Source organism: Temnothorax americanus, unplaced genomic scaffold (genome assembly GCF_048541705.1).
Source record: "Temnothorax americanus isolate GAGA-0224 unplaced genomic scaffold, ASM4854170v1 Scaffold57, whole genome shotgun sequence".
Lineage (NCBI taxonomy): Eukaryota > Metazoa > Arthropoda > Insecta > Hymenoptera > Formicidae > Temnothorax > Temnothorax americanus.
Genome location: NW_027509721.1, coordinates 365306 through 509484, shown reverse-complemented (window position 1 = coordinate 509484; position 144179 = coordinate 365306). Strand labels below are relative to the sequence as shown.

At 35.4% G+C, this 144179-nt stretch overlaps 1 protein-coding gene and 1 non-coding gene across 2 annotated transcripts; both read left to right on the top strand.

Annotated features, from left to right (window-relative positions):
- Positions 1-35008: 35008 nt before the first annotated feature.
- On the top strand, positions 35009-125203 carry Nlg-4 (neuroligin 4). The gene is made up of 10 exons (XM_077419602.1): positions 35009-35358; positions 40842-41151; positions 42219-42426; positions 43726-43980; positions 61454-61608; positions 79223-79350; positions 118457-118790; positions 120637-120900; positions 121105-121264; positions 121933-125203. The coding sequence occupies exons 1-10, from the start codon at positions 35133-35135 to the stop codon at positions 122080-122082; spliced, it is 2190 nt and encodes a 729-aa protein (XP_077275728.1). The 5' UTR covers positions 35009-35132; the 3' UTR covers positions 122083-125203.
- Positions 55956-56119, top strand: LOC143904765 (U1 spliceosomal RNA). Its single transcript, XR_013259038.1, has one exon. It is a non-coding gene; the product is annotated as a U1 spliceosomal RNA (small nuclear RNA).
- Positions 125204-144179: the final 18976 nt, after the last annotated feature.

Below are 144179 nucleotides of genomic sequence, written 5' to 3'. Positions count from 1 at the left end.
GGGTCGAAGCTAGTCCCGCCAGGCCCCCTGAACTAACATAAAGCTTGCGGTGGATTTACTTTCGAGGCGACTGCTTGGCAAACTATACATCGCACGGCTGGTTACTGCTTTACATACTTTACTAAGCAGCAGCAGCATCAGTAAATCCTATCGCGCCGCGCATATAGCTTTAAATATGAATGGTCCTTAAGTGGAAATAAAAAGCGCCAACGCGACGAGTCGACGAGTAGAATAGCGAAGGTGCGCTAGCGCGAACAGAGATATAAACAAACTGACTAAATGAGTGACGTGCGTTGCTACGCTGATTTGTTTTTGTAATGAGTCTCAATTTTAAAGAATATTTTTTTTATCTTAAAATAATAATTATTAAATTATTTATTATTATTAAAAAATAAAAATAAATTATTACAGAATTATTATTTAAATAACTGGTGGACAGTCACCTTTTATTACATTATGTATCATGCATAATATAGCAGTAAGTCTCAGTAGTATTGAACGGTGAAATAAAAATACAGTCGTCGACGCTGCGGCGTGCGGGCGGCTGCATTATTCAGTCGTACTTTTGTTAAGTTTTGAAATTTGCATATGAAAGAGGCGCGCATCTCCCAGCGTCACTCCGTTCATGACCTTTTTTTACGCCACCCTCACTTTTTCCATGCCATTTCAACATTCTTGCGGACATGTCATTCAAGACTTTAACCCCCGTCATCGCCAGCATCCGTTACGAGAGATGAGATTCTAGAAATAGAGATAAAGTCGGTCATCGTAATATACTTGTAGCTTCGCTGCACAAGTTATATTTGGTTTCGTCTACTTTCTCTTTTTTTGGTTTTTAATAAAAACAAGAGACTATAATACTTTTGTGTATTCTCGAATTTTTCTCTCATTTTTTTGATTAAAAAAGTGCGTGCGAGCACCGATATTTGATATAATTTAAAAAAACGGAGGAGATGGAACGAGAACGAGAATATGGTTTTTTTTTATTCAAAGAAAATATGCACAATCGGACACTACAAGATTAATAATGCGAGGAAGCTGAAAGCAGCTGCCAATCGCCGGCGCGATTACACGAAGTTCGCGCGCGGCAGTTCATCAATATCAGCGGCCGAAATCATTAATCATCGGGCGCGTAGGAGCTCGAAAATTACTTTTGCTGGTCGCGTAGCTCTCACGCTTATTATTTATCGAAGAAAGCGCGGTCAGGGCACGTGATGGAAATTCTTTGATTAATATTTCGCGCGGCGGCGACGCGCATGGCGGCGGCGTAGAAATCGGGGGGAGCAAACATTGATTCCCTCGAGAAAACCTAAAACAACTTTCATTTGTTTCTACCTAATTAAAGGCTTTATTACAAGAGCTTATTAAAATAGAGCTTGTTATATAAGAATTTATTATATTATAATAGATACTTTATTATAGAGGAAAGTCCTCTATTATGAGATACCACATCTATTTTGTGTGATTATCGGAAGTCTATGACAGAATTGAAAAATGTAATAGGTTATTTTGAAGGGAATTTAATAAGCTTTAAGATACTGAAATGTAAAATCTAATTTAAATCTTAATTTTTCTGAAAATTAGAAAAATGTAAAAAGTGAGTTTCATGCAAAATCGAAAAAGTGTGCTCCTAGTTATGAGATACTTCGAGAAATCGCTAATAAAGTGGAAAATACATCGGTATTGCAATTAGAAAACTTTATTTAATGTTTCTGAAATACAAATGTAATGGAGAAGCTCATTTGCAATAATCGCAAACTCACTTATACTCAATATTTCCAGCGCAGCCAGTGCTATATTCTAGCAACGATCGTCATCCTGAATATCTCATATTACGGGTACCCCACGCCTTGCGGTTTTACGATCACCAAATCTATCCTCTACAATTAAGCAACTCAATATATCCTGTATTTTCCTATTAATACGACCTTACTTTATCGCTGCATACAGAACTCATTGTCAAATATTTATTTATTATATAATAAACAAGGTTTAAAGTCTCACTTCCATGGAACTTGACAACATCCAAATTTACAATTTCGATATTCGTAACGAGTGCATGCACGATCGAACAATGAATTTTTTACTAAATAGGTTTTACACTAAGGGCAATAAGTTTATGGTGGTACCAACAAATAGAACCTATTAGTTTAGCAGAAATCCCGCTGTCGCATATTAGGAGCTTATCTCATAATATAGGGGACTTTTCTAATAATATATTATACAGAGTATAAATTACTGTAAGTTTAAATTATTAAACATAATGTGAATAAATCAGAAGATTTGCAGTTGCTTAATATATTTTGTAGAAAAAAATGTAAACTTTATAGTTTTATAAAGTATAAACTAAAATGACAATTAAACCATAGAAAAAGTTATTCAGAACTATATTCATGTTTTTAAAAACAATCAGATATTTGAATTGTCTACGAATTTTTTTTGCGAGTAAAACACTGTCATTAGATTAGCTTAACAACTGGTGTATGAAGATAAGAAACTTTTTTGTTAGAATTTAAATATAATTTTGTTTTAAGTTAGGTAATAAAATAAATATTTAAGAAATTAGACTAAATTCGTAAGATTATATATATTTGTTTCCAATTGCGTTTAAAAAGTAATTTCACGTGTTTTTCAAGTTTTATTATTGAAATGCATGCCGGAACGAATGCGTTATTTGAATAATACGAAGTTAAATATTTAGATAATATAAGTAATAAAATGTTATAATTCGTATAATAGAGAATTCTCATAAAGTGCGTATTACACGCAAAAGATTGTTAAAAATTATTAATTATATGGACTTATAACATCAGCAATATATTTATGTCAGAATATTATATACAAACGTCTCGAGACAACACGTTATATTAAAATTCCGTGTTTTATATTAAAATCTCATACATGGAAGATAAAAGGCAGGCAGGAACGTTGACGTTAATATTTCGCGGCAACTTTACCGATGGGGGATTTTCTTGTTGATAAAAATCAGGATTAATATCGGGGGCTCGACATAAATATTTTTATATCGAAAGTTCAATATAAATTTTGTCGACCATAACATCAGTTTTTTATATAGATTTTTGATACTTACATAGCATTCAATTTTAATCATTTTGCGTAAGGGCTTTGAAGCCGTTATCCTTTGATTTATATTTTATTATTTATATCAATATATTAATGTGAGTAATGTTACTCGTATTAGTAATGATTTTTTGATATTTTTATATCCAACGTTTAATCACAACATGTTTTCACGATGTGAGATGTTTCTGTATGTTAAAAAATATACTTTGAAATTTGTTATATAATCGATATTATTCAGCAGAATATTAATAAAAATCCTTACAGAAGACTTCTTCGAGGACCTGTTGCCACGCAGTAAATTCCGTAAATGCATTTATTTTAAAACATCAATAAATTCAACGGCGAAGATGCCGTAAAAAGGCTTTCTTGCAGCGAAAGCTATCGAGAATTCGGAACTCGGTTATGGAGCTGTAATCCTTGCAAATGATGCCCGTAAGTACTAGCAGAACGATATTGCGAGCAGCAATGCATTATCTTCCGTCAGCGGCGCCTTTTCCACAACGGATAACTTTGCACTTAATACGAATTTTTAAGACCCTGTAAATGGCGCATTTAAATTTTCACATCGGTTCCGACCTCCATCTTTTATGCTAATGAGACGAAGAAGAATATCTCGAATATCTCAATAAAAATATAACCAATTTTAATATAAGTTATTAACTGACTACTTTACAAGTAAGTTTTTATAGAAACTAATTTTTAATAAAATTGTTAAAAATTAAACTTATTAAATACATTAAAAAACTTTACATTTTATATACATTTTTTTTAATAGAACGTTTTGAAATAATTTTAGTGTCAGAATATTAAAACAATTAATGCAATTGTAAGCTCTCCGAGAGATTACAATAAAAGTTTCGAAATATTCTATAATGTCTGGAGTACACACACACACACACACACACACACACACACACACACACACACACACACACACACACACACACACACACACACACACACACACACACACACACACACACACACACACACACACACACACACACACAATTTAGTAAACATTTTAAATAATTAAAAAATAATTATATAAATATATTATCTCTGCGTAAGGAATTTATGGGACCTATTTGAATATTGATTAAATACCCGATCTAATTCGATGCAATTTTAAAGAAAAGCTCTATTCATGAAATACGGTCTTAAAAATTTTATGGCCTGGTGAAGAGACGACGTAAAAAGGGAAGAATGAAAGAGAATAAAGAGGAGGATAAAATAGAGATGCATCTATTTGCTCGCATAGTGGCCCATCAGAAATTTATAGCCGGTCGCATCTATTGCGTTTATTGCAAAGCTAATACAGGAGGCCACTGATCTAGACTAATTGCTCCTATAGTCCTCCTTGCATCGTCGGTATGCACCAGGGTGTTTAGGGAACAAGATGATTACTGATGTTATCAAATGTATCGGACTCAGGCATCGACTTGAATGTACCGATTTCTGAAAAACAGCTTTCAGAAATGTTTGTTTTACGCTTAGATCTATACTTTTTTGCTTCCTCATAGAGGAAGCTTTGTTTTCGTAAAAAAAAAATTTTTTGTTTTTCTGAATGTGTTTAGAATGTTCTAAAGCGTCAAAATTTGCAGTTTTAAAAAATGTCTGTATGTATGTATGTGTGTGTGTGTATATATGTATGTATGTATGTGCCAAATTTACCGAAATTTCTATAACTCCAGAACTAATCAACCAAATTTTAACAAACTATATATGAAATAGGGGTAGAAAAAACTGAAAAATATAATAGAATTAATAAAAATTGCTAATAATCAAGAGGTTCTTTTTTAATAAAATTTTGAATTTGCAGAAATGTTTGTTTATGCTTTAATTTCCGCAAATTTGGAGATATTGATCTATTTCTAATTTTATTATATTTTTCAGTCTTTTCTACCTTTATTTCATATATAATTCGTTAAGATTTGGTTGATTAGTTCTGGAGTTATAGAAATTTCGGTAAATTTGAATTTGGAGATATCGATCTATTTTTAATTTTATTATATTTTTCAGTTTTTTCTACCCCTATATTACATATATAATTCGTTAAGATTTGGTTGATTAGTTCTGGAGTTATAGAAATTTCGGTAAATTTGCTCTAACTTCCGCAAATATTGAGAAATTGCACATTGCTTCTTTATAGTTTTTAAATGTGCAAGTAGAACCCTTTGCTCACAAAGCTTCCTCTATGAGGAAGCCAAAAAAATAAATACTAATAATTATACATTAAATAAAATAAAAGCTTCCTCAAGAAGTTTTATAAGCGAAATGAAATAGAAGCAATGGTAGCGAACTGTAATAATGAGGAAGCAATGTGCAAGTTTGTAATTTGCACCTTTTTTTGTTATTAATTAAAAGGAAATATGTGTTGCAAAATGCAGAACTTTTATTGTATATAAATTAAACGAATTAAAAATTGATAAAATACAGTAATTTTGAACGTATTAATAATTCCATATATTGTATTATTATTATTAGGTATTAATAATTTGCTACACTCTACAATTTAATATTCCCCAAACATTTTAATTTTTAATTTCTTTTGATATATATCTATACAATGTTCTATTACTTCATATTAAAATTAATATGATTTTTATTCAAATTAAACAGGCATTTTGATGAAAACAATTTTAAATTTTATTGCACATTAGCAACCATTCTTGCGCAATTACAGTCTTTTTTATTTAGTTACTAATTTTCCTCATTCACACAGGCGAATCAGTAGTTTCGCATTGACGTTGGTTCTACAACAAATGTTATTTTAGTTTTATTGGGTTCTCTACTTTGACGAGTCAAAGGCGATTTGCGCTTAATTCATTTTCTACGATATCGATTTCCTAATTAACATTGGATTAAATTATTCCTGTTATATTAATTTCTGCTACATGTAATATTGATATATACATATCTATTAACTTAATATAACTTAATGTATAAAATTAATTATTAATTGCAAAAACCTCCATCAATTAATTCGAAATTAGAACACAAAGAAAATATAATTACGTCTCAATTTATTAAATATAGAGTTACTTCTTTAATTAATGTAACATAATAAATAAATAAACGTATTTACAATAATATAAAAACATAATTATAATAACGTGATACGTGTGATAATTATATCAACTGTTCAAAACAGATTCATGCCGAAAGGGACGCAAAAGGGTTAAATTAGCGTTAATAATTAATTTACACGCATCAATATCTGTCGCGCCGTTGCTTTTACTCTTAAAACTCTTATACAAAAAAACTAGCGCGCATTTTCCAGAGCTTTGTTCGCCAACTCTCCTCCCTCTGTGGCCCTTATTCTTTACGGTTTTACATGTGCATCTGCATATGCACGCGTATATAGGGATTTTTATCTCGATATAAAATATCTCACAAAGTATTTATTTATCGGAAAATTTTTATTCGTAGCAAAGATCTTCTCCGAGCTATTGGAAGCTAAGATAACAAAATTACGACGAGTGTTGCAGTAAACATTTTATGAATGTATGAAACCGAACGGGTTGGAAACGCATTATTCATCCGGACGGTTCGGTCGCGGCGGGCGACACGAGCCTTTTATGGATATCACCACTTCAATTAACAAAAACAATTGTTTATTGTGCGTCGCGAGTAATTGTTTTCAATGCCCCGATAATATATATCCATGCATTATTCTTATCGCCAATTTTCGAAGTAACGTTTTCTCTCCATTTTCATTCCCAAAATTGGCTCTCCCGACCCTGCTCAACGTACTTAATGCTATTTGCTTCCTCGCAACGCTTCTCTATCCCACGATTATCGAAATTCATTTTCATTCTATATCGATGCTACTGCGCGGCGGCGCTGATGCATTTATACTCGGAAAATACAACAGGCTTCCGTGCTCGTTTATAATATTCCTTCTTTCAGCCATTTGTTATAGTGCGCGCTCTCGTTTCCGAGAATCGTATACACAGGATCTCGGTGATACGTCAATAGGAAGATTCAAGAATCCTCGTGCTTTCCCTGGTTGCACGACTCTAGTTACTCAAGATTTCAAAAGATTCAGAAGATCTTAAAATTTAATAGCTTCACTTTTACAGATTTTGCAGTCAATTATCCGAAGACTTTTCCTACTAATGATCCCAATATTAAATATTTCCTTATCTTCGAATTCAAACTGTAATTGTAAAAGTTAGGCATAGATTCTCATAGAAAGTTTGATGAATCTAATTTAAAAAATAAAAGAATAAGAAGCCTCGTTAATCGCGATTTCTGTTCGAGGAAGAAACGTTACGTAGAAAATGCCATAAGTGGATATTGTGTAAGAAGTTTGTAAGAAATTCAAGATCTGATATAAAGAATAGTAAAGAGTCGGGTAAGCAGCGCGGAATGTAGCTTCGAGAATGGCTAATTTAAAAGCACTAAACACAGATTTAAGACTGAGATATTTCAGCATAGATTATCATAAAAAGTTTGATAGATTTAATCTCAAAGATGAAAAAATCAGAAACCTCGTCAATCGCGATTTCTGGTGGAAGAAGAAACGTTAAAAAATGTCATGAAACTAATGTATAAGTAGATATCGTAATATTTAATGTAAATGTTTTACAAATGGTTCATAAACTAGATTTAAAAAAAATTAGAACAAATGAAATAATATTAGACAATCGTGGCACAGTATAAGTAAGAACAGTAGGTTCACTCCTCTAAGAAGTTGGTAAATGAATAGGCGATTCGCGCAATCAATAACATGGCGGCTGTCATCGGCGCGTCAGTTGTATTGTATTTGTATTTATTTAAAAAAATTTTTAAATAAAAATTATGAGTAATAAAAGAGGTTATCTATGTGTATTCAAAGATTGTGGGATCAAAGGAAACTTTATTCCGATTTCCGAAAGATTCAGAAATAAGGTACGTATTCATTATGACAAATACATGAATACATAAATAAATATGCTATTTGTATATTATGTAATAAGAGATACATAGGTACTCAATAAATACAATAAAAAAAATTAATACATAAATATATTAATACATTAATATGTATAATTAAGACTTGAATGCATTAAATATATTAATGTATTAATATATTTATGTATTAATTTTTTTAAATATATTTATTTATTATGTATCTTATTACACATAATATACGAATAGCATATTTATTTATGTATTAATATGTTAATGTATTTATGTATTTATGTGTATTTTTAACGTATTTATGTATTCATGTATTTGTTATAATGAATACGTACTTTTCTGAATCTTTCGTAAATCAGAATAGTTTTTTTTTATCCCACAATCTTTAAATACATATCGATAACCACTTTTATTACTCATGGTATTATAATTTTATATATTTAGAAAAAAATTTTTAATAAATACAAATACAATACGCGCCGATACATTGCATATAAATACAGTAATAGAAATATGCTATTTGAATATTATGTAATAAAATAATAAATAAATAAATACATAAAAAAATTAATACATAAATAAAATGAATAAAATATACATGAATAAAATGTGTTGTGACATTATTTTTGTTTCAAATATTTAATTAATAGATAGATATAATTATTGACTTCCCTCAGGGTTGCAAGGCGTTTTGTAGGGACGTTCCCAACCCTTTACAACATTCTCTTAACCTACCTTAGCCTATCTTACACTTAACCTTACATACTAATTGCCCTGCCTATCTTTACACACACACACACACACACGTTCGGATGTTCCCTAGCTCTGTGGACTTCCGTTTCCGTTTACAAACTCCTCACTCATCTTCTCTTTCTCATTCACTCCTTCCCTCCCCTACTTCCCACTCCTCTCCGTCATCTTCTTCTTCTCTTACTCTCTCTAATTTCCTCAGCCATCTTTCCCCTTTCCCCTCTTCCCCCAATACCTCCCCTACCGCTTCCTGCCACGATCTCCCTCCCTCCCAATCTGCACAATCTTCCCACACATGTTCCCACGTCTCCTCCCCCTTTCTACACACCCTACACACTCTTCTCTCCTCCGCCATCCAGTATTTCACCCTTCTCATACCACCCCCCAGCCTGTATCTAGCCACCCTCTGCCACCTGTTTTCTCCCCAGTTTTTTTTTAAGTACTCCGGTATCTCCTCCCCTTTTATCATGCCATACCACTTGTTAAATTTTGCCTTTCCTATCTCCTTCCACCTCTCCTTTCTTTGCTTCCTTCTTTCTTTCCCAAGCACGTCCTCCCTCCTCCACATCCCCTCCTCCCTCAGCTCCTCCACTTCCTCTATCCTCCAGCCCCTGCTCTCCGCTTCTTTTTTCTCCTCCTTCCATCCCTCTCTGCTCTCTTTTCTTTTCGCCCTTTTTTTTACCTTCTCCCAGCACTCCCTTGCCAGCTTCCCTCTTTTTTCCTCCTCCAATTTTTTCTCATACCCCCATGCTCTCATAACCGCCCTTCCTCTTAGTTTCTCCCTTTGTAACTCTTCCCTAATCATATATCCCGGTATACATCTTTCCACTTCCAACACCCACTTTAAATATATTTCCTGCAATCTCTCTATTTCCCCTCTTTCCCTCCACCCCCATATTTCCACTCCGTAACTTATCACCGTCTATATCAACTTATCAAACAACCATATTCTCCTACCCCAATCCCCCCTAAACCTCCTCTTTCCGATCCCCTATACTTGTCCCAGCAATGCAGCCTTTCTCCTCGTCCTTTCTCTTGCATGTTCGACCTGCCTCTCATTACATTTTACTACATATCCCAAGTAGCAGCATTTTCTCACCTCCTCAATTATCCTACCCTTCCACCTCCAACTCACCTTTTTCCATCTTCCTCCCCCTTTTCTGCATCTCATTACTTTCGTTTTTTCACTGTTCAGAATATTTAATTAATATGTATGATATATTTTTTTTTTACATTTTTTTTATTTCTTATATAATTATCACAAGCGGTTTCTATTATTCAAATAAAGCGCGCATGTATTTTTTACTTATGTGCGTGTGTTGTGACATTTTTGCTTCGAATATTTAATTAATATATTTCTTATATTTTTTTTAATTTTTTATATAATTATATCAAGCGATTTCTATAGTAAGCGGTTCAAATAAAACACGATCAGGCAATTAACATTATGGCGGACGTTTGCCACGAAGAACAATAGATCCGACACGGAGTGAACCTACTGTTCTTACTTATACTGTGATCGTGGTAGTTTTCGCAATTAATAATATTTAATAGACACCTAAATTTATAAAGTACAATATATATGTAGTACCTATTATAAATTACATCTACGGATTATATCTATGGAATATAATACACAATAGTGCACGTTAAAATTAAAGATATTTTCAAATTAAGAATATTCTTTTGCTTCCTCACACACACACACACACACACACACACACACACACACACACACACACACACACACACACACACACACACACACACACACACACACACACACACACACACACATAGAGGAAGCTTTGTTTTCGTAAAAAAAATTTTTTTAAAGTTGCTTTTGCCAATGTGTTCAGAATGTTCTAAAACGTCGAAAAATTGCTATTTTAAAAAAATATCGGTATGTGTGTATGTGTGTATGTGTGTATGTTTGTGCCAAATTTACCGAAATTTCTATAACTCCAGAACTAATCAACCAAATCTCAACGAATTATATATGAAATAGGAGTAAAAAGAACTAAAGAATATATAAAATTAATAAAAATTGCTAATAATCAAAGGGTTCTTTTTGCTTCGTCAAATTTTTTTACTCAAGAATTAGAAAAATAAAAAAAAACGGTTTCCAGAAAATTAGTAACAAAAAACTATACATTCTATAGTACTCCCCGGAAAATTCTACCCCTATTTCATATACAATTCGTTAAGATTTGGTTAATTAGTTATGGAGTTATAGAAATTTCGGTCAATTTGGCACATACACACATCAGAGTTGAGAGACCTGTATGTAAGACCGTGATTTTAAGACATCATTTCCTCTATGAGGAAGCCAAGTGCAAATTTTTAATTTGCACTATTTTTATCTTGTTTTTCTATTTGATAGATTTAATCTAAAAAATGAAAAACTCAGAAACCTCGTTAATCGCGATCTCTGTTCGAGGAAGAAACGTAGGAAATGTTATAGTAACAGTATATAGATATTATGTAAGAAGTCCGAAATGGTTGGAGAGATTTGAGATCTGATATAAAGAACAGTAAAGTCGGGTAAGCAGCGGGGAATGTAGCTTTGAGGGTGGCTGATTTAAAAGCACTAAACACTGATTTCGACTTAAGACTGAGATACAACCTCAGCTTTTCGCGGTCGAAAGCACATCCGGTGATTTAGAGAGGTCCGAGAGCGGAAATCCGACGTTTTTCACGGCGGGGGAAACTTTTCTAATGGCGGCGATGGCGCGCGGGATTCTTCGTTTGTCAGGGCTGGCGTCGCGTCCGCCCACGCGTATATCTCTTCGTTACGGCGCGACTATTATTGTAAGGTACAGTCTCTCGTCTTTTCCGTGGTTGCGCGAATGAATCTTGTTCACAGAACGTGTCCCCGCGTGTCTACCCCCGCCTGCGAAGAAATTGGATTTGTTTCGCCCCGAAATTGCAACCGTGCTAAGAGAGATTAGTTATTTCGCCGCCTGTGAACTTGCAATGAGTTGGATTATTAGACAGTGCGAAGAGTCCAGATTTGAAAAATCATAGAGGTTTTGAAGTTGAAATGTTTCTCTGACATCATAAGAAAATCGTACAAAAATGTCAAGATGTTCGAATATATAATTAAATGCAATTTTATGTTTCAATCACTTAAGGTTCTGGATAGCCAATGAGATCCTTTAATACGAATTTAAATATCCCATGAATAAGTCTTCAAATATTCTTCTATATTTAGGAAAAAAGAAAAGGCAGGAGAGAGAGAAAGAGAGAGAGAAACTTACAGATAAAATTATTAATATGATTAAAAATGTAAATGTCTTGATAAATCCAATCACTCCAAGAATCTTTCTCATCGCGGATATAAATATTCAATAAAGTGAATATTCATGAACTTTTAATAGTTCAGGTATCACAGAATCGGGATTTAATGCTTCAACAATTTCCAATCGTCCCGAAAGGTGTTCTTGTACACTTCACTTCTAACATAGCAAATCATCAGATCTATTTCTTCAATTGTATAACTTCAGTTAATTAACTGACAAGGTGTTATGTGTTTAGAAGAATTAAATCGATAAAACTGGCAAGTGTTTGCGCGGAAGTTCCGCGGATCGCGCAGATTTTACATTTGGACTTTTGTCAAAAATTAATCAAAAAATTTATATTAACCACCAAAAACATTACGCTACTTCTAGGACAGCCAGTAGTTGGGTAGGAAAACTGAGTTGTGCCCGCAAGTGCGGGCCAGGAGATTTGTCACGTCGTAAATCGGATCACCGTGTGGAACTAACGATTTTGCCGATACCCAAAGAGCGTTTCCACGTTCGCGGTCGGGCGTAACTGACTCGGTATCGAGATTTAGGTTTATACTATGTTAGGCCGACGTCTATCGACTCAATGATCCACTCCACTTCCCGTAAGATCCCGTAACACCCCCTCAACTCGACGAAAATCGACTCTGTTGCCTATCATTGGCAAAATTCTCATGAATATGAGGTATAAAGACTCGGAGAGTCTGAAGAAGATTACGGTATATAGTGGAAAACGGTGAGATATTTATGCGCTGGAAAAATAGAATCATTGATTTTTCGATTCCGCATTTCGGTTTACCTTCTCCGTGCACTTTTAAAAAATCTTTTTATTTTAAACGTTCAGATTCCCCAGGAGATTAGTTCTTTTTATAATTTTAGATATTTTAATCCTGTTAATGCGCTTCTTTTATATATTAAATTCTTGCTTAATTTAATAGTGATGCGATAGCTGCAAAACGGTCGACACTAAAAAGAATGAGGAAACTTTGTGGAGGAGAGAAGAGAATGAGAAAGAATGAGGGGAGTGTCATTAAGCCAACTCTTTAAGAGACTCCCCGTTTACCTTTTTATCCGCGAATTAAGTTAATTTTTTAATATGCCCAGTGAAACTTACTTCGGTATTCTTCGCCGGCGTTTTTCGTGTTAGTCTTCCACCTTTTGTTTTCTGCCTCATTTTCTTGTCGCCACCGGTGGAATCCTTTGAAGGGTCATCAGCGGGCTCGGTAACCGTCACAAGGATTTCCAAGGACATCTTTTACGACGTCGCCGGATCAGCTTTTAATTAATATTGGACGCCCACGATCCTCGAAAGATTCTGCAGCCCTCTCTCTGAGTTATTAAACCTTTTCCTACCTTAAAACCCTTAGCTGCGCCGTCTAGATTGTATTTAATGGTGCATTCTTGAAAGAGCTACTGCAGAAATTTTTATTTCAATTTTAAAAGGATTGAGAATTCTCACGAAATAAAAAATACTTATACTTTTTTTCGCCCCATAATCATCACATAGATTTACAAAATATAATAATATAATTTTAAAATGTGATAATATATATTATTTTAATATTATATTCTATAGACAAAGATTAGACATTAATCCGTAGATGTAATTTATAATACTATATATTATATTTCACGAATTTAAGTGTCTATTAAATATTATTAAATATTATTAATTGCAATAATATTGCCAATACCATTATTGTTTAATTTTAATTGTTCTATTTGTTTTAATTCTTTTTTAATCTAATTTATAAATCATTTATAAAACATTTACATTAAATATTTTTATATCTTTTTCTTGCTAATTTTGAAGATTATACCGTTGGTAAATAGATATTAAGATAAAATGCAACGTAGCGACAGGGCGGTGTGGACAAGAAATAGTTTTATGGAAATTAAAAGTTGTTCTGCAACTCTTCTTATTGTTCTTTTTCTCTCTTTTTTCATATCACACTCTTCTTTAAGTTATATACTACGAGAAAGCACGATATAACATTTTTGAGGCATATCTTTATAAATATGCGAACTGCGTATAAGGTGCTTATAAGATGCAGCACAACATGCCCTTTTCAAAGAAAATTGTTAAGTAATTTTAATTATACGTAAACATATATTTAAGGTCATTAAACTATCATTCGTGCCATGAAAATATGTTGTAGATATTGTATTTGCATAGTTTCTGAGTTGATATTAATAACCCTGTATCGAAATAAAAAAGAACTGATAATTGTGGAAAAGATATTAAATTAAAAAATTCTAAAGTTTTTGTTAGAAATCTATATTATAAACTCGCAAACACAAAGTTTCATGACAACATTATATCGTATTATATTTGCAAGAGGAAGAGTAATTTCTTTACATAAGCGCGACAACTGTTTCAATGTAAACATTCGTATATAGGAACAGCTAGTAGACGTAAGTATGGAAGTATAGGCAGAAATTGCGGTTGTGACAACCGCCATTCGCGAAGGTGGGACGCAGCCTGATAAATAATTCAGCAATCAATTTACACAACTTCCCCGCCGCGCCGCAACGACCGAACGGTTTGCATTAGCATTCGACAAGTCACTCGACAAGACTTTGATTTTGTTTCTGGCGCGCACGTGGCCTGCCTCGATTACCTTCTAGGATGCGCCACTCAATTTTTACCTTATCTAGAAAGTTAGTATCACTGTATAATGTGGAATGACGATCAAACTTTACACTAGTTTAATAAAAATAGAAAGAGCACGGACGCGCGCAAACTGAAAAATATATTTTCATAATATATCTAACAATATATTATATATATTGTATATAATCTCTTTTCAAAATACATATAATTGCTATTACACAAAAGGATATTTATTGAGTGGCTCGATGAATTGAAACACTTTCTTCTGAAGTAGAGACTGATTTTCAGTTAAGGTCGAAACAGGTCCGTTATTGACATTACTTAGTTAATTAAGAATCTTATTCGGATTATTTGAAACACTGTAGAATGAAAGTTTTGTAAAAATTAAGCGAGGTTTCCGAGAAAAGGCCAACTAAAAAGTATTACCTCTTCCTTTCAGACGGGGAATTTTCTGTGGACTCATTATCTCCGGTAATGAGTCCGTTGGTGTTTCAGGGATTATTTTCGGAGTCGTTGAACTTAATATCCTCTTAATGTAACGCGCATCGTTTATTACGAAACTTTCCGGCTATAAATCTTCACGTTTAATAACTATCGTATGTGAAATCGCCGAATTAGTCGACACCGGCTAATGTTCTAATATTTACGGCTATATACGTTAATGTAAAATGTAATATGTAATAGCTTAATAACGTATTGCCAAATACTTCAAGCGAATTGATATAATTAATCGCGCCTAATAGAAACTTTATTGCTTTGTGCAAGCATTGCTTTGAATGAGCATTAATCGAGTAACTGCAATTACATTTATTAATTGCCACGAGTATACTAGTTACGCTCGGAAGAACTAGTGCACAAGTTCAAATAGATGGGAATTCGCTCAAATTACCGACGCAGCGTGAACTTGTCAACTTATTAAAGTATTCTTCATTACACTTTTATCGCATTTGAATTAGTATTTTCTGTTGCCGAACGATTATCCGAATTAAAACAATCTCCGCACATGACATGTTGACGAATCGAGTAACTGCAATTACATTTATTAATTGCCACGAGTACTATAGTTACGCGCGGAAGAACTATAGTGCGCAAGTTTAAATAGATGGGGATGATTCGCTCAAATTACCGACGCAGCGTGAATTTGTCAATTTATTGAAGTATTCTTCATTACACTTTTGTCGCATTTGAATTAGTATCTTCTGTTTGCTGAACAATTATCCGAACTAAAACAATCTCCGCACATGCCATGTTGACCAATCGATATAAGTATATCGTACTCGAACATGTATCAACATGCATGATCAAACTTTTAATCACCCATCGCGGATGTAGGTCCAAACGTTACCCTGTAGTACACTATATGGCACTCGTGATGGAAACTGATTTAGCATTACAATGTTATAAAGTCGGAGTATCGATTATGTTTTTTAAAACTGGACGTATCTTTTTCTAACGAAAGTTTGCATAAATATTTCTTCAAGTCCGCATAACGCAAGAAGTTTCGATACAGTTTCTCTCAGAGCGACTATTTGTTTATTTATACATTTTTGCTTACGAAACCTACTAATTGACTTTCGAAAAATCAACAGTATTGAAAAGATGCCCAATGAAATTACGGGCGCGGAGTATTCGCGGTATCGCTGGAAACGTATGGAAGGAAATCCTAAGAGAGAAAATAGGAAGGAGCTAATGGATTTAACAGAATTCGAAGGACTTTAGAACGACATCCGCTTCGTGAACGGCTGAACTTTACGCTTGGACGCCGCAAATTGCGTTAGTTTCGTTGCCTTTGTTGTAAGTAACGCTAGCGCGCTGGAATTAACCGAGTTAAGGTTTATTATCCGCTAGTGACGACACAATATTCGGTGTTTATCGACTTTTCCCCCTCGGCACGGGCGCGGCGACCAGGTGAGTCTCGCGGTGTAACGCAGGTCTGGGGGGGGGGGGCGAAAATATCGACGTTGGATCCTCCCGGAAACCGTAATAGAATTTTCCGGGAATGGCATCGTAAAAGACCCGGCTGGTCGGATCTCCTTCGGGATCGCCGGGCGGAGGATACAGGACTCGCCGAAAAAGTATAGTATCCATTGGAATAATTTAATATTCGAGATTCGGGCGAGAAGGTTTAATGATTTTCTCCGGGAATCTGTATGGATTCATTATTTACGTCCCGAAGCAAGACAGCTTTGCGTGTCTTTTAACAAGACTTAAACTTTGTATCTTAATAAACTATTAATCACTTTCAGTGATTTATTAGCATTATCGACGATTAGGCAGTAATCAATAAACGGATGAGCTTCATCAATTTTGTTTCGTCAGTTTCTGATTAGCTTCTGATGAATTTTAAAGATGAAAAAGCAGTATTAAGCATCCAGTACGTAATTTGTAGATCTATGACTGTAAATTTTAAGTTTTAGCAACGTTAAATGTATACAATATGAACAATATTTAACAGTATTGTACATTTATGTTAAAACTATTTATATATAGAAAACATTTCTTCAATTTTTTTTAAAAATATTTTTAAGTATGATTGTTCAAACGCTTGGCGTTATAGTATTTAAACTCCTTAATCTCATAATTTTGCCGCTAATATTAGAGTGATTGCGATAATCATATACAAAAGAGAGGGTTTTCACTCTAATTTGAGCAAATACGCACTGAAAAAACCCTTAGTGTAATAATCCAAGCTTTGTTGATGTTACTAAGCATCTTATTGGTGAAATAGTTTCAACTAAACGTAGGTGATTGTGGCGAAACAATTTGATTAATGTTAACAAATAATTTTAACCAAACCTGATATGATTTGGTTAATATTAGCAAAATTTGATAATTATTACCAAGTAATAAATGTAGTAATAAATTTAACCAGATTGCTTACTAAATAATTGAGTAACTATCGGCAAACCAATCAGATTAGGCTTTTTAAGACAATTTAGTACCAATTATTAAACTGTTTGTTAATTATCACTAAACTAGAGTAATTATCATGGAACTGTTTAATAATAAGTAGTACATAATTTATAGTTGGCTCAACTAAACGCAAAATATGCTCTTTTAAAATGTTTATATTATAATTATTACAAAATATTTTGTTGTTATTTTTTATTACAATTGGTAATAATAATCAAATATTTCAAAAACAAAACTATTACTAAATGCATCTTACAAACCAAGAATTTTTTTAATCCGGACATTCATAAGGAATTTTTCACTCAAATTTTTAGAGCGACTGCTCTGCCAGAGTGATATGATCTCACTCTAAAGCTATATAGTGAATCACGATACATTAAAGATTGACTGATAAGTAACTCTAAAAGAGTAAAATTTTCCACATAAAATTGTAGAATGATATAATTCACTCCTGGACACTGATCTACTGCACTCGAAAAAAGTGCTCTTTTATTCAAATGGAGTGCAATTTCACTCCAACTTATAGAGCAAAATTTTGCTTTTCCTTAGAGTGGCGAATCACTTGAAGTACACAGGCTCAATTTTCACTTTTCGTTACACTTGTATTTTACTCGTGTCACGTACTGTCAAGATTAAGTTAGTTCGTCCGTTTTTGGGTCAAAACATTTAAGTTATTTACCCGGGATTTTTGGACCATGTTGTGCGATTAGTCCAGTCCGAAGAAATAACGAATTTTATATATCTTATAACAAGGGTCAGATTTGTTTATAAAATTAAAATTTGGAAAATCTATTTTAAAATCCAAAAAAATTAATTTGTATGGAGTAAAAGTGCAAACTTTATTATTTTGAATTTCAATTTCTAATTTCTTTAATTTGAGAAATAATGGAAAAAGATCTTAATTAAATTGAATAGCTTGTTTAATTTGAAATTTAATCCTTTTTACTTGGGACCTTTTGCCCCCTTTCCTGGGCATGAATATAGGTTAAAGGAAATCCTATTGCCACTCTTTGGGACCAACAGTTAAGGAGAACTCCCGTTGCCACACTGTTTGGCAGCGACAAGAATCAGGAAATTTCTGTTGCCACGCTTTTTGGCAGCGACAGTTAAGAGTTGTGGAATTAAAGGATTTTATTGAAAAATTGATTTCAAGAATTAAAATTAAAATTACCTTTATTTGGAAGAATTTTCTTATAACAGTTATTTAAGATCTGATATTTCTGATATTATTATTATCAAGATCTGTCTTAAGATTTGCTGAAGTCAGAATTTAATTAGCTCAAGTAAGGATTATCGGTTAATGATTAACTGATTGTCAACAAACTACTGACTCTCAACAACAACTGACTCCCAACAACTACTGACTGTACGATGATTTTTCGCTCTTATTTATACTCAAGTGGCAAGAACCCCCCGCGCGAGCTTCTCACTACTTCTTTTGTCTTTATGTTTGAAGGAGGAGGAAGGTCTTATCGCTAGGTGTAATTTTATCCCCTGTGAACCGCGGCCTGACAACCGTCTCCCCATTAGAAATCGGATAATTAATCAATATCGATAACATTCTTGGCTATTTAAAGATTGATTGAATTCAATTTTGTTCGCACGTAACACTCGTTTTGAGTGATATTTTACCCTTCGACTTTTATGGATAAATAATATAGAAGCGGTACCCTCCATACAAATTATTCCTTCCTTATCCTAAAGCAATAATGTTGCTATGCAAGAAATGAACGGCGGGAGTATTGCTTGCACGTCGCGCTGCCTCCTTGAAATCTCTCCCCCTCCCTGTTTCCCCAGGAGATTACGCGGGGGTCATAAAAATTTTGATGTCTATCCGCGAGACAAGGAAAAGCCAATCCTCTCGGTACGGAGAAATAAAGCTGCGCGCCATTTTCTCGACCTCTCGGTATATCTGCGTGCGCACGAGAACGATTTTGCTTTACCGCAGAAGCTGGACAAAGATCGACGCGCGGACTCGTCTCTCGGACATTACGAGGATTTCTAGTAACTTAGAGAGAAAGAGATCGAGAAACTGTAAAGGATCGTGGATGGTCAGCTTATGTGAGTTTATCACCGGAGACACACGCGAAGTTGGAAACATCATGCCGTTCGCGTCGCGAACGAGACGCCGCGCCGGCCGTAAAGTTCTCGGGGATATATATAACGCTGCCAAGTCGGAAGACACGCAAAGAAGATATGAAGATACGTATACGATTCTATTGGCCGTATCACGTGATTTCACTCTGTATTTTACGATACATTAGAGATTGTTGGACATTTTATTTTTTTTGCACAATATAATGGGGTGTCGTGTGTGCCGTTAGATTTGTGCGATCAAACAACGAATCCCTTCACGCACAGACTATAACGTTGCGCCAATTCGATTCTTTGCGGCGCGGCCTCGAGACAAATGGCGGGGCGGGACTCTCGGTTTCTTTTCCTCGCGACAGGAAAAAGAGTTCCTTTCTTCCTGAATCACTCGAGCCGTAAAGTAAATCTTTCCATCTGCAGGATTGCGCGCAGAAGTCCGACAATACTGCTGTCTTATATTTCCGTTCTATCGCCCGCGTAAGACATAGAGGCGATCCTTCAGTCCTCATGTCCCCACCAGAATGGACAAGTAAATCTTCCGCGCTCAAGGTCGCACAAAAGCAAGAAATACTTCACATATCTCGCGCCGTGCGCCGCTTTTCCTCAAGATTGGCTGCGAAGCGAAGTGGCGTCCGTATATATTCTTCCCGATTAAGCGATCCATCTCTTGCGCGAACAACTCTGTGAACAATTTTCCTATATACAAATTTATGAAAAACATCCTCAGTTGCGCGCATTATACTGCAAATAATCGGTCATACGAATTTACGAACATGAGAACACTTTAGTACTTGATCTCTTCCCTTCCGCTGAACGTTATTCCCGTTTCTGATACGTATATAGTAGTTATGGTTATCCCTCACTTGAAAAAAGAATTGCTCAATCCCGCTGGCAGACACAAGGATGCACTCCGTAAGACCGAATAATATCACAGGATTTTCGTAAGTCCTCCGGTATGGAAGGACGCACTCGGAGCTCGGACTATACACTGCCAGGAGATATATTACCGTCTACTGTCTTCCGTGGTATCAACGAAACCGACATAAGACCCGGAAACGTCGGATTCCCACGTATCATCGCGGACGGATAAATTTACTCAACGTTCTGTCAGCATGGAAAGAAGGACGAGACTGTTCCGAGTTCCAACGAAGGATCAGAAATGCGATAACACCGAGGATCGACAAATCGCATCACGCGTATCGCTCTTATACTTCCGGCATACAAAGAGATTTGTTTTAATTACTAATATCATTAATTTTCACCGATTGCTATGCATTTTATTTTGAACCTCTTTATAGTAATTTTTAAAGAATAAAAAGTATCAAAAAGTTCAATTTAAAGTGTGTTGAATTTACTGTTCCAACGAAAAATAGTGTTTTAAAACCAATAAATAATTGGCGCGCAGGTTGAATGAAAAAATATGTTTACACAAAAATATTAAACTACAAAAATCCAGTTTTGCTTCTTAAATTTTTATAGACATTTTGCTAAAATTTTTCAAGTCTTAAATTGTTACTCTAACACGTTTTTCAAAGGCAAGATAAAAAAATTTAAATTATTTATAAATTTTATAATTTCTCTTAATAATGCTGGATTCTAAGATTTTGGAGCCGCACATTAAAATCAGTGACTTTTGCTCGAAGGGTGCTCGAAACGTTTGATCTTTAGATAGAGCCTTTCGTTAGCTTTTCGTTTAGGAGGAAAAATATAAAAGATTCACTAAAGTACGTCGCCGTCGTCCCTTTTTCACTAAAGGGTATTCTCAGATTGGCTCAAGGGGAACCTTAACCTTCTCAAGGTCTTAACCAAGGGTCATGTGCCGGCAGGCATGGGAAGAGAAAACGATGTTTTCCTTGCTGCCATTTTTCTTAAATGGACTCATAATGTGGCTAGATTTAATATTTGATATTTAATACGCGCTTGTATTACGTGAAACTTTAAAAACAAGATGAATATTTAAAAAAGGCTAAAAAACTTTTATGTATCTATAAACAATTGTTTAAAACTGTGATTTAGTCCCTTGGTCGACTATCTGTAACTCGGTTTAATTTTTGTATATCTCTTTTACCGGCTTAGGACTAACTCAGCTTGAACGTTATCGCTACCTAAGTTACTTTTACTTTTATTAATTACAACATAATCCCTTTTATATTATTTTTGCATCAGCTGCAGAAGGATTTAGTGAAGTTTGAAACATCAAAAATTTGTTTAATTGATAATAAATCATATTTTACGTTATTAATATCTCGAATCGCTTGTTTATATTGTCCCATAAATTTTCCACCTTGCTAAAATTATGATATTTTAAAGACAAAAACTTTGCATTCAGAAATTGCAAATTAGTGATTATTTAAGTGAGAATTCAAGAGTGCAAAGTTTTTATTATTGTAGAATTTGGAGTGCCTCTTTCGAAACTAAAATACCCGATTGGGACTCGACAGAGAAATTACTGGCGAGAGACGTTCAGTTTTTCCAAGACCATAACAAAAGACGCTATATCTATTTTCCATTGTTCTAAGTTGCTGTTTAAGTTAAAACATAAACGGAATAGTAGCCGATGATCCCGGAAGCATTATACCCGACGTTGATCCGACTACGATAAGAGTTTTGTTAAGTCTACGTTTCCGGCTGGCAAGTTTTATTCGCGAAGAAAGATGGCCGCAATACTGCACGAGGTAGACTGATTCGTTCCGTTGTTACATCCTGGTGTTTCGTGATTATAAGTTATGAGCCAAAGCCGACCGACAACACCGGAGCTTCCGGATAATTCGGAAAACTGTACCTCTCTCTCTCGCGGTAATTTATTTTGCAATTCCGCGCCATTCTGATAAATTAGCTCGACTGGTACACGTTCTCACAGTTGATCCGGAGAGAAGCGGTATATAGCTATCAGTAGTAAAGATAATTTGTTCTAAACAATATCAGTAGTTGTATGTAATCCGGAAATGCTAGGCGCCAGTTGAGCTAAATATTATTATACGTTTTTGGCGTTAGAAATAGAAACCATGGCACCATCGTTGTATCATCGCTATATACACATATTAATAAACTAACCGCGGAGTGCAAGACGGAGAAAGTTGCGTGCGTCGGATATAGTCCAATTATGTACTTGTTTCTTTATTGAAAGATCAATAAGAGCGCACGGAGTTGAAGTACTAAATAGACGGTTTGAATATACCCGATGCCTTTGTATCGCGTAAGGCTGATTGGCGCACTTGGCGATCAATATGGTACTCGATGCAGCTCCGCCAGGAATCGCGCGCGGACTTTCCATAAATGCAATGGTCGGGGACTCTTCTGTATTAGGGCGATAATCCGAGATACCGCGTGATGGAAGTTTATAACTGGCGCGTTATATACGCCCCCTTCCACGGGCGAATTCAAAATGCGCGCCGCGACTAATCCCGGATTACACGGAGTGCGAAAAGATGTTCGCGCGCAGTATCCGCATTCACATTTGCATCGTTGTTTAAACACAATTTATCGCTTCACTTGAAATACTTCCAACTTTGTTCCGACGCGTTGCGGTTAATCTTTCCCACAATTATAATTTTTAATATAATACATGTTTCTTTCTTTTTATAAATACATATATATCTAAACTTTCTGTCCAAGCTCTGTTACATTAAGTGATTAATATCACGAACAATAGAATTTTCTTCTTCTAAAGATAGCGATTCACAAAAAAAAAAAAATATATATATATATTTCTATTTCTTGCATTTACATTATTAGATAATTGTATAATGTCATTATAAGTAAAAACTATTTTACAGTTTCTGTATTAGATATAGCGATTATATTTTACTAACTTTCTCTTTCCCTCCTCTCTCTCTCTCTCTTTCTCTCTCTCTTTCACGTATACCTATACACACACAATCATTTAGTGAATATTATAGAAGTTTGTGAATTGGCAGAGTCTGCTAATCTCTATTTAACTAGTCCCTGAATACAACCGGGTCTTTTACATCCTTCTATGCAGCACTTGCAGTGTGTGTGGCAAACATATAAAATAATTAATAATATGTACATTTGTAATACCGGCACAATTTGTACGGCACATCGAAGAATTAAACGTAACTTATTTAACTTATTGTTAGTATTGCGTATACATATATTATGCTCAGCATTGATGAATGCATTAATAATGATTACTATGCATTAATAATAATTTCAATAATTTTCAATTAAGATAAATTTAAGTGTGCAATATTTTACAGCTGTCAGTATGATTGTCTGATATCGTGACCAATCATGAGCAATTATCAATCAATTGGAATTTTCATTCTAGCTTCATTTGCGCGCGGACATATCGTACATCCATATATTGTTTCACGTCGCCGAAAATATGGCAGCAACTAATTGTCGCAGCAATTCAAGTGCCAACGTTTGTACGATAATTACATTTGGCATGACATGTGTTTTACTGTTATTGACTAATAAAAATTGCTGTTAATTGATTAAATTTCTGGATTTTTATTTATTTAACTACTTGGGACATCGGAATATAAGTATTTTGAGTAATGTTTTTCCGACAACGCGCAGATTTAAAGATTTTTCTAATCTTAAATGTGTGGATTCGTTGAAACAGCCTTGAAACCTTCAGACCTCAAATCCTTTCGTCTGTCATAGTGGCTGAATTCGTAAGCTTAATTATGTCGCCCTGATAGAGCTATAGCGGAACCGCCATCGTGGTGAAATTGCTAGCAGATATCAGGCAGAGGACCTTTCCGAGCGCGAAATTAAGCTGTCGGTTTTTACGGGACGGTTTTAATCGCTGAGTTTCGTTAATGCCGTCACGTCGCCAGCATTAAAGCCACTTTCCCTGTGCTAAATGAGTAATATTTAATTAAAAGGCGTTTGTTGAGAGAAAATGTATTCTCTGGCAAATCTGGGCTCTTTTGGGTTCAGCCAAAATGATTGCCGAGATTATTTTAATTTTTTATAATATTTATTTATATTGATACATTAAATATTCAGTTCAAATAAGTGTGATATTAAAAAACTAAATATTTTATTAAATTAATAGCTCCAAAGCAAATTATAAAATGTTCCAGCACTTTTTTTATTATTTGTTTTAATATAACTTGCATTTTTTTATTATAATAATTGCGCATTGTTGTCGTTTGGCTTTTATTAGCCTCTTCTTTTTTTGTTTAATTGTACATCTGGAAAACCTATCCATTGGTCAATATTTAATTTTCGTTATGATAAAATGCCTTTTTTTAATTTCGCAAAAATTACACGAGCAATTTTCTATAAACAAAAATGATAATAAATCTCGATCGAACACTGATCCCATACGCAGACGAAAATTCAGTTGGAAGTTTTAACTGAATCGGCAAATATTGGAACGGGGCCGTGCCTGCGCGCGCACTTCTGTGTAACATCGGATTAACGAAAGCACACGTGGAATTGAAATTCAGGGTGGGACACGACGTCGGCGAAACTCCCAACTTACACTGGTGAATTATCAGTATATATCGCGAAACAGTCTCATAACGCGGGAATGTTTGCAAAAAAAAAAACTGCAAACCCGCGACCAAATTTTGTAAAAATTCGTACAAAAAACTTAGACAATGGAAATGGGGACTGATTGGAAATCTCTCCGAGCTTGAAATTTATTCAAGAATAAAACGTCGACGGAATCTCGTCAAATTGTCTTGGGACCATTGGGATGTGCATTCTTGTCAATAACCGGAATATAACCTATGTTTCACGCGTATGTTTCTTGGATATAATTCAACTGCGACGCTAGCGTGAACTCTCTAGACAAACTACAGGTGCAGATTCATGTAGGGCACCTATAAAGCTCAAGTCGTTATATATGCTGTGCCCGGAGTGACAACAGAATTCCGTTCGACCCTAGCTACCCCAGCCCCAGCTCCCGCTTGCCCGCGACCGCCAGCTCGATTGTTAAGAGTTGAATAGAGAAAAATTGGATGCTATTCGTCGTCGTGTTGAGGGGGATGGGGGGCAATGGTAGAAATTGAAAAAAATCTATTGTCAGGTGGCACGTGTAATTCATAGTGCGGCTTCCTGGATTCGAGTCGGTCTCCCTGTTCGCCACGTCGTTCATCTTTTATTGTGCGTGGCTTCGCGCGTACGTGCAGTTAGTTTATTCGCAAAGTTTCTCATAGTTATATTGTTACCTCTCTCTCTCTCTCTCTCTCTCTCTCTCTCTCTCTCTCTCTCTTTGTTGCTCCTGCCTAGCTGAGTTTCAGAAAGCATCACGAGTTGACAAACTTACGTTTGCATACCTGCAATACCTGATGGATGGATGAAAATTCAGAAACAAATGAAAATTTATCTATCCAGCATAAAATCTTCCAATTCTATTTTTGATAGAAGAAATCATTACTTATACTATACATTAATACAGTATAGTATAATAGTATTTTAGCATTATCATACTACATACTATATCTGTAGTCTAGTGGTATTAGTATTGAGTAACTACTAATAGTAATAGTATTAATATCTATAGTAGATACTAATGCTAATATAGTAGTAATATACTAATATATTATATTGGTATATTATCTATATACTATTAGTGTATCAGTAGATATATAATATATAGTACAGTAATATAATACTATATACATAATAATATTACATAATAGTATTAAGAGTAGTAGCAAAGTTATTAAATAATCGAATTAAAGTTGGGCCTGTGCAAATTCACACAAGCGGATTACTCATGCAACACTTATACAACACTTTCTACCTATTAGGATTCTGCTAATCCTCGAGTAATGGATGCAATCTAGCAGGTGTAAGACACAAAGTTTCAAGTTTCGGTTATCGAACCTCGAACCGAAATCTTCGTCCCGATCGTATGTGATCGACGGCAGTTTTAGGAAGACGAAGAGCTGCGCGTCGCTCCGCGCTTAAGTGCGTTGAGTGAGTAAACGTCTAAGCTCTGCTCGTGTCGCCTTGAAACGGCTGTATATAGTAATATAGTGCCACGGGGCCCGTGCATAACGTAAATCCATGTTTACTATGCTAATACCTGGAAACTTGCCGGTTTTGAAAGGATGCCGAGAAACGTCCCATCAAATATGCAGGGCCACTTGCACGGCCTCTGTGCATGCGGCGGCGGCGGCAGGGCGGTGGGAGGGAGAGAGGCGGGGGTGGACCGAGCATTGCAGTAAGAAGAAGCTCGTTTTCATGGAGTCTGCTAAACTCTAGCTGGCGCGCCATATTGAAATAGCGGTCGAGACTTCCCTTGTCTACTCTTGTCAGCTCTTCGTCTACGCCACGAGATTGTACCAAACGTGCGAGCACCGGGAGAGACGAAGCTGTTGCATTTATGGCTACGTTGACGGATCCTTAAAGCCTTTAGCTTCTTGAATTATTGTTAGAGTGAATCTCTATATATAATTCGTAACTGCTGAAGCTTATACCTCAGAGATACTTATATCACGGATCCGGCAATACAATTTTTGCATCCGCTGTTAAATTAATTCAAGGTCTAAAAAACTTTTAATGGCTCATGTTTAGTTCAATCCGAAGAAATCTTTTTTTTTTATTACTAGATCATTAAATTGAAATATTATAATTTTTAATTTTAAATAAATCTATAAACAATAATTGTTAAATCTCTCCTTTTATCCTTTGAAGTTTATTTGCTTTTTTTAAAAGCGACAATGAAAAAGTTTAATGACAATAGGATTCCTATATAAATACCGCTATAGGATATTTCTGTAACCGTACGGCCTTGAAATTCTCGTCGTGTATTATATTCTCGGAGGAACTCAGGTTTTCCGGACCTTTAATCTCATAATATAAAACGAGATTAATCTGCGATTCAAAAAACTTGAGCTGGCTTTGAACGCAGGAATCGGATGCGTTGTTCGGAGAAAGCGAATTTTTTAACTGCATCAGCGATGCCACCCAGCCACTCCTATAATCCGCGTTTGACGATACACTGGGAACGGTAAGCTCTTAATCGCGTTATCCGCATCTCCATATAATGCCCAGGTACTTGTTATCTACCTGTTGTGTTACCCACACTATCGTGGCTTTTAATCGCCGCGGCGTTTACACCGACACGATCTAATAATCATGTTTAAAACTCATGCGAAAACTTTTTCCTTTTGGCGTGTTCCCCGCAGATTATAAATATATTTCAAATAGCGTGTTAGAACAAAACACCTTTGTTGCACGTGCCAATTTCAAGAATGAGGAAAAAATATAACAAACTTTACGGATGTAAGTTACAGTTCCAATAACTGTTTTGGCAACTTCGATCAATTTTCATTCAACTTCTCAAATCTGAAATCAAGTTTTTACGAAAGGTTCGATTCTCCGTATCTATTTCAGGTAAACACGCTACGTAAGCTGAACTAAACGGATGCAAAAATTTAATTTTGAGAGCCCCACACACAGTTTGTTCAGAAAAGCAACGTTAGGAACATGCGAAACTATTCGACAGTCTCTCCCGAAAGCGGTTTTCGATTACGTACACACACGTGTACACGAAGTATTGCCGCGTGTGCATTCGCATGTATGTGCATGTAACGGATGCGCGCAATTACGATTCAAATTTTACGACTTGCTTAACTTAAATTACACGACCCCAATTAAGTGAGATCGTGCCCGGAGCCCGCCCGACTGCCAAGTTCTGCATAGCGTTTTCCAACCCTCTCCCCTCCCCCTCCCTGCCTTCTCCGCTTTCTCTCTCCGTCTCTCTTTATACCTCTTCTACTCTGCGCGCACCAGCCCCTCTGTGTTTGCGTCTCTGCTCAAAAACTGCTCGCTTGCCCTCTAATCTCGTTTACCGACAAAAATCCGCCAAGAGGATGCTGCGATATTTGCATGCCGGAAACGCTTATTTAATTAATTTCTTTCAGATGTCTCTCAAAACTATTGCGTCACACTCCGCATTCTGCATACTTTTTGCTAATTTAGCGTTTATCGTCTCTCAGCAATTCTTTTAAACAAAAACTTTCCAGAATTCCTCCATTATAATCTTTTTAATAAGAGAGTTTTTTTAGCTGCAATTGAAAATAACACACAATTGAAATTAAATTAAAGATATAATTATAAAATCACCATAATTTTCGATGAAGGATTCTTTACAAAATTAAATTATGAATTAGAAACATCTTCTTTATTTACTATATAAAAATTTAACAGGTAAAACACTAAAAGAATATGGCTTATTTCCTATGAAATCTATGAAACCGTAAAGATTAACTTACCACTGGGACTTATTGAGACGTTACTCCCGCTTAATTTCTTTCCCAGCGTCGTAAAAGCTTGGCACGCAGCGGCGATTGCTGTAAAGCTGCTGTTGTAGTGTTTATCAATTTAATTTAACACATCCCCCTCGGCGCCGTATGATAACGCAGTGATCGTGGTTTATTTTATCGCGGCACTAAAGGAAGATACCGCGAGTTTATGACATAGGGATATAACGCAGGGAGTTGCTGGAAACGCTTAGGTGAATTCGGATTCGGCCATAGCTGTGCTGTCCCACGCATGTGAGCTTGCACACATGTGCATTCGTGCCTCCGCACGCGGGCCTCTTCTTATGAGTGTAGTTTGCTTGGGGGCCATCCTACAACTTCGACTCACTACACATAGTTTGATAAGAACTCGTATGTATACGTTCGCGGAGGATTTTATTGATGGCATATTGAAGTATGCTTGAAATGACGAGAGTGATTTGAAACGATGAAACGTAATGAAAATTCATTGATAAAGCGACAACTGCGTGTATCGTTAGTCTCCCGAGATGCATTCGCAATAATTTATATTGAAAGCGTTTTGTTGACCTACCGTTTGCTTAATTTACACGCGCAGACTGGGATATAATAATAATAATTAATTATTATTACTTTAACAGAGATTAAATTATTTATTGCTTTAATATTTACATAATAAATGCAGTAAAATTCACGTATATTCATTAAAGTATTCTTACATTTTGAGATTTATTGTCTAATAAGTTGTTTATATTACTTTATTAATAAATTATTATTTTTCAAAAATTAAAAATTATTTTTACATTATAAATCAAAATAATTGAGTGATATTTGTGTTTTTGAAGCTCATTTCTTAGTAAAAATATGGTTACAATAGTCAAAATTTATTTTTACTATTATTAATAAATACGATGTGTCTATCTAATATAAATCTTTACTACTTGTAGAGCTTGAAGTACAATTTATTATTTTTTAAATCTTTTTTGTCATTCGCGCAGTGTCTCATTTTTGTCAATTCAATAAACGTAAATATTAAATAAAACTCGACGTACAGATTAATTATGAAGATAAATCTGAAATGTTGCCAACTCTCGAAATGTCGTGCAGTTTTTGAGTTAAAATATAAAACTTTATATGCATATGCGGCAAAGATTAACGGTAATTTATTTAAACTGCTTGATTAATTTTTCAGCTTTAAAATGGGTCAATAATTTTGTAAAATAACGAAGACATCATAGAAAGTGATACAAAATTAATTATTGTTAAAACATAACAAAATCTCTCTGAACGCAGCCAAGCTTTGTCCATGCGTTTACAAACTTGCTGGCGATATTGCGACGAACGAAGTAATTAATTTGCTTTCACGTACTGCGCACATTATGTGCGGATTATGCCCGTCGCAGTTTGCACTGCAAAGTTCGCGATGTAATTACGTACTTCTGATTCTATTTGTGCATAATGAGTCGCGAGCGATAAAGTTACTGAAGCCACCTGCAAGTTTCGCCCGCGTTACAGCTACGCAATCTCTCGTAATATTGCCAGCAATAATTGATCCGCGTTATACTCGAATTTACACTATTTACCCTAAATAATAACCCCATTTATCCTCATTTGTTACGTGTATTGCAATTGCAGGTCCTCAAACTTGAGAAAGTATTGAAAATCTGGAAAAAAATATATTTGCTTAAAATATTAATATAGTACAAAAATAAAAATTACTGGATATTAATAGTACACATATATATATATATATATATATAGAGAGAGAGAGAGAGAGTAAATAAATATATAATAAATAAGACAGAAATGTACAATTTTATATATTTAAGTTGCGAGAGAGCGAGAGAATATTTCTGTATTTTTGCAATTCTTCTCGTCGAACGACTAATTTATGGATGATGCAGATAATGATCAAAAGTGAACCAGTATAAACCGGGCTTCACATGCCAGAGATTGTCGCAATAACGAGCTAAAAAATGATACTCCAAAAGCGCAGGGCTAAAGCGAGGACCGAATAATCGGATTTCCGATGATGGACGAATAACATCATTGCAGAAATGGTCGGCCCCGCGGCAACGTATTGTTACGCTAACAAAAAAAAATTCGCCCTTTGACTTTTAAACTCGGTTTACTACTATTTTGCAGAGAAAAGGGCGTATGCCGCGTATGTGTGCGTCTCTCTGTAAATTGTTGCGCACATATTGCATATCCATCATTACATTTCAGAGATTCAGACGGATCATATTAATTATTTAATTATTTCAGCATTTAAAGTGGTCCTTTCGTGAGAACAAGTATTAGATAAGTACCTAAATTTGATATATGTTAAATATACAGTAATAAGGGACATGTGTACGAAAAATCAAGTGAAGTTACCGACACTTTACAAGAAATAAGTCATTCTAAATGTGCGTTCGCGCGGAGCGTGCCATTGTCATTCTATCCTTGTTTACATCTAATGAACGAGAAAGATAGAACGATGCAAATCGCCACGGCCGAGGTTTTCAACGAATAATATATAGTTAGCGATCAGATGAATACATTATTCATGTCTTAAAATATTCCCTGAAGTTTCCGGATTTCGTACATACCTTAAAAATAAGGGCTTGCCAAATGTTTTGCTCTGATATATGAGGTTAAATAAGTAGTGGATCCAATCGCATATATTGCTTTACTCGTACTGTCATGCCTGACCTAACCTAAATCAAGTCCAACCGCACTACTATTGTGATATTTTTTTAATTAGTAAATAATTAAATACGATTAAATCGTGCGTGTAAAATCATGTTATTATATTATTATAATTATTGGGATGTTGTGTAATGTTTGTCACTGTTTGTTTTCAATTACCTCATGACGGACTGTTACTTGACTAACTGGGTCCGCGAAAGGGCCACCTTTTAATTATATTTATCTTGCGTGAAACAATTTCTGATAATAACGTGAATCACGCTCATCGAAATAATGAAAGACTATTGAAAGTCAACGTCAGAGCGTTACGATTATTGACGCTCGTTAATATTAACTCATCTGGCAACGTTAATTAACGAGGCACCATGTCGATGCATATTATGCAAAACCTGCGGAGACAAAGTTGAAACTATTTCAGGCATGTTTGACATCCGTTGTTTTGATCACGAGGCGCGCGGGAGGGGGGGGGATAAATAAATTGATACCAATGCGCGCATGTCGTGTGAGAAGTCCTCGCTGATGACCTATCGCGCTAATCTATTTTCCCGAACGGGATTTATCGAGTATTCCAGCGAATGCAGAAAGCCCCGCTGTAATATCGAGTTTTGGCGTTAACGTTAAACATTTTCGCGTCGCGGCCATTTCGAAACATTCGAGTGCAACAGTGCTCGCGTTCGTCCAATCGTCGAATTTATCTCCGGTTCGCTTCGATTAATGTCCGCCCCGCCTACCATTAATTCACTGCCATCCGCAAGGACTCGATTTTTCAGAAATATTCTCTAATCGTGTTAACGTTAATACAATTAATATAATTGTGTTACCAAATGCTTCAGGAAAAAATTTTGTATTTGGAGTTTATATAACCAAACTTTTATATTTACAAAAAACGTACATATGTACTACAATTATAATATACATATATGTATAAATTTCCACGATCCGAAACAACTGTGATATATGAACCATGTGAAATAAAATACTCATGATGTTTTATATCGAGAAAGAGTAAATCTATATATTCTTTCTGTATTTTTTCAATTTAATTTTATGCTTACAAACATATTGCTCGTTTGCTATATCAACGACATAACTAAAAAAATTTAATTCTTGAATTGTTTGAAAAAAAAAATTGTAAAAATTTAATACACTAAATAAAGGGCTATTATATAATTACATATTTTTATTCCTCTAACAATCGGTTATATTACATCAAAATTGTGTTTAAAAATAATATTACAAAATTTTTAATGATTTTAAACATTTAAACTGATTTTCTAAAAAATTTTGTTCTTTTTAGTCATGTAATTGTTGCAGCAAACGAGCGATGTTACATTTATTATTACAATTTAATAATTTTGCAATCTGTGCATTTGTCTCATATTTGACACACTTGAGAATACGGGTTATTTTAGAGAAATGTACATATCTTTATATATCTGGGAAAAGTTGGCACAAATTTCCTAGTATATTCGTACAGATTTTTAGACCATCTTTTATATACAGTTTGTCCTCGTTATAGTATCGCGGGAGACTTTCTCTGTGTGCGCAGTGAAGGAAAGCGGATTTAAAATGGATCTGCATTAATCCGAATAAAGAGTCTCGGCAAATACGCCGCTAACTTGCGAAGTACTTTGAGACGGAAGACTTACCTGATTAAGATTCTGAGATAATTTCGGGGGAGGTTGGGGAGAATCCCCCCTCCCCCAGAGGTGGGTTTAGGAAAAAAAATTTATCTCGACAGATCATCGGAGAATCTCGACCTGTTCCAATACCAAGGTACCAAGGTACGGAATACTCGGTAAGCATCAAAATCTAATTGAAAAAAAAATATGGAAAGATACGTCTGCTGTCGTGTGAAAGGAGAGGGATCGCTGAATGAATTAAAAAGAGGGAAAATAATCCCGCGTTTATAACAAATTTTCAACGACCGAACAGATAACGTTGTTTTAATTAGACTAATTAATCTTTATTTAATCTTACAAAAAAATACACTAATGTCTCGATGCCAAGCACATTAAAGTTGACAACGGATAAATCGGGATATATGTAGTCTTTCGAAAAGTGTGCTCCGAAATCTATCGTTTCAAAAAGTATAAAATCCTCAACTAAAATAAACTTATTTCTTACATTTCCTAAATCTCGTGTGTGTGCGGACCACCGCGGGAAGTGCATACAGTAAGAACACCGGAATTGTAGATTTCTTTCATCGAAGGACTCTCCGGGGACGTTCCTTATCGCGAAATATGGACCTACCACTTGCCGCATCACTCCACCGCGCGCCACTCTTGTCGTTATGGTCGCGAAAGTAAAACGGAAGTGGCTCTTATCGAAACAAAGAGCGATGTTGACCGTGTGTCTAGTCATATAGAAAGTTGCATCTAGAAGAAAGTAGAAGAAAGAAAGAAGGAAAAGAGAGAAGAAATTGTTGCAAAACTTTCTATAGAATGTCAATTCATAAAAAAAAGTTTAGAAGTAAAACTAAAAGCTGTAAGAGCTTTAAAAGCTGTAAATCTGATAAATCAAGGATATTTTTCAGAAAAACTTTAATATCTTTAGTTCTTGTCTTTGTCTTAAAAAAAAAGTTGATTCCAAATTTATCAAGAAATCAGTGACCACGAAGAGACAATTATAAATGTGGGATACAGAAAGAACACTAGTTCTTCATCCTGTACACTCTTTTTCGAAAATTAAGATTCTTACTTACTTGGCAAATAATCCTTTTGACACAGACAAAGATATTATTCCTCTTTTTTCCTTTAAAAAAGACGCATTAGTGAAGGCCGCAGTTGTAAAGCTTCGCAAGATGGTACCGAGTGCGGTTCTTTGTAATTTTACGGCTCTATAATTTCATGTCTCGTTCCTACCAATTTTCAGGATTCCATGTCCTGGAACTAAGTAAAATGTCAAATATTCCATGCGCTATAAATATATATATATATATATATATAATATATATACTATAAATATATCTGAAATAGTTACATGTATTAAATATCTTAGTGACTATAATTTTATTAAATTCCACGTTCCAATTTAATTAAACTAAAAAGAATTTTAATTAAAAAGGTATCCGTATATTTTTATCATTTAAATTCAGTATCAATAAGGATGTTCCATTAAAAAAAAATCTCTTTGCAACTAAAACGAAATTCCGTTTTATTTATTACTCGTTGTTTATAGTTGAAAGAACTTTGATAATCCCGCGGCACTCAGCGCCGAGCGGCCCGCATTTTGTTCCGGAACACGGGACAATACCGGGTCATGTCCGGATACGAGCCGCTTCGGCAGGTAGAGACGCCTCCATGTTCCCGACATGTTCCGTGACAAAGAAGACGACGGCGCCGCGACACAACACCCGGTACCGTCGTCGTCTTTGTCACTTCAGCTTGCCTGCCGGCAAAAGAGGAACTAAAACGACGCGTCGCGTCGCGATCCCCTTTGTGTTCCGCAGGCATGGCGGAGGGCAGCAGGAAGCATCCGGTGTTGCTGTACATTCACGGCGAGAGCTACGACTGGGGCAGCGGAAATCCCTACGACGGTAGCGTCCTAGCCAGCTACACCGACCAAGTGATCGTCACCATGAACTACCGGCTGGGCGTGCTCGGCTTCCTGAACGCCAACGTGGCGCCGCAGACCAAGGCGAGGGTCGCGAATTATGGCCTCATGGACCAAATTGCTGCCCTGCACTGGGTTAAGGAGCACATCGCGCGCTTCGGGGGCGATCCCGAAAATGTCACCCTCATGGGCCAGGGCACCGGTGCGGCATGCGTGCATTTTCTCGCCATTAGCCCCACCGTCATTCGGGGTAAGTGATTAAAGCTGTTGAGTTAACATGAGTTCCAACATAGTTGGAATATGATGTATCAACTGAGCGAGAAAAACATTTATTTACGGGAGCTTGTAAACTGAACGCGCGCGCGCGGTGGTAAAAGTTGAAGAAAAAGCGCGGCATTTCGTTGAAAGCGCGATCGCGTACTTAGTTGTAGATTGTAAAATTTAGAGATAGCAGTAATTAATAAATTTTTCCGAGAATAAAGCTCAGTCGAAATTTCTGAACCGCTCGCTGCCATATTGCGCCCGTAATTATTCAGAGAACTGTACGCGTCGCGGCCCACGCGCGCGTCTCATACATGATTAAAAGTGCATTCGCATTACATATAATTAAAGAGTAGCAAGTTTTGCATTTCGTTACGGCGCGTTATTTCGCGTTAGTTAATAATTATACGGATTAGGACAATTGCGTATTTGCAAACAAGAAGAAGGGAGCTTTCCTTCCGTTTTCGTCTCTAAAACGAATTGTCCTCGATCGACTTGACGCGGCTTTTGCAAGGAGTTTATATCGATCTATCGAATCGCGACCGAATCCGCTAACAAGATCTTCAACGAGAAGGCCAAACGAACTTGTGCGCGTCGCGAGCTCGTATATACGTCTTTTTGTAAAAATTTCGTTACTTCTGCATGATAAAAGGAGACGAATCGAAACAAGCACAGGTTCTCAACTTTGTTCATAAATGATCGCATAATGCAAGATACTTTATTTAAACTTAAAAATGATATATTTAATGCTCAACGTAAATTTAACACAAACGCATCTTCTCACATGATAAAAACATTCTGCATATTATTTGAAAATAAAATTGCACAATATTATCACAAGAGAATGCAAAAATTATTCTTCCTGGAATCTGGATTCTTTCTCAAGAGCAGATTGCTGAAAGCCTCAAAAGGTTTAGCGATCGGAATACTTTGCGGGAAAAGGTGGTTCGTCACTCGTGTATGCCATCTGTCGCGAGAAAATCGCTATCTTCATAACGCATACCTCTCGTTTCTCGGAAAAAAGAGAGAGAGAGAGAGAAAAGTGTATGTTCAAAAAATAAAGAAGTAGCTTAAGCCAGCAAGAATATCAGCTCGAAATCCTCCGATATCCCCTTCCCTCGTCCTCTTCGCCCGTCTCTCCTTTTGCAGGGTTCGCGATATTTTCGAGGACGAACACGCGCGCGGATCGGCGCGGTAACACATTGCCGGGGATATTGGCTGTCTCCCTTTATATCTTCATCCAGTAACAGCAGCAGCAGTAGACCATCTTCGTGGTCGTGCTCACGGTTAACGTCCGACGGTTAACAACCCCTACGCGAGCTCCCGTCGGGGACGGACACGGCTGAGAGGATAAGGAGAAGCTCTCCGCCACCCCATCTTTCTTTACCTCTTTCCGTCTCCCTCTTTTCAACCCTCGTCTCGTCTCGCTCCCTCGCTCGTGATATTATGTGCGTGAAATATCGTCCCTTCCTATCCTGCGCCACCTTCGTCGTGGGCGCTATTGGAAAATACTTTCCTCCCTTATGAGAAGGCCACAGCCATCCACGCGTGTCCGAGATGGAAGTTTCCCCCTTTCCCGCTTCTTATACGTCGCGGTTGTTTTACGTTTCTTGATTTTATTAATTAAAGAAGCGCGATATATGTATCTCGAACGATGGAAATTACTTAGACGATCGACGTAATCGAGCGGCTGAATAGAGTTCGGGTTTGTTAACCTACCACTCCTGCGCGGAAGAATGAATTATTAAATTGACGAATTGGCTTTTGTGGAATGTTAAGGAGGTTGAAGCGATCCAGTTGAGTCAATTGACGGTTTAGAAAAAAGTTTTTTATTAGGTCACTAAAAAATATGTATTAGGTATCATTTTATTCTCCATACGCTGCTATTGCATAAAACGTATAGTAAAAGTATCATATTATGCATCTTTATATTTTAATTAGCTAAAAACACGAAACACTTTTTTGCCAATGCCAACTTGAAAACTTGTGGTATTGCTAATTATTTCAATATAAAAATGGCATGAATATATGTTTTGCCGTTGATAGAATGAAATAATGATTCTTACTGGTAGCTCCCTTGACAATTATATAAGCTATCGATTTTTTAATAACTTTTCGTCGATTATATTAAATACGATTGAAACTTGGCAACGTTTCACTTTTATGGGGTTGGTAGCAGTACTCGCCTCCGTGTTGAGCCACGTAACGGCAGTTGCTAAACGTAAACATGCCGGTGAATTTTCTGTCATTCTGGATAAGGTTAGGTGCCCGCGATTTGGCTATACCCAAATCCTGTCGGTATATGTGCACGTTTTTTATTCTCTTCCGTGCTGTGTCTACTATTTTGTGGTAATGTCAACGATTTTTGGGATCTCTTTTATGTTATGTTCACATTTTTTTTTGTTTTCTTCCGTTAGATTCATGATTTTTTGGTTTTATTTCCAAAGAAAATAAAAAAATCGTGGACATAGCACGGAAGAAAACCACAAAAATGTGCACATACCGACAGGATTCGGGTACAGCCAAAACGCGGGCGACGCTGCGTTGCCACATCTACCTACTCGCGAACTATCAACTGCTATTTCAGTCTAATTTAGATCGCTTTAACTTGTAATATATTTGTTATTAGATGGTGAATACGTGTTTTCTTGCGTTTTAAATGTTCGCATTAATTTACTGTACGCGTAGGCACGTTTTTTGAGCGTTTATATAGACTAGATATTAAAGAAAATTGGGATCAATCATCGCCGTCAACGCTTTCTCCATATAATCCCATGTAAAACGACGCATTTTTGGAAATTAATATCTCAGCTTCTGGATGGTCAATAAATCTGAAATAGTTCTCACACATGCGCGGTAGATCCTATACTATCATATATATTTTTTACAAACTAAAATCTAGAGTTGACCAAACTGCTTCAACCTCCTTCGCCGTAAGCGAGGGATTTATGGAAAATGGAAAGAGCTCGATTTTTTGTATTCCTTTCTTTTCCTCTTTCGGCTCGATTAAGCATCAGATTTATGTCGCCATCCCTTTCGGTATTCTGACGGTCAATGTCGTAAAATTCTCTCGCCTAATAAAACTCGCATTGTTTGCAAATTCTATTATTTAAAATGCGGCTCGTTTGTTTCACAAGAGGAAAAGCATCATTTCCTCTTATTTGTTTGCGCGCGCGGAAGGATCTCCGCGATCGGAAAGGATCCTGGCATGCCGACTTTCTTCTCATCATCTTACCTCCACGGATGCTTCATTCTTTCCCGTATCACTGAGGATAGAAATGAGAATTCCATTTTTCCAAGGCGGCTGTCTTGAGACGCGACGATGTCCTGTTATTTCCTGCTTTTGCCGTCTAAATACATCTTTCTCTCCTTCTCTTCCCTTTTCATTATCCCCTCTTTTCTCGCTTTCTCAAACTCTCTCACGGTAATTTCTTTGATAAGTTGCTTTTACTTGATAAGTTAACGAGCCAATCGAGGCATAGCAACTTTTCGAAGTAGAGAATACCTTACCTCGGTGTTTCTTTTGAAATGTATTTCCACCTCTTACAGTGCCGGAAATAGAGAAATATTGTTAAAATATTCAATAACGAAACTCAATTTTTACAAATCTTAGAAAAATGCAATTATTTAAAATAATAAATTTGAATATTAGGTAAGTTGAGGAAATATGCCATAATCAAGAGAAATATGAACAAATCAATAGTCCCAACTATTTCAGAATTTTTGCAAGATGATTAAACTTTCACATAGCACAGCTGAAAATAGTCACCCTAAAAATTATCGTTAAAATGTTTAATAATTTGATTACATGTTTATCCTTGTAAAACTGAGTAAGATGTCACCTGTAATAGGAATAAAGATGCAAAAGCAGTACTGTGAGAAATATATGCAACACTTAATAAATAAAGTGTGATTTATTTTTAACAATAAACTATTGAACTATTAGATAATAATTGGTAATTAAACACAATTTCAGAAAAATTAATATTTTTGTTTTATAATAGATATACAAATACGATTTTTTTTAAAATAAACTAAAATCTAATAAGAATACAAAACATGTACGTTAGTATTCGTGTAAATAAGATAATCCATTACGCTAATAGTGTTTTTTCCTGAAGTAATATTTTATTCCAATTTTTACTTCAATAATGGAGAAAAGATGCCACCTCCGACTCTTTATATACTGACGTCATAGAAGAAGAGGCTATTCGGGTCATGAGACAGCCATTTCACGTGGTTTCAAAATATGCTAAATAATTAAATCTACTTTTAATAAAAAAATAAATTATGCAAAATCTTAACAAAAAAAAAGAGTAGAATATTATATTATAAGAAGCCTACTCATCACTTGGACTCTTTGGATTTAATACAATAAAACTGAAAATGTTTGCACGTGTCACTCGTTGTATAAACACTCACATTATGAATAGAAAACATTATTGCCATCTATTCGACGATAATGAATGAAATATTTAAAAAGTGGCATCTTCGACCCACTGGCATCTTCCCCCGACTTACCTTCCTTCATAACTTTTTTAATTACAATTGAAAGCCTCAAACCTACGCGGTAACGTACTTTGATAACGTAGTAAGTAGATGAGAGTTGCAAAAAAAAAATGTTTTGCGTAACGGGAGGAAGAAAAAAAGAAGAAGGTAATTTGATATGCAGGAAGAAAATAATTTTTATCTTAGCGCGGTGCTTATAATGCAACCACTGACGAGTTAATGGCGTCAACAACGAGAGCAGCGGAGATTGAAAATTCCTCCTTAAAGTACAAAACGGAGCGGCATTCCGGTTTTCCCTTAGGCAAATAACGTCTATGTGAGTACGCGCGGGAATGATTTTCTTCCGGGATAATTATGGGTCGTCGGCTACGTCTTTCTTCAGATTCGAGAGCGACTTTGGTTTGTCTTTCTTTTCTCGCTGAGAGTAACGACGCGACGTGGCTTCCATCCATTCGCAGCGGCGCCATTTTCGTCGGCATAATTTTCTCCTCAAATAATCCACTCGTATAATATTCAGCGTCGCAGTCGCCGCGCTTCTTCTAGTATCAAACGTAACGATTCGAAATGCCATTGCTCCAAAAGGATTTGATTATATCAAATAATACACAAAAATAAGATGAAACAAAATAAATAATATTTTAAAATGTAAAAGAATAATTCAGAACTTGCACGAATGAAGTATTATATCTTATGCATGTATATACAAATGTCTTTTAGAATATTTACAACATCAGAGAAAAATTATAGTATATTAAAAAATTAAAATATTACAAATATCAAAAAAGATTTTTAAATCAAAAGGATTTAAAAACCTGGAAATTTAAATATTAAAAATAACAACAAATTAAAAGATTTCCAGATTCAAAATTGTACAAATATAATTAATGTTTAATCCTATGTACACACATAATTTATGTTTGAAAAAGGCGAAATAATCACGAGATATATCTTTTCTATTTGCAGGATTATTCAAGCGAGCTATACTGCTGTCGGGCAGCGCTCTTTCATCCTGGGCCGTGGTGGAGGATCCTGTATCGTACGCTCTGAAATTAGCCAAGGCTGTCAACTGCTCCGTTCCCGATGATCTTCTTAAAGATAACGAGCTTATAGTCGATTGTTTGAGGGAGAGCAGTTTGGAAGAACTGATGCAAGTCGACATTCAGCCGCCGACGTTTCTCAGCGCGTTTGGCCCAAGTGTCGACGGTGTCGTCATCAAGCCAGACTTCCAAAAGGATCTTCTGTCCTACCTCGGTCCTGAATTTCAAGGATTCGGGTAAGTATCTAAAGATTCAAAATTTTGCTCTATGATTTTGCAATTCTTAAAGGAATGCTTTTTAAAAATATTAAGAAATTATGCTTTTGTTTTCAATTCTGAAAATTGTTTAAATTTATACTCCAAAATGCTCGATTTCGAGATTTTTCAATTTCTATTAATTTTATCAATGCGGAACGAAAAATATGAAAAAATGCGTTCGACGTCGCGAACTTTTAGTGCCATTTTGGATACGGCCATAGTGCAAATGGGAAAAAGGATAAAAATCTGAAGACACAGCGAGGAAAAAAAAGAGGGAAAAGGGGAAAATCCTCGGATTCCGGTAGAACGGGCTTAATAGAGTTTTATGGTAATGCGGCGTATATTTCTACATTTTCTTTCGCGGCGGCAAAGGAAATCCGTGAAGCGGCGGAAAAGTTATTTTGATGTGTGCACTTCCGGGCTCGGCTTTGCTTTCTTGCCCAGCACACCGAGAGAGAGGGGTCTCGTACTTAACGTCGGCTTCCACAATAATTCCGTCTTCCGTCTTCCGTCTGACGGATCCCGGAGTTTTCTCGTTAAATGGAAAAAGGGAGCTAAACGAGCGCTGGGGTTCCACCGCGAACATTAGCGTGGTTCATTAACGCGATTGTAAACGACCTGCCCCCCCTCCCAACTCTACAACGTCATTAGCATACTTACAATCAAAGATCGCACCACGCTCGTGCCGGCAACCATGGAGCGAATTCATGTTATCGTTTTCTTCACTTCCAAGTTACGTTTTCCACCATGCAATCGCAAAACCGAAAAATTTTCAGATTTTGCAGATGCTAATGATTTCCGCGTGTTCTATTATTCATTATCTTATATTTCTGCAATAAAATTGTAATCTTAATTGCTGCTTTCTTTTAATTTATTTTCTTGCAATTATAATTTAGTTTATTTCTCAATTTTTTTTCAATTTTTTAACAATAGAAAAATACTTACAATATATTAAAAATAAATATAAAGTATAAATTTCGTTTTATTTTTTAATAACGCGATAAAAGTTATAAATGTTGAACTAAAATTGTGATGGTTGACTTTAGCCCTCTGCCGAAGAAAGCTGAGCACGGCGCACCAATCACGAGCAACAACAAATATGATTTATTGTTCGGCGTGACAACGAGCGAAGCTTTATGGAAGTTTGCGGAAAAAGATGTCCAGCAAGGATTCGAGGGAGAAAGGAGAGATAGAATCATCCGCACGTATGTGAGAAACGCTTACGTCTATCACCTCACTGAAATATTTTATACGGTAAGTCGCGGTGTTTCCTTTATTTGACGACTCAAGTAATACAAATTGTATATGTGATACAATAGTTTTGCACAATCATAATAATTCTTTACACTAAATAAAAAATACTCGTGATTTTTACACGTTTTATCACTCAATAATATGATGTCATTCACGTTTTTGGAAACGTGGATTGCATCTCAGGATCTGTTTGTTTTTATCTTTAAATTTTTTAGTCATTAAATCTTTACGTAATTAGAAAATTATAAGAATTTAGATGCTTGTGTGTTTTGATTTTTTTTTAAGATCTCTAAATCCAAAATATTTATTAGATAAAAACACAGAAAAAGAGAATATTCTTGATTTAAAAATATCTTTAGTTTTAACGTGGAAATCTTGAAATAAGATTATTTTGCGTTAAACAAAAAAAAATTGCTTGAATGAAGTTGTTTTATAAATACCTAGTTTAATCAAGAAAAAAGTTGAAATAAGAAGTTAAAATTCTGATAAGAAGATTATAGATTGTTGCGTATATACGAAACAATAAACGCGTTTATAAGTTTTGATTTGACACTTTTTCTTTCTGTGTATCTAATATTTTTCCAAGATCTAAGATCTAAACTTAGAGAATCATCTTTCAATAGAGAAATCTTCAAAAATTAGAGAATCGCGGTTTCCAAAAAAGATGAATTATAGTTATTGCCAGCATATTATGTAACGTGCCGCGCATATTTGCGGCGCATATATCGTTGCATTCGCGCGGAATTTATCGCAGGACGTAATTGTTACGTTCCGCACAACGATTGAATCGCGGGCACATTGCGTTTTGTCGAAATATACAGCGATGATGCAATTCCAGTTAGCCGGTCCGCGTTATCAGTCCGCGCAGGAGCGATGCAGGTCGGACATTACTTATGATGATTATAGCCAATTCAATAATTATGATCGCGACAATATATTTTTACGAGTGCCAATAGGGCGTGCACAGTCAAATGCATTTACTGATTATTATACACAACGATAAGAGAAAACAAGCCCATGTTGTGCACAAAACTCCCAAGAGATTTTATTTTAAAATTTACTAGTTCTCTTAATTAAAAATGATTTTAAAGAAACAATTATGTTTCAATTAAGTCAGTTTTTTATCTCTTTATTCTATTTTTACTTAAAATATATAGGTATTTGTCAAGTAAAAGCTTCGGAAATACGCTTTCAATTACCTCAACGAGAAAACAAACTAATTACTTTTGATTTTCCAATAATTTCAGTAACCACGTATACGTAAATGAAGGATTTGGAATTTTTTTTTTGTGTACACAGGTGGTGAATGAGTATACCGACTGGGAACGAACAGTTCAGCATCCCGTCAACACGAAGGATGCGTGTGTACAGGCATTGAGCGACGCACAGTTCGTGGCGCCGCTCGCACAAACTGGAGATCTCTTCACCTTGAGACACACCAAGAAACCGAACAGCCCTCACATCGCTCCGATCCTCGACAGCGAGGAGGAACCCATGCCCAAGACTTACTTCTACGTTTTCGACTATCAGATGAAAGACGGCGATTATCCTCAGGTAAGCAAAACTAACAAAAGTAAAATGCAGAAACCGTGAAAATTTCTATTTATAATTGCATTTTATAGAAAAACTCAGTTGAAACCGATCTTCAAATGTGATAGATCTAATAAATAAATCTTAAGACTCAGTTTTTTAATTTATTACCTCATATTTGCGTAAATTAAAAATTTTGTGCTAATTTGCGTTTTCTAAATTAATTCCACTTTTCGTGTTGCTCGAAACAATTATTGTGTTTTAGTTAATCACGAAAAATTTAAAAATAATCTCATATACACGCAGTTATTTCAATATGCACATTATGGCTATTTCAATGGCGTGAAATTTTACGTTCACAGTGTTTCTCCAAACTACTACTGTATCCGTACTTGATGAGTTAACTAATTTTCGGATAACACCGTCCAATTATGGATTTATTTCACTTTTGTCTTGTAACCTTCAATCGCAGCTCGTTAAAATGATAATGCTTCTCGCTCCTGCAATGTGAGTGCTTAGCTTCAATAATTGCAGCCCGCTGCAAGGACGCGGCAAAGGCAATTATTCGTTTGTTGGTGGCACGCGGAGGTATTCTTGTGTAACCGCATAATGACTGTTTTCCTTCTGTCTCTCTACCATCGTCCAATTCGCTATTGCCGGTTCAAATTATCAGCGTGTTTACGTTCAATTATGCACAGATTACACCGCACGCATGGTGTTACATATTATTGTTTGCCACCGCGATATGCCGTGACGCCTCCCATTATCAGTGCGGACGCAGGCTCTTTCCAGTAAAATTTGAGAATGGATATCTATCAAATTATATCCATAAAATGTTTTATAAATTACGTAGTTTTTTTTTACAAATTATTTCTCAAAATATAAAATCAATTTAAATTTAAAAAATTTAATTAGTTAATTTAGTATGACATTTTTATATTGTTAAATGATGAAGTTTTTTGTACAAAAAAAACAAACTAAAAAATTTTAAATTACAACACTAGTATTTTAAAAAATATTACATTATTTATTTAAAAATTTGTTATATTTTATTTTTGTTATTTTTATTATAAAAATCTTTATTGTAACACTTTATTGTAACACTTAAAATTAATTGACGAATATGTGGCGCTGCCAATCTTGAATTTATTTCCAAAGATTCTTTCCCACCTAATTTCGTCGCGTGAAATAAATTCCATCAATAATCGATCAACGAGCGGTTGATTAGCAGCGGATAACTGTGTGTGAGAGATTCCGCAGTTGCCGGAGAAATTCCGTTGTGTAAATATGTACGGAGATCGCGTCGGTAGAATAATCAGTCGAATCGCGAGACTATCGCGCGCGCAGCCTTCCGTTGTTTGTGATGCTGTCCCAACCTGGTGGCATCTAACATTCTGTCTTTATCTCGCGGGATGTGTCTCTTCCTGTTGTTTGCCATCGTAAAACAAATAGAATCCTCCTTCTCCGCCCGGCTGCGCATCCATAATTACTCTGAATAAACAGTTACAAGTTACCGACATTTCAACCGTTTTCATTCGTGATTATGCTGGTACATTAATTATTGATTCAGTTAGTGTCTTTTCCTACCGTGGATGTGTTTTCATCCAAAATGCGAAATTCATGAGAAATTCGCCGCTTGTTACATATTATCGACGGCAACAGTTTAATTATTTTGGAATATATACATTTCACTTTGGATAAGCAACACATTCATCTTGCGCAGTAAAATGGAATTAACACTTTTTTTCGGTTTGTATCTTTCTTCTACCGCAATGTTTCTCTTTCTTTATCAAGATAAATTCAACTTACTGATTTATATATTAGCCATGGTTTGTGTATTAGGATAAAACTCGTTTACTTAAAATAATTATTATATGCTTTATTTGTTTAATTCAAAATGAGATAAATAAGTTAATTGAACTAAAAAGAGAACTTGAATAAGAAAAGATCTCGTTTGTTTGTGATTAATATTCGTATAATCGAAATAAGGCAAATGCGGAATAAAAACGCAGATAGCCTTGTGTTAGCCTTATTTTTACGAGCTTTCTTTACGAGCTATATTTTAATAGCTTATTTAACACGGTAGGATTAAAAGCGTCTATTAGATTTTTTTGCTTATATTGTTTGAAATGAAAGAAAAATGGGGTAAATGGGTAATGAAGGTGAAAAATGCACATACACGTTTTATTACACGACAATTACTTCCCTTATTTACGAACAAATGCTTTTACCAAGACGAGACACATACGCCTCACCATATAGGAAGATAATAGAAAGATTCGATTTACGACGGAACTGGTGCACGCACGTCGAATATAATAAGGATGCCATCGCGTCATTTCAAGTCATTTGCAGTCGACGCGCTTCTCATGACAGCTATTACGGACCCAATCCTATTTCAATTTACACTACAATTACTTGCAGAGCTAATCAGTTCGTATTAAACGGTTTATGTGTCTGCTTCCTCTTTCCACTTTTATTCTATTTATTGAATATATTGCATTTTTCTCTCTCCATTTAATAAATATAAATTGTGAGAAAAGAGATTATTGCGGTAGATTAAGCGTGCTGGGTTTACATAATCCTTTTTGTGAAAGAACATCTTGTATTTAAAAATATTTTATTATTTTAATTTAAATAATTTTAAAAATTAATAAACTAACTTATTCTTTCTGATGTCAACTAGCTAATTAAGCTAAAATATTTTAACTTTACAAGCTGCTAGTATCTATTAGTTTTTTCTGTAAAGAAGAATTACGTTTGTTGAATTATATTGCAATTACATTTATTACATAAAATCAGTAGAAATATAAGATAAAATTTCAAAGAAACGTTTTACGTGCTCACAATTTAGTGAAAAGAATACCGCGTATATGTCATGTTTTGTTATCTTTATTTTAATATACAACGACAAATCCGTCAATTTATCAACCTTACATTTTAATAATCTATTTTAATAACCGGAGCTGATAATACATTAATTGAATAATAATCCGACCATCTGGCAACGAGAATTCGAAAAAAGAATATCAATTAAGTGGTCGTGTAACGTTCTCGGGATCGGTTTTCGTATTCATAGTCCGTTCATAATTGTATGGCGGTCGCGTACATAGGCCAAAGGACGAGAAGGTTTCGTCGATGTGCGAAAGCAGCACGAAATATATTCCAGTCATGTCACGCGCACCATATGCACGACAAGGCGCCACCACGTTTGTTCACAATACAATTTTCCTACTTTTTCACATTCGCCAGCAATACTCTGTCCTGCGGGCAGGCATCTTTCCCGTTCTCTTTACACTTATTCTTTGCACTATCCTGCAAACCGATTTTTCAATAGTTCAAGATCAAATCGTGTTAGGTCGTTGAATTCTTCGAAAAGTCTATGAGAGTTTATAAAGAGAAATTCGATTTCAGATACTTTTATCTAATAAACAAAAGTTATTTAAAATCGATTTAAAGAGAATTTCTGCCATCTCTTTGTCAATCTTTCAAAACTGATAACAAATTCGCGAAATTTATTTTTTAGAAACATAATTATTTGAGGAAAGAAGGTAATGTTTCAGGTGATTAGGATATGTGGATTGCCTTATGTGATTCTTAAAACGTGAATTAAGGGATTGCGTGACTTTCGATTCGCGTGCATAATGAAAATTAAGTGAAAGGCAGGAAAATAGCTCGCGTGACAAAACGCGTTTTTGCACTTTCTTGTTGCATAAGGGTAAAGAAGAAATGAAGAGATTGAAATCGAGAGAGAGAGAGAGAGAGAGAGAGAGAGCGCCAGTTTCTCACGAATTCGTAAATACTCTCTGGAGAGAGCAACTTGTAATCTACCGGCAAAGTGAAAACAGACATTGCGGGTGGGTCGCAATCGATCCCGCCGGGACGAACGAAATTTATCCCGAGGATCGTTGGAGGATTTGCAAGGACCCATCGATACGCAGGAGGATTTGCGAAGCCGACGTTCAAAATCTATCAGCTCTCGCGCGCGCCACCTCGTCCATTCTAGGATGCGCCAGGTTCCTCGCGGATCCCTTTAAAAGGTTCTCTCTCGTCCTGTAATTCGATCGAAGACGATTTCCTTCGAGCAGAGGATTCGTTCACCACGAGAGAAGGAAAATTTTCGTAAACCTTTGGCAATGATCGCCGTTAAGACGATTTGTAATCACTCGGATAGTTTTAATATTCATATAAGTATATAGTAGGTCTATTCTATATATATAGTAGAAAAATCACATTCTGCACTAATGTTGAGCAGAAATAATATTATAGTAATTTCTCCAACAATTGCTCTCTCTTCGCAAAGTATTCAACAAAAGTTTCATTTAACACGTCTGTACTTTTGCACAGAAGTCACTTGGCTTCTTCGTAACAATATTTAATCACATAACTAAACGTTTTAACTCGCTTAAAGGTAAGTGATCGATACATTGACGAACAGGGGAAAGAGAGACTAAATGAAAACGAAACTAGGAAGATTTTTCTATGTTGAATCAGGGTTTCTATTGCGCCACTCGTCGTGATTGCTATTTCTCCATCTCGCGCGAGGAAAATGAGAATACGCGACCCCGCGCTTTGCAGTTCTCTCTCTCTCTCTCTCTCTCTCTCTCTCTCTCTCTCTCTCTTTCTCTCCCTCCTCCATTGCTTGTCGAAAGAGAGATTGATAAGAATGAAGGAAGGAAACGAGACTGGGTGAAGGAGAGGGAGGAGGGGGAGGGGGGAGGAGGATGGAAAGCAACTGCAAGTTGGAAAAAGGCATTACGAGAAAATTTGCCCTCAAAGCCCTGCGTGCCGCAAAACACATCCTTTCCCTTTAGAAAAACCTTAAATAAAATCTCCTATTGGAATTATAAAATGACTAATGACTAATTTGAGCAGCCGCTCGGTTAAATAAAAGATATAATTTATATTATTGACTTTATATCTCAATTTTTTAATAAAATGCAAAAAAATGTTTTTCTCATTTTGTACGATTGTTCTTTAGAGAATTGAAATAATTCTATGGTCAAAATATAATTTCCTTCTTAAATGTAAAAAGGAAAAATAAAATAGGTACTGATTAAATATTGCTTAACTCTGGAAATATGCATTTCGCATTACTGGGGTTTTATGAAACGGAAAAGCTACTTTAAGTTCTCATATCTTTGTTTCAAACGAAGACAAGATTATTATTTGTATCTAAAATTGTCTCCTCGATAATTTTATAGAGATAAAAAATGCAATTTACAGTGCGTTAGAGATACCAGTTCTAGGGTTAAATTATATCGCGATAGACGCAATTAAAGAAACTGAAAGATGATGAAAGGAAGAATCGAGAAGACGATGAAACGTATTATTTAATTAAAGCTATATCCGGTACAGAGCTTCGAAACCGGGGGTTTTCTCCACTATCGCGACAATCCTTTACCGGTTAATTGGGGGAGTACTCCCGGTCTAATGAGCGAAGAAAGAAGGGCAAAACGATGTGAAACAAAACGCCGAGGAGCCGACAAAAAAATCTGGGACGAAGGCTGCCTCGCGAGTTCTGCGTGGAGATTATCCGTTTTGTCCAATTTCTTTCTCTTTGTAGCGCTTTGTTCTGAGAATTTTTCGCTAACGGTAAATGTAACCTAGCCGAAAATCCACGGCATTTTTCTCGGGCGCGTTTGTATAATTACGACGCTCCGTAAATGAGAAAATAAATGGAAGAATAAAATAAAATTCAAATAGTAAGCGTGCAATTGGTTGCATATGTCGTAATTAATTTTAATTGCTTGGTCAATCGACTTTAATAATCGGCACACACAGAAATTATTTATTTATAGTGCATATTGTTGTCGCAAAAAGTGTAATAAAATATTAAATAAGTTTTAATTGTTGTGTTTATTGCGTAAATTGCATTTGTCTGTGTGTGACTATTAAAAGAGAATTAACAATAATGATGAGAAATACGATGCGATAAAAGTTTTATGAAGCACGTTAATAAATTAAAATTAAAGAGAATACGTGAAACTTTACAATATTACGTTTATAAAGTGATTTAAATATGGAATTAAATATAATAAAGGTTTTTATAAAAATTTTTAATTAATTTTACAAACAAATTAAAAATAAAATTTAATTTTATTACAATATGGAGATATGTATTTTTATAAATCGTTACTTTTCGTTACTTTACTATATCCGTAATTAATTTGAAGTAAAATTAATTAATTTTAAACAAAGGACATTATAAAGCAGTCTTTGAATCAATTATTTGATCAACTTGTGCGCAATTACATGTGTGAAATTAATAAAAAAGTAAAGTAGTGACTTTACATATGCGTATAATATGTATATAAGTATCTACACTAAAAAAAATTATTATTTGCAAGAAAATAGATTTCTTCAAATTTTGTTTTTTTAATTCAAAGAAGTATTGGGTAAATTTAAGAAAACATTTTTCTAAATTTAAAATATTTTTTCGAATTTACCTAATACTTCTATGAATTAAGGAACTAAATTCGAAAAAATCTATTTTCTTGCAAATAATAATATTTTTAGTGTACATTTTGTTAGTGTATCTACATTTATATAATATAATCTAATAAGTAAGAGTAAAAATTCTTGTCTTCATTTCTCCGGCGTTTTTCTCGGGTCAGACGCGCTAGATTGGCTGGATATCTCTCGGAAATTTTTTAACTTTGCTATGTACATAGACGCGCTGTGCTCGTAGCGCAGCATAGAACGCACTGTCGCCGCAATAAAATATTCATCGCAAAGTTTACGGCTGTCAGCTGTCGTAGTCGTATAGAGTGCAGGGTTAACACGAGGCGGCTTAATATTCGCGCCCGCTAAAGCGCAATTAAATTATTTGTTCCTCTAAAATATGTACCGCCGCGCTGGTTATGCATGCGCTTTTTGCGTGAATGCTCACACGCAACAGGTATTTATGAATGCGATTTAGAAAAATTGTCCACCGATAGGCATCCCAGAGAATGCCCGGTGGAATGATTTACGCTCTGCCATTTGTCGGCTGCTATATACCGACACTATATACAAATACGAAATTGCATGTGCTGTGTAAAGCAGATCAAGTGACATCTTCACACCCTCAGAAAAGATTTCTAATAACGAGACAAAAAGTATTTTTTTACATGTTTAATCTCATCACAATCTGAAGTAGTATAAAAATAAAACAATATTGAGATTAAAAATCAATAATTCCTATTCTTTTCTCTCGAATAAAATAAGATTGACTTAATAATCTTGAGACAAGAATAACATATATAAATTTAAGCTTATATATTCTTGCGTTTAGACTTAGACTAATTTTCACGCTGATTTAATCTCAATATTGTTTTATAACGCGCAATGTTAGCGCTATAATATTAGGCGCGATCCGCGCGACGGCCGCGCACCGCGAAACACCTAAGATGCATCTAAATATCCATTATCCAGATATCATTCCTGAAATAGATCCTCTTGAGCCATTATCATGTATTAGAATGGAAGCATAGAGAAGAAAAACAAATAGCCTATTCGTCTGCCAACAGAATCAATTTACCTTATTCTATAGCTAAAAGGCATCAACTTAAATTTTATTATCTAAAAATTTTATATTGTAGGAATTGTCTAAAGATTATTACTCGAATAATTATGTGCTTAAATCTTCTCAATCGATTGAAGATACTAATTTTATGTTAAATAATTCTTTCATCAATAAGGTTGGCGGAATGCTTACGTATATATAAGTAAACATCAACGAAAAATTTAAATTTCAACAAAAAAAATTGCGCCTACTTAATTATTCTAATAATGAAATATATATAAGAATAATTAAATATATTTTATTTATTAGGAATATATTATCATATAATGAACTAAATTGAAACAAACACAACATCGTATTCACATCAATCTGCAGTTGCAACTACTTTAAAAAGCACGTCTATTGATGTAGCAGTTATAATGATAGATACCACAAGCGTACGATTAGCTCAGCGTTAGCGTGTTAAGGCCGGTTTACACACGCAATGAGTAGTGGCGCCAACTGACTGGCATTCATTGGCGCCAGAACCAACTGGCAAACTCACAAGTGTTTACACAGTGATTGGCGTATAATATAGAAAATATTTAACATTTATTAAACACACAGTAAATGACAACAACCATATAACCTCAAATTTTGAGGTTATATGCTTTGGCCAATAACCGCCAGTAAACGCCACATTACTAGCGCCAGATTGCATCAAGTGTTTACACTTGCATTTTTACTGGCATTAGTCGACTGGCGCGGCCTGGCGCCACCAATCATTGCGTGTGAAAACCGGCCTTTAGGTTGCGACCTCGGACATCTTAGGTTTAAATCCTGTCGATGCGTTCTCAAAAATTGGTAAAACTGCGTAATTTTAATTAATATAAAATAGAATATATGCGGAACCGCACGAATACAAATTAAACTGTAAAAATATTAGAAAAAAAATAAGAACTATTTAAAAATTAAAAAAAAAACATTGTTTTTTTTATTCTTTCTATACAAGAATAGAATAAGATTTTAGAAATCTTTTCTGAGGGTGCAGTACAAATACAAAATTGCATGAGTTTCGGGGTAAAATAAATTATGTTATATATCTTCTTTATTATTAAGTTAAAATAATAACATAAGAAAAGTAATTACTAAACGAAGAATACATTTTGTTTTTTTTTCATTTTAAAGCAAAATATTATTCATTATTCCACTTTTAAAATATTGACGGATTTATATATTATTTGGAAAATTTGCTACATTTTATATTTTATTTTTAGAACTTTTATCCTTTCAGCAAATTTTAAAGCTATTGATTTATTTTAACTAATTTCTATACCAGAATTTATATTGGTGTTTCCTATTACTGGCGATACATCGCATTTTAAATCGAGAGATTTGTCATTGCTTCAAATAAGCCGCTTGATGTTTTATTAAAGCGCTCAAAGATTAAACCGCGGATGCTTGCGTATACCTCCGCGCAATGATAAAGTAAAAGAAGGATGTATACGTCGGTCGTCGGGGAAATAGCCGCCAAATAGACGCGCTTTCAAACGGATGGCGCCATTTGGTGGAAAAAGCTTCACCGTTTTATGGCGGGTGTCCGACAATTTGCATGCTCGTTCTTCGTAGTTTTGACGGGCAAACGAGCGCCGAAACGCGCTCGTAAGCTTTAGTCACAAAACGCGCGGGCAAGTTTGCGATCGTGAAATGTCGCAATCACTGCGATCTCAAATGGCCGAGAAAAGAGTGCGAAACGGCTATCAGGATTAGTAACACAACCGCCCGCGCCGTGGTGAATAATGATCGATTCTGTCGATGGGAGAGATGTACATAAAAATTTATATGCTTTAAACTTTCTCGTTTCTTCTACGTAGCGAATATTGGGAAAACGCACTAGCCACTTAAAACCTTCAAATCGTATTTGAACAGTTATATATCTGTTCCGCTAAACTTTTAATTATCTAATATTGAATAACTTTTTCTCAAACACACACAAGACATTATCTGTATTCGTGTAAACGGTAATGCTTCTGATATTCTGATTAAAGATGGCCTACTTCTTTCTTACGGAAGCACCAGATATAAGTAGATAACAACTTTTTTGCAAGTTTGTAGAGATGCATTTATCTCGTTCGTCTATTTCATCTGATTTTTCGATGGCGCATGCACGATTTCGTATACGACGCGGAAATAATAGGCAATAGAAACAATACCCTCCATTCCGACCGGGCTGTGCTTGATCCACGTCTGAGTCGCCATTGTACCTCGGGGAACACAAGGATGGAAGTCGATCGCATTTCCGCCTGTTCGCTGGAAATTGCTGCGATCGTTCCGCGACGAAAAATTCGCACTGTCCAACTTTTTCCATTTAAATTTAAATCCACACGCGTACATTTGAGAAGAAATAATCATGGTATATGTATATATGTGGAAAATCGATGCCAATCTCGCGATCATTTCTTAGAAATTTCGTCGATGATCGTTTTGTTCCTGTTCCGTTTCTGTAAATAATATAAAGATATTAGTTATTAAGGAAAATGGAACAATGTTTACTTAGGAAATTAATAACTCTTTGACGGCACAATCAATATTTCCATTTTTGCTTCCTCATAGAGAAAGCTTTGTTTTCGTAAAAAAAATGTTTTTCGAGTTGCTTTTGCCAATGTGTTCAGAATGTTCTAAAACGTCGAAAAATCACTATTTTAAAAAATGTCGGTATATGTGTGTATGTGTGTATGTGTGTATGTGTGTATGTGTGTATGTGTGTATGTGTGTATGTGTGTATGTGTGTATGTGTGTATGTGTGTATGTGTGTATGTGTGTATGTGTGTATGTGTTTTTGTGTGTATGTATGTGCCGAATTTACCGAAATTTCTATAACTCCAGATCTAATCAACCAAATCTTAACGAATTATATATGAAATAGGGGTAGAAAAAACTGAAGAATATAATAGAATTAATAAAAAATGCTAATAATCAAGGGGTTCTTTTTTAATAAAATTTTGAATTTGCAGAAATGTTTGTTTATGCTTTAATTTCCACAAATTTGGAGATATCAATCTATTTCTAATTTTATTATATTTTTCAGTTTTTCTCTACCCCTATTTCATATATAATTCTTTAAGATTTGGTTGATTAGACTCAGCTTTATACGCGATCAAAGATCCCTAATTTTTAGAGAAAAATGTTTGTAATATAACTTTAACTTCTAGAAATTTTAAAAGATATTGGTCTATTTTTTATTTTGTTATATTTTTCAGTCTTCTCTATTTCTATTTTATGTAATTCTTTAAGGCCGGTATATTCATAGTCGGGTCTTATATTCAAGATCATCTTAAGTATAGTCTTAAGGCGTCATCAGCCAATCAGAGGGCTGTATTAGCATCTTAAGACGTCACTTCCTCTATGAGGAAGCCAAGTGCAAATTTCTAATTTGCACTATTTTTTACTTGTTTTAAATACATTTGATAATTTTTGTAAAGATACGTTGTTTTGTTATATTTGATCGCATATAATGAATAGTGTTCTGAATATACCAAAATACTGAAAGAGTTTAAGGTGCTTATTAGCATATTATCGAATTGTTTATGAGATTGTACTATTTAACTTGAGACTCTAATAGAACTAACTTTTAGAGTAGGCTTAAAATTAATGATAAAGACTGCGTCTAATAATAATAACGAGTCACATATGAAAACATTTCATCTTTCTAAGAGTCAAGTCATGGATTCTTTCGAAAAATAATAGTCAAGTAGGACAGATGAGAAGTTCGAGATTTTTTAGGAAAATAGGTTGCGCAGTTAATAATTGACGCTATATACAAATGGAGCACGTAGTTATGCGCACGGTTGTCCGCATACCAAAGGGGACGTGATATATTACGTCAGAACGCTATTGTCACGTTATTACTCGTTCAGCTACTGTCATAACGTTACAGCGTTATCTCGTCAGCCAGCGAGATTACGATATGATAAATTAATCAAAATTAGAGCGAATGCTAATTAGCGGTCGGAATGCTTGTACACAATGCTTGTGTGTTCTTCAATATCCAGTTGTAATCCACGTTCCTTCTCTCCAATCTCTCAATGTAAATTGCAGGATTAGCTGCATTCGCTCTTTAAACGACGTCTTTGTGTGAATCTACATTGCAAAAGGCTATACGTGTTTTTATTCGTATTTTATTTTAGATTTAAAATTTAGCCTGTACATTAAATTATATTATAAATAATTTTTACACGTATCTCTAAAAACACACTTTAGATTTAGAACATTACTCGAGCTATATAATAATTAGGTATATAATTAATAGGTAATAAATAACTGCTTGAAAATGTAGAAATATAAGTATACATTTTTTCAAGCAGTTATTTATTACAGCCGAAATCAATAGATTTTCTGATTAAAGTTTTTGCAAATGTTTCTATAAGTCCATAAGAAATCGCAATAAATTCGAAATAACACTTACAATATATATATATATATATATATATATATATCCATCCAAGATCCCGAGATACTTACCTGGCGCAGAGGTTACCGTGATCACGAAGGCGGTTCCTCCAGGGCGAGGCTCTTCCATTGCACCACGGTTGAGCTGACCCTTGCGAATATCCCTAATGTGGATATCTCGGGCGTACAATTTTTGATAGCTAACATTTTTGATAGCTACAATTTTTGATATATATATATATATATATATATATATATATATAATTACTAATTTATTACTTATTTTTAAAACATCTTGATTTCCGAAATTTTCTCTGATTTTTATTGAAAATTCATAGATGATTAATTTTATGTTTTCTCTTTTTCTCTTTTCTTTTCTAAGATTTCTTTGGTAGAAATAAATATAGATTAATCTCCGGTAGTTCTAGTGTGTTAATAGGAATTTTTGTCATCTTTAAAATTAGAAATAATTGAGAGATATAAGTATTAGATTTGTCATACTGTAGACCTAATTATTCTACAAATTACATAAATTATGATAAAACTTTCTGACGATCGACAATTATCATTGCTATCAGTACAAAATAAATATTAACGTTATTTAGATAGTGTCTCGTATTGTTGATTCTTACGACGACACGATTTAACCGAAGCACGAATTGAAATTTGCCAGCATCTGCGGAACGTCAGGAATGCCGTCGTGATCCTGTCGGTATCCAAGAAATGGGGAGGTTGAGGTAAGGGTAAAGCGAAAAGGAGGTCCAATCGCGTCAACGAGATTACATCGTAGAATTTCATGCTCTCTCGTATTACCGAAATCAAAATCTCTTCCCACATTTACGCTTATAGCCGGTCTATAACAATCCAAGATGTTGCATCAAGTGGAACAAAACAGTATCTATAAATATACCGTTTGCATAATTACAAAGATTTTGGAGTAAGTGATATAGAAAATGAATTTTGATTATAAATAAACATATAATTCAGAAAACGTAAAGTATTTTGTTTCTTTCACGATTCCTTATATTCTCTTTTGCTCTTGTTCATTACTTAAAAAACATTTTATTTTATAATACAAACACCTTGTATTTCTGCCATTTCTTGAAATCCTAAATTTGCACAGGAAGTTGAGCCGTTTTACATACTATGTGACGAAGAAATCATCAACATACAGAGTTGAGTCAGAGCAGAGGAACGAGTACATATATTCGAATGAAATTCAAGCCGTCTTTAACCTGAGCCATTTGTAGAATTGGAAACTTCTGAAAAGTATCGTTAGAAAAGTTATGAATACATTGGTTGTTATAATCGAATCGTTAAACGCGACACGTTGGCTAAGTGGTCGCGCAAGAAGGTTCGCGAAGTCACTCGACATGACGCGGGCGTCGCGTAATCCTCGCCGACGTCGCTTCGTAGCTGTTAAGACCGACGACGTTACAAAGGCGGCGTAATGCGGCCTCGGGACTCGGGAGTCGCTCTTCAGCCAAGATGCGGCATTATAACAGTGCGTTTCTTGCGCGTCTGCAAACTCGTCGGATTACAGCGAGCAACTTTTACGCTTACGACAATTCTGCATATAAGGCGAGAGAATGCGCGGCAAAATGTTTCGCGCCAGGTAACGCCAGGCAAATATTCAGGTAACAAACGCCCGCGCCGGGAAGAAGAGGAAATTTTAAATGTTTTAATCTTCCTAGTGAAGCATGAGCGATAACGTGAACCACAAAATGTGAGTAAGTAAAGAGAAGAAAATGAGAAATAAGAAAAATTAAACAAATCAGGAAGAAAATGTCGGTGATAAAAAAAAAAGAAAAACGTATATGTTAACGTGTATTAAAAAATAATTTTAATTACATTCAATCTTATGTTATGGATTCGTACAACCAAAAATTTTCATCTGCTCAATTAATCGGGAAAGCAGAGAAAGGAATAAGGCCGCGCTGTCGAAGAGTCGTTAGTCGTTAACGTAACGCGCGCGAGCGAAAAGGCTGGAGTCCTAATAATGGAGAGCATTGCCAGCGTTTTCTCTCGTTCAACATTTAACCGATCTGCCTTTCCGCCTTTGTCGCGTCGGCCCTTCTCGCGGAATTGTTTTTTCTCGTTTTCACGATTACATCTCTGCTAAAGTTGTAGCGCAGCGCGGATCAGCAAAACTCAAAGCATTCCCCTGCATTCGCTCTTCTTTCTTCCTCTTTTCTTTGTCCGTGAAAGGCCCGGAAAGAGAGAATAATATCTTAAAAGTCGGAACAGCATTGGACGTCGACGATAGTTTTTTGCATTCGTGAGTGTCAAACGCCAAAAAGTGCAATAATGTGTGTTCCACAAAAACTTGAAAAATCGTGGTCTCTAAAATAAGACTATAAATTTTTCATAATAATTATCTCTTATATTTTCTTGTGTTTTGATCTAAGGTAAACAATTTTTTAATTTCTATTAGATTTGTTTTATATTTTTGGTTAGCATGTAATAATTAATGTTTATTATTTTATTTTGTCATTAAAAGGTGTTCTAAAATCATAATTTTTTAGAAAATAAAAACAACATGTAATAACTTCAAATATAGATAATTCATTAATTCGTATTTTTCTTAATTTTGTTTTCTTAACTTATTTTTCTGATTTATAAAAATATTAAGTTGCATTAAGAAGAAGATTGTTTTATATATTAAATTTAATTAAATATGATTTATTCTGCTAATTGGTAGCTCTAAAATTTTTGAAGAATTCAACTTTTAGAGATTAAATTTCTGCTAAATACATTTTTAGTGAAGACAAAATAATTTTGGTCATTCTTTCCGGTTCATTATACCATGGCAGTTATTTCACGCGCGTTTCTTGACGTTTGTCAAGACCACCTGGATTATCCAGGTCGGTGGAAATTTTTCCGCGGAAAACAAATGTGTGTGTGTGTGGTCAAGTCAAAAATAATATTACACAGTGAGTCCGCTTTTCCCCGCGAGCGAAGGTACTAAAATTAGATGAAACTGCGTACGGCAGTAGAAATGATAACGCTCATTATGCTTGAGATACGCATGAAAAAGTATGTTAATATTATTAATTATTGCTTTACCGATGCTGTTACTAAATTCACATTATTCAACAAAGATGTCTTTATTACGGTATCTGAAATTGTGTGAAAAAAAAAAAAAATGCAAAGAAGTTCAAGTACCTACTCTTAGCCATTTCAGTGCTAATGCAATTTAACTCGTCAAATATAATTTAAGTTAAAGAAATTAGAAACTATCTTAATAATAGATTAGCTTATTTTTATTGTTTTTCATTCTTGAACCAGTCAATGACTTGGCCTATTTTTTAATCTTTCTCTTTGATATATATTTATATAAGATAAATTTTTGAATTTGACGGAGCAATTCACAAATAACAGAAACAAATTTCGCTAACAACATCTGTTTTTTCACTGCTTGCGCATAAAATTTGTTCTCCATTTGTGGGCGTTAAAATTGAAATTGCTCGGCCATTGCACTCGCAACTGCGATTGTCGATGCCAGACATCCCGGAAGTCGACTTTATGGCAGCTGAGCGTAGCGCGCATACGGTGGACGAACCTCAGGTCGAAAAGAGAAGCGAAATTGGAGCGAAAAAAGAACTGCAGAATAAAAACTAAAAGTTACGGGGACGGCCGCGAGACCTGTGCCAAAAAGGGTTGAAAGCGCGACGTGAACGCGCGCGCGCGCGCTCTATTCTCTTTCTATCCCGTTTCTTCTTTTTTTTTTTGTTTTAATTTCACGCCCGGCGCCAATTTTCGGGCTTTTCGCAAGCCGGGAGGTCATCGGCGTCGATTTATTATGTCACGCGAAAAGGCCGGGACAAATCGCTGAAAATCCATTCTCAAAGAAAATCGGAACGCGGAGCGGCGGCGGCGGCGGCCGGGCCATTTATATACACCTGAGGGGCCAACAAATGCGCGAGTAATCGGAACGAGATGTGGCCATTAATACCCTTGATCGCCGTCGGATATATGGAATATCGAATATTCCGTAATCCAATCTCAGATGCTTTTATAGCCAATATCTCATCATAACCTCGAGCGCTCCTCCTTTCCGTTGCGCAATTAAGAAGGAATTCCGACTCTTAGTTGAAAAATCAAACTCTGGATGACCGCAGCATAGGAGAAGATCGAGGCTCCGTGTTCCCAATCGCGGCGCATCGATCACTCGCCAGCGGATCGCCCCAATTCGCCGGGACATACTGAGTGTACCTTAATGAAATTAATGGTATCAGTATAGCAGTCGTACATTGCCGGTTAGCCGACGCTCTCGACAATGACGGAACCTAGTTGGCGAAACAACTTCGATAAAGCTCGGGGATATTCGTTCCGACAGTGACGAATACCCGACACGGACATTTTGGATTTGGGTTTCTGCATTCCATATTTTACCTCCTTTATCCGTTTCTCCTCTTTCGCTTTCCCCCTTCTTTGCTCTTTATTTTATATTCACATTGCTATTTCATACCGTCTCATTACTTTCTATTTTCTTATTGCATTAATCTTTATATCACTTTATATATTATATTTGTTGTTATTTTGTGCAGTCTTCTTAATTTATTCCTCATTGTATACATTGTTATCGCTTTAAGAAGGGAGCAAACATTGCTTTCTCGTTCTCGCTCTCTCGCTCTCATGGCACTCTCTTTCTCTCTATTGTTGGGGCAGCGTCTTAACCCGCGCTGCAGTACCGATTCGGAACTAAGCTCGTCTACTTGGTAAATGCCCTTTCGTGCGCCATTCGGCACGGACGTGTACGTACGTAATCGCCTTAGAGAGAATCGCCGATTCCATTTCAGTATGCTCGCTGGAACAGATAGCTTCCTCGGCACAGCGGACTGTGCGCCAGCGGAGATCGATTCCGGAAGTCTGGGTATCTCCGAATTCGTAGATTCTGTGAAATCCATAAGTCTATTATATCTGAAGGATTTTCCGCAATCACAGATTTTAAGGATAATAATTTCTAACGTGTGGCATTTGATTTCTCTGATTTCAGAGGAAATTACAAGTTCTATATTATATGAAAATATTTTAATGATTGAGAGATTACAGTCTGCGTCTTCGAATGTTTTATCGAATTTGGACTGACGGTCGTTCTTAACGTCAGCTATAAACGTTTTAGCCAGAACATAATTCTCCGGCGCTGAAGACGTCGGTGAAATTGAATCGCATCTGACGTGTCCGCGATGATCGAGCTTGCGGATAAGCTCGCGCCCACGACGACAATTTCTAAATCTCGGCCATTAAGCGATATTAATTATTTCTGACTTATAGCCAACGCTATATTACGCAATTAAAGCAGACCAGAGAACGTCTCCACTTTTATCTATCAGTTATATCATTTACTACAATTAATAACTTCAACATACATTTTATGTCTTCTCTCTCGTTCAAATTAATATCAACACTTTCTCTATTTGTTTTACTAAAACTGTTTATTACTTATGTATTAAATTAAAAAGTATTTTTATATTTAAATTAAGAAGTATTTTTATTTTTTGATTACACACATAAAAAACGTAGAAAAGTCGCGTAACTTTATTCTTGTTTTGTTTACAGAAGATGGGCTCGGTGCACGGCGAAGAGCTTCCATTCGTCTTCGGGGCACCATTGTGGGTGGAGGGATTTGGCCATTTTCCGAAAAACTACACGAGACTGGAAATGGCACTCTCGGAGAGTATCATGCAGTATTTTGCGAACTTTGTGAAAACCGGGTAAGTGGATTATATATAAAATTCTATCACACAATCTAATTGGTGGAACTTTTAGTTTAAAACTTGAAGAAGGAAAAAGTTAAAGAATAAAGATACGAATGTTTGGGGATTTTAATGATTTGAGGCGATGCGGTAATTCTACAAATGTGTTCCAAATGGCAATTTTGTTCTCGCCGTCGCGTCGCGACCTACTTTTTTTCCAGCAACTCGCGAACGTTTATACTTACTCTAAAAGCGAATTTTAATTTCCGCATGCGAGTATTATTGAAATCCATCTTTTTCTCTTCGAATTAATCGCTATACTATATGCACGCACCACTTGTGGAATCAATTTGCGATGGGGAAAAAAAACCGCCGAAAAGTCTAATTTTCCATATTCATGAATGAACCGGAAAGTTTGCATGGGAGTGTGAAAGAAGAGGGAATATATCATGAACGTCACAAATATAGAGGAAAAGTGGTCACGTCTGGCAAACAAATTAAATTGAAAATACTTTTATAATTAAAAATTATAGTATATAATATTACTTTTATAATTATATTATATTATATTGATTATAAAGAAATGATGTAGCCTTTAATTGAATGTAAAATAAGAGAAAGGGATAAAAAATAATCAGAGAATTTGGAGAGAAATTGAAGAAGGAATTTTCGTGTACAAAATATTATTCTCACTGCTCATAACGATTTCAGTATTATGTACATTTTTGTACGCAATATCGGAATCTGCAAATATTTTATCTCAACAAATACGCGTGTCATGCGTATTAGTAAATGCCCTGAAAAACTTACGTCAGTAAATATTAAAAAAATATATATGAAATATTTATAAACGTAAACATAAATTCGTCCAAGTTTTGCGATCAATAACGCGTTAGTTTGCCAAAACTTCATTTTTATTGACGATCTGTTACTGCAATATAAATGTGCATCGCATTCCTGAGCTGTTTATTATAAAAAAAATATTAATTACAATAACAGAACACTTAAATAACAGAATATATCGGCATCCCATTAGCATGAATAATACTAATTATACAAGCTTACCATGCGAATTAATAATATTTATTTATGATTAAGATCTAAAGTTTTGACTGAAATTTTAGCGATAAAAAAGTTTTTCGAGTTTTTGTATTTTGGAGCATCTTCTTGAAATTCAATAATCTATAAATTAATAGTCTTAAAAACTTAAAATTTTTAAAATCAAAATAAATGCTATAATTCGATAATTACAAAATATAAATATTAATATTTAATAATAATAATAATAATAATAATAATAAAATTTAACAATCTAAAGTTTGCTATTTTAAAGATTTATTTAGGATTATAGAAAAATTGAACAAGGTCCTGCAGAATCGCCTCCAGATATACCTAGCCGCTATACCACACTGAGTTAGCTCTCGTGTGTTTACGTAAATACGTATGTGACTTCCGAGGCCGCAAATGGAATATCGATGAAGGTGCGAGAAATATTTTGCGCAGCGAAAATTCTCAAGGCCTTGTCCTTATTTGAGAGTCATTGCATCTCTTCGGAGACCAAGGAAATGGAACCTGTCTACCACGCGAACATTCTTTCGCGCGAAGAGAAGAGGCATTTTTCCCCGAGCAGAATTAATACTTAGAGGATACTTAATATCTTTGACACTTCCGGCAGCGGTATCCGCGGCCTGCGAGTTTCAGACTGGAAAGTTTATCTCTTATTATTTTATACAAAATCGCGCACATACTTTGCACAAACCAGAAGGACCTGCTTAACAGCTTTTTAAAACAAGTCTTTAACATTTTTAAAAAGATATTTTATTATTACCTATTTAGAAATCTACGTCAGTTTGAATTACTTTAAAAGTGATTCAAACCTAACCTGACCTAATCCAACCTAACCTAACCTAACCTAAAGATATAAAAACTTAATGTAATTATTAAATTGGTTTTAAAATTATATAGTTTAAGTAAATGTTACAACACACAATAACGGTAATTAAACATCGATGAATAAATCGAATGATATAAATATTTGTGGAATGTCTTTCGTCGGGAATATGCATTAACTGCACGATAAAGCATTTCAAGATAGTTCGTTTTCCCGTGTATCACATTCCTAACTAGCAATTTGATGCACACTCAAAAGACCTGAAACATCGATCTATCTTAATTGCTCGAATCGGTGCGATGCATCGTCGAAGCGAATTTCACGTTGCTCCGAGCGACGACGAGCATTGGAACATCGTCGGCTCGTTTCGGCGCCGCTTTTGCATATTCATCGAACGGACGAAGGGGTTAAACGAACTTTCGCATATGTCGCCAATAACTTCGTAGTTTCGCGGTAGAGACCCCCTCTCCCTTCTCCCACACGTGGCTTAACTCCGGCAAGAGAGCGTGTCTGGGACAATGTGTATCGACACGCACGTGGCGTGTATTCGGAAACAGGCAGACGCGTGCTGTAGGTATGCTGTGTCGAACGCTACCATAAAAGTTTTTACCTCAAATTTCATCGTGCATTTCACAAGTGTACAAAGAATATGTACGCGTTATTCAATTAAAATTAAAAGTATAAAAGATAAAAGGATAAATAACAGGAACTCTCGATAAAAAGATTAACAAATAAAAAGAGCTTTGAGAGTACAGCACAATTGACAGTGCGTAATAGTTAACTGCGTAAAAGTTATATTAATCTTTATTAATTAATTAACAGATACATAATTAAAAGATAAAAATTGTATATGCTATCGGTTTAATTACAAGGTGATGTTTTACAAAGCTGATTCACACAAATGTATTTTCTGTATTTACTAAGTTATAACTGTTGTAAACAAAGCTATAATTAATTGAGGTTGAACGTCGGTAATTGTACAGTTCTTAAAATGCATAACGGTATCGTTTTTTTTTCTTTTGCTTCCTCATAGAGGAAGCTTTGCTTTCGTAAAAAAAAAAAAAATTTTTGTTTTTTTGAATGTGTTCAGAATGTTCTAAAACGTCGAAAAATTGCAATTTAAAAAAATGTCTGTATTATATGTATATATGTGTGTATGTGTGTATGTGTGTGTGTGTATGTGCCAAATTTACCGAAATTTCTAATAACTCTAGAACTAATCAACCAAATCTTAACGAATTATATATGAAATAGGGGTAGAAAAAACTGAAAAATATAATAGAATTAATAAAAATTGATAATAATCAAGGGGTTCTTTTTTAATAAAATTTTAAATTTTTGCAGAAATGTTTGTTTATGCTTTAACTTTCGCAAATTTGGAGATATCGATCTATTTCTAATTTTATTATATTTTTCAGTTTTTTTTTTTTCATCTTTACACCACTGTCTTATTGATATAGGCATAATATGAAATATGTGAGTAGAAATCGAAGTAGAAATATCGAGAGTCTCTCCGTTATATGTTGCCAGTAGTATAACACCTTGCCAGGACATTCCGTATAAACGTCAACGCGCGAGCACATCCTGGCGCGCGATCACGCACGGAGCAACGTAGTTTGTCTCACGTAGTTCCTGTGTGTACGTGACCGCGTCTGAACTCGAAGCTCAAAATTACTCGCGTTGTATTATACATGACAGTGGAGAAGCGTTGACACCGCCAACCGATCCGATTGGTTAATACGTGACGTCTCGGAGTTCGTAGTTTAGTTCGTACCAGTTACCGCTAAGACGACGAATGTTGGGCAAATCCATATATAGAAACAGAGAACATGTGCGGCTGCAACCGCGATACATCGCTTATACCTACAATCTTCGTTGCGAACGAACAATACACGGATTCCGCATTGTCACGTTTATGCATATGTAAATGGAAAAAAAGAACGCGATCAAATCTCCCGCGAGCGAGATTCCGCGCATATAAAAAGCGAAAGATCGCGGAAATCTGGCGGCGATTAAACGCACATGAGTGAATGTCGAAACGGCTAAATGTTTTCCGCCGTTCCCTCTTGTTTTGCTATTAAAACGTTAAATAACGACGGGGGCGCGGCGGACAAGGAGGGAGAGGGGTGGGGAAGGGGAGAGGAGGATGACTCTCGGCGGTTTGAAAAAAAATGCGCGGGCACAATGAAAACGAGCCGGTGATTTCGTCCGCGCGCGCGGCGCGACCCGGATTATAAATCAACTCTCAAATGCTCATTTCGGCCGATGAACGCGCGGGGAAAATGTGATTCAAAATAAACATTAAAAACCCGTTTCCGCGTCGGAACCGCGTTCCATCGCACATTTTATCGGCTGCTGAAGTGATGGCGCTGGGTGTACACCATGCATGTTACGCGGGAGCGTAAAAAGCAAATTTGCGAGCGTCAGAGGAAACTGTTCGCAAAAATGATTCCCAATTTTAACACGTTATCACCGTTCTCGGTGTTCGACTGTCACGACTGAATCTCTAAAAGACAAATGATTGTCGCTTGTCTTCACGGATATGAACACTTTTGATCATCCGCAAAGCCGAACAAAATGTGCCGATTATTATTAATTCGATTAATGTTTGACAAATATGATAGAACGTTGTTTTCAAAAATGGAATATACATTCTATTATATTTTTTACATCTACAAGTTAACAATAATTTACTTAAAATACATTTGATGTTGCTTTACGAGTTTCATATTTTCTTATTTTTTATCTTGTTTATAAGTTACAACTTTCTGCTTGTGAGCTGTCAAATCTTTGATATATCGATGATCCGTACTCCTCAGCGAGGAGAAAAAGTTCCTAGATTTTGTGTAAAGTTTGACATTTCTGGACATAACACGTTTTGTGGAACGAAATGTCTCCCAGCGGGTTTTTATAGGAAAAGACTTTCAAACAAACTAATAAAGAAACGTCCAACGAGAAAGGACCGATTGCAACGTTGTTAGTTTACCGAACGTCACCACGAACAGCGGCATTTTCCCCCGAAATTGCATTTCTCCGATAAAGTTATACTTTCTGTTACGTGCGACCAATTTTTATCACAAGCGAGAATTCACTACAAACTAAGAATCTATATAATCGCAAGAAAAAGTAAAAAATGGACTGAAACTTTATATACTCTAAAAATTAAAATTTATCCGACACTTATCGATCGAAATAATCTAGATTTAACAAAATCTGCGGAAATCCAAGATTCAGCGGACTATAGTAATCTAGTGATACAAAAAAATATAGAGATTTCACAGAATCCAATGATTCAAAAAAATCTACAGTCTCAAATCGCACAAAAGCCCTGCGAGAGACTCAGCCAAACCGTAGACGGAGCATCCTCTGCCCTTTGAAAGATCAAGATGTTTCGCTTTGAAAAGGCGGGATAGCGGAGGAGGGAAAAAAGCGGATCACAATCTGTATAGAGGCATCGCGTTGTCTCTTTACGGAGCTTTGTACGATGTCGGACCAATCTACCATCAGGCGCAATCTCTACTCGAATGCCCTCTCCATTTCCATTATTGGTGAGGAGTTGCCCCGCGCGCACAATGGCGAAACGATTGCTCTATCCGCCACGTCCTCGGATCTACGGGGAGTCCTTAGAAACGTGTGCCGCCTCTGCGAATGCCGGTTCCATCAGGAATTTAATCATACACACGTGTGGTAATGCAACGAAAATAGCAAAACTCGCGTACATATGAGGGCAACTTTCAGCGGTGCAAGTGTATATCAATTCACATGGAAGCGTTCACGTGAGCATATATTATTGCCGAATATCGCGCTAATTATCCATGATAAATGAACGAAGTCGAACACAATTCGTGCTTTAACTAATGCGAATTAAACATAGTCGGGAAAAATATAATTAGCTACAATATGACCCAAGATAAATTGTCTGTATATAGACTTTAGCTTCGTCATCTCATTTAATAGTTATAATTTACAAAAATTGACTTTTCTAGAATACCAAAATTACACCATGCCGATAGATTTGTAGGTCTTACACAAACGTAGGTTAAATTAGTCGTCGCTTATTTTTAGAGTGTCATTTAATTCTCAATCTTTTCCACCGCGCCGTGTTTGCTTTAACATCAGTTGAACAATAAACGATGTTGGATTGACACTAAAAACACTCACGACATACACGTCGATATAATTCCGTGCGTAATCCTGTGCGCTAATCACGATTAAACTTGAGTGATTAAATGCCGTAAATCTACTTCTAGATGATCTGATAGATATCGCTCTGCCAGTATTAATAAACTGTCCATAACAGCTGCATATAACTGCAATCGATATTTCGCACTTCGCAATTAGTGTTGGGTGTGGAATGTCTGAAGCTATTAGAATCAACTGCGCTGATTATCTGTTTTTCCAAAGTAACTGCATTTGCATATAAACTATCCTCAGACTGAAAGAAGATTAACAAAATTGACAAAAATCTTCGAAATCTTGAACCTTTTTAATATACTTAAAATATTTGTATTTTTTTTAAGACTTGAAGTATTAATTTTTTTAAATATTTCTATAGGTCTTTGAAATATCTATTAATTTTTTTTCCATTTTTAGTTCTTAATATTTTTATCCAAATTAAAGAAAAATAAATGTAATTAAAATGTGCAACACACAAAACACTGTGCTGATTTCTCATGAAGTAGAAACAACAATTTTATTCACGATACGCGTGTTTATTGCTTTAAAATTTTCCCACCCACCGTTCTGTCATGTAATGGCGCGATTTGGAAATAACAGCGGCCATCGATCACGTACGTATTTATTATCGGCTAGCGAGGTGCAGTTTATCATAATTTTACATCAAATAGAGCCGTCCATACGATCACCCGTCGTAATTCAGGCTTGACTGACACTAACTCTATGGGATTATCCCTTCTGCTCACCTAAACTCGCATCCTACGCACCGAGGTATCTATCTTTTGGAATGACTTTGAGGTTTAATCGCCGTATTACCGGAAGCCAATGATTAACGCGTCAATGCACGGAAACGGTCAGTTTTGGTTATTCAAAAATAAAGAACGTTTAATACACCTCACACCTCACACCTCACACCTCACACCTCACACCTCACACCTCACACACACACACACACACACACACACACATACATACACACACACACACACACACACACACACGCACGCACGCACGCACACGCGCGCACGCACGCACGCACGCACGCACACACACACACACACACACACACACACACACACACACACACACACACACACACACACACACACACACACACACACACACACACACACACACACACACACACACACACACACACACACGCACGCACGCACGCACGCACGCACGCACGCACGCACACGCACACAAAACTGAAAACGTTTTTATGACAATTATATATGGGGGTGTGTGTGTGGCTCGCGTAATATTACGAGAAATTCTTTATTTATAACATTAAATAATATTATGTCAAACTTTCTTTATGTATGACGTTATATCCGGTAGAAAAAGTCAAACGCGGAAGCTACGAAAATTCAAATGTAATTAATGGCGCATATGGGACACGCGCAAATTAATTAATATATATTTCAGTTCTTCTGTGTAATTAAAACAGGTGTAGCCGTAGCTACAGCGGCTCGTATAGCTGACGGCAAATAGATGAATACTATGCAGAACGGTGTAAACAATAATTTAGCATAATCATCGAGGGCTAAACAGTACGACCGTCCAATAACCACGAATGTGGCAATCGCAAACACTAGCCGATGCTTACCGCCCCCTCCCCCCTCCTCCTTCTCGCCTCCTCTTGCCCTTTATTCCCACCCCCTGAACTATCACCGCCGCCGTACTTTACTGTCGTAATCCACGAGTAAACTCCACATAATGCAGACATACGCGGTAACGCGCCATCGAAGCCTGCCCTTAATGCTCTCTGGTCTATGGGCTAAAGCTTCCATTGCAACGTTCATGCATTATAATCTTCCTTGAGCATCCAATAAGAAAGAGAGAACCCAAGATTCATACATGCAAAACTAACCAGCTCGCCCACCGTTGCGTCTTTAGTTGTTTGCAACATAGTTACGAAAGGAAGAAGAATATAGATGAGAGTATGAGCTATATCATGTTAAGCAAAAATATTTCTCATTTTTATTGGTTATAAAATGTTTTAAGTTATTTTTATGTAATTTTTATTTGCATTTTATATTTTAGTCAAAATTTTCTCAAGAATGAATATTCTTGCATTATTCTGAATTTTTATAAATTGGGATTATTGAAAGATATTCAGTATTTAGAAATTTCATTGAAAGTTATCTACTTTATTTTGATAAACTGAGTTAATTAAGAATTTAATATTGCAATTAATAAGAAATTGTATTTTCTATAAAAGGATTGAGAGAATCTCTTATGTTTAACCTGTTATGATAATTCAATACATTTTGTTGATGCATACATATTCTTTTGATTCCAATGTATATCCAAATCCCTTGTCGCCATGTTCTTTGAGAATTGAAAGCTCACGTTGCAACGCAGGTAAGATCGGCGGTTAGACTTTCCTCTCTTTCTCAACATGCATAATGGATGGGAAGAAAGGAAGGATAGTAGAAGAATGACTAAAAAGGAGAAAAGTGAGTCGATAAATGACAGTGAGATCGATCGTAAGATGACAGAATAATGCGACAAAAATCAAGTGCAACATGGGACGAGAAAATCGCAGAGACTTATAATTCTGAATATTATTTAATTCATGTTCTACAAAATATTGATTTTTTTCTTAAGTAGATGACGTTTTAATAATCGCAGAAATAGGCATATCTGAGTGAATGATTTTACGTCTATAACTTGTCAAGTATGCACGAATGAAGTTTCTAAAGTGGATTATCAATTACAAACTTATTCCGCTTTTTTAATCTGAAAAAGCTTACATGAATGGCAATGTTTCGGAAACTATCGGGTCTTTGAATCTTAGAGTTTCACGAATGTTTTTATGCATGTTAAAACCTAATATCTATGGTAAATCTGTTTCGTGTCGACGTATAGGGAGAGTAGAAATCGCGGTGAAGATTTTGCGGACCGTTGGCACGCGACGAATTAACAATGGCGCTGCGCGCAACTTATAATGTGCCTCGCGTTCGTTGTTTAGATTGCAAATAATTGGCCGGGACAAACTTTTGACCCTATCAACAAGTTCTCGGGATCTCTAAACGTCGTTAATTACGCCACAGTCAGCCCGAAACTTTTAACCCTGATTCAACGCGCGCTTCATCGGATTGGTGGATCCTTAAAAGTTCCCGCGCTATTCTCGTGGCATGTTTCCCGTTTTCAAACTCAGTTTAGACGAATGAACAAAGTGGTAATTACACCGTATACTCGTTAACAGAGCTTAGTAGCAAGAATGGTAACAATCGGCTTTGTTGCGAATTGGAGAAGTAAATGCATATTATAGATACAAATTCTGGAAATGTAAACTATTTGATTAAAATTTCACAAAAAAATTAGGTAAATATATTTTACTGTGTAGTAGTGATTATAAAAACGCGATTTTTTATATTTAAAAAAAAAACAGTAACTGAGAAATCTGGAATACTTAATTTGAAATTGTTTAGATTTCTAAATATTAGAATCTCTACATACATACAATGAACATTTTTTCAAATGTACGAATAAAACAGCAAAATGTTTTTAGTTTGATTATTTTGAATACATATATACGCAATCTCGTTTGTCTTATATTGTTGTAATATCAATGAGCCGTCGACGATGACTCACTGTAAATTCCACCATGAAACGTTGCTCGAGGCTGTAATCCAGATGGATTTGGAAATTCGCAGGAAGCATTGTGGTTCCTCCGAGGAAGGAAGAGCGTTATAACGACTCGCTACGGCATTCCGGGGAGAGAGCATGGTTCATGATGCCGCTAATGCTCTCTCTCCCCTCTCCCTCCCCTTACCGTGTCGCGCGCGCGCTTCGCAACCGCAAAACCTGCTCGTGTCTCACATAGGGGTTAAGAGGAGGGGGGTGGCTCCAAGGGGGCGTGGGAAGAGGCAGAGCTTAATTACGTACTACCTGGATATGCACGTTGGGTAAATTGCTATTAGTGGTTTCGGAGACACGTTAAAATGGTTACCACAGCAACGGCTTTCATTTCTGTCTCAATGACAAAGGGAACGATGAAGAGTGATGAGCGCCATGCTTTGAGCCGTGATATCGGGGCGCCGTAGGGTACGCTCGTTTACGTTTCAAGGTTCTGCGACATGATTAAAGAAAATTTTATCAAAGGCAAAAGAACTCGAAGACTATTGTACCAATTCTGTTAACATTAACTCATCTCGATGAAAGTAAAGATATTATACGCGAGCGTGTGAAAGTGACAGATTTTTTCTTACAGAAATAGGTATTTTATATATTTAACAATACGCAAAAATTTGTATTTTGCACCTAACCTAATACGCAAAAATGCAAAGAGAAACATCTGAAATATCAAGTTATTCTGCTGTCCAATATTGTAAATAATTTTAACAAGGTATTGCACATCAGTGTGCGATGCGCATTTCTGGTTTCTAATAAATCTCTCTTATTCAGGATCACGATTTACTGAATGTTCCTTGCAGGGGCACGTCTCGAAACTGAGATGATGATTAATAATGGGGGCTGGCTGTACCGAACGGTACATTTTTTATCCGCGTTAATACGAGACTACTTTCGTATCGTCGTAACGAGAACGCAGAAGAAGACGGGACGGAAAGAAGAGGGAGGGGGGGCGGAGGGGGTTAGGGCGGGGGAGTGGAAAGGGTGAGCCGACAGGGCAATGCATCAGCGGTTAATGAGCAAACTTTAATATTCTCCCGGACTAAAACCCACCCTTTACCACCACCTATCTTCCACCGACCACGAGCCAGCCCCTATGTTCCGGAACTCGCAAAGAGAGGGCGGCGGGCGCGAAGAGGAGGCGGGATGACACGGCGAGCGCGATGCACACGACTGCCATAATTATTGTGCGCCGACGGAAGAAGGACGAAACAACGACGAGTAAGCGGGGTCGGCGAGACCCCCTCAGGGTCGTTTGACGGAAAAGGTGGTGGAAGATAGTTGGTCCGCGGCACGCAACGTGTTCTTTCGGCAGAATTCGGCGCGTCAAAGTCGTCTGCATTCATTAATTTCACGGGAGGTCCAATTAGAGCGGTCGTGTCGCGCCGGTTGAACTCTGATACGTTGGAAAGAGAGCCGCTATCACGGCGGCGCGGCGCGACGACGGCTAGCTGACTCATTTTTTTTCAACGCAAATTAAAATCTCGATAAATAAAGTCTTGTCTCTCGATCTGCCTTTGTTTGTTTTATTTAATTATTGTAAGACACACAAATAATATTCATATGCCTTAAAATTAAATTTATCGTTTTTTCTTTAAAAAAGATATTGAGATTTTTGGAACAATGCCTGTCAATCCTAAATAATGGAATATCGTTCTTTATTCTTTTTCGTTAAATATCAAAACGTATTTCTTCAAAATGTATTATAAAAAATTTGAGGTGTTTCAATTAAAATTTGAACAATAGTATCTTAATTAAAAATTCTAATGTAAAAAATAGCTGCCACACACCAGCATAGAGACATACGGAAAAGAGGCCGTTTTACTTTCTCTCCTTTTTCCATCTTTACATCGTACATTCTAAAAGGGATGTTAAGCTCGAATATGAAGCTTTTTTGCGCGTATCAGCAGGAAATTCTGCAGCGCCGCGAACCAAGAATGTGTTAACGACTTATAGAAGAAATGTGCGGGAGAGAGAATTTGAGAGAGAGGATATGAGTGCCTGCCTCGCGCAGTACAACACTGTGATGTACTGTCTTTTGCAATTATACTGATACCGCGCGGTTCTATAATGACGATATAGGTAGTGCGCGCAGGTATAGTTTCAATTTCGCTTTTATGCAGAAAAGTCCGCGCATAATATCGGAGGTATGATTTCGCACTGAAATTTCATTATGTCGAATACCGACCCCGAACGAAATTTTCATTATTTGATTATGAATCCCCGGCGGAACATCCGCATTAACACTGGAACGTTAACAAGAAGTAATCACCAAATAACATTAATATGGTTTGATATGTAATATCAAGGGATCCTGTTACCAATTGCTAAGATAACTTAATGAACGCAATTTAAAAATAATCACCGTTTTGATGAAAGCTTTATTATTTATACGTAATGTAATATTATTAAAATTATAAAATCAAGAACGTTTATTGTATCTCAAGACAATTATGTACAATTATTAACAAAAATAGGTTTCTCCTATATTTCTGTGTACCTCGAATATCTTCCTCCATTCTTTTCTGTATCATGCATCATATATGTTGTACTCGTATAAATTAAATATAAAATTGAGGAAATTTAATGTATTTTAAAATACAATTATGTATAATTATTAACAAAATATGTTTTTCCTGTATTTCCCTGTATCTTGCATATCTTTCCTCATTTTTTATTCAACGTTCTTTCCACAAATATCACGTATCGTACGTGTTATATTTTTGCTCTATTCCACAACATACATGTTATCGCACATCGACAGGTCCAATGTCTGTGGTGAATGTCGGCTCGGCCAGGTGTGACATGTGACATCAAGGTCCACTGAGCTAGCATAGATCCCGCGTTAGTCGGCATTTTTCCAAGCGACTTTACGTAAGGGGATTAAAGCGAAATCGAGCTTTAAATTGATAGACAGAGAGAAAGAGAGAGAGAGAGAGAGAGAGAGAGAGAGAGAGAGGGGGGGGAGAGGGAGAGGGAGAGGGAGAGGGAGAGAAAGGGAGGGAGTGCCATTGATCGGAGTCGGTTTCACTTAAATCGCCGATGATGCATGCTAACTGGCAGTCGCGCCCATTAGATCAATCTCCCGAGCGGAGATTGTCTATAGGTCCATACATGACTACGATGCTCGTAATTGGCTTCATCGGCATAACCAGCTGGTTGTGTCCGGCGTCTTTCATCATTCAAACGGAACAGCCTGTTCCTTCACAGACTCGAGCAGATATATGAAAGTAACGAGAGCTAATTATAGACTTAAATAAAATAAAAAGTTCAAGTTTGAATTTTCTTCCGCAAAAGAGAAGATTATGAAGCTGCCACAGTTTGGTCAACCGACAGTCATTTACTTATTTATATTTCACATTTTCATAATTTTTGTAATTCCCTACAAACACCAATTTATATACCTTAATAAAAAATTATAAACTACATAAAAAATTTATGGCGACTACATTTTGCTGTTATGCAATTCATCAAATTAATTGCATTTAATTTCAAGACAATGCTCTCTGTTGACATAAAATTAATGTAATACTAATGTAAATATTGGTAATACCGCGTTCTTCATATACCTTGCATAATTTGGATTACACAAAAACAGTCGCAGTTAATCGTTAATTTGCGAGTCGCACGGTAGCGTATACTTCGAGGATAATTTTATTAAAATTATAATGATGTATTAACTGATAGAAATCCGTTTACGGTAATGCATCAGTGATACCATGCATATTTTATATACCCGTACAATGGTCGCATCTAATAATTTATGTATTGTCAACGATGCGTTTTTAGAGAAACGGGTAACCGACATTATATAATTCATTGAATTTATACGAGCAGGATAGCAAACTGTATGGACTATAACGTTATAAATCATGACGGCTGAAACAAGCAAAATCGAAGGACGACCGCGGCATAATATTTTTCGTCAAGAATGTTTGCAGCGCAATATAATACCTCTTAATAATGTGTGTATAAAAGTGACGCAAATTTATTTTAATTTAAATATTTACAGCAAGCGTAATTAATATTAGAATATTTCAATATAAAGAAAATACATAATGTATATATTTTTAATTAAATTTTTGTTAATCAGAATTATTAGTCAGAAACTAAATATTTGTCTCTCTTTGTTTAATAAATTATTTAAGATGTCGAATTAATTGATTGAATTAGCAGCACCATGTTGAGATAAAACTAACAATAACTAAAATAATTTGTAATTTTAATATATAAATATATAATCAATATTGCGATATTTATTCTAAATTTCATATATCCGGGGATAACATTAAAGACATATTGAAAGTGTTAAATGCAAAATGTATGTCCCATGTAAGGAAATCGCTCCGAGGATTCATTATCGGAGCGGTTTCGTCGAGCAGCGTGGCACGACCATGGAGACATGCACGCTCTGCAGAGTGCTGTGCATTATAGATTATTGTTGCCCCCATTATTGCTACACAATCTACATAGATATACGTTATCCAACCATCCCGACGTGTTCCATCACGAGCGCATTCGCAGCGGACGTATATGCGAGCATACCCACACATGGAACGTTATAGCCGTGTACTAACTTTGAACGATATGCGCGATCGAAGAAACGAATTTCCCACCTCCCGCCTCCCGTGTCTTGATAAGTACACCGCGCGTTTGATATACGTCATACCGAGAACATATTGCTCTCGATTATTATATTTTTACAGAATTGATAATTGTTTTGACTTTATTTCACATCGATTGTTATTTCTAACGCTTTAAATTGTAACGTTTTATTGCACGTCGAGTAATTTCTCTTGCTTCGTAAAACGACGACCTACCCGATAGTTCGAGCCTTTAGATGTTAATTGTTATGGGTCTGCCTGCAGACACAAACGAAAACTTATAATAAATAATTGGTCTTAATCGTACCGGGAACAGGAGTATTCTGTCTCGACGAGAAAACTCGCTAGTACATATCGCTTTGTGAATACTCGAGAGAGTATTTCTTTCTTCCCTTCTTTCGACCGATTCGCAGTTGCTATCATTAATTGGCCAGATAGCAATTTCTATTATCGATGTAGTGTCTTTCCGTCGATTTTTATCTCTGTAAGAACAGCGTAATTTCCGATAAAAATGTGGCACGTTTTATATCCCTAAAAAAATAAATCTCAATTTTACAACGTGAGGATAAGTTGTTAATCTCGAACGATTATAAACAATTATATCAATCCTCTGTTCTTCCATAATATATAGGTTAGTAATAGATTATTATGTAGTCGTAATAATATACAGCTGAAGTATGCAAATAAATTAATATAATTTATTGTTTATTATAAATAAATAATTTTTATTTGTTTGTATACATTAATAAAATTATAAAACCAAGACTAGAATAGTAAAAAATATATAAGTACTACTTAACAATATAATAAATATGTGTTAATAACTGCAATGTATTCTTGAAGCTTACTGAAGCTAAATTATTTAATATTATATAAAAAATATATAAGATCAGTTTAAACAATATTGCTCACAAATTGCAGAATAATTAAAATTTTAATAAGATATTGATTGAAAATATTAAAATAGAAAACAAGAATTAAATATAAAATGTTCTTTACAAAATAACTTAAAAATAAGTATAACAAAATAAACTATTATTATATAAAATAAACTAAAATAAAAATATACGTGACTCTGAACTATGGTAGACATTCAATTTGAAGTATGCATCAGCATCAGACCACCCAAAGACCCAAAGATATAAGCTATATTAATCAATAAAAATTCGAATATCCGCAAAAATTTTGATCGCTCGTGAGAAATACAATGGCCGCATTCAGGAAACACAACTGTTGAGTGAGCGGTCAGTGATTCTTTAATATGATTGGTTCTTACCTTTGGTTCTTCTCCGGATCTAAGTGTAAGAACCAATCATAATGAGCGCTCACTCAACAGTTGTGTTTCCTGAACGCGGCCAGTGTCCATAAAATTTTCTATTGCTTTTACTATATGGCGGGAATTCGGCAGTGGTCTGTTTTTTACCAAAATAAAATGTTTTTTCAAGCGAGCTCACGCATGACAGACGATATCGCTATAACTAAAATAACAGCCTTATTTCACACGGAAATTTCTATTTCGATGAAAACCCCGCATTCTCGCGCGCTTTCTCTCTCTCTCGCTCTCTCTCGCTCTCTGTCTCGCGTGATTTACATCTGGCTTGCGACCAACTTCGCTCGTAATTATCCGTGTAATTTGACCGATCGAACGATAATGCTTTCCGAATATCGCGATATCAAGGATCCACGTTTTTGGTATTTATCCCCGCACGCTCATAAATCGCTACGAATTACGCAATGCGCTCCCTTCGCGCGCGCCACTATGACGCAACCATTATCGCCATGAATTTTGAAAACGATAAATTTTCCATATATATGGGACCATATTACCAATCATTACTATTCGCAACTGTCAATTAAATCGTTTTGGTGACGTTAATATGTAATAACGTCGCTCCAGATGCTGTGTACAATGTACTATGACATTTTCTTGATATATATGAAGACATATAGTTGGCATACATGGCTCTCGTGTAAACATAAAATAATACTTTCCTTACGCAGTAATAATTTTTTTTTGCATAAATGATCACCTGATTTTTACATCCCAATTAAAAGTCATAATTAAATTTTTGAAATATTACTATTATTATTAATTACATACCGCATATTTTTAATTGTTTTATAATTTATTAGTATTATTTGAGGACAAAACATATGTATTTTACTTAACATTTTCTGAAAAAAGTAAAAAAAAACCAAAAAAATATTGAAAAAACAAAAGAAGAACACATAAAAATTACTGTGATGTGGAGCTTCATTTTTTTCGAACTTGTGTAAAAATCATCCCAGTCGCCGTTCCTGGATTAATAGTGTTACTTACAATCAACTAACTATTTTGAACTAACGTTTTTTGAATAGGCAAATTTACACTGTAACGGCGTGAAAACTTTATTATCCCGCAAAATATTTTTCTATAGGTTTCAAATGGAGCTGCGAATTGAGTTCTGCGAATCAAGTTTGTTTTGTTACATTTCCATTCTTTTCCGTAGAATGGAGTACTATGCTTTATGTAATCTTACTTAGTGACGCTATTGTTGTGCGATTATTTAAAAACTGCATTATGAAAAAATATATTGAGTTAAAGACTTATTTTGATATCAAATATACTTAGCAATCAAGGGATGTTTTACCACAGCATTTTCTTTTTGTTTTGAAGAGAAAAAATAATTGATTTTGAGACAAGAACGCCAGACATCGTTAGTAGTCTTTAATTTACATTTCTATCGATTGCAACAATTAATTACAAAATATTATCTTGGTCAATTCAAACTAATCCTTGAACAAAGTAACGATGAACATGTACAGTAGACATCATCTGCGTTTCTCTTTGCCCAAAGGGTCACAATTGTTCACCATTTACTCATTTACTGTTAATGAAAACGTGAAACCAGCCACGTGTTACTTCTGCTTTCTCCGCCAAAATAACCATGGTCACTCATGGGTTACAGTCCTGGCCGCAGCAAAGACCACGGAGCAGGGATGACCTCCAAGTTTCGCCCGTGGCTGTATATAACGGAGTGTGCAACACGAGGAAATATCAAACTTCGCTAGTTTCATATCCCCCGCATCCCGCATCAATACTGAATTATATGTGACGTTCGTGATTCGAATCCACTTTTTATCTCAACTCTTCATTTCAACTCTCGAATTTTGTTATCTCAATTTTGAGCAAATGCATTATTCCGCATCTCTATTCCGCGAGAAGATACTCGATCGGAATAAACAGAAGGAAAAAGAGGGAAGAAAGTGGAAAAAGAAATGCAAAGTTATTTATTAATGTAATTAATGCTGACCGAAGGTGATTTTAAATTTACAGAAATCCGAACATTATCGATCATCATGGGAGAAATGAGACTCTTTTACCAGCTAGTAGGGAAAAGAGCCGATTTCGCAGCTTGTCCTGGGAACAGTACGATCCGGTACATCAAAAATACTTAGAAATTGGTAAGTAACATTATATTTACCTGGTAGTGTGCATTTTGCGACATTTGATCAGAATAAATGGATATTTTAAGGCTCCTGTTCGCTCACGTGCCATTGCACTACTATATCAGATTGTGACGTCAGAAGCGAGAAAATATATTAATAAAAATTCTTGCGCAATATATTAAAATAGACATATGTTTCAATAGCAACATTTACAATCGATACAAACGACTTGTAAAATATACCGAAAACTATCTTTTTGTTTCGAAAAGGAATTAAATCATATTTATTTTTGTATTATTAATTTGACAGTTTATTAGATGTGAAAATAACTTATTTTTAGTTATGCATAATTTATTTTCAGATATATGTTTATTTAAGTCAGTAGTCAATTGTAAGTGTTGTTTTATTAAAACATATTTCCATTTTTAGATGTTTAGCAAGAATTTTTATTGTACATTTTATCTTTTTTGATGTCACAATCTGAGACAGTAGTGGTGAGTGAACAGAAGCATTAAACATTGAACTGAATTAGAAATAAATTTAACAAAATAATAACAAAATTTTCAAACTTTTATTTTTATTTTGTCTACAGTATCTAAATTGAAATATATAAAGAATCTAAAATCAAATAACATTTTATTATATTAAATTGTACTGGAGCTGGATTTCATGTCAAACTTGCACAACTGTACGCTACATTATTTATACCGTAAAGTAACTGAAGTGAAAAGTTCAGAATCGAAACAAAAAGAGAAATGAGCATTTAATTATTGAATCCGATAAAAAACTTCTGATTGTCGTCGCACTGCACCAGCGGATTAACTTTTCAGAATATCAAAAGAATTATTAGCAAAGCACGTTAATTCCTCGTTCTCGTTTTTACGTGAAAAAAAAAGGCCGAATATAAATGGCTGAACAAACAAAGATACTCTTTTCATTTCTGAGCAAATATGCTCGAAGGGTTTATTTCGAGGGCGCGGGCTACTCGACGTTCGATTAGTCTTCACTTAGCGGCGCGCATGAAGAAAACGCTGGCTGCTGTCGAGTTAGCTCGAATTAGAACGGGTCAGATCCCGGGCGAGTTTTCATCGTTTTGGTACGTGAAGAAAGAAAGGACCGGGAGAGATGAAGTGTCGCGCCAGGAACATGGCTTGCCACTCATGTGTAGCTATTCGAGCTCGAGGAAAGAGCGGCTAGAGACTTTCCGCGAAGTCATTTTTATTGTGAGGACTGTGCTCGAGCACGTCGTAGATGACGCGAAATGAGCCCTTTGACCTGAAAAAGCCTGTGGCTTGTTCCGTAGGCTATCCATTTACGTGCCCGCGAAAAATCGTCCGCGTTAATTACTTTTGCAACAGCATCACCATACTAATATCAACGATACGGGGTAAAACCCTGGACGTTATATGAGTGTGTGTCCAAACTTGCTTAAAGAAGAACTTGACTTTCCGATTTTTTAAGCTATTTTCCTCGAAAAACGAAAATCTTCGGTGAAAAAATTTTAGTTTTTAAATAATTTTTTTGAGAGAGATTGTCTCCCTTTGGCTTATTATACCAAAGATATATGAAATGTGAAATGAACTCGCATGTCAAAGAATTGTATTTGACTTGGAAAAAAATTTTTATCAAGATCACACTACCACGAGAGAGAGAGAGAGAGAGAGAGAGAGAGAGAGAGAGAGAGAGAGAGAGAGAGAGAGAGAGAGAGAGAGAGAGAGAGAGAGAGAGAGAGAGAGAGAGAGAGAGAGAGAGAGAGAGAGAGAGAGATGGCGGAAGGTGCTCGCCATTTTTCACCGGAAAAGTCTGGTGAAAAATCGCGTTGAACCAATAGCCTGCATTCCACGTTGCTCGAGTCAACTCGAGTCGATTTTCCGAGACGTCCGCGCGTGATCCGAGAAAAATGCGCCGTAAAAATGGAACAGAAAGGGCGGATACTTTCCCCTCTTTTCGCAATTAATTTTTTGTGTGCCTTTGTCTCTTATCTGATGGATAGAATAAAAGTCCCCGGTCGAGAGCTTAATAAGTCCGCGGTGACGGAATTTTCACTCGAGATATCGATACAATCATATCTAGCGTATTCATGGGGATTCATAAACATTAGGAAATTATAAATTTTTTATTTTTTATCTCTTTCTCGTAAATCCATCTAATCGTATGATTTTTTTATCAAACGTCATTAAACTTTTATAGTTTTAATGATATTTTTTTGCCATAAAAAGTCTTGTTGTTATAATTGTATTTTGTCTAACTCTAATTGCAAATACTCAGTTGTTAATACACAATGTCACAATAGAAACGCCTGAGCGCAATTTGAGAAACGACAGGCATTATCGAAGAATCTGTTTCGAATTTTACGTAGCGAGAAAATTCAATAATCTTTTGTTCCTTGGATTCAGTTTAATCATCGATTTCCGGCAACTCCTGGGGATGAGGCGGGCGGGGCTTTCGACCGAAACGAAAACAGCAATCGTCGGCTCGAGTGGTCGTTGTTTTACGTCCCGGCATTCCGCTTTTGTTCGCCTATCCGCTTTCTCGCCGCAACGCTCGCTATCTACTTCGCAATAGTTTTTACCCCGTCCAACCCTGCTTCCCTCTTCCTTTGTAGCTACCCCTTAGCCCTTACAAACGTAACCTTTCATGTCACTTGAAATATTACTCCGTCTTATTTACGCTATAGTTGTCTTAAATGTTGTATATTCCTTAAAAATTCAGTATCTTGGTAGTTGGATTTATCACTGGATAAAGCATGCCATCGTTGTCCTACGCTTTTATCTTAATCTTTACGATACAAAATTACGTGTATAAATATGTAGAAGTCTAACAAATCTATTTTGCATTATTCTTCTTCAAACACACACACACAGTCTTATTATATTTAAATTATATCTTTTATATTTTTAAATTATAAAACTCCGGAATCCTGAAATCCCTTAATCCAAAATTTAAACCCTTCTGCTGAACTTAAAAATTTAATTTTATGCGACAATATAAGATATCTCTCGGTTTCTGAGAATTGAATCCCAGACGTCTGAAATTAATAAATTCTAGAACCATAAAACCGGAAGAAATTGGGAACGGGCATGATGACGTTAGCTGGCCAATATGGCGGCCATAATCCACCACGTCAACACGTGAGACATATGTGTGCTTACGCATTTTTGTCGATATAAAGATAAAGAAAGCATAAATCAGTGTAAAGTGAAAGTGAATCATGTTTTTAACATTGTTAGAAATCTGCAGATATGTAGACTCAACTCTGTCGTCTCGAAATATCGTGGAAAGAGAGAAATTATTACAATTAAGCTGGACATATCGTATCTTGTTGAATGATACACTTAATTGCAAGATGTTTGCAAACATCTAGCTTGAAAAGCGGAATTCCTCACAAAATTGAAGGAAGCATCTCAAGTAATGGAGAAACTGTTAAAATGTGCTGCTCCTGCAAAGCAGGAAACAGCGGATGATGTAAACATGTATTGCAGCACTCATATGTTTTGTCAAAGTTTTTGATATACATGTAGTGTAAGTAACTTGACATCAGGGCATGACAGTTCGTTAAACTTCGAAAGTTTGACTCTTAAAGTATAAAAAGAAATAAAACATTAAAATAGAGAAAACTAAATTATGCATTAATACATTAATTAATCGTCTTAGAATAATTTCTTAAATTGCATGCGAATTGACAGTTATACAATAAACTGATTATATTTTAAAACTTTTTGTTCATTGAGGTTAGAAAAAATATTGGTTGTTAAAGTCATCAGTATATACTATAAATTTTACTTACATTACATGTATATCAAAAGCTTATTATTATAAAAAATTATAATATTCAACTTACATAAAAAACATACATACCTTTGACAAAACATATGAGTGCTGCAATACATGTTTACATCATCCGCTGTTTCCTGCTTTGCAGGAGCAGCACATTTTAATAATTTCTCCATTAGTTGAAATGCTTCCTTTAATTTTGTGAGGAATTCCGCTTTTCAAGCTAGATGTTTGCAAACATCTCGCAATTAAGGGTATCATTCAACAAGATACGATATGTCCAGCTTGTAATAATTTCTCTCCTTCCACGACATTTCGAAACGACAGAGTTGAGTCTGCATATATCTGCAGATTTCTAACAATGTTAGAAACATGATTCACTTTCACTTTACACTGATTTATGCTTTCTTTATCTTTATATCGACAAAAATGCGTGAGTAACACATATGTCTCACGTGTTGACGTGGTGGATTATGGCCGCCATATTGGCCAGCTGACGTCATCATGCCCGTTCCCAATAATCTCTGTGAAAATAGCTCCGCACTTATAGAATTTCGTATATTTATTAATTGCGCTGCATTTGTGCTATTTTATGCCAAAAACTTTATTTCGACAGTTTTAGCGCTCTATTTAGAAAATAAAAAAACAAAATTTGTATTAGCTTTGTTTGAAGTATTTCTTAATTGTGTTGTATTGGCTAAAAATTGTGCTAATTTATGCCGCAAATAAAACAATAGGTTGAACTGTATTCAAAAAAGTAAAAAAAAATTAGCAAAAACTGACACAATAGGCCGAATTTTGACTACGCCAATTTTTTCCCCTACTTTTTTGCTAGATTCTTTTTCAATCCCCTTGATTTTCCGTAATTCTTTCGATTGTCGCTTGTTTGTCTTGTGTAGCAAAACTCAGCACAATTTACAAAACTTGATTATCCTGCCACGGTTCGGATGTTATAAGGTTTATAATTTTTGTATTCCTATAAAATTTAAGTTTCCAACATCGACTGTATTGTAAAATTCAGTGATCTGATGAGATTTTGTTATTGGAAAAAATTGTTGTGCTCGTCGAACACAATAACCCGGCACATTTTTTTTAATTTGAAAATGTCAAATTTCTGTTTTTGTTTTTTGTCTTTTAGTATTAAGACAATATAGATAATGTAGTGATAAATCAAGACAATGCATACATACATAGACAACCGAAACAATTTTATACAACTAGAAATACAATAAATCCATTATAACAATATTTATTTATATACTGCTGTTATGTTTACTTTCGATTTTTTTCCTACTAAATGGATAAATATATCAATGTTTTTTCAACGGCACAACATAGCACAAGTTAGAATCTTTTTACTAAAAAAAAATTTGAGCTCAATCGGGAAACAGTGCGGGGCTAACAAAATTGTATTTTTTTTTTTTTTTTTTTTTTTTTTAATACGGTTTAAAATATTGTTTTCGCATTTGCGGGACAAATTAGCACAATTGTAATCCAATACGCAAATAAAAAAACTCGACATTTAATATGTGCAAGCCTGACAAAAATTTTGTGTTTTATTATATTCTAAAATGTGCGCTAAGCTATCGAAATAGGATTTTTGGCACAAAATGGCACAAACGTCGCATAATGCGTCACAATTAATAAAAATACAAACTTCAAAAAGTGCGGGGCTATCTTCAGAGAAGTGAACAAATAAATAAATCCGCAATAAATAAACCAACTGGCTGGCATAACGAATTTTTAATTAAAACATTGAAAAATATCTTATGCATGCACGTAGAATGGAATGCAGAACGCAGAAATTAGAACAATTGCACATATCATGGCAGCAACGTTCGCTACTCGAGACATTCCTAAATCGATCTATCGTAATCTTCGGTGGTTCATATATGACTACACGCGGTTGTTACGGGTGCTATTGTTCGTAATTAAATCAGATCTCTCCATACTTCCTTTTTCCTTTTCGTTAGCACGCCGAGAGCCCGTAAAGCCATGACGAGCGCGGCGCTGGGGTTTATATCCCGTTCGTGATGAACGGTGACATTTGACACGGGTGGACGCTGTCGCGTTCTCATAACATCGGGCGTATAAACTCCTACAAGGTGTTCCGTAAGCAGTAAACTTACATAGTATAACTTTACAATATGTTTGAGATCTTTAACAAATATTTTACTAAGAATAATGTATCACGCGCACATAGTGACACTATCACTTTTCTATCATTATTTTACAGAAACTCAACTTGCGTACTAGAGATCGATTTTCTTACAAAAAATGAACAAAGAAATGCGCATTTATTTCTTAAAATTTATTATATAAATATAAACATTTTTTATACTCAATTAGAGGAAGATAATAGAAAATTGAAAAATTGAATAAATGACACTTGATTATACGTTAAAATCGATCGCAAATTTATTAAAGAAATGTGTTTTTAAAGTTGAATGAAGGTCTTGTGCAGAACTTGTGTAAACACCCTATATAGGAGCAGAACGAGAGAAGCTTGCAACGGGTCGGCAAGGCGCGGCGACGTGAAATAACGAGCTTAAATAGATTACGCGAAGATTACAAGGCAAGGCTGGCCAGCTTCGCGCGTATGCGAATTATGAAACGACGCGTTCCGGCTAATCGATCATACCAGTGCCAATAATGACTGCTTAAAGTTCGATAAAGTTCAAATAAAATACTTATATTAAAAATTAGCAATAAAAGAAGTTTCGTTTATTGTAGCAAACTGTAGCATGTATACATGTACATTTATTTAACATTTGATTTAACAACTTAAACAATTCATATTATTGACTTAATTAGATTTAAACAAGATTAAAAAGATAAGATCCAAGAAATTAAAGAAACAAAATATTCTTTATTATCTATATGTACAAACAACAAGAAAGAATAGGATCACGTAGGAAATAGATTTAAGTCACCTCGTATACTTCAAACTATTCTTTTACTAGTTTTTGTGTCTCTTTGATTCACTACATCAATAAAGTTTACAAAACGCGTTGGTCTTTATGGCAGCTGCAACGTACAAACCAGATACTTGGAGGTTGCTTCCCTTTAGGCGGTTTCTCCCCTCTTCTCCTTTGGAGAGGCTCTTCCTTATTCTAGGATTAAAGGCTGGATGGAGCCTGGAAAGGCTTGACAGCAACAGCGCGGTGTCCCGAGACTGTCGCCGAAGTATAAAGCGCTAAACAGCAAGTTCATCCGTCGAACTTTCGAAGCCTCGCGACTTTGCTCTTACCGAGATTAGTCGGGCCGGGCCGGGCCCGGAAGTCCTACGGGAAAGTTAGCAATTTATTACAAAATATTGAAGGTGACATCGCCGAACTCGCGACTCGCTTACCACTCCCTCCTTCGACCGCGCCGTCTCGCGCAATAAATATCTCGTATATTGGCTTCCGTCGGCGTCGTCCTCCCGTATTCATTCAACTTCGTGTTGCTTCCGCGCGAATCGAAGTTTATTATTAACACACTCGCAAAGTAAACTATGTGAATGGTAACGTAAATCAATTAATAAGTTTCGATATAGGGTAACTCGGGGGAATATGCCACACTTAAGAAAAATATGATTTTTTTCCTCTATTTTCTTTTTCTTTTTTTACCCCCACATGGGGGTAATATGCCACATATACAAATATGTATAGATAGTAATTTAACTTTAGAAGGGCATTCTTGTCTAAAAACATGTGAAAGAATATTTTTATTACAATTTCAATAAAACACTAAGGAAATTCTAAAAAGCACGTTGTCATACTTGTCATACTGTACTTACCCCATAAAAACTATAATACTGACAGGAAGTAAGTCAAACTTGGAAGCCTAAAATCTTTTATTCTACCATCTCTAAATTAATTCTTGAAATAAAAGCTAATTATCTCGTCAACGCAAATATTCTCGTATAAGATAACAAATTCTGCGTGCGGGTAATTATCCTTGTTAGAACTGCAATTTTGCAACCAGATTTTTCTTTCACGGTATATTGTACCAATATTGATCAATTTAATTACCGATATTAAACTCTCGGCAAATATTAAATCCCCGCACATGTTTTATTTAAAAGATTCTTATTACATTATATATATCGCTCATTTACTGCAACTTTAACTCAAAAAACAAAGTATTTTCCAGAAAATAAATTTGAATGTTATATCAACAAAATTTTGTAATATTAGTTTAAATATCTAGCTACGTATTAAGTCTTTATATTTAGTGTATTCTCGTTATTCTTCTACAAATAACTCAAGAAGAACGATTTTTGAATTGTTGCGGCAAATGAACGGTATATATCTCACTTATCCTATTTACAGTATACACGTCTATCCTTCAAGTCGATACGTGTACACGAGAGCCATATGTGCATGTGTGAAGTTAGAGGGAAAAGTTCGGTCAATCCAATCGGTACTGTAAACCATGCTAGCGAACTTTACCCGTACGGTCTTTTCGACTTTCTTATGCACGCGCTCGTGGGCGACAATGTTCGGTTCTTGTAAAAAGTTTCAGCGCCTTTTTGGCATACCGCCATCGGCGTCCACGGAGTATATATATCGCCGTGCGCTACGTATCTATATAAGATTTCTTCGGGAATTTACATAATAACCGCGGCTACGAAGTACGAAAAAAGATCCATCGAAAGTTCCATCGTCGTATTCTAGAGAAAAAAAAGAGGAACGGAGTAAAGGAATTAACACAATCGATAAATCGAAGGTAAAAGAAACTGCGTTGAAATGACAAATTTTAAGGATTCAAGAACTTTAAAGCGCAAATATTTGAAGTGCTCTAATCAAAAAGTTGAAATAGAAAATGCGCATAAGATTACTTGAAACTACTCGTCAAATAGCGCTTTCCAATTTTCTTTTACAAAATTTTCGTTTTATTATATGTATAAAACTGTGTGCCAATATCTAAGATTTAAAAGAAAAGAAGTTACTGTAATTTTAACTTTTAAATATCATGTGTCAATATATTATTACAAATACATGACATGAATGCAATATTATCACCTTTTGTCGAAATTTAAATCTATATTTTTTTAGTTGGTTCCATTTAAAAATTATAATTTTCTGTTCATTGCAAAGTATTATCTTCTTCAATTTGCTCGTTATATCTCTAATGTTGCGCAAACATGTGCAACATTTAAATGCAAAATTACATGCCCTATCTAAATACATTAGAGAAGTGTAAATAAATTATAACTATATATAATATATTATCTAGCACCTGTAATATGGTACGATTCTGACAGGATTCGAAACAATTTTGCTATATTAATATTTTGCAGAAACGAAATTTATAATATAAATTTATCACACAATATTGCTTGAATAACTCACAAGTGCATTCGTGAATTATAACTCGTCTCTCTGCTTGTATATCTTGCATCTTATGTGGATGCGTAGAGGAAGTTGGGGTAACGTGAACCACGTGGGCAACTTGAACCATCACGATATCTAGATTATTAAGTATTACAACCTAACAGTGGAATTACTAGCTGCTGGTCCCCTAATCTAACGTACAAAGCGGCAGCGTGGCACAACACGTTATAAAGTTAAAAATTGAAACTGAAGATTTGATGTGTATCGCTTACAGCGTAAAGTTTTAGTATATAAACTTTTATTTTACAGTCAATCTACTATATAGAGCTTTTTAGTCACTTTTTGTTGCATATAAAACTAAGATAGAACTTTAACGTAGTCTATTTAGCAAGTGTACATTTCTATTGTGTACGATATCAAGATAAAAATAACGATATCGGATAATTTTGAGATAGTTTGTATAATGTACTTTTTAAAAGTACTATACATCACAGACGCGCGCTACGCGTGCGCTATTTATTCTTAATATTTTACTATTACTATTACACTATTAACACTATTACACACAACTGTCAAAATATGCTGACAGTCGCTCCATGACAGTCGCTCATGAAGTAAGCGCAACGAGAGAACCAATCGGCATCGCGGAAAAACGACAACAATATACCTACGAGACATAAGAAGAGGATTGTATTTTATATTCTATTGTTTTTTTCTTTCACGGGAGTGATAATACTATGAGATGAGTATACATTATATACATATAAATATATATATTATTTGAGCAAAAGTTTGTCAGCTCTACGCAGGAAACTTGTCAAAAAATCTACACAAAGTGCCTACTACTTATCTGACTCCAACGACTAAGCAGTTTTTCAATATTATATAATAATAATAAATAATATTATAAATAAGACATGAACCTTTATTATAATCGACGCAAATGGCGAGTAATAATATCGTTTAATCACGACGTTTCGACCCGGGGGATTGGGTCCTTCTCAAGTGTCTCTTGCAACAAAAAATTCGGTAACGCCGGAATTAGTTAAAAATCTAACATTAATATGACGAAAACAATAAGATGTCCTACCTATACGCTGGCATGGAATTATTGCTCTCACGTGAACATCTTATATATGGATATGAAGATTTTGACCGAAAAAGTCATATGTCGAAAACTAAATACAAAAAAATTTTTTCCATTAAGAGGTGTCATCAGTAAATAAATCAGTACAATAAAAATAAAATATGAAAGTATGGGTAATTACATGTTCGATATCGTAGAGCACCTTGATGCGAATTTCGTAATGTTAAATGCATAAGGCATAAAGTCCGAACACGGAGTTACACGGCTAAACGATGACAACCGGTCGAGAGCAAGCAAGCAACTGTCACCATTATGAAACATTGTAGGTTAAAAGAGTAAACATAGCGAATTTATATACTAGAGATGATTTTGCCGTATATTGGATTTAAATTTTCAGTGTCTTTTTGCAGATTAATGGTATTTGTTTGATTTTTGATAAAAAAAACATTTCCGCTATTTCACGCTTTCTGACATTCTTATCTTTGTGCAGTATGTCCACATCAGACCATGATTTAAAATCGTGCCGGCAAGATAACCGGTGCTTGCTTACCACCGAAAGGCGACCGTCATCCCTTCTGAAATCGTTCTGGTGTTCCTTAATACGCGTTTGCAGATGTCTTTTTGTTTGCCCGATGCGTCGCAGTTACCGCAGTTTATTCTATATTCAAGCTCAGTTTCACGGTCCTTATCAAGTCTATCCTTTCCTTTCTTGATTATATATTACATTAAGCTTCTTCGGGATGGTGTATACTGTATCAAGACCAACCTTATTTAACGTGAACCATATATCTAATTTTTTTTTGCAGAGATTAACAAAGTGTACCACTTTGCCCAACATGGTTTAAGTTACTCTACAAAAATCTACCTTCGAAAAATTTGTTATAACATTAAACTTACTAATATAAATAAACAAAATTTGTTAGAAACACGTTGTAACAAACATTTGGCATTACAACTCATCAGTGAGAACAAAGTTTAGTTATCTTTAACAGTTTTTAAGTTATCTTGAAAAAAAGCTTAGGGTGCTTTAGTATATCGCTTTATGAAACATAGAGAATCTTGATCTTTGGCGTTTCGTCTCGCTTTGAAGTGCGACAAACGCTGAAACGGCCGGCGAACGTTACGAATGTCCGAAGAGAATAATTCAGGCTGACGTAATAATTTATCATGTCAACTCATAAAACAGCGGATCATCTTGCGCTGTAAAAAAGACGAAAAGAGATATTCCTGCGTCACGCGAGATGTCAGACTTTAGAATAACGGGATCGGCCCTTAAGATTTTCGTAAAAGCGTCGACTCTTGTTAGTAACCTCGGTTACCAGAAACCAGAACCGCGCACGAACAAGGAATACTTTTTCAGCCGCGGCATGGGCTGAATTACCCCACCTTCCTCTATATTTTTTATCTCTCCTTACCTGTGATCGTCTCAATACACTCTGCCTGCATAATGTCTATGATTGTATTTACATTTAATTATGTACTATAATCTTTATTTTGATAATATTAATAATATTTTATAAATATCATTGCACTTTATATATATATATAATAAATTCTAATGCCCATTTTATTGATTCTATATATCAATTTAGAATAAATCCACATCATATTTTACGAAATTAAACATCATTTAGATGATTTAAAAGTTATTGCTTAAGTTGTCGCTTTAAGTTATTGCTTAAATAGAATTCAGAATCCTGCTTGAAAAAAGATTATGTTTTAGCCAGTTTAATGTTCACGTACATTGCACGTACATACACAAAAGTGCATATGCAACTGTCAACCACCCTCCACACAATCTCCTACCAATCCTTATTCTTTCACCTTAAGTGTCGGGACGCTGCCAAAACAGTTCGCACGGACTTGGCAAACTCACACCCCCTTCTACCCTCCACTCCGATACATACACATCCTCTTAACGGAGACGAAACTAATGCACGTGGGAATTCCGGCATATTACGACAGGTACTCGACAATCGAGGAATAGCTCAGAACAATTTGATGAAGCTGCCAAATTATAATGCCATGCCGTAGAATTACCTTCGTCTCGGACCGGCGAATCGCGATTTTCAAGGATTCCGCTGTGTTACACTCTTTTCAGCCATGCAGCGAGATGCTTCATTTTATCGTTCCGATGAGCACGGATGGTACAACATTGACGGTGCTTACGACTGCAACAACTTTCGTACATAAAAATAAAGGTAAACCCGTATCTCGGCAAAGGGAGAGACAGTAGATGGGGAGGGCGCGTATCGAGTTGGAGTTTGAGGCGGCGGCGTAACTTCGCCTTTAAGTTCTCTCGCGCGCGTGAGTCCCTGCTGCAGTTTCCCAACGACCAGCCAGCTGCTCCGGAACTGAATGCAAAGACTCAGCCATGTGTTTCTTGTTACCTCCATTCTTGTCGTCATTGTATCCCGCTTCCAACCGCATCGCGGTATATCGATCACTCGGCATTTTGTTGCAATTATACTATTAAAAAGTTTGCCGCTCTTGGATAAAATTAAAATCTCCTTGCAGCATCCTCCAGGATACCATGTTGATTTTTATGCTCGATAAATTTCGCATTCAAGCGTCCGTAAAATACAAATTACGAAATGTTTAATACAAAAATGTTAAATGGAACTTTTGCTTCTTTATTGAAGGAGTTAGGAGTTCGATAAGAAGTTTCTGTTAAATCGATATTCCTGTCGAATTAATGTTTGTATTAGATTGGAGGATTACCGAAATTATGGGTATACTCAAATTTTTAATTTAACACGAAGGTGCACGGGGAATTTGAGGATTGGAACAGAACCATCGATCAATTAATACGCGAAAGAACATCGATCAAACCGTAGCCTTTGTGACAGTTATGTAAATGAAGTGCCAATTAATTACTTAGTACCTAATGAAAACCGCGTTTTCTCTTATGGAGCTTTCGTTTCTATGGCGGCTGAAAGAAACGCGTTTTTTCGCGACTCAGTGATTAATCAGCAGGTAATTAAATTGCTCTATTTGCTATTTGTAGATAATCTTTTATAAATTGTGTAAATTAACGTATTTGATGAATTATTATTATTATTTAACTTTACCAAGAGAGAAAAACAAAAGTGGCAAAATCCACAAAATTGTAAACATCCCGAATCTTTGAATGTAAATGATTTTTTAAATAATTTTTATATTTTTATAGATAATATAACAAGGTCTTAACATATATTTTTATTTAATTTTCCATTAATCTTTTCGTTAAACGTACATGTCTTTTATTGATTGTCAAAGTATCAGAGAACGTCGATTAATGAGGATTTTTTGACGTTAAAGTATAATCAATATTGCGCTCAGTAAGTATTGTCGATGTTAAAGTATCGATTTACAGTTACGCCCTGCGCCGCCCCGTTGAGATCCGATCGATCCGAGTCTCGTTGGCGTTTATTCGATTTTCAGATATCGCAGACCCGGTCATGGCGATGTGCGAACGAAGATTGATTAAAAATCACAGGTCAACAACTTTATCGGGTGATTACTTTGCCATACTCGAATTTATCTCGCCCGATTGCACTCTCGATACCGGGCTAAAAGGTTTTCTTGTACGATTCAGTATCAATCCTATTGAAAAACACCCACGCAAATCGGGAGACCGTTAAATCGAACCATCCGTCAGCTAAAATGATATTTACCTTTACTCAATAGTTGCATTTCTGAAACTACGAGAACCAGTGTTGCAAGAAATAAAATATGAGGAAGCAAAATTTATAAGACTTTCTTAACTCTTTGATGTCAATGACGGAAATATAAAAAAAAAACTGGCCAGAACTGTCGATTACGGAAAAATCTGCACATTCAAGAAAAGATACTGCTTTTAACGGAACAATTAAAACTCTATATCTTTATATTTTTGAGGTCACGGAATTCAAATCTGAAATCAAAATTGCAAAATTTAAAATGGCGGATATAATATACCCGAAAATGCAAAAAATTTATTTTGAAATAAAAATTTAAGAATTTAAAATGCCAAATTTAATATGATGAACAAAAAATTCGAAATGTGGTTTAATTGCATACAGAGTTTTCGAAACCGCTGATTCAGTTTTAAAATCGAAATTTGTAAATTTAAAATGACGGATTTAATTTATAATAACGCTCGGCTTGTATAAAAATTAATAAAACGTCTTATCAGTTGAATATAATACATATATATATATATATATGTAGGTCCGGAAGTATGTTCCGGGACTTTTATTTTTGATATCGGTATATTCCGGGACATTTGGCAGTTTCCAGGACTGCCCTGGAAAAAATTGATGTCCTACGGCAATTTTCGGGACAGTTTTTTGAATCTGATTACATATATATGCGTTATATTCCAGGACTGTACATTTCAAAAAACTTTCTTATATATATATATGTATATATATATATATATACATATATTAAAGACACAAACAAAGATAGGTATTGAAATTAATATTAAAACACAGAACGTGGTAGTGTCAGTCATGAGTCATGACCGAGCAAGTTATAAAATTGAACATAATTCTACATTATGTACTACGCGTGTCTCTCCGTATATTTGACGAAACGGGCATTACTAAACGATGCATGGCTCCCGTAGGATTTCCTCGCGGCCGCAATTCGCGGCGGGGAAACGTCAAGCAATTTGACACGAGTGTCGGCGAATAACTGTCGCTCCGGCATGGGTCACGGAGATTAAAATGGTCGAGACCTAAAGCATCGATGGCGATGCTGATGAGCGTCGCTTCCATTTGCAACGGAACACCTCTATCCCCTATGTGGCGCGCGTTTCGTGTTTATGTAATGCACACGCCCCGGCTAGCCCCGTATGCCATGCCCGCTGCGTGCGGAGTTGGACATGAAATGAGCATAAATTAACTTGTATGTAGGCAGACATGCAGTAACTTCCATAGTTCCAGCACTTTACACTCTTGTCCGGGTCGTAAGCGAAGACATATCAATTGAGATCGAGTTCGTAATTGACCCGGCGCAACTAGATACAATCAACTGATGAAACTCTTGAGGAAAGATCAAAGATCACTGCCTCTTACATTTATCATTGACATAAAAGATCACTTCTGTTACTTTACTTCTCTAAAAATAATTTTACTTATTTGCTGTTGTAATAACAAATTAATTGAAGATGTTATTAAGCATAAAATACATTTTGTTAACTTTTCTTTTAATTCTGTATTAAAATTTTTAATCATTAATTTAAACCCCCAATCATTAATTTGACTAATTCCTTTAAATTTTGTTTTAAACGCATAAAGGTAACAAAATTGACGAATTTATAGACATTTGGTCGATATCGGTAATATGCGCACTGTTGAGCAAGCGTATGACGGGAAATGACGAAACCGAGATTACGCAGTTCGCTTCATTACTTTTTGGCGCCACAATGCGAATACAGTAGCTACGTTTGTCCGGACGAACGACATAGCATAGGTGTGTAGCACTTAATCACGGTATTACCATGACAGAGTGCCGCTAATGCAATGCCAATTTGGCGTTAAGAATTAATGCGCTCACGGTTGGGGCTTAGCGGTTGCGGCCACGAGATGCGCCTGTGTCAGCATCGATGACGCTAGAAGGATGGCGGAGCGTTCTCTATCACGCAATTTTTATGGTCGTTTATATTATGTCGTTAATCGTTAACAGTTGGTCTCGTCAATAGAAAATAGTCAATTGAAAGAAACCACATTAGAATCATGTTGTAAAATCAATGCTTATTACATTTTTACGACCATTTGAAAGACTAAAAGTAGTAATTGAATGTAAATAATTCGAAATCTTTGAAGGAGGAATGTTGGCAATCACAGTTTTTTTATTAGAAATTTGAAAAGAAAGTGAAATTAGTTACATTAATGAAAAGATTGTACATTGATACAAGACAGACATTTGACTTGGTAATTAAAAACATATAAACTTTAATTGCATTAACAAATTGATTGTTAAGTCGCCTTACGTCCTGAAAATATTTCTCAGATAAAATTTCTGCAAATTAAAAAATATTTAAAAAGTTTGGCAACCTATATATATTATATATAGACGTTTGATCCTCGAACATTTTCAAGCCGTCTTTTAATATTTTAATAATAAATATTCTACGTATATTTTATGTGTTAAAGCATGTTTATAGCATACACATTCCATGTATATCAATCTTACCTTTACATGTAATATGTATGTGATATACATGGTATTTCCTAAGTAAGTACACAAACTTGAAGGGGATATTTCTTGGCTCATCTTAAGAAGAAAAGGACCTATAAACATGTGTCCTAAACTATATGCTTTGATTTCAAAATAGTCAAAAATTTTTAGGATGCGCTCCTGGTGCGTCTTAAAATGTTTCATCAGTACTGGAATATGGTTCTTAATACCATATGTACGCACATCAAATTTGAATAAAATATCTCTAAGCGTTTTCCGATTTTCGAAATTTGTATATTTTTTCTCTCAACTTTTGGACACCTTGTATTTTGAAAAAGGAAGCAGTTTAGGATACTTGTTTATAGACCTTTTCTTCTTAAATAAACCAAGGAATATCCCCTTCTTATCTTCAAATTTTTACGAACATTTTGTCGATCTTTAATATTAAATCTGATTTGTTTATAAAATACATAATTGCAAATATAATTCTTTAAAGTGATAAATAGCGACAGTGATTTTAATAACGCTCGCAACGATGTAGAAGATTGCCGTGTCTGTTTATCGTCCTATAATGTAACATCCTGATGGAATTTTAATCAGGACACACGCTACGCCAACGCATGTTGGTCATCTCGTACCAGATGGCCGTGGCATAATTTTCGGCTGATGATTTTGATCGGCCGGTGACAGTATATAAGCACGCGCTTCTTTCCGACGAAGATTTAAAGTTAACGCTAATCCAAATGACAAACACCAAAGCCGATTAAGTTATGTAGATTAAATTATGATAAGAATTAATAATTTATTCAATGATTTCAGAGTTACTTTTACATAAGGATTATTGTTTACATACAAAATTGTTAAAATTTTGTATTTTTTATTGTAACTACTGCTAATTTTAATTTAAAATTCCATGTTTTTAAATTATATTATTCTATATTGAGTAACGTGCTTCAATTTCGATGTGGTTTAGAGATATTAATCTATTTAAGAATCAGAAATTAATGCGGGAAATCTGTGTTAGCATTCGTTTCGCTAGATTAAATTATGACATGAATTAATAATTTATTTAATAATTTCAGAATTACTATTACACGAGGATTATTGTTTACATACAAAATTGTGTTAAGATTTTGCATTCTTTATTGTATATATATATATATATAATTACTAATTTTAATTTAAAAATTTATTTTTTTAATATCTGTTATGTTATATATATATATATATATATATATATACATATATATATATATATATATATATATATATATATATTTAGTGACGTACTTTAATTTCGATGTGGTCTAGAGATATTAATCCATTTAAGAATCAGAAGTTAATGCGGGGAATCTGTGTTAGCGTTCGTTTCCCACTTTTATCCAGCACCGAATTAGCCCTTGTTGACATGGCCATCCATGTCTTCAATAACGATTGATCGAAAGGACAACGCGCGCGCTGCCAGTGACAGGTTAATGAATACCGTTTTCGTGAAATTAGTGGTGTCGTGAATTTTCGAGCGCGCCTGAGACAATGGCTGTCGCTAATCGTATGAACGGTGCAAAACTTTGAATTGTCATCGTAGAATGCGCGCGTTGTTCTTCATAATTTAGTCCTGGACGAAATTTTGTAGACGAGCACGCAAAATATTCCGACAAAATTTCATTAGCGCTGCCGACCGCATTTCCAATAGATCGAATAATATCCACATTTGCATGTGGCAATAATGCTAAACAATAACGAAATTGCGAAATCTCCTGTAACATTATTTGACTTACAATTAGTAAAAAAATTACAAATAATTTTAAAGAGAGATAAATATATTTAAACGTTTATAATTCGTATATTAGATATCATAAATGCTTTATCATTTGCCAGATATATTTTCTAGACACACTATATACTTACAATTAGATATAATCCCAAACAATTAATACAAAGTAAGTAAAAACAATCGAGTAGTACACGGCAAAAAAAATATTTTGTATTTGAGTATTTCGTGTTAAATTTTTAACATTCTCTGGTATTAATATGTATATAACATATTGTCATTGTGTTATTTTGACTTTTCTGCGTTAAATTAATATTCAACGTTTCTAAGAGCTAAAATAACACAATTTATATGCAAATGCACGAATTCTTGGTGACATGTCTTATATATTAAAATAAACATCTCTAAGTTGTGTTATTTTTTTCTTTATAAGAGTTTCCATCTGTTAAATCGACATTTTATTATGTTATATATTATAAAAAGATATTAGGCGGAGAGCTGACGACACTTTTGGCCAAGTGATTTTATAAATCACGATTTTCCGTTATAACCTGCGTAGACGACTCACCTTCGATAATCCGAACACCTGGCTGGCCGTACTTAGGGGGTTTAGAAGTACGCAGGTGAGAAAAAAAACGAATTTTCAAGTCATAGTATAAGTCTTAATTTTTATCAGATGTTGATAATTGATCACTCAGAAACATGCAAATAAATTGCCAGTTCGATTGCTCGAGGGGAATTAGTCGCCAGGCTTAATTAAAAATAATTAAAAATAATTATTTTCAAATCATACTATAAAAGCTGGGTTTTTTTTTTACTAACAAGTATAGTGCTAACACATACCACCCAAAAAAAGCCAAGTGAAAATTTTGGTGGCGACATCTCTAAAAAAATTATTGAAAATGCACAAAGCCGGCGGAGGGGTCTGATGGTTATATCCGGCTATTAAGATATTAACCACTATAACTTTAATTTCGCTATTCTCCTATTAGTACTCTTATTATTTCTTTTATTATTATTTAATTTTGCTATTTATTTGATACTACAATACTAATTTTTATTTAACTGTAAATAGTCAAGTATTACGACAAGTAATTATTTCTAAACACTTTTAAATTGAGACGCAGATCATCAAATATACGTGCAGGGTATTCGCCCCGACCTAAAATTTTGGATGGCATATTTTCCACGAAGCTAAAAGTCCCATTTTGCTCAGGTAGCATTTTGACGGAGGCAATGTTACGCGATATTAGAATACTGAAATATCGTGTTATTAAATATAAATTAAAATGCAACGCAAGCCTTTTTATGAAAAACATTCTCGACAGGATCACGATATTTTTTCATAAGGGCCAAAAAGTTAGTTCGACATTTCGAATGATAACCATCAGTTTTATTTGGAATAGCAGGAAGAACCATATTTCGATATTTTAGCCCATGTGTAATTCTTGACTTCAAAACAATTCGACACTTTAATAATGTTTTTTCAGAAAAGAAGATAATTGAACTACCACCACTATCTTCACAAAAAACGCAACGCTGCGCCAGCAAAGCCATTTTTTTTTTATTTTTACATACTATTTATTATTTATCAATTTTTTCATAAATTGATACGATAATGATAGTTAAAATACACGTTTTTAAAAACTCATGGACGCTAAAAACAATTGAGGCCATCGTCAGACCCCTCCGCCGTGCGCCGGCTTTGTGCATTTTCAATAATTTTTTTAGAGATGTTGCCACCAAAATTTTCACTTGGCTTTTTTTTGGGTGGTATGTGTTAGCACTATACTTGTTAGTAAAAAAAACCCAGCTTTTATAGTATGACTTAAAAATAATTATTTTTAATTATTTTTAATTAAGCCTGGCGACTAGTTCCTCCCGAGCAATCGAACTGGCAATTTATTTGCATGTTCCTGAGTGATCAATTATCAATATCCGATAAAAATTAAAATTTATACTATGACTTGAAAATCCGTTTTTCTTCTCACCTACGTACTTCTAAACCCCCCAAATACGGCCAGCCAGGTATTCGGAGAGTCGTTCACGCAAGTTATAACGGAAAATGGTGATTTATAAAATCACTTGGCCAAAAGTGTCGTCAGCTTTTGGACTATATCGCTGTCTTCTGTTTTTTTGCAAGAAAAAGGAAAGAAAGAAAACATTTAATATGTTAATTTATAAATATAAACTTTGCTTCCAAGTAGCGTCCATGTGTTACAATTTTGTGTTAATTTTTCACATATTATTTGTGTTATTTATTTACATATTTGCCTTCTGTTAAATTAACATGGATAAATTGAGACATGTAAAATGTATTAAATTTAACACAAATTTTTTTACTGAGTAGTAGAATTATAGACGTCACTTTCAACTATACAATAAAAAATTGAATAACATTTTTGTTATTCAAAATTTAATTAGTAAATTTTTATAACATTAATGTATTTCGGAATCTTATATAATAGTATTATATAAAAGTGAATTTATGAACCATTTAGTATACAATTTTAATAAAATAATTATTTCTAAAATCATTTGTTTTTTTCCTACTTTACAAGACAGCACGAATGTATATATAATACAATAAAGTAAGATATAAATCTTATGAAATAAGAAGAGACACTACAGCAGTATCGATTCAGCTTTTTCCACGGCACTCCGGTAGTGACCAAGTATGCTCGGGGTCCTCTGAATGCAGCCGGAGATTACATCCGGTATTAATATTGCCTTTTCCAAGCGGCAAGACGAAGTTGGCGCCCCGGTCGGTCGGGGCCGGGCGGCAGTACGAATAGCCGTAAAGTTACTCGCGCGACGTGCCCGTCGATATTGCGATAGTTAAGCACGGGGACGGGCGCATAATGCAGAAGCTGCAGGCTTTGCGGACGGCACCCGCGGGAACTTCAACTGTCGAGCTCCAAGTTCCCGCGCCAGGCATTAAAGTATTACCGGGATAATTTGTTACCGCCTGCCGCGAGATTTCGGGAAATCTCTTTAATAAGCTCCCGATCGCCGGCGGCCTGATTAACGCGAATAACGTTGTCGGAATATTGTCCGTCCGTTAACTCTCTCTCCCATCCACATTCCACGGCCAGTCACCATATTCGAGATAAAGTGCTATTATTCAGTACGCCAAGTAATATATGTACCTACATCGATATACAAAATATGTGGATATCGCTATCTGCAATGCAGTCTCAAAATTCACATATGTGATTCAATATTTTAGCATTAAATATTGAATAATTTAACATGAGACATTAAACAAAAAAAATTTTGCTGATTTTGTTGAATTCAAAATTAATGTTTTATAAAATGCTAACGGTTTTCTAAATTAAATGTTGTTCATGAATACGTACTTATTTTTAATTATTGATAGCTTAATCAATATTTTACTGACGATATTTATTGAGAATATCTATATAAATAAAGCACTTAAATGAAAAATGTAAAAAAAATATATATATATATATAATAATTATGACATATATTGAATAAGATAAAATTTCAATATTAATATTTCTGCAAAAATCTACTTAAAATTTAATGTAATTAAATTAAAAATAAGTTAATTATAAATTAATGTGGTTATTATATAATTTTATATAAAACTACATTAATATTTAAAGATAATTAATTATATTGAAGGAATAAATCCAATTAAATTCAATTTTGTTGTTAAATCATTAAAACGCCAATAAATTTTTGAAATAAACTTTAAAGTGTAGATTTGAAGGAAAATAATTTCAAATTTCCATGACAAATAAACAGCTAATTAAAACAAGGAAATATTCAACAAAAGAATATAAAAGAACAAAAATAATGAGAAATAAATATTTCAACAGGCTCGCATCCATACAGAAGTGATCCACGGAAAATAAATGAAAAATGCATAAATAAACCAAGCGTCACGAGATGAGGAACGTTGTAAAAAAGTGTTGCGCTTGAAATGCGACGAAATAAGTTTGCGGACGTTGCAAGGCGTTGACACGCTATATTAACGAGCTATGTAACCCAGTCCAGAATTATTACTATGCACATTTGTTGGTTTATCATTACAATCTATGTGGGATTTTCGCGAAAGATGAGAACGATTTGTCCGCAATATATGTTATGATTTCTAATTAGTCAGCACGAATAAACGCGAGCGTAAATAAAAATGTAATTGTAAAATGAATTTATGTTGAGAAAATAGAAAACTTGAGCTCTCAATTCAGTTTTAATAATGTATTCCAACAGACTGTGTGTACTGTCTATACACACATATATCAGCAAATTACTTCCCTCAGCATATTGACACAAACTGTTATATTTTTCAGTTACATTTGTTAATAACTTGGTATAATAAATAACGAGCAAAAGCTAAAACTTTTTGTTAGTCAGAGTCCTTGACAATATATGTCAAAGTTATTGAAATCGGTGAGGTCGCCCTTAATCTAGAAATTTACCGAAGTCACTATACTCAGAGAGACAATTATACAACATAATTGAATTTGTTGTTATAGTGCAGGCCTCATGGGTTTCTTCTGTCGCCAATATATACTTCGGGCATTGCTAAACCTCCGTTTGTTTTCCTTTTTCGTATAATCTGTATTCTAAAATAATAATAATAAGAATATTCTTATAAAAATCAATAGAAATCAACATTTAAAAAATGAGGAAGAGAAGCACTTGGTGACGTGCCTAAAAGAGATGTACGTGTTAAGGCAGTTAGACGGATTTTTCCGTTTCTTAGCCCTTGGATTTTTTGCATCTCCAGTTGCCACAGATTCTGCTAATGCGAGGAGTTTCAGACATGCACATACTCACACACACGCACGATATAAATTATCTCCCCCTTCGCCGTAAATCATGCTGAAATATTTCGCGTTGAATATCGCCAGCGGCGAATCCCGAATGTACTTGACCCTAGACCTGGGTATTTGAGCCGCAGAGAAAAATACGAGGATCGACGAGCCTCGTACAGGTTCCATCTTACACGTGGAACTCTCGGAAAAACGATCGATTGAGACCAACGGGCACACCCGACAATAGGGGATCAATCGAAAATGCAAGGTGTCGTTCCGCGATCGCTTCCCTCGCAAGGATCTCTCTCTTGGCCAGGATACACGGGCAGCTAGAAACGCTGGAAAATCGGGGCAGATTGTGAATTTGTCACGCTACATTGTACGCGGTTATGGTGGCTTTATTAACTTTGTATTCCGTTCTGTTCGGCTGATTTTAAACTTTTACACGAAATATGTTGGAAATTATTGTTTTTTGAAAATGCATATAGAGATACCCTTAGAAGTATCAAAATGGATTTCAAGTTGCTAATTAATAATTAAATAGAATTCGTGTGCCGCGTAATGCGTCTCCAAGTCAAAACTTTAATTTGGAATTGTTCGGTTTTCGTTCAAAACTGAACAGACAATGTATACGAAACAATATCATTGTGACTAACTGAGATAGATGGAACGTTCTATATATTCTGGGGGTATACAAAGAGATTGTGGCAGCTTTGATCGATTCGAGCGGGGCGACACGTTTTCGCGCGACGATGAAAGCATATCGAGGAAGGAGCGGGAGTGCGCGCCTGTAAATTGCTCCATATTTTCAGCATCATTTTTCTTGAATTTCCCGTCTATTCTCCGTGATCTCCCTTTTTTATCCTCGCCGTCAAACATGTTGCTGGTTTGTCCAGGGGGAATTCTCCCCCTTCATGATCGTCTAGATACTTTTCACTTCTTTTATATGCCCCTCGCACGGATTACAATCTGCGACATTTTAGCATCCATTCTGTTCTGTTCATCTTGTAAAAGTCGTACATCTAAGAAAAGAGAACTAAAAAAAATGGAAAAAAAGGACAAAGATATATTTAAAAAAAAGAATAAAACAGCTTAATATATTACATCGGAAAATTAAAAGAAAAACACCAATCAACAAAATAACAAAGAACGAAGGGCAGGATAAAATGACAAAGTACAACAACAACGGGAAACAAGAGGGAACAAGGAGATTCCCGAGAGAGAAAAGGCGACAAAATAGGAGAAGATAAGAGATGTGGGAGACATGATATGCAGGGTATAAGAAAAGGGGAGAGCGACGGAGAAAGAAGAAAGGGAGGGCGGTTAGATGTATAGAACGTCTTGAAAGTCAATTTTTCATCGCATCGAGCGATTTGCCCTCCCAGGAAAATTTCTTAGCGTTCACTCTCCAAAGGCGTTCCCCACACTTGCGCGCATGATCCAGCAGGATCTCCCTGCATTCGAGATACCGGCGGCATCGAGCCGCGACTATACGTCGTACAAGAGAGTGAAAAGAGAGGAGTTCGTAGTACCAGATAAGTTGCGGCGTAAACGCCGACACATGTCTCCCGCCATTTTCCTCCACATCCGCCGAGATATGTTTTTCCCGCTATGTCCCCGCATTTTTCTTCCAGCCCCATCTCTTTTATCTCGTCTTCTCAGCGTGTATATATATATATATATATATATTCTTACGGATTTGTATTATTCTTCCAGTTATTTATTACGTCATTTGTTAATTTTAAAATTCTTTCTCTTTTTAAAACCAGCACACGGAAATAGAAACTGTTAGGAAATATACAAACAATTAGAATCAAAAGCCATGCGATCCAAGCTTAGGTCTTTGACAGCCTTATATTAGTTTCTGTATACATATATGTCTATATATATACATGTAATTTTTCATTATATATACATATAATGTTAGGAAATATATTAGGAGATACCGAAAATTTTTCCGTTCTTAAATGGAACAATTAATTCGACTGCTCGGCCGCCTCTTATAAATCCATGAATTATTTTCAAGTATGATCGATTCCTCTAGATTTTCCGAGTCCGGGAATTCCCACATTTTTCCCGTCGTAAGAGTTCACTGACGCTAAAAACTTCCGCGCGTTTTGCGCGTCCCGCTTTTAAGAACGTGTGCATGTCGGCCCTCCGAAGTTCATAAGTTGCGAAGTTGGCAGCGAAAGGATGACACGGGAAGATATTAAAAAGACTTTATGCCAGCCGCCTGTCGGTCCTCGACACGATTCGACAGTTTCTACTCTCGCGCGCGCGCGGCCGTTGTATTTTTCCTACCGTAAAATCGTATTTCAGATGTTGCACAATATTCCGCGGGCTCTATAACGGTCTCTCGCGCGAGCCGCGCCGCTCTCCGGCAGTTTTCTTCTTTAATTAACGAAGTAAGTTCGGACATTCCGCGTTCTCGACGTCTTTCGAATTTAATAAAGACGGCCGAATTAAATGTCTAGGATGCTCTCTTCGCCGGGCTAATCGTTGAAAAATTCATGAGTGTTGTAAAGAACGTCCCATATTTTCGCTCATAACATCCATCCCTATACTATACGCGCCGCCATGCGTAAAGCTCCTCGCAGAAATCACTTTAAATTTCCCACAAGAATGTCTCCACCGCGAGAATCTTTTACCAACCGAATATTTAAATTCCCGCTGCGTTAAATCCGAGAATCTGTAGGTGTATATGATTCATATCTCCCCACACATATTGCAAATATGCTCAACAAAATAGATAACTTTATGTAAAATTTTATAAAATTAGTCGTAAAATTGAAATTGATATTTCTGAATTAAATTAATATTTCTAAATTCCTAAAGGTTTGCTTCTTAAAATTATTTCTGCTCTCAATCCTGGTTACTTGAATTGTTAACTGTATGTCTTAGCGACGTACGTCGCGTCTGTTAACGGCATCAGTGATCAGATATCGTTGCACTAATCCAATACAATCTCTTTGACATGCTATCCTATTCACGAATCTATATTATACGTATACATATGGATGCAAACGCATCGCATACAAATACACGCGGCACACGCGTCCGATACCGCGCGTGCGTAAATTATGTATAAACGTGGGGGAGGGACGAGATCGAAACAATCTAATTTCGTCCCTTTGACCCATTGTTGTATGTACATACGGTAACTGTCAAACGCGAGACACAATCGATTTACGCACGTTTAAAATCGAGTTTGCGCAATTTATCGAAAAGCATTAATCTTCCCGAAATAGATTATTTGAAAAATGTCTATTTAACTTTCATTCAGATTTCAGTTTGCGTTTATTATTAACAGAAATTAATTACTCTCAGCGCAATCAAAAACAATTAGATCTATTCAAAATTTCTCACATCGCGTCGTCGAGAATAAGAAGTGATATTCTTTCTGTTCTAAACAATTTAATTTCATTCCTTTGTTGTATGTTGTATGTACATACAATAATTATTATTAAACGCGAGACGCAATCGATTCACGCAAGTTTACAATCGAGTTTTGCACAATTTATCGAAAAGCATTAACCTCCTCAAAATATTATTTGAAAAATGTCTATTTAGATGTATGATATACTTCTCTAGTTAAATAGCCATCTACATTCGATAAATTTTAAGATAGTATAATTGTCATTAAATTACAGAATTATTTCAGAGCGTAAGTATATAAATACATTATTTTATTTTTAGTTAGTTATTTATTTCTAAATGAATTACTAGATAATTTTGAAGAAATTAATTTATAAAATAAGATACAGACGCTCTCTTAATTTCATTGCCAATCTGCAATCTGTAAAACATATTTGTATTTTGGATTATTTTTTTATCGTCAGCATTGGAAACATCTTAATGTTTAATATACATTGTTTTATATACATATTAATAAATATCAGCATTACTTCTTTGAAAAAAGAGTTATATTGTTGCAAAACTTAAATTATATTATAATTGAAATTTAGTAACATTTGCTAAATAATGAAGTTGGTCATTCTTGCTTAGCGTAAGTATAAGCGCAAATAAAAATATAAAAAAAAATTGAAAAATATCAAATAAAGAAGTATGAAAAATTATAATGAATTTTCTCTGTAATGGTTAAAAGGAAGATTTCATCCTTATACTAATAAATAATGTTTTTTTTTATTCTTAATTGGTGCAAGAAATATTGATATCACATAAACGATTGGCGTATACATTGTCCATGCATTTGAATAAAAATTGAGTATATAATAATTTCTAAAACGTTTCTTTTTTAAGATAAAAATTTCATTTTTTAATAATAATTTGGAAAAAATCAGAATAAGAAAGATACATATACCTAATTCAAAAGTTATGTCAATTTTTATTGCTACCTTATATTGGGATCTAACATCAATATACGACATGCGGAAAATAGTACAGTCTCTGCAGTGATACTTTTCCTCGACGCAGCATATGCTTGTAAATATATATGTACATGCGCGATCATATTTTGTCGTAAAAATGGAAAGTGCTGAATTTTCACCGCGTTTTATAAAAAAAAGGATATCTATATATTGCTGTATATTTAATTGCACAGCAAAATATCTTTAACAGATACAGGTTTGCGTCTCCATCATTTTCCACAACCGAATGAGTGCTCCATTTATGTGTGAGAAACAAGTTTGGCAAGAAAATCATTTTTTCATACCTCGCTTTGCATCGCAAAATCTGAATCAGGATTTCTTAAAAATAAATTTTCATTAATCATCGTTTGCGTGACTTCTGTGACTTTGAAAGACTGTAGGTACCGTAGCGTTACTCTCTTCAAAGACGGAAATAAAACATTTATGCGTTTCAAGGGGAGTTTCTTCATATTTTTCCAAAACGTGTCTTTTGGATCGCTTCCAAGAACATTTCTTATCCGTGCAAGAAAGAACATTGAAAAATCGTTAATGTTTTATTCCTATATAAATTATATTCATAATTTATAATTTTTATTATTAAAGAAAATAGAAAAAAAAATTTATTATGCGTGAACAGTCTCATTGTACTTCTTGCATTTTTCGCCGAGGCCTGCTTTACACGAACATATAATATTAGCTTATTTGATTACACTATTTTTCACGAATTTTTCCTTTTATTTCCTGCGGTTTTCCTCTCAAATTTGATGTTTGTAAACAGAGAGCTAATATTTTTACGGTATCACTTTTCAGCACACTTTCTCCATCTTTACTACATAAACCGAGACATAAACTAATACATATCTATGCTGCGCCTTTAGTAGTCTTCCGCCTTCAATAAAATTTCTACTTGATGAATCACTTTTTGTCCAACAACAAATATTTTCTAATGACAGCGACATTGAGTGTCAGAAGCGAGAATAATGCTTTTAAAAGTGCTACCTATCGCCAACCATATTGACTACGTCGTAAATTAAATAGACTCCGCCCACATATCAGATCCCAATTGTCATCATTTCAAGATTTTTTTATTTAAAGGATTTATATTAATGTTTTTCGTTTCGTTCTTGTTAGTATAAGAGATACTGTAATAAATAAAACGGTCAATTTATGCACTGTTTGCCATAAGAGTACGTCTTTACACAAACAGTTACTATATTTTATAAGAATTTTTTTGCAAACAGTACAATAAACTGACTTTAAGTTTTGCCTAGGAACAAAATACATTAATAAATATCTTAGCAAAATATCATAACAATAGTGTTATTTGAAATTCTGACATACATAACACTAACTTTTATTCAGACTTAGTTTGCATTTGTTATCAACAGAGAAATGAATTACTCAGCGTAATCAAAAATAATCGTCGAAAATAAGAAGTGTGGTATTCTTTCTGTTCTAAAATCACGATTAATATATATACATATATATGCATTTGCCTGCGTCAAAAAGCAAAAGTGTATCACTCTTTTCTAATTCATTTGGAATGAAACTCCTTTATACTTGTCTTTTTATGCGTGAGTTAATATGATCGGCTAAAAGATTAAAAAATGTTTTCTCTTTCCTTATTTTTCCCTGCCAGCGATTTTTTCAAAACACTTCTACTTGCTTTATCAACTTTTGTATTTTAAAGAATTTATCACTAAAAACAAGGCACATAAATTTTTTTCTCGTTACAACCAATAAATCTCTCGATATATGTAGAATTTTAAGTACACAATTTTAACACGAGGTATTTATTTGATTGTCCAAATATATGTTCATATACATTATATATCGATCGCATAAGTTCTCAGAGTTCGAAATAACGACAGTATTTTGTAGGAGGTATCGCCGGGAATGATTGTAAATTGCGCGTTTGGAGTTAGTGCAGCTTCCGCCAGAATTATTGTTGGATTCACCATTAACCGGGTCGCAAAACTACAAAGCGATATATGGCGCTCGGTTAAATGGACGTTGAAATCCGCGAAAGTGGCCTTTTTAGGTCTTCAACTGATATTTATTTATTTCTACATAAATTCTAATAAGGATTTTTGCAAACCGGGATTTTTTTAATTCTCAAATTGTACAATATTTGGCATGTTAAATAATAATTCTAAATAATATTTTTTTTCCAAATATTTTGAATATTCTGAATTTTTTTAACTCCCGAATTTATAAATTGAAATATTTGAATGCTTCAAATATCGATATCAAATTTGAAGCATATAACACACGTAATTTCAAAAACAATGTTTATAAATAGTTAATCGTCTGATTATAAATTAATATAAAAAAATTTGTATTTACGAACCATCGCTGAGATGACACAAAATTGCCAATTAGGTCGCAATGTAAGCACTTTGAAGTGAACTTTCGACACGCGCTTTGGCCTTTAATTTGCAAAAACGTGGATCCGAACTCTTCCGTTGTGCCGCTGAGAACACTAATTCCTAGTTCTTTAGATAAACTTGGCTTCGTACTTCCGTAATTGGAAACTTGCCTTTCTTAGCAGTTCGCGCGACTGCGTGCTCGTAGGTCTCCCCGTGACCTAATGCGTTATAGCTCCTCCCTTTACAGTAAACATTGTAACGACGAATTAAAACCGTTGCCGGTGCCAGAGGAGACTTGCGCACTTTGATCTACTTGTTTACAAGATTGTTAACCCGAGTGATGGAAAATAGTGGAGATTCCGACGCGGTCATTCTATCGAAGCATTAAATGATTCTGAGAAACGATATTTTGTTGTTATATATTATTAGTCACACAAGACATTACGTATCAGCGTTAAATCTTAACACATGAAATATGTCTCAGACGTGCATACGAGTAGTGCGTATCGCGCTTAGATATCCGTAACGGATGAATGAAAGAGGCTTTGCTTCTTTCAAGATCAGCGTTGCACATACATAAATCCGTCGCGACAAAAGAAGCGCGTTGAAAATGAGAACATGAGGGAGCACACCGGTGAGATTAAAGTACGTCCTATGAAATTGAAGCCGCATCCTTGCAACTCTGGCCATTTCGAAACAATACTTGCGATGAAAGAAATTAAAATAATTAATAAAGAATAGAAAAAAAGAAAAACGAAAGATACATAATTTGAAAAGTCATTAAAGAAACAATATTGCGTTTAAAAAATCGGCTATTTAATCACATATTAAGTTTACTTAAAATTGTAAGTGCAATTAAGATTGAAGAAACACATTATTGTAGGAAAGGATATTTGACTATTTTTAAGATATCAGATAGATTATTGAATTAATTAAAATATTGATGTAATATAATATAATTTTGAAAAACTGCCAAAAAAGACAACAAATAAAACTTTATCTCACTGGCAATTACCGCGAACGAAGTCAGCCATGATCCAGCACCATATCGAAATTCTTTCGTTCGCTTCTACGTGCAATCATCCAGCGGAAATTCCGTGGAATTCGCTATATCCGGTTGAACAAGCACGAACTAGAAACTCGAAATTCAAAAAGCATCGTCAACGCTACGAATATTGCAAAATTCAACGAATTATATCATGTAGGATCTCGCGCATGGGTGCGTCTAAGCGATCAACTAAAATAGAAGTTGAAGAAAACCAAACTAGCTCAGGTTTCACAAAGTTTACATGAGTTTTAAGTATTAAAAGAACTCGAATTTTTCATTGTTAAGTAAAGTTCGATCTTATTGAGCCAGAGACATGTAATTTAATTTAAATAAAATAAAATAAAATAAAATTTAAATAAAATCTAAATAAAATAGTTTGTTGCACAATTCTATCTTGAGTGCTCGCTTATTTGCCACCTTTTTGCCTTCGATCACAGCGCGCGTCCACAATAACTTTTCCGCGTAGACAGCGCACACCCTGTAGGACACATTCCGCCCCGCCCCCCCCCCCCGAAAAAGAGGCACAAACTAGTCGTTTCCACCGAGATTGGCTTTCGCCGGGGCCTGTAAACAGATAAAGTAATTAACACCGATCCTCCCCCTACTCCGTTGCTGTCGTCGCGCTCCGCATTCGGGGTAACGGCAGGCTGCATTTAGGATAATTGCTAGTGCATCTCACGAAAGGCCGCTTCAAACGTAAAAACGGTCATTCCGCTCGGTCGTGCAAAAACGCGCGTGCAAATTCGCAAATCGATCTCACACACACACACACACACACACACACATACACATTCGCGCACAAACGCACGGCGCGCGCGCGTTACCTCACCGATATTCGGCGCCATGTATACCTCGCCCCGGAATTGGAATGCCACACGAAGCGTGTATATCGCCAATAAAAAAATACAGACCGACCGTTTTAGTTACAGTCTGTTAATTAACGAATTTCTTTCGAAAGTAATAACGCAAGATTTTATCCCGCGCGTTAACTTAATATATGACCTAATTTAATCTAACTATAATCGTGATGTCGGAGTTGTACGTTTCATCGAAGTGCAGAAATTTTTTGCCGGTAAGATATACAAACATTGAAATCGATAAAATATACGAGTAAACAGTGAGATATTTTTTAAGTGAAAAAATTGATCGATGGTAGAGAAAAACTTTTCCAATAATTTATCTTAATAACTGCATACGTTTTTACATTATGATATCTTGATATCCATGTTAAATTTTTATTGTAATTAATACAGCTCGCGAAATGATATAATATTTTCGTAATAGAAAAATTGAGATATTTTAAAATTATTAAACAATATAGGTACATGAGGAACTAAATATAATTTTCTTGTTATTATTACTTCTATTAATTTTTATATATTATCTATATCGTTTTTCTAGTTGCAATTAATAAAAATGATTGCTTTACAGAGAGGTACATGATTCAAAAAAGCATGTAGATTGACAGGTACATTAGGATGAATACAGAGGGATCTAAGGATTCGAGGTGTAATCCCGACTAATTGAATAGCAATTAGCAGCGACATCGTGCAGAATCCACCGCGTCGACCCTTCAACGCCCTTCGTCATTCCAATTTGCGTTCTCACACAGCTTCTCGCGCGCTGTTCTCGCAGCCTTACTCTTCGACCTCGACGTCTCACGTAGTAACCCTTCGTCAAGGGCACTGACGTAGTCTGAAAACGGATATGAAGACGGAATTTGAATAACATGTTTACGCGACGCCCGTCGTCTTCGAGCTAATGGCCTCCGTCTGACTTCCGAAGTCGCCGGCAAATTTCGCATTTCAAGTTGCAGAAGCGGAAAATATACTTGCATGGAGGAAACTTAACGATATGAAGCCGCGTTTTGGAGTTTACTAAACGAGAAGCGATGAAGTTTGCAGTGCGTTTGCTTATTTCTGTACATCAAGCTTGCATCACAATAGCGTAAATTCTGCGTGAAATGTGACAAACTTACCGTTAGAAAAAGCTACTGTATAGCTATAGCAATTATTGTAATATTTGTTATAGAGTTTCGTGTACTTTTTTCGCAACTTCGGTAGTATTTTAATACGACTGTATATCTTCTGAATTTAAATAGATTTTACCTTTAGAGCAAAATTAATTTAATATCTAAATGTGCTCTCCAAAAGTCGAAGAGTAAAATATCACTCAAAACGAGTGAAATGCAAGTGTACAGAGGAAAAATGTTGTTGCTTCAATTAAAGTGCTATCACGGGGTGCCAAAAACATAAGTAGTTTATTCAATTGTATTATTATTAGACCCAATATCTGGATTATTAAACCAATAATTTAATCATTGGTTTAATAATCCAGATATATGTTCTAATAATAATACAATTGAATAAACTACTTACGTTTTTGGCACCCCGTAATAGCACTTTAATTGAAAATAGCTTTTTTTCTCAGTGTGTAACAAAAAGTGAAAATTGTGCATTTCGAGTGATTTACCATTCTAAGGAAGAGTAAAATTGCGCTCTATAAGTTGGAGTGAAATCGCACTCAATTTGAGTGAAAGGTACTCTTTTTGAGTGCAATGCTGTAGACCAGTGTCCAGGAGTGAATTATATTAGTCTACAATTTTGAGTGGAAAATTTCATGATTCACTGTTAGAATCATTTATTAGTCGATCTTTGGAGAATCATGACTCACTATAGCTTTATTAAAGTGAGATCACATTACTCTAGTAGAGTACAATAGCCGCTCTAAAAATTTTAGTGAAAAGTTCACTCCTATCTTATGAGTGCCCGCATTTATTCAAATTAGAGTGGCAACCCTCTCTTTTGACTATCGCAATCACTCTAATATATTAATGGCGAAACCACATGCACTGTATGAGATTTAGAGAGAGATTTATATTACTGATTTCTAAAAAATTTCTAGATTTGGTATTATATAAAAAAATAGAGGAAAAAATTACATTGTGGAATAAATGTCGACATTAATCTTCGCCTAATAGCGCGTCATGAACAATGAGAAATATTACTTACAGCAAAAATCTGAAGCTGATATTTTCAACATGTGTTAAATTACGAGGATATCTTTTCGCAGTAGGAAGCGTCGGCAGGATATAGGAAAGATTTTCTTGGAAGACGAGGCTCGCATGTACAGGAAATGGGATTCCTTGTCGACGACAGAAGCGTGATCGGTGTATCGAATTTGGTGGTGGCCTCCGATTACGAGGATGCGAACGTGCCCGCGTCGCGAAGTTCCGCCGACGAAGAGCTAGGACAGGGGATGGGCAGTGAGGATGGATGTGGTCGAAGAAAGTTGGCGAGAATGTGGTATAAAGAGAAAAGGGCGGAGGGGGAGAGGGGAGGGAAGGAGAAGATAGGAAAATACGTCGTGACGCTAACGGACCGCCTAATGGATTGGGAGGAAGTAAACATCGTCAAAGAGAAGAAATTAACGAGAAGTTGGCGACCGATAATCCTCCTATTCTCTTTCCTTTCCCAATCGCTCTCCCGATTTCGTCCAGATATTCGGATTTCCCGAGTATTTGCGCCCGATGAAAATAATTTCCCGATTTATGTGTGCCGAACAGTAGTTTTACATAAACGGAAGTTTGTTCTAATCGGTTTAATGCGAAAATAAAATGGTAAAAGTAAGAAATTTTTATTGCATCTGTGTACGCGAATCCGGAAAAGAGACAGTTTTAAATCGTAAAACGTGAAGTGTTCTTTTAGAATTTCAGTGAGCAACAGAGAGAAAGAATTTAAGCATTTTCAAGATTAAAGATAAAAGAGCTTGAAAAACCGAACATTGTATATTATTGCATTCAGTGAATATGATAGAATAAAGAAATATAGCAAAAAATATATTTTTAAAATATTTAAAATGTTATATATATTATATATACATTTTTAAAATAAATTAAATTTTTATTTAACTAATATCTTCAATATGTCGTCAAGTATCTCTTGCTGTACATTTTCTTCCTCATTCGGTAAATTACTCCACAACAAGATACCTCAAAACGTCAAGCGTGGATGCGGAGTTTCTCGAACTTCATGCATAAATTCCAGCCAACGGAAGAATTCTTTTAATAAAATATCACGATCAATGTGAGAATTCACCGACTTTTTTTCCAAAACGAATTCCTTCGAGGTCGACACAGAGAGCGACAACTTTATTCCATCCGTCCATCCATCTAACATATGATAAAGTAGACGAGGCGCTCGGTTGATCGTAAAATAATCATCGCCCGCGGGCAGCGGTTATGTATATCTGACGTAGATACCGTTATTTTCTCGGAGAATTTTGTGGAACAAATGAGGATGGCGGTAGCGAGAAGAAGAGAGTATCACTACGACTACGTGGTACGAAGGTAAAACCGTAGCAGATAGCGGGAGATAAGTCGTGTAAAAGGTGCGGGGAATCTGCAACGATACGGTGGAGAACGTGGGGAGAGGTTGAGAGAGGTGAGCGATAGGGAAGCTCCATGAGGGAAATATAGCGGAAAGGAGTGACGCGCTTGGGTACCGTGTGAGAGATAGCGGAGAGACGTAGGAGGTCTGTGAAAAAGATCGAGAGACAAATCTACCCTCGCGCGTAGGGGGTACTCGCCCGGAGACGAGGCAGCTAGGTTGAAAAATAGTTGCGAAGGAATTTCTTATTAGATTGAAAATTGAAATAAACTCGCAGTGACGTCGGTTGCATGGATTCTCGAAGCCACCTACTGTATTACCTCGATCACCCTCCGAATCCGGGTCATTGGAGGACAGATATCCTGGTCAGGATAGCTCCTGGAAACGTGACGCGCATCGCGATATACGTTATTTTTACGAATATGCTTTCAACAATTTTCTGAGCTTTACCGGGCTGAATCCTGGAACATGCTGCATTGCTAAATTTTAAAGAAGTAAAGATCCTGAATTTTAAACTTTCGAGAGCCTAGAAGTTAAGTAATTGTTAATTTTAAAGATTTAGAGAGAAGAGTGTGTGATAACCATTTAAGAATTTAGAAGAATAACACTTGAAGAGAAGAAAATAAATGAACTTTTAAAGAGTTGAAACTTTAAATCAATAATGAGATAAAATATAACAAGATATTAAAAAACTTTAAGAGGCTTAGGTTATAGATTTCTAAGTTAGGAAGAAATACATACAAATTATCAATCTCAGACTTGACAATCTTATTATAATTTAAGCAATAAAAACGTTAATAAAAATATAAGAAGAAAATATAAGTTGAAAAAAATCGGTATATTTATCAAAAAATTATTAATAATACATAGAATAGTGGTTCTGATATAGTGATATAATATACAAATTGATGAATATTCGGATAAGTCTGTGCGTAAATCAACGTTCGTGATTGAGCTAAATATAATATGACATATTTGCGTGATAAAAAGCCTTTATTGAAAAATACTTTGCCAATATCGACAGATGCCGTCATGAGAAAAAATTTACAAAAGTTTATCGGAGAGACCCACAGAAAACTTTAAGCATTGTTTGCATTTTTAAGAAAAAAGCACAAGATTATGCGCGTCTTCGTTTTTATTATACAATATTGCTAACTATTATTTACATTAAAAAATGTATATAAAAACAAAAAAATAGTACTGTAATTTTTCAACAATGTAATTTTTTAAATATCAATGTTTTATTGGCATGTAATTGTTAAGTTTTAATAAAAATTTTAACAAATTAGAAGTGATAAAAATTTCTATTAAATTCTAATAAAGAAGAAAAGAAAATTAAGTTACTTAATTTTTTTTAACGTAATATAATTTTAAAATAGAGAAGGAATTACTTTTAACGAAAAAATATTTTTTAAATGCTATTTTTTACTCTTTTTAAGAGAATAATTAATTCTATTCATGCTATGTAAAATATATTTTTTAACAACTTATTTACATATTCTTATTGTTCGATAAATATAATTTTGTGCGACAATGTAATTTTTAATCGCAAGAGCTTTGACAGAGAAAAATAGAGAGAAGATTAATATTTTAATATGCATGACGTGTACCTATAATCAAACACTGCTCAAACGATTATCTGGATGGATGTGAGCGATAGCCATTATTCCTGAACATTAAATCATAATGTGCATGTATAATCAGTGTGACATTTCTCTCGCTGAAATTACGGATCTGTGTTTGCCAATTTCGGAAGGAAGGGATGAAGGTACACGAATTACTGGAGAGCAATTAGTTTGACATCAATGATTTGTGCGCTTCTTCGTTATGGAATTCCTGCGCGTCCTTTTTGATTAAACACTTCGCGTTTTTTTCTTTCGCAATAATCTCTTTCTGCTTTTTCCGCTTATTGAACTTTAACATAAATCAGTTTTCCATTGTTATATATTCAGTAGTATTTATGTAACAAAATGCTTTGGATAATGTTATGTCGAATACAATTACATAAACAGATTAGAATATAAAGTGCAAATTATTCTCTAAAAATATTAATACACTTTTACTTCTCTTATTGCTTGTGTTAATCAAGAAAATTAATAAATTCTGAATACACAAATTGAATAATTAATTAAGCCTAAAAGAAGTCTTTAAGTCTTTTCAAAAAGACTGAAAAAAATTATTTAAAATATTTATAATCTTATATTAATAAAATACAGAGTTTTGTTATGCATTGTTTTATGATGAAAATGTCGGTTTTATATTCAAATATTTTATGTATCTTGAAGTCGTTACAGTTCTTCACATGCATTATATGGAAAGTTAACTAAAGTAATCCTTTCTTTAGCTTCCGAGCAAATTTCTACAACAATGTGAACGCAGTTCGTTAATAAGCCGCTTGCTGCAAGGTTATTTGCGATCAAAGGTAGTCTCTTCTTCGAGCACTACGGTCTCGACAAAAATCAAACCGGTTCGTTTGCAAAATTTAAAGCGTTTCGAAAAATCTGTTAAGTCGCTTTATACGTTATCTCGCGAGCGAGTAATTAACTACATTCCCCGTAGATCTCGTATGTGATGTTGTATCTTCTCTTGCAAGCTAACTAACTATAATGCTAATCGGATTTCCGGGGGATGAAATCTGTATGCAGGATTTCTGTCTCAGGATTGCAATTCGGTGCAAACCCACCGCACATACTATCACTAAACATCAGATATATCTAAAACTATAGCTGTAATTCTCTCCACCTAAGTCAGCCGTTATATCCAATATGTGGAGGTAAACGATGCAGGAAAGTGATCGAGCAAATTCTATGTTTCTTCCGTTCATATATCGATGGAATGCCCACCCCGTTATATTTCCGTTCTGTAAAGTGTAATCGAACATGATCGCATGATATGGCGCACGTAGTGAGATCGTATCCTTTTCAAAACATCCGCGAATATTAAACGAGCTGCTGCCGCGAAGCGTAAATCAAAGGGGTTCCTTTGAAGACTCTCTCCCGCGCGCGCGATTCGGCGCGCTCCAAAGAGTTTTGCGTCTCTTACGGTGGAACTAGCGATGGCAAAACAAGTGCGCTGGCTAGAATCAGCGAAATAGACGCGTAAGCAAATAAACTGTATATGAGACCTGCAGTAAACCAAGGGGATATTCCTTTGGCTGCTTGCAAACGCAAGAGCGAAACCTTGCTGAAATCAAACCCTAAAAACTTATGGACAAGTTGAAAAAGCGGAATAACGAAGAACGGGACGAAATAATTAGAGATCTAGTCACATAACAATATCATTTTCAAAACTATATAAATTTTAATTAGCACAATTTCTTACGTTGTTTCTCGCTGTAAATCTACTGCTATTATTTCTGTCTTGGAGATATTGTTTAATTTTCTTAATTAGAGATCTAGTGTGTACTACAGTACTTTTTGTAACTAGAAATCAGTAGTTATCGAGGGCGGTCGATAAAGCTGTCTTGTTGAATTCTTGAAGAAAGAACCTCTTTTCGATCTGCAGCCATAAAATAGAATTTGGCAACATCAAGCTAGTTGCATGCCCCGTCGCATTGTAACAAGATCAACCGTGAACCTGGGAGCTGCAGCTGCAGCCAAGCCATCGGAAATAGATTAGCGTGCAAAACTGGAGACTGCGCAGGATTACTTGGAATGCGATATGCACCTTACCGCTAATATGCCGTTTCTCATTGGCATTACGGTTCTTTATATATACTGTGTATTCCGCAAAATACACATGCTTACAATAATGAATATTGTAATAGGACTTTTTACATCATGTAATTATACTTTTATAAAAATACTTTTTATTTAAAAGTTGCGTTTATATTAAAACACGTATTTTCTAACAATTATTAAAAACATCTATTAATTATTACTTGTTCGGCTTTTAATCTTTACATTTTTAATACATTTTAATTAAATTTTGACAATATATGAAATTATTACATAACATTTCTATCTGTGTTTTTAATAAGAGCGTGCGCTCTTTCAGAAGAAACGGATTAAAATTTCAATTTTTTTTAACGCGCGTCGTACGCGGATGTTTTTGCTGTTACAGGACTAAAGCCGAAAATGAAGAATCATTATAGAGCGCATCAGCTGTCGGTCTGGCTGCGCCTCGTCCCAGAACTTCATCGCGCCGGAATGGAGGATGTCGATTCCAGGCACAACTTGTTCCGCGGCCATAGCGACCCCAGTCTATACGATGGCTTTGTGAGACCAGATCCTCTCAGCAGGATCAGCGAAGAGTTCAAGAGGAAGAACCTTAGCACGGATCCGCCAACCACGACGGATTATAGCATCACGACATGCGTCAGCCTTATCCCGGGCACCAATCTTCAAAACGTCCATAATGCCAGTACCGACACCTTAGCCAGCTTGGACGCCGCCGGGTAATTTTTTATTATTCACAATATAAAAGTTATTTCTTCGAATTTACAGTACTTACTGTAAAAATCTCTCTTCATCGATCTGGAATCAATGCGACAAACGTCACCTTATATATAAGCGAATACGATGAGCTTCAATTTTTCAGTTGGAATGGCGCGCGTTTGCAGAGCATGCGAGACAGATCTGTGCAGCAAGCGAAATAAATAACAACTGCAACGAAAATCAAAATCTTTTTCGTAGTCTCTGGTGTACTTTCGTAAACAGCGGTGACATGAAAGCTTCTCTGTCTAGAATACACTTTTGAATTTGCCAAAAAAAGGAAACAGTAGGGGAGACCGGGGCTAAGCCGACAACGGGGCAAACTTGACACTAGGCTTTTTGCCAATTTAAATATATCGTAGAAACTTGCCTTTCCTAATACTGTAAATGCGTCTTTATGTGCCAGTATTATCAATGGAATTTGGTAACATTCTGAGTTTATAGTGTAATTTTTTGCAACGCGACATAAGCGTTTTTGATAGTAAAAAGTAATTTTTCTGATCTTTCGAAAATGTCTACTCTTTCATTGAGCTTTACTCTTGCGAATCTACCGATTGCGAATCTAAGTGATTTTGATGGGAAATTCGATGCTTTATACGAATCCGATAATAATTTTTGCATATTTTCAAAATTTTTAGATTTTTGGAGTAACAAAAGTAAAAAACGACGTTCGGGGCTAAGTCGACACGTTATTTTATTGGTTCCCAATAATAAACGATGCTTGTAATGCAGCATATGGCCCATGACAAATGTGTGCGCACATGTATAATCGCGAATTTACTTGCATAAATTGTTTTTCAGACAGAGTTTAGATGAAAATAATTGAATGTTCAAAAATTTTTGTTCTCATTATTTCCAATGATTGTTTTACTTAATTCCAAATTTTTGTATACTTTTTAAATACACGATAAACAAATGTATATTTAGTTTCAAACAATAAAAAATAAGTTCCAGATCAAATTGTGTCGATCAGGCAAAGTGTCGAGTTTACCCCGGCATTTGTCAATTTGAAAATTTGTCTTCGCGTCACTTTTCCTTTCCTGGTGGCAAAACAAAGCGACGTACAGCAAAACTTCCTGAATCAATTTTGTACCTGAAGAAACACTCTTTAAATATATACCATTGGAGAGAGAGAGAGAGATTTGCCTAAAAATTTTAATTAAATATTAAAAATTGCCTTTGAAAAAATAGTGTCGGCTTAGCCCCGGTCTTTCCTACACACAACAGCATAATATAACAAAACGATACCGTGATTGCAAATCCAGAATATATACCGCTGCTGTTTGACAAAATTCTCGTTCTTTATTCCACTGCAACGCGCTTAAAAAATTCAGCAAAACTGAGTGCCGTAAACAGCCGCGCTAAGCTGAAGCGCACTCCCGCTCTTTAACTTGTTTCGAAATCTATCGGCAGTCCCCAACGCTATAACATATATATTCGTCCAGTAAAACTTTGCCCATGAGAAAATGGCATGAGACGAAACGTTGTTATTACGTTGCCACGGGTTTCGCGCTGGAATATTTCAGAACCATGAAAATTGCATATGGGTATTCTCTATATGTGGTAGCCGGGCAGCTCTGCTTCAAACTCTGGAGAAACTCTTATACATAATAGTTACGGAAAATAAAAATATACTTATTACAAACTGTATTTCGATAGAATTCTAACTTCTATTACCGCGGTAAATTATTATCGTTTATATTATTTAAAACACTATAAAGTCTTTCAAACTTTAACTTCTTCACGAGAAGTAAAATACATTTTTTCAGCGTTAAAGTATATTGATTAAGAAATTGTTCTGTATCGCAGTTACGCGGCGTACTCGACAGCATTGAGCGTGACAATCGCAATCGGCTGCAGCCTGCTGATCCTAAATGTCCTGATATTCGCCGGCGTCTATTATCAAAGGGATAAAACGCGGCTCGAGGTGAAGAGCCTTCAGCAGCAACAAATGTTGAATCAACAATGCGGTCCTCGCGGTTTCACCGAACTGAAACAGCCACCGCCTCCACACTCGCATTACGCCGGTGGCGGCCAAGTGATTGTCGACGTCGAGAATGAAATGTTAAGAAGGTATCGAAATGTCATTCTGATTCCTTATTACTTATTTGCTACTTGATCTATCGATTATATCGTTATCATTGATCTGTAAAATTTAAAAAAAAGAAAAATATATAAGTAGCTGTTTTATTTAAAAAATATTACATAGAAACTTTTGTAATTTTTGTTAAATTGCAATATTATCATTTTTTTTTTTATTTAATTCTATTATTACAGAAATGTAATGAAAGGTCCTCCTAACGATTCCAGCGTTCCTTTCCAAGGCCAAGGAACTCATACACTGCCTCATCAACATCATTACCAAAAACAGCATCAGCAGCAACACGCCACTCTTCCTCGAGCCTCAGTCATTCAAGACATAAACACGCAAACTCAAGTAAGCAGCTTGAAGCTTTATTTTTATGTCGGTTAATTATAAAAGAATTATATATAAGTTAAATTAATGTAATAATTATTATTCTAATGTTCTTCTGTTGAACGGTGTAATTAAATTTTTGAAAAGTAACTTATTTATTTTACATTATTTTCTTATTATATATATTTATATATATATATATATATATTTACATTTTATTGAAATTTATAATATTACAGTGCACGAAGAACATATGAAAAACATAATAGAGTAAATGATCACGTACATGATACAAGATTAATAATTCTTCATGCAGTAGTATTTTCTCTAATAAAGTACATTATACAGTCTGTCAAACTTTCCGAGCTCAAAGACTTAGTATCTAAAGTATAAGACGTAATAACGTATAATCAAAATTGTAATATCATAAAACAGCAAGGCGCCGCTACTGCCCTGCATATATTATATTTGACTTTATAAACTTCTTTAATAAGATTACAAATCATGTTGCGCTCTAAAAGCATAACGAAATTTTTTATCTGGAAATAAATAATAATATGGTTACAAGTTACAAATATTTCGTAATTGATATAAATCAACAATTTAATTTTTTTCTTTTAGTATTAAAAAAAAAACATTTTTTTACAAAATAAATTCTAAGAACTGACCGTTATATATTTTTTTTTCAGGGTCCTCCAAACGGATCCATCCATTTGACTGTTCCACGGGCTCCGCCGCCGCCCAGGGCGAAGAGTCCGCCGGAGAACCAGCCTCTTCTGCAGAGCGCGACGGTCTCCAGTCGCGTGTCGCAGGCAACGATGAGCGAGATGCGAGTGTGATGCTTGGACCCCCCTCCGAAGCCAGTCGTCCCAGATGTCCTCACGGCGTCGACCTTGCTCTAGGCAAGTTCGTCGCGCAGACCTGTTGAAAGTGGCCGCCGTTGAACATTTCGACGGGTCGACGCAGGACGTCCCAGGGAACGTGAGCTCCGGACGAACGGAGGGGGGTGCTGGAGAGAGAGGTTCCTCACAGCTGAGGGATGGTTAAGCACCGAGATTGCCGGGTCTACCGAATATAAAAAAGAGAGAGAGAGAGAGAGAGAGAGAGAGAGAGAGAGAGAACCCATCGAAATGCGCTCTGTTACGAATTTTGAAGGGTAGATATTGCTTGAGCTGAGCAAAAATACAAATTACAGATATGTCAAATTTATTCTACAATCACTGAGTTCTTTAAGTCTGCTTCAATTTTACTTAAATTAAAGATAGGAAGCTTAGAATGTATTTCTACACTCTGTATAAGCAAACTGCCCGTATGGCAATAGATTGGCAGCAGATTTGCTCAGATGTCGCAACGGATTCGGTATCATCTGCGCCCGCATTAAACTCGTGTTTCGCCAGCAAAGCCGATTATAATCTGACAGCAAATTGTCAGCAGAAACCAAGCAGAATCTGTTATTTCGTCAACATTTAGAAGCAGTACAAATAAACAGCGCATTGCTCAAAACTCTTTAATATTCGATAGACGTTGGTAAATATCTACGGAAACACATAAGAGAGAATTAAAGATGGCGAATCAAGCGATCATCCTGAATCAATCGGAATTTCAATCAAATTTTGCGCGAAGGAATCAAAGCGATGCATTCCGCTAATTAGTCGATAATGAAGAATCTCTAGTCGTTTAAAGAAGACCAGAGAAACGTGGTGGACGGCTCAATATGAAATTGACGGCGATGAAGATGTAAAAAAAAATACTCTAGCCACTACAATGTTAGATGTTCCTTGTACATAACGTGAATTTATATATACCGTAAGGACGCCAAAGTTTGCTACTTTCTAAGAGAGGTGTATTTGCATCGCGCGTATCTTTTTCATTACTTTGTTTCCCGGTTGGTGTGCTGATATCCACGCGTGACGTCATGTTGTTGTAATTTAGGGAAAAACGAACGTAGGACAAATATTTCGAGAGCGTAACGAGTGAGTCTGTTCATCGACGCGAATGGATTTTTGAATTCTCGAAACTTTTGGTCTTATATTGCATGTTCAATTATATACAAATTTCTTTCAAATCTTATGTTTATTTGTAAAATTCTGTTTTTTAACCATACTGTACGCGAATTGGGACTAACTGTGAAAGAGAATCGTTGATGCATGCGACATCGCTCGTTATCGTTGCTCCAGATTAATGCGACTGCCATGCAGGCGGCTCCGTTGCAAACGTACGTATTGCACATATGAATTACGATACATGATACGCACATAGCATGATCTTCGTACCCTCTCCGTGTACGCGTATCTACACGCATATGTGTTTTATATATATGTATAACGAGAGAGACCGCGGACAATTTTAAATCGTTGTCACGGAATGTTTCTAATTTTCTTCATTTCCTCCCTGACATATTGTCTCTTTGTACTAAATACGAGACCTGCAAAGCGTTATTCTTCATACTTTCATATCTTTTATATTTCCTTTGAAGTCTTGAAATTTTTACACAGCGATAAACCTTGTTGAATAACGTGTTTTACATTCAGACATGTCGTTCACGACGTAAGTCGATTTTCCTTCGAAACCGTTACTCTTCTCTAAATTAAAAAAAAACACCACGAAACGATCCGATGTATTTAATCATGTGGTATAGATTCTTCACAGTTCAACTTCCATCGGATACATGGTATGTGATTATCCTTTTCTTTTTGTATAAATATATACATATATATAGGTGTAAAATAAAGACTAACGTAAAACCATTATGCGTAACACACTGCCACAAGACTACAGAAATCAATATGGAAGGCTCACACACCCACCCAAACTGCAATTCCTTTCATATTTCATGAGATTTACAAGATATATATTTATTTAAAAATATTATACGAAGTATACGTACATCAATGCAAAATGGAATGAAAGCTTCAAAAATTATATTTACTAATAAAATAAAAGTTTCCTTTTTACATGAAATAAATTCACTGAAGTTTTTAAGATTAACAATTCGATAATTTTAAAGGTTTTAATTTTGAAGATTAATTTTAAAGATTAAAAGATAAATAAAATTTTAATGTTAACAAAATCTTCTTTGCAAAGGAACCATTACATTTTAATAATCGATAGAGGAAAGTCAAAGTTTTATACATATGCACCTAAACACGATGTCGAAGGTTGCATTTTACTTGCTTTCTGAGCAAAACGAGACGATCGCGGCCACGAAGTGGCTTAGTTAGCTCCTGAAATCCTTGAATCCTTGGGTCCTCATAATCAAAAAGGATCTTACCGTCCTAGAAGGATCTTATACTTTTGTAATTTGAACTAAACTCGAGTTCGTAGAGCGAAAAGATCCCAAAATTGGCTGCAAAAACAACCTGCTCATAAAAAAAAACGTGGATGAAGGAAGAATGTAAAAATATCCTGGAGCCGTGATGTCTGACAGAAATAATGGCGAAACGATTCAGATATGCGTTCGTGATTGGAATTTTGAAAAAAAAAATAACACACACACAAAGAAAAAATACGCCGTATCGCCGAACGTGAATTTTTATCAGCACTCGCAAGCGTAAAAAGTAAATATTGTGGGCGTTTGTACGATATTATCATCAAGTACGGGACAATCCGAATATATTAAAAATTAAGGAACAAAGCTGGTAATAGTAATTAAACGTGAGCGAGAGACGAAGACGTTGGGGAGAGAAAGAAGACAGGAAAAAGAAAAAAAATATGTCGGACAGTTAAGCAGATGTTTAAGAAATTTAAATAACATATATTATATATATTATACACATATTACACATTGTAATAAATTATTATATGACGGATATTATTATATTTATGTGAGACCTTTAGCTCTCTCTGGCCTCGCGCTCTCCTAGAACGATACCTCGATTATACTTTCCGGCCGAGAGCGAGGCTACCTGTTATATTTAACATTTTGTTGTCAAATTGTAAATACATAACGATATACATGGATATGCTGCTTGTTTGCTTATTATATTCATGTATCCTCCATTCCCCCCGAGAGAAAAAGTATTTATGTAACACGTGCGTGGAAAGTGGTCTATCACGCACGCTACGCGTGCTGTGATAGACCACCTTCCACGCACTTGCAACATAAAATAGGGTGTGCAAGCCGTGCGTGAAGATGAAAATTCACGGGTGCGGAGTTGACGCACGAGAGGCTATTACAGCACTTGTTGCACAAATAACTATTTATTATATATAAAATAAAATATGTGTCTTTCTCTTGTATAATTTTTGTTCGTATACATAAGAAAAACAATAAGAAGATAAATTACAACAAGTAGAAACTTGCACATTGTTTCCTCGTAGTTTTTAATTGTGCAAGTAGAAACTTGCACATTGCTTCCTCATAGTTCCTAAGTGTGCAAGTTTTTATTTTATTCGAGGTATAATTATCGGTATTTATTTGTTTTGGCTTCCTCATAGAGGAAGCTTTGTTAGCAAAGGTTCTGATTTCACACTTAACTCTTTTGGGGACTGCGTAAATAATTATATACATTCACTAAAAAATACTAAAAATACTTGTCCACTTAAAACTAAAACAATACTTTATCGATAAAAAAAATCAGCCCGATATTATAAATATTTGAGATAGCCATTTATTTTTAATTCTATTATATTTTCCAGTCTTTTCTACCCCTATTTCATATATAATTGGGTAAAATTTGGTTGATCAGATCAAGTTTTATAAAGCTTCTATGTATGTACGAATTCTTCGAAATTTCAAATGTGTGTAATACGAGATCTGATCAATCAAATTTTAATGAATTATATATGAAATAGGGGTAGAAAAAAAACTGGAAAATATAATAAAATTAAAAATAAATCGCTATCTCAAATATTGAGAAAGCGGCAGCGTAAAACACATTTTTCAAAAAAAGGATCTGCATATCCTTTTTCTGCATAAAATCTATACCGGTAGACCGATTTCAATAAAATTTGAGGAGGACATACTTTCTATAATACTCTATTTGTGTGCAAAAATTCAAACTGGTATCTAAAAAATTGTAGAAGTAGATGCGTGTACAAAAATCCGTACACACACACACACACACACACACACACACACACACACACACACACACACACACACACACACACACACACACACACACACACACACACACACACACACACATACATACATACATACTTCCGGACATTTTTTACTAATATGATTTTTCGACATTTTAGAACATTCTAAACCTATTTCCATCAAAATCTCGAAAAAAAATTTTTTCACCATTACAAAGCTTCCTCTATGAGGAAGCAAAATAATTAAGAAGATATTTTAATTTTTTTTCTACAAAAATGTATGTGACGTTCGTGTATATATAAAATGTATATAAAATATAATTACATATAGAATAGGCAACAAATCTAGGAGATGCAATAAATTTATACTATAATTTATTGTCATAATTTGACATGCATTGAGATACATTTGCTCTATATTTAATTAATCATAGATTCGTTACCCCATAGTATAAAAAAAATTTCTGACTCACCAACCCGATGCGCAACAGGCGGAGTTACTCAGCCACATTATATACGCTAGAAACTTTCCTTCCGACGCGTCCATTGTAAAATTTATCATGTGATTTCTGCCCAGTGCTCTGAATGTCAACGTGAAGAAATTCAAGCAAGCGCGGGTAAACTGGGAGGATCCTGGGGCGGCTAACCGCCCCCCCCCCAGACCACCCGGTGCGGTCGTATCTATGACTCTCTTAACAGTAGCCAAATGCCTCGTCATCTATAATTAGTGACGCGCATGAATAGATTAACGAAATTCCCACTGTCCCTATCTACTATCTAGCGAAACCACTGCCAAGGGAACGAGCTTGGAAAAATTAGCTCTTTCTTTCTTCGTCATTCAGCCGCGTTCATGAAAATAAATTTTAAGCTCGCCACACTCTTCGGCAGCGCTCTTAAAACCAACTCAGATCGTCAGCGTAGAAGTCAAATTCACTTTCGGGAATTTATCATGATCATTGTCTTTTCTGGAAACCAAAACCCCGTAATCGCCACGCTTTCGGCAGCGAAAGCACCGGTTTGCCACACTCTTTGTCAGCGCCCCGCCAGCACAGATCGCCACGCTTTTGTTAGCGGAAACTGCGAGTCGGAATGCCAGAAGTGATTGATTAAGAATACGAGATGAGATTCCAGATTTTCAAACTCGTTCCTTTTCAAACTTATCTAACCTTTATTCTAAAAATCTCAGTACAACTTGTGCGTCCGCGCTACATCTGCAAATGTATTGGTGTTATAGCACTACTACATTTGCAGATGTAGCACGGACGCGCACCAAAATGTTTTATCGGCAGTGTCGGAAAATGAACGTTGCTATGTAGTACCAATTTCGAAAATGGATGTACTGGCGGTAGCGTACAGGGCCTTAACGAAAAAGGCTGGGATGGCCTCTCTTAAGCCCCTTGCACAATAGGCGATAGCGATAGCGATAGCGACAGCGACAAAGTTGCCGACAAAGGTATAGCTTTGTCGGCAACCTTGTCGCTGTCGCTATCGCTATCGCTATCGCCTATTGTGCAAGGGGCTTTAGAGCCGCGATTCTGTACTCGTTATGCTGTCGTTATGTGCTCATAATGACAGTTGCGCCTCAGTTGCGCAGGTATACTATTATATGATAAAAAAGCTGCGCAACTGTCGTTATGAACACATAACGAGTTACAGAATCGCACTACAGGCTTCTCTCTGATTTCGAGAAAGCATATTCTGCTTTATTGAAGGCGCTTGTCTCATATCGACTGTTGATACCTTTCAACTAGAAGGATAAATGTATATACAAAAGGGTTCTCTCATATAATGTATAATAATCTGCTTCATCTTTGGAAGGTACACGTAACAAAAAGACAGATCGGAAGATGAAAAGTTAAAGTTTCGGATTACTCGTGTATAATAACAAAGAATAAATAATAGGAAGAATGTAAAATATGTTATTCATTCTCTGTGCGAGCGATTTTTAGATCAACAACTTAAACTTTATCTTAATTTTGTATGATAGTACAATTATTAAAGTATCCTTTATATAGTGCCAAAATGTTTTTCTAATTCCTTTTAAAATACGATCTTGCATATATTAATCTCAAAGAAGATTTATTTCCAAAATCTGTAATTACCTTAATTAAAATATCGGAAAATCTAAAAGAAGTCATATATAAAACATTCGGAAAACTTGGTATCGAAAAACTGACTAATTATAACTACATAATTATAATTAGTTAATTAAATGTATTTGTGAATTGTGGTTCTATTCACCGCGGAAACAATTCATACAATTACGTAATATTTTATAATTTTATAAAACGGAATTAATGATACGTTTTTATTCAACGTATGCCTACGTTGCAAAATTCAAATTAATTTGTAGCGATATTATCAAACAAAATAGGTAACTTTGATATGATATCTGCTCGTTAATATGCAGAAACCTTTGTATTTTAATGAATGCAGTCCACGCTCAGAGAAAATAATATAGCCAAAACAAAATTGGTTATTATCCATTTTCAGTTAAATGTAGTGTAAGAAAATTTAACGTGCCACTGATATTTCATAAATTTTTCCGAATTTAGCGTTTATTAAACCTTCTCGTTTCTTTCGCCAATATAGATTAATACAAATTATTTTTCGCACTTTTATGTTATTTAATGAAGATATAATAACAATTTAAGAGATTTTTAGATTTTTATTCGCATCAAATTTTTTCTTCAATTTAAGTTATAAAATTTTAGTTAAATTTTTGCATCCCAAGATAAACTTTCTCCATCTTTTTTCTTCCACAAAAGAGGGATTGTTAAAAAAATATCTAAAAGATCATGAAGGATTGCGGAAAAGAACCTTTCTTGCTCGAGAGAAATTTTCATATTTGAAAAGGATTCGAGTGAAAGGGCGTCGATGATGCGCATATAAATGGTTCCTGCGCTTATCTACGAACAGCTGTTATATCAATCTGGTTAGCGCGGATCGCCTTAAACGTCGCTCGAGGCGTACTTTTACAAGGTACGCATTCGTTATCTATTTAGGGTAAATATAGGCATGTGTGGTCCCGTCCCCGTTCTGCATGCGAAACCAATATTCACGCGCACAAACTATTCAACATGTGTACCCGACCGTAATTGAATTATCATCGTGTGTCCCCATAAGAGATAGTCAGCTCGTCATAACGAGCGCGCTGCGCGTCACAAGTTGTCACGTTGCGCGGAGAATTAACACGCTGAGCGGATTAACGGCATTAAGCATTCCAATAACGTCTTATCAATTATGCCTACCGCATCTCTATATTGATCTTACACTCCTCACAATTGCTTCTGTTTTACTCTGTACATCATATAAGAGAACACATTCTTTACATTATATAAAAATATTTTGAATCGTAAACATTTTAGAGTTCTGAAACATTGCGTATTTTATTTATTATTTATTTAGTTTTAAAAATGTTCTTGAATTTATGTAAATTAGAAACACCACTGTTTTATTGATATATTTTTTTATTTTCAAATTATTATGCTGTTTTATTTTTTTTAATCATTAAATTCTATAGAGATATCGACTCTGGATTGTTGTTTTTTTTATACTGTCTATGTAATTAATAATATTCTTTAAAAAATCAGTTAAAAACATTAAAAATTGTTAATAAATACCAATATTGGTTGTTAATAAAACTTTTTAGAATATAATTTGAAGATTGTGTAGATTATTGAAAGTGTAACGGATAAATTAATTGTAAGGCAATTACTGTTATTGGAAGACCACAAGAGAATTAAACTTGAAGGATGCTTTTATTTTCGTCCTTGTTAGGACGTGCTGGATCCCTTGGGTGTCACTTGGGTGTTAATTGGTGGTCGGGGAAAGGGCTTTCATTAGGGGTTCCGCGACGGCTCGACGGTAGGAAACGCGGACGCGACGAAGCTTCGAACATCGGCCGCGAAGAAGAGTGCAAGGAACAGGAAGAGGGAGCAAGTAAAGAGAAAAAGTGAGAGAGAGAAAGAGAAGCAGGGGCATTCCTGACTGGCAGCCTACCACCAATGTCTCGTTTACTATAATACAAGTCCCTCGGTGAGGGCAGCTCGTCGTTGTCCGCAAACAGTAGCAATACATCAGGGGAGTGTAAAAAGTTACGGTCCTATCTTATTACTTGTCATGTTAATCATTATTTGTTTAATCAAGACAATTAGTAGGAATATAACCGAGTGACTTTTGAAGTGACGTGTCTCTCTTCTCGGATATAATCCTCTTATGCTGGGATTTTTACCAATTTATGTACTAAACAATCTTAAAAGATAATTTTATTTTTTACATTTAAAGTTACATTTTTCATTTTGTATATTACCTTATAGCTAATTTAACATATTGTTTTACAATAGCTGCATTTTTTATTTCCTGTTATTTTCTCCTACATTTTATTTCTTCAGGTAGATTGAGCTTTTGGGTACTTTCCGTTCTGATTCTTAAAAATCAGATTTTATTCATCGGAAAGGTGACAGACAGTAATGGTTCTAGGCTTAATACTTGTCCACATTTCCTTGTCAACGATCGTTACTGCTTGATGTTCATATTATCGCGGTAAAAGACTATAATCGCATTATGCCTTAGGACCCAAGGCGAGGGTGATGATGGTGCAGGAAAGTCTTCAATCGGCTGTTTCGCTCGCGACCTTCGCCATAGACGAAGCAATTGTCGAGCGATCATTCATGGATGACCCGTACAACCTCAGGATCAACGTGTCACCCGAAAAGATTAGTCCTCCGAGTAACGGCGTGAGATTAATTTTCTTGCTGCGTCATTGCAGGAGCCATTTGAACTTTGCCATTTAAATAATCACCATTTTACTTTGGTAAATGGTTGATCGTCCCTAAAAACGTTTAAATCTTCAAAATTGAAAAACTCTGCAAATTATCCAATAAAAATTAAAGCATAAAAATATATATTCTACTTGTAGACATTAGAATTAAAATTCTTACAGTACATACGTTCTAAAATGTTTTTTTTTTTTTTAAATTGATTTCTGTATTTTTTATGCCCTGTATTTCTTCGTACCGCCACTAATTAAAAGTGCATAATTTAATTGATAATGTATTCCAAGTTTCTCTTTAATTGTATATTTATATATTTACTTTTTTTTGATTGGCAGAAAATATTCAAGTGTTTTGAATTGAATGAGTGAGTGACCAGATAAGTGAACGCGATAAACACTGTAGTTCTGGCTAAGGGGGGGCACCGAAAAAGGAGCAGAAAGGACGATCGAGGAGGCCCAGATGGCCATGTTTTCGGGTTGTGGGTCCCTTGACGGACCTCTGTCTCCCTCCCATCACGAAGGACGCGGCGTATCTCTCCCCCCTCTCTCTCTCCTCGTCCTCCTTCTACTTCTCTTTCGGTCTCTCCGCTGTCCCTTACCATTTCAACTCTCCTGTCTTTGTTTCGCCCGGCCGTGTGCGATCCGCACACAGCACACTTCTTCTTCAGTGGCCGGTGGTACCACTCTCGGCTAGATCTCGCGCCAAGTACATCTCCTCTTGTTCTTTCACCTATCACCGACAAGGACAGCCGAGTAACCACCACGTAAAGTGATCTTACTACGCCGGGGCCTCTTTGCGGCGGGGCCCCCCTCCCCCCTCGTTGGAGAACCAACCCTACGTTTGCCGGGTCCTGATTTTAGGCTCGCGCGCGATTGGAAACGGATGAGGAGTACAATGTGATTGTGATACGCGATTTGGGGGAATTTATTCAAGTGTCCTTCAGTGTACTTTATTGTGGATGCGTATGATGTTAAAACCGGTGAATTCAGACTGAAAGAGACTTCAGTAGCGTTGTGACAAAGAGGTGCATAAGAGCAACAATTGGAAGCATTGGCCAACTTTTTACAATTGTTCCGAAGTAATGTTTTTAAACTTGTTCACATATATTTAAAAATTAAAAAATGAAAAAGCGTAAGGATTATGCTATTAAAATAGAAGTTCTCTTCGCGACTGCTTTAAAGACGAATCGTCTACGTAAACAAGGTAAACCTAACAGAGTTATAACGTCGATCAAAAAAACTAACCAGAAGATTGAAGGATTAGAATACTTAAAATGATAATTATTAATTGTCAACCGTCATCTTTAGAAGAAAGAGTGCATATTCAAGTATAAACAAATTATGACAAAACAAACATTGGAATGGGTGCAAAATTGCAAAACCGTAAGTGACTGTAGAAACTGTCAAATTAGGTCGTAAAATTAATCGTAGTAATTACTCAACATCTGACGAAGCAGGATATAAACAGCTCTTAATAAATATACAATACAACACACTCGCATTAACATACGCGCCGAAAGAGAACGGAAAGCTAATTCGTTAGCATTTAATTAAGGTTAATTTCGATAAGAGAATTTGTCGGGTTAATAAATCTCTGTTAATTGGACACGTTCCCTCATTCACTCGATCTCTCTCCTTCACGCGAATTTAGTCACGCGAATCTTCGTGGCGCGAAATCGTGTCCTCCCCTTTAAGGACCATCCACACGGCAAGGTCGTCCCGCGACGTCCCGGCTTTCACGCACACGCGGCTTCGCGACTGTGTTTCTGTTTTGACACCCGTTTTGTATTTTCGTGATAAACGCGTTATTCATCAACGTCGCGCGGGAAAGACATCCAAGAATTTATACGCCCCCGGGGCGATCCTTAAGAAGGATTGATCGAAGGATCAGGTGTCAGCGATGCATCAGCATTATACTGTCATCGTACATTGCTTTATTTTATCCTTTAAACGGTAAATTAAGTTTCAATTTTTGGGGTCTTCCAATATCTTCAGCAGAAAGTACATAAATAAACACTTTTATTTTAACTTATCAAATTATATAAAAATGAATGACATTTTTAACAACTGTCTATATCAATTTTAAAATTTTTTTAATGTTTATTACAAAAATTGGATATTAATTTGCTCTTTTAATAAAAACACTTAAAAAATATATAATTAATAATATTTAAAATCCTCTTTCTCTTGTTATACTTTTATCCTATCGATATATAAAACGGTATTGACACAACGAGCATTACTTTTCATTTTCTGATATTTTCCTTTCGTGGAAACATAACGCACTTTTTGTAATATGATATTTCGCATGCATGTGTATTTTGTTGCTTTCAGAAACCATTGTAATTAAATGAACAAACAAACGAACGAGCAGATAGAATAACACTTATTATATAGCGATATAAATTAATGAAAATATTTAAAAACAAATAGCATTTGAATAAAAATGTGTGATAAACACAGAAATATAAAAAAATCTATTAAATTTGATGTATTAATTTTTTGCACGTGTGATAATAAAATAAGTTTGTTTAAAATGCGCTTATAACTGCGCACGCGTGCTGCACATAAGACGCGCTCTGTTTTTCTTTCATTTAGCCGACACGCATTTGTCAACGTATGATCTTTGGCGTTGAATTAATGCGCGTTCTTTGAGGCCGCGCGCCATCTTCGATTCGCCACGCGCGGTTTTCTTCGCGCCCCGCTTCGCGCGAAGCGTGATGGATTAACCACTGGCAAATCAGGAACGAAAAAATCCTCTGACAGTTGGCGAACACGTCCGCGATAATCGATTCTGCAGAAAGCCCCGCGAGTGAATCTTCCTCTCCCGGAGGAGCGGAGTCAAGAATTGTGTCTAACCACGGGGAAAACGCGCTTTACTGCGAAAGAAATCTGTAGAATTGAATCGATCCAGATCGCTGGGAGGCGCGTGCGTTTTTGGTTTCTTGTTTTTGGAAGAGACTAACGTCGCGAAGTGAAGTGAATGATAAATAGTTTGTAGGTGATTGATTTGCCCAAAAGGATTATTTGTATCTTTGCTAAATCCGTACCGGCGAGTTGAGACTACGGGATTATCCAAGGATTCTGAAAATCGGTGTTAAATGAAGAAGAGAGAGTTTTCAAGAATAAACCTTTCGCTGCTAATATGAGTGAGTAAAGTCAACAGTAAATTAGTAAATTATTTAAACAAACTTCGTAGACTTCTCTCCGGAAAGTTTTAGACTGTTTTTTTTAAGAATAATTATTTTTTTCAAACCTGTTTCAAATATCTAACGCTCTGAAATTTGAGATTCTACTTTTTAGAGTGCATTTAACTATATTTATAAACTGGAACTAAACTGTATGAACGAAAACAACGAAAAATGGGTCAAAGGGGGTGAAGTATAAAATATGCATTTCGTTTCGTATTTGCATGAGGCAACTATTTAATACGATCGCGGGGCTTTAATTCGAAAATTATACGTTTAATCGATGCGTCCGGCGAAGTACCAATATATAGCTATACTTTACTGTCGCCAAACGGGACCAATAAATATTCATTAATTTACCACCACGCCCCTTCCTATGCCTTTCCACTGATCTTCCATTTGCATATCACAATCAACCTCATATCATTGTTGACTTTGAACGTCGAGATTGCGCTCGTCTGCAAACGCCGTGTGTCATTTCAGGGTCGGTACTATCACACCAATCAGTTTCCGTGTTTAACTGTACTCACTGCGCCGCCAATTCTTTTTGCTAACTTATTCTTGATACGAAGTGAACATTTGGGAACATATCTACGGTTACGTGAAAAAATATGGAATCGCCAAATATCAAACAATATAAACACGCCATTGAGTTAAAATTATTGTTTTCATTTTTGTATAATGTGGAAATCAAATTTATAAAACAGCAGATATTTGAATTTCATGTACCTGCGCTTTTTTTATTACTGTAACCGCTTTAATTCGTACCGGATGAAATTCGAAGTGAGCATCTCGAAGTAATATACGAAACTATATACCTGCGGGCGTTAAACACCCGCAGGACGAGCGAAGGATCAGGACTTTAAAGAAGATAAGGACTCGAAACAGCCGCTAGAGAGGAGAGACGGAGTGCACAGCGTTCTTATTCAGAGTCCGCGATCCTCGATAAGAACGTGTATAATTCACCGATTGCAGTGTTATTATCCAAAAATTACTGTATAACAGTGAACAATACGGTTTTAAAAAACTTTATTTTAAATAAGATACGTAAGATACGGAAATAAAATAAAAAACGTAATGGTTTCTCCAGATCTCAGCTATACAACCAATTTGCTTCGATAATGGGAGCAAGAAGTGCCATGCTCTGCCTGGAAATTCCGCAATTCATGCATGCTATTTGCAACAAGTCACACACCGAAATAGACACATTTGCAATATGACAAACATGATTTTGCATCTAAAAGAACGAATTGCGACTCTGTGACATCTTAGAGAGAAGAAAAGAATTGTAATAATAAAATTTTGAAAAAGCAACGTAGAATATTCTACGAGCATTTCTTTTAAAATTTAGTATGTCAATGCCTGTATACATATATAGACAATTTTTAATCCAGCATACCTTTGAAAGCGTAAAATGCCCGTTCTAAGTAATAATCTTGAGATTCATCTCACCTAAATCCTCTTAAAATCCGGTCATCCGATCTCTCTCTTTCTCTCTCATGAAATAAAAAAATCATAAACTGGTGAGACAAGTGGCTCTCTGCTCAGTTTTTCCTCGTACTTTATAAAATACTTTATTTAAAAAATGTTATATTCTTTATACGTATTGAAGAATTATTGAATATTAAAAATAGTTCTAAAACCATATACATTAAGTCAATACACCATTTAAACACTTTGCATAATGCTCTTAATGTGTTTACATTACATTGCGCGATTGTTCGAGTAATGCAACGAAATTACGACTACCGACAACGACGTTAGGAAATTAACAATAGAGCGTGCTTAAACTTTTTCAAGCGTTAATGGCTTTTAGCGAGACCGCCACGGAAAATATATCATGTATACGCGACTCCTTTTATTACCGCGGCGAGGTGGTAAGACGCTATTGTGTACACGCTCCAACTTTTTCTCGCCGTTCTTCCATTGAACCAGCTAGAAAAAATGGCCACAGACCTGAAGTAATCACGACGCGGAAAAGCGGAAGTCTTCGTTGCCGGAATTCATAATGAATCCCCGAGATCATCTTCATAACGTTACTTTACTTTTACGCCGAAAAACACTTTAAAAATATGCTCGCACCTTCACACACAATTCGCATTTATTGTTCATTATTTATTATATACGTAGATTGAGACGAACTTTATTAAATATTTATACATCTGTAGGTCTGGGGTTGATACAAAAATTTATTTTGTAAGTAATATTTTCAGAGACACTTGATAGTTCAGTAACAAATAATTTTTAGATTAGATGTTAGATATTATTATAAAGTTAATTCTTCAGATTTTTTTTACCCTCGGTTATCTCATTTCTTCTCAACTTTTCATCCCCTTAATTGGTCCTAATGTACCGCACTGCGGCAAAATTCGTGATATCCACAATTTGAACAAGGAGGTGATCGCAAATCGTCTCTAGCATGATTACCGGGGTCCGATAAGAATGGCAATCGAGATGCAAATGCCAGGCTGCCGAAAACAGACAAATCACGGGCGATTCACCCCACAGGCCTCGGTGAAGAGCAGAGCGATAATTACTACAATTGCTACGGAGATAATTCCAGAGTCTCGTAATCGTCGACATTACATTGCATGTATCGTAAATGCAAATGCTGTTAAGAATCTAAGATGGGAGATTAGCCTGGTAAAAACTATGAGTACACGCTTGCACGCACGCCGCTTACACTTCCCGTGGAAATTGGTTGACGGTATTGTTACATTTAATTCGTGTATTGTTAATTCTCTTTTCCTTACATTGCGAGTATTGCGAGAAAGTTATTATCTACCAGTAAAAGCTAACATAATTTTTTTTATTTTTATTCAGGGTAGATTAATGTGTGTAGCGTATATTTAATTACAAAATTAGGAATTTAACCGAAAAATTAAAAAAATATTATTTTCTTTCACATATTGGATTTTTTCGATTTTTGTATACAAAATTTATTATATAAAAAATGCAAAAATGAAAATATTGGCCAGTATTACCATAACATCTGATATAAATAACGTAAATAATATAATACATGTAATATATATTAAATGTAAACAACTGTGAGCCGCAATAAATTCAACCGCAACAATTTTAAAGCAATAAAAATGTATGCGAAAAAAAAAATCAAAATTTTGTAGCGACAAGATCCGACAGATCGGTAGATGGATAAGTTAGGAAATGGAGGGATTCCGAGGCATAATGGACCGAAAGTCTTTTTCGATTTATATGCGTCGTGTAGGAAGTGGTACGCTTATTTCCATCAATTACACAAACAACCCTCCTCAGCATCTCGGTTTCCCTATTTTTATGGCTTTGCCAACGGACCCTCTTTTACCTTTCCTTTCTGCAATCGCGAGAATCGTAAAACACGGCACGCGGCTACCGTGTTTCGAGTGCTGATCCAATGGTAGATTAGCCTGTGAAAAAGACAAACTTTGAAATCTCAAAAAGATTCATAATTTGCAATTGTATAAGTATAACATATTATAAAAACGCGAACATCTCTCATAATCAAGAATCATATATTTTCGAAGATTTTAATTAAATTAAATTTAACTAAATATATAATTAAACTATAAGTCTATACTATATAAACTCTTACCAAACTTATACATTCAAATGTAATCTATCATAATTATACTAATTAAACTTATCTATTCTATCAAAGCCACCGATTGCTACAGGGAATATAACAAATTCCCTTAGTTTATCTTTGAAGTTAAAACCGTTGGTACATTTAACGTTGTAAATAAACACATATTTCTTTCGTTCCGTCTTGCCTAAGAGCTAGAAAATATAGAGTACAGTTCAATCGGAGTTCAAACGAAACTTTGCCTATAATTGCAGAGCTGGCTAGGTTCGTGTACAGGGGAATGCGATCTAAGATGGTAGATTAACCGGTAAAGAAAGCCCGGGATGTACGCGCGGGCTCGCACGCGTGTAAATATGGGGCTGGTAAATAGGCACCGAGTCTCTCTTTCTCTCTCCGCCGGCTGGCGGCCGCTCGTTCGCTCTCGACTATCCTTGTACCAGGATATACGCATGTACGAACCTCGCAAGAGTCGGTACCCATTGCCTGCGCTAAACTGCACATATCGTTATCGTGCCGCGTCGTCGTCGTTGCTGAAAGCCGCGCGGGTCTCGTTTCGTCGGTTCTTCTGAGCCCGATAAAAGGCAAGAAGGGGGATCATCTTAGAGATACAATTATCCTAATTTTTATTTTAATGCTTTATGTATCCATAGCAAAATACATATCGTTTTTTTTTATCCAAAGTGTTAACAGACTGTTTTACTAATTTATTAAGTTATAGGTATTAAATCTTTATTTACAACATAATTTTATTTTGCTTATCCTTATGAATCGACAGTTAAAAGTCTTATCTTTAAATCATTGTATTCTTTACGATTCACTTTTTAATCCTTGTCTTGCGTTTCTATTTATTCGCTGCTGCAGTTTATTACACGCGTATAGCAAAAGAATGTCTGTAACGAGCCAATAGTTGGCCTGTATCGAGAGAAAGAGCCGATTGGCGGCAAGAGAATAATTATTATCGGTTGCTCGGTAAATTTCGTGGCTACCCGCCGCGCGCCTTGTGCACCTCAACTGAATTTTTCGATATATCTCGATGGCGTGTTTTGTGCCTCTCGCAACCGTGACCTTCCGACCTCGTTCGCTTGGTACACGATGTACTATATAATTAGAGAGTCAGAGTGGTGAGGTCCATCCCTCTCTAACCCTTCCGCTCTTTTTCTCTTCTTATCTTCTTTAAACCTGAAGTTTCCTTGTCGAAAAAGAGAGAAAGAAAGAAAGAGAAACGTAGAAAAAAAGACTGAAAACATCAGCCTTTCTTGGCCTTCGAAACATCCAAGGTTTAAGAAATCTTCAATAATATATCAATTAGAGAACGTTTTTTGCTAACAATATCTTCAAGCAACATCTTAAGCGATAATTGTTACCAATTCTTTAATATTTTTAGAGTATTCTAACTCTTAACAAGCTGCTCTCCTCTAATGTGATTGGTAAAGAAATGATATATTTAAGCGGATTTTATGTACCATGTTTCGACAGACTCGGGCAAGGATTTAGGGGTTTTAAAGGTGCTGGCGATCGCAGTAGCACCTGTTGCGGCGGAGCCAATTGTCAGTTTAAAAGAAAGCAAGATCCTCCATCTTGCGTGTCATCTTACAAACTGAGATTTCTTTGACGTAAATTCAATCCTTCAAGCTTCGCCCGACATTTATTGTTTTATAATAAGAAGAAGGGTATGTGAATAAAATTGTATAAACTTATACATTTGTATATGTATATATCTTCAGGATAAAGTCTGAAAAAAGAAATCAATTCCTTTTAAAATATTAACAATAACAGTAACTATGCCGTATATATTATAATCAAAGCCGCAATGAAAAGGCAATAAAACATTAGAGTTCCTATCAAAATATGCAAAATACGGCAGTTTTGCGGTAACTGAATAAATAAAGTTCAAAAGAAATAAAAATGTACATCCTTATTGTCGTACAATAACAGTTTTCAACTCATTCAAATTCTACAAGGACTGCCAAGTTTATCTCTGAAATGAAGAGAGATTTATGCATGCATTAAATCGTTTGTAGCTAATGCAAATGCGCGACGCAAGTGGAAAGGACGTAACGTCGAAGAAAAAGGGGACGACTGATAGCAAAAGGTGACGACTGTCGGAAACAGCGCGAACCTTGAGATATACCGGGATATGATTTGGTTTATTTATTTCCGCGATTTCTCGAGATGTCACATGGACAAGCAAGACGAGAGACGAGAGGGAGGGGTAGGATAAGACACATCTCTTGCACTTTTCGTGGGTAGACTCGACGTAGCTGGAATTTTAATTAAGCTTTTCTCCCTCTGCTGAATCTCAGTTCCGGCAGAACGTTGGATACCGCGGCTACGGAAGAAATCTACCGGGTGTCGTTGGTCCTTCTCCGCCTTAAGCGTGGAAAGAGCCTCTCGGAAGTTATTCCAAATTTCTAATCTTGGCCGAAAGTTTCATTCATAAATTTACATGTTGATTCGAGAATTCTAGAAATATTTAACTTGACATAAAAAAGTTTGGTCAAAAGCCATTCGATTAATAGCTCGTTGGAAGAAACGTGCATGGAAGGTAATAGATTTTGATCAAGATTTTAAATATTTTTTCCTCTCTTTTCTTTAATTTTGCGACCGTAACCCCATATTTCTTTCATTATTATAATTTTCTATAACCGAATTTATGCGAAAGAGTTACGTGCTTAAATATATTTAATAATATAAATCAGAATTAATAATAAAAAAAAGGGACGTTTAAGACATCCCGTATATGCGAACGTGTTGATCCGGGGAGCTCACGAAATCTGAGCAATCTCCGAATTTGCCAAGAGCACTCCAGATGTCGCGGCGGCCTATCATCAGAATATCTCTCGCGATAACGGCGAACGGCCTGCGGTGCCGGTGCATTATGAACACCCACAACGTGAGAGCTAACCGCAGAGCTAACGGGGTGCAATACGAGCATCACGCGTGTATTATGGTGGAGCAAAAAGAATCATATATGCGTGAGGCGTGCTCGAAAGTGTCGGGCGTGCATCGCGAACACACGCACGGCGCACACAGTCGCAACACCACATATACACATGTATATAGAATGATAATGACGTGGCGATGTTACGTTGCTATTACTTAGCATCACCTCTCCCCGGTCCGCACCAAAATACTGATCGTTCTGTATGCGGGATCATAGGTCACGCGAAGATGCTGATGGCTATGGCATCTCTGAGATTGGAGAAAACAGAATATTATTTCCAAACGTGGGAATATTTTTTAGAGATTGCTCCATTTCTTCCATCTTTTGTTAAAAATATGTTAAGCATGTAGTAATTAAAAGAGAAATATGACTGCAAAAGATATTTTATAAATTATAATACATATTTTATAAATAATATATATTTTATAATTACATATTTTATAAAACAAAGTTCTAGCTTTTTTAGTAAAGGTAGTATAATACGTATATAAATGACAATGAAAAATGAATAACGATTATTATTTGTACAATTGATACGTTTAGGATTAAAAAGGCATAATCTTAGCAATACAGGCGCGCAAGGGGTATATGTAACTCTTTCCTCCTTTTATCTCCTTTCGAATATAGCGTTTGGGAGAAAGAACGGAATGATAGACGAGCCGATACGTTCCCACGCGTTCTCGCAGACACGAGCGAGGGAGTTTGAGAGGTCTGTTCCCCCTTCCCCCTGAACGCGTAGTGGGCGGTTGTGAAGCCTCGGGGGCTCAACTGGGCCCCTAATCACAGGCTCACTCGCACTCATACGTAGAACATACGCATCTCTCTTAAATACGCGCGCCGAGACTAAAAGCTGAGTTATGTGAACGCTCTTAAATGTACGTTGTTGAACTCCTTTGCTCTCTTTCTCTCTCTTTTTTTCCTATCTTATCTTCACGCGTACTTACCTAATTTTTAGCAAAAGTCTTGCATATATTCGCAATTGTCCTGCCAACTATGGCTCTTTCAAATTACTGTAAAACTTTCCATCCATTGTTGAGATTGAGCTACTTTTTTATTGGGGATTACCTCTTCTATTTATACTCTTATTAATGTATGATGGTGCGTTACATGCTCTGTATTGTACTATAGGTTCCCCTTTTAACCTGAGAACTTGAGGGCGCCTGGTGTAATTTTTACACCGCAATATTGAAAAAAGGAACATTACAGTAATTTTAACGTGCTAATTCTTTCTGTTTGTTAAATATTTTTTTATTTCTTCTTACTTTTTTCCGAAAATGTTGAATGAATCCATAAAAACTAGACAATTTATAACAATAACTTTCAATTGGGGTGTAAAATTCACCTCAAATAACCATTTATATAAAAACAAAATTATATAGGCGCCCGTTTCCGAATTAAAAAGACTTCTTACGCCTCCGAATTATTATAGTTTGTTTCTTTTAGATTTTTAAACTGTTAGGCCAATTATTATGCATTGTGGGCAATCGTGGCGCAGAGTTGTGCGTTAATGAGTCCAAGCGAGCCGAAGATCCGAGTTCAAATGCGACTAAAATTATCGGTTTTTATTCCTTTCGGAAGGAAGTGGCGACCCATCGAGAGTATCTTGCCATGAACGCAATCCGTTCTATAGCAACCGTTCGGAGAACCGGCGGCGTTAAACTGTTATGTATTCCATATGTATCTGATGATTCCAGATATATACAATAGAGGTGACGATGCTCGTAAGCGAACAATACGAATAGAAAGACGGAGAAACTAACACGAAACGTAAAGAGTGAATCACGATTCACTAAAGATCGACTGATAAGTGACTTTAACAGAGGGAAATTTTTCACTCAAAAAATTGAATCACTCAAAGTGCACAGGCTCAATTTTCATTTGCATTTCACTTGTTTTGAATGATATTTTACTCTTCGACTTTTAGAGAGTATAACGGGAAAAAAAGGATTAGCTACTATAGCAAATCTAGTCGTAAAATATGGGATAACTATAACATTTCTTGCCGCAAAAACTATAATTTTGCTATAATATCAAAATCTTTTGTTAGAGTTTTATTGAACCTTTGGCGACTTAGTAATAATTGCAAAAAGATCTTGCTACTATTGCAAAATTATAGCTCTTTCTGCAAGAAAGGTTATAGTTATCCCATATTTTACAACTATAGATTTGCTATAATAGCTAATCTTTTTTTTTCATGTAACAAATGACTTTTAATTGGAATGTAAAAATCACCCTAAGTGACCGTTTATGCAAAAAAAAATCAGGCGCCGCAGTTCCTGGGTTAAACATATAGTCACTTGTTGTTCATGGCCAATACGTATAGTAGGGAATTGAGCAAAAAGAGAAGTTCAGTTTACAGAGACACGATTCAGATTACTGATTCAGAATAAAGGAAAATGCAGAATGCAACAAACGCAGTCTACTGTATTAATGCACCGACGTTGTTCTATAATCTGTATAACGAATTTTACTTCGCATTTAAATGAAGAATTATTTTTAATATAGTAATAAATAACATAAACAGAGTATACGAATATTCCGATGTAAAGATTTTATAAGCGAATGTATTCAAGTCAGACCTGTCAGCGACAAATAAGATTTATTGGCGATTAAGCGCGATTAATTACGGCTCGACGAGTGTGCATGTTGATCAATCATTACTACCGCTATCGGTAGTGCAGTTGTCGCGATTCTCTTCGTCGTCAAATCGACCGCGTGTTATTATTGTTAATTAATTAATATCACTCACTTTACATTTTAATAATTACGCCAGCGGCAGCTTACTTGTTTGCTAAAAATTATGAAAACGGTCTAACGAATATATTGCTCCTGTCGCAAAATTAATGTATTCTGCGATAGAATAATAAAATCGATGAAATACACGTTAAAAAATAAAAATACATCACTTGTATTTGGCATACCTACAATAAGATTGCTATATTTAGAAAAATTAATATCTTATTTGGAATATAAAACAATGTTTTAAAATATTATGTAAAATAGAAAAAAAAAATTAATAAAATAATAATTTTGACCGTGCTGTCTTAAAAAAATAAATTATTAAAAATTTCTTGATATATCTTATATTGAAATATTGCCTAAATATATAAATAGAAAGCATTACTCTAAATCCCAATATAATGCCATGCGTTAAATAAAAAAATGTTTTAAAAAAAGACTATAAATATTAAACGTCATTAACGTTATTTTATTTTTTAACATGTTAATAATTGAATTAAAATTTATTTGCAATTAAATTATAATAATTAATGTAATCAAAGAATACAATGTAAAAATCAAGAAATAAATGAAATTTTGACGATAAAATTTTTAAAACGAGTAGAGCATTATCAACAGAATGTAGACATTGATATAGTCCAGACCATCGATGACGCTAC

Bases quoted from the DNA above. Each gene is read 5' to 3' on its own strand.
- Nlg-4 (XM_077419602.1), top strand. From the start codon at position 35,133: ATGAACTACCGGCTGGGCGTGCTCGGCTTCCTGAACGCCAACGTGGCG. The intron at 35,359-40,841 runs GTAAGTGATTAA...TTCTATTTGCAG, and splicing joins TAGCCCCACCGTCATTCGGG to GATTATTCAAGCGAGCTATA. The intron at 43,981-61,453 runs GTAAGCAAAACT...TTTTGTTTACAG, and splicing joins AAGACGGCGATTATCCTCAG to AAGATGGGCTCGGTGCACGG.